We start from the raw sequence: 106,466 nt of genomic DNA, 5'->3' as shown, positions 1-106,466 counted from the left end.
ATGCTTGCACGATTCCTAACGTTAACTCGTAAAATTGGCCTCTTCTTGAGCAAGAATGAATAGCTTGAAGCACTGATTTTGAATCAGACAGAATCGTCCATTTACGCAGTGCTTGGTCGTTCACAATTTTTATGGCTTCTTGTATAGCAACAAGTTCTGCAGCTATCGAAGATGACCTATGATCTACTTTGTATTGTCGGGAAATACTGAGTTGAGGGATCACGAAGGCTGCAACTGAGGCGGATGAAGTTACGGATCTATCGGTGTAAATGTGCAGAGAGTCGCTGTATCGGTCATCTAAAAGTGCCAAGGTGAGTTGCTTGAGGGCAATATAAGAAACAGCGACTTATATGAAATTCCACGTATGTGAAGGCGCACCAGCGGTTTAGTCAATGTCCATGGAGGCACTGCAGGGATTACGGCAGGTGCAAAGCCTGAAGGGATCATGTGCCTATGCGTATCGAGGCATCGCGAATAGGTGTAGCCTGGTTGGTCCTTTTGTAGCGAAGACAACGGGTGCTTTGCATGTCGGGTCAGCAGAAGAAGGTGCATTCGGAGAGGCTTGCAGGACGTGTAAACCTGTATAGGGTAGGTGCGTGACTCCTGTATAGTGCCAGAGGTGGACGTGCACCATGGCAGGCCAAGAATATTTTCTCATGGCTCGTGCCTGAAGGCTCTCTAAAGTATGATGGCACGTTTCCCGCGTGCTGGAAAGCACAGGTGAGCTGTACCTTATATAGCCCACAAACAATGCCTTGTATAACTGCAGAAGACTTTTCTCCGAAGGGCCCCATCTCAGTCCTGCTATAACACGAAGAACATATACAAAACTGATTAGTTTGTTTCTCAGCACAGTCACATGCTTTGACCAGGACAGGTTGCGATGAATGACGACCCCTAAATAGCGGTGGTGCTTAACCACGGGAATCACTGCTCCGTGAGCAAAGACTGGGTACCGCGACATTGATTTCTTCGTAAATGCCAATGCAGCACATTTTGCTATTGAAAGTTCCAGGCCCTGACGACGTAAGTACTTAGATGTTATTGATGTGCCTTGTTGTAGCCTTGCCCGCAGTTGTGGTCGCCTTGCTCCAGATGCCCATATGTATATTTCGTCCGCATACGCACTGATTCTGATAACGTCGGGAAGCTCAGCTTCAAGGCCAATGAGTGCTATGTTAAAAAGCATGGGGCTCAGGACGGCGCCTTGCGGAACTCCACGGCTTACGAGGTGCCTCGCCGTGTCACCGTCGGATGTCGACATAAAAATGGTACGTCCTCTGAGATAGCTCCCTATCCATGCGTGTAGTCGACCACCTACGCCGATGTCTTCAAGTGCGCCAAGAATGGCCTCATAGTAGACGCTATCGTACCCACCCTTTATATCTAAGAAAATGGCCCCTACCAATCCCCGACGTTGTCTTTCCTTTTCAACTGAAGAAACTAGATCTACAACACCGTCTTTAAATGATCGACCTCTACGGAAGCTATTTATAAAATCTGGTAAGCCGACATTATTCTCCAGCAGCCATTCCAATCTTGCCAGCACCATGCGTTCCATCACCTTACCAATGCAACTGGCTAGGGCAATGGGTCTATAAGAAGACAACTCGTGTGAACACTTGCCTGGTTTCAGTAAGGCCACTATGCGGCTGCACTTCCAACTCTCTGGGACTGTCCCTGTTTCCCACGCAGAGTTGTAGAACGACAAGAGAGCCTGCCTTGCTTCCTTGCTGAGGTGATATAGAGCCGAATAAGTAATTCCGTCAGGCCCTGGTGCGGACGACCGTCGGGACGTGGAAATCGCAGCGTCAAGTCCGTGCATTGTGAAAGGTAAGTCGAGGCGATCGTCGCTGGATGGCGGTGAGGTTAAATACGAAGGTGATATCGATGAGGAGGACATACCTACGAGTAAGTGGCAGTAATCTTCTGCAACCTCTACTTCAGGTCGACCTTGCTTTAGAGCCAAAGATCGGAAAGGGAACAACTGTTGAGTGGGCGTCTGAAGGCTTCGGACAGTTTGCCATATTCGAGACAGGGGTTTTCTGGGATCAAGAGAGCTACAAAATACCCTCCACCATTGCCTATCGAGCTTATCGAGGTGTGGCAATACATGTCGTTGTGCTTGGCGTGCTGTAGATAGGTCAGATGGTGATTTTGTCCTCCTGTACCCTATCGGAAAAATTGACATGGTGGATACTGGAGAACATGGTGGGCATAGTGGAAATAATAGTGGGCATGGTGGAAATTATGATGGCTATGGTGGGACGTAGTGGAAAATATGGTGGTTATGCCGGGACATACTGGGTGGTATGGTGTACAGATGATGGGTAAAGTGGAGGTGACGCTGGAAAGCAGAGGCTAGATAGTGGGCAATAATGGGACACTCTGCCCACCATTGCAATAATGCTGGGAAGCCCTAAGCATATGGTGCGTGGTGCTTATTATGGTGGGCTACATGGTGTACCAAGCTGAGAAGCTCTGCCCACCATCGCGATAATGCTGGGAAGCAGTAAGCAGATGATGGGTGGGCTTATAATGACGGGCAATTTATATAGTGTACCAAGCTGGGATCTGTATACTACATGTTCTGCCACCATGATTTCCACCAAAGGTTAGGCCTACCGACCGAGCCCGTACAATTGTGTTATCCGTGCTTCCGGGTTTCAGAATACACGATTTAGACGATTACGTATGACAACACAGTGCAGCCATGGCATCAATTAACCTAAATGAAGCATTTTTCATTGTGTATGGTGTCCGCTCAAGAAGCAAGAAACATCGATGCGACGCGATTAAAGCACTCCCAGAGAACGTAGTTAAGTGTCTTCTCACCGACAGCCGCCGGTCGCACTCGCTGGCACTTCTCTAGCTTTTGTACGAGAACTCAGACGTGGCAATTCGTACGCTTGGTGAACCAATATGATAGCGTAATGTTTCCGGCACACTGCATTTGTTTTGGCCAAGCCGTTATGTAGTTGTTGCTTTAGTGAAAGAGCTACAGCATTGCGTTGGCGCGACCGCCCTCTACATTGCGCGAAAAGCATCCCAATACTCAATCAAATAAATTAGGCGGGCGCATCTATGGAATGAGCCTAGAAGCGTCATAAAGCGTGAGCAGATGTCGCCCTTTAGAACGAGCGCGAAACGGAAATTAAACTTGGCAGACCCCGCCGGTAAACTGTTGCTGCTCCCCAGTCCACTTGGTTTTTTTTCTTGAATTTGTAAATTGTAAAAAATGGCACTAGTGCCATTAACATAGTGGCAAAAGTTACAGGCCGCAGTTGCTTGTGCTTAATAAATGTGCAATTTTAAGTAGCAGGTGTAGATCTTGTCTATGTTCTGTACACGACAAAGATAACTTAAGTTGAACCGCAAGTTTGTATGGCAACTAAGTATTTACCACACAGTCAATGTCATGTTTGTGTGGCGCAGTGGTTAACGTCCCTGAATGGCAATCCGCAGGTTGCAAGTTCATCGTCCGTGGCGCCTTGTTTTTTTTTACGGGACGGGTGTTTTTTATATCGTTTTTATAAAATTCTTTTTTATTTTCTTGTGGCAGCTCGTCACGGTGATTCTGACATCATTTCGCGCTCAAGTGTTGCTGGCACTGCAGCACCCACCATACCCACCATGCGCCATGGCGGGCGTTTCCCACTATTCACTCACTAAATTAATCCAGTATAATGGTGGGTGGTGGTTTACGCCATGCCCACCATTCGTTTTTTTTTCGATAGGGTATTTTCTCTCTGCCCGCCGACGGATTGCACGAAGGTATTCATATTGTGCGTCAAGTTGTGATCTTGGTAGCAACACATTCACAAGTTTCGTATGCGTTGTTAAGGCTGATGCAATTAGGCTTTCTATTTCAGATATAGATTGAATTTTCCCGCACTGAGCATTTACAGAAGCTTGAAATCCTGGCCAGTCTATGCTTTTCACAGGCCGGGGAGTCGAACGACGGAATCCTTTTAGCTGTATATATGTAGGGAGATGGTCACTTCCATGTGTTTCAACGTCTACGAACCAACAGGTGGTAGGCAGGAGACTTCTGCTCACAAAACATACGTCAAAACAGCTGCTGTACGATGCGCCACGGAGGTAAGTAGGTGAGCCATCGTTAATGTACATCAGGCCCTTATTGAGCACAAAATCAGCAATGTCACTACCGCAAGTGTTCATTGAGGCAGAACCCCACATGGGATGATGTGCATTAAAATCCCCAACTACTACATGTGGTCCATGGCAAGCTTGGAGCACAGACAAGAGATGGGAACAGTCCACGTGGCTTCTAGGAGGAATGTATCCACCAATGATTGATATTGAACATCGCTTGTGCTTTATAGATAAGCAAATATAGTCGTTAGAAGAATGAGGAGCCACGGCATGTCTCACTTACGTTAAATCTTGACGTACGCATATAATTACTTTGCTCGCATATCGATCATCACGTGACCACAAAGTGACGTATCCGGAAATACGAAACGACGACATCATATTCGGCTCACATATTACAACCAACAAAATTTGTATTTAAACATCCGTTGTCAAAAGTCAGACAATCGGCTTCGCAAACCTCGTGCATTCCACTGCATTATAGCAGAGGTGCGCACACGTTCATCGAAGAAATTCGCCATATTGTTTATGGAAGGGTCAGCAGTAGCGGTTCCAGCACTTTGAGGATCGATCTGCACCGCTGTTTTCACTTCTGGAGTGTGTAGCTCGTTGAGAATCGCACGAATAGATTTTAGTAGATGCTTCAGCATAGTTTGGCTCTTCTCAGTGTCTTGCCTATCATTTTCCGCCCTCTTTGAAGTTGCCACCCATGATGTGGTCTTTTTTATTGCTCCGGTCGGTCGCGAAGGCCACTCAGTATCTGAAGGATCGGCGTGCGACGCGGGCATTGGTCCACTTTCTGCATCCCTGGGACGTGGTGCGTACAACATGGGTGTAGCGGCCTGATAATGCGCACGTGTATGTTCATCTGTTGCTGATGGTGATGCATCACTCCTATGTCCACTATGCTTTCGCTAGTGCCTACGTTTGGGACGATGTCTGTGTCGGCGGATGGACGCTACTGCCTCTCTGTGTGTCGAGTTGTCTCTGACCATCTTTTGCAGGACGCGAATTTCTTCTTTGATCTTCACTCTTTCGACGTTGCTTCATGTGCACCACAGAAGTTTGGGAATTTCAATGGAACAGCAGTATCGCAGTTTTCCACCTTATGAGACCCGCCGCACCGCTGGCAAGTTGTCTCACTTTTGCCCACTGTGCTGACGTGTCCCAACTTGCAGCACTTGTGACACTGCAAAGGCCGTGGCACGTAAGGGCGCGAGGGATGTCTCACGTATCCAACCTTCACGCTAGGGGGCAGAGTCTCAGAATCAAATACTAGTTTGATGCAGCGAGACTGCCCAAAGCGGCGTATGGTCACGATTCTGATTGTCGATCGACGTCACAAGATTCTGCAGGTCAGCATCTGTGATGTCAGCGTCGACATCATTTATCACGCCAGTCGTTGTTCCTTTCCCGTGAGCGAAAAACGCGCGAACTGAAATACTTCCGAGCTGCGTGACGGCCTTCAGTCTGTCAAGAATGGTTTTGTTTGTCACATCAACTGACAATAAGTTTTTCCTGCTCTTTATGCGAATTTCATTCACTTGAGCAGGTGCTACTCGCTCGAAATAATTAGTCAATGACTGCCTGTTTAGTGAGTTCAGGTTGTCTGATGTAGACACGGGTACATACGAGATGGTGAAACATCGCTTGCCTTTGTCTAGCGCCGGTTGTGGCGCTAGACAAAGCGACGCTAGCGACGTCCTGCGAAGCTTCCTTTTCAACCGGCGGGTATGAAATGTCCTGAAGTCGGCTTCCGATTCCATCTCCTCCACTGATGAGCTCTTGGTAGAATCATCACAAGGAGCAGATGCGCCAACGTGGTCACCCACATTCGGTCCATCCTTATGCAAACGGCTAGGGCCCGCTGTCTCGTTGGATGGATGGTCCCCCATCCCGGGGCATGACGTCTTCCGTTCCACTTGTTCAGAGAAAGTAAAGAATTCTGACAGTTTAAGAAAAAACGATGGTTGTTCAAGGCAGAATTATCATCAAAGTCAAGGCTTGGCAAAGTGCCGAATGGAAGTATTTGCAGTAAAGGTCCAAAAAGTCATGTTATCCATAAGATAAGAAATGTCAAGGGGAAAATGTGGTGTGCTTCTCACGTCATCTAGGGGCTGCCTCTAAAGATGCCTTGCGGGCTACCTTCAGCCCGCAAGCCGCGGGTCACCATCCCTTTACCATGGAATGACTGCTGTGCACTTAGCGGGGAAAGTACCAGACTTGTTATCCTAAGACCGCAGGTTTTAGGCAAGTTGGCTTTCCGGCTACTTTAATTAGGTCACGCTTGTATCATATTTACTAGACTCTTATTGGTAAAACTGTGCTTGCAACTTTCTTCCCCAAAGTGCGTGTTTGCCTCGTATTTCACCCTCTTTTTAGGAGTGCTGTAAACTATATGTGGCGCAGAGTAAGCCCACTTCTGAGAGAATGTTTCTACTATGATTTAACAAGCGTGGAAAAGATCAGAATGACACAAGCGCAATTTGCACGAATCCTTAGAAAGGAAACAGGACGAAGCGCGTACTAGCTAGCGAAAATACTTATTTTGAAAGTAACAACTCATACATATGAGCGGTCTTTCGTGTAGTCACGCTTTTCGTGATTAAAAAAATCATTTGCGGGGTCGTACATTATTGCGATTCATATAAAAAATTGTTCTCTCCGAAATAAAAGTTTTTCACTTGCTAGTAGACGCTCCATCCTTTGTCATCTCTTAGTCATCGTGCATACTGCGCTTGTTTCATCAAGACCCTTTTCAATATGCCGAAGTGGCAATCATCAGTGGGTATACATGCCATAGCTGAGCATAATCATCATCTCCACTCACAGCGCGTGCCGCCCGTTTTGAGCCGGAGCTGCGAAAGTTTGCGAGGCAGTGCAGAATTATCCGAATGAAACGAAAAGACTAACAAACTAACATTGTTCTTCTGTGTCGACATACTCAAACTTCTGCCTTTTTCTTTTTTAAAGCGAGGTTTTATCTACGTTATTATCTATTACTAATACAAAACTTTAAATTATATTTGATGATCAGTGATCATCAAAATTTTTTTCTGAAATTTTGTAAGTTCCTAATTCCTTTACTCTAAAATCGCATAATACTCTATAAGGCCACTCAATTAGTAGTCAATCCCCCACAGGGGGTATGAGCCACAAGAGAAAGGCAAGAAGAAGAAGAAAAGAACCTGCGCCGCAGTGTGTATGTATGTGTGTATATATATATATATATATATATAGACCCACCATTACCTCTGTCTCAAATCGCATCTGATGGCCTGCATCGCTCCCTGCTCAGATATACTCCTTTTTCGATTTTCGGCTTTCCTTTCTATATTTTTTAGCCCAAAATTACGTTTTCTTTGAAAAACCATTAGCCTTTTAGTTAAGATCCTGCCGCCCGGTTCTTGGCCGATCCCCCTTTGTGGGTGTGCGCCAGAGTGTCAAGGATCATCATCATCATCATCATCATCATCTTCTCTTCTCGACCTTCTTGCAGCCGTCAGAGCCGTAGCTGTGCCTCAGCTTTCCTTTGAATCTCGAGCAAAGTACAGGGCCTAACCTCACTTCGGCCGCAATGAGTGAGTGCTATCTGCTTGATCGATAAAGAGCGTGGTGCTGTTCCCCGTTTAACCTTATATGCATGAAGATACGTATTACGCCGCTTTTTTGTAACTTATGAGAAGTCTAGCCGTTCGTAACAGCGTAGGCCCCGCCCCGTCTGTTACAATGCATTTCTCCTTCTTCCTAACGAGCGACTCTAGTGTTGCAGAGCTCCACTCTATCACTCCATGTTTCCTCAGTCTACTCATCACATCGCATTGAACTCGAGCTGTACGCGAACTTAGAATGGTGGCCGCTTGAGGACAAAAATTGTTGTAGCTTTGCCATTACCACTTAGATGAAAACGCATCTGGTGCCTCCTGCCGCGTGGCCCGAAACTGGTGTGACAGGGCTGGTTTCCCGGGCTACTGCCACGGCGCCACTGGAAGGGGATAGGTAGAGTTAGTATAAACGGCTTCTAAAGAAGTCATATACAGTAACCCTTTAAGAAAAGGTGTCGCTTTACCACATTGCATGAAACACTCTGTGTTCTGTACCAGAGGGCTTCCGTCTATTTTTCGTGCAAGAATTACTTTAATAAAAGAGAGAAAAGCCACTTGATTGAAAGCCCCAATGAATTTAATGTTGTTGAATTGAACATGCCGGTGGTGCGAAGGGAGGTTGCCAGCAGATTGCAATGACCGGTTCAGCCCAGTTATTCGCTTCTACCTAAATACGATAGTCATTTGATGATGGCAGTGACTGACACGCCTCGAGGGCCTCGAGTGAAGAAGCTGGCAGTATTGCCTTTAATGGTGGGTTTCCTGACATTCCCAACAAATGTCAATTTTCGTAGCCTTGAGGCAGCCGCAATGCAGCATTTCGGTTTTATGTCTTTTGGTAAATGTTAGACAACGGATGAGGGCTCGGAAAAGAATTTCTTTCGATTTGCCTCCACATCGTAGAACATTTCGGGAATTTATTCGTTGAGCTGCGTCGCCGTGGGTGCTGGCGTTCCCGGCGTCGCCGATAGAGCGAACCAGTACGACAGTTTGCGAATGAGGACAACAAATTGGACGAGGAGTCTGGCGACATCATGAGCCACTGGTCTGTAACATCGCTTTCTTCCTCTGTCAACATCGTGCACTTGCAGGGCTGGAACGTGCTCTGTGACTGGATTTGCTTGTCGCGACGCCTGCAAAGCAAGGTGGTGTGCGTTGCATGGAAGCCCTAGTAGTTTTACGAGGCATTGTAACAAATGTTGCAGTGCTACTACTGCAGATAGCCAAAATTTCAAACAGGTGGCATTTTCTCAACACGAAGGAGTATCGTAATCGTCGATAGAATTGGTGATACCCACCTGACACACACATTCAATAATTACAGCTGCTGCATAAAGGTGGTTAAAGGTACAGGGGACTTCCGTCTTACCCCCTCCGAGATGCACCTTCGCACACTGATAATTCGTCACGGAACAAGTAATCGAGCTCAAATTTGTTGGAGTAAAACTATCGTGGCAGAACGATATGGAGTTATTCTAACTTGTCTAAGGCATCAAAAGTTTATTTGGTTTTCAGCTCGTCCATTCAGAATAAATGGTTTCATTTAGTGACACCACAATATCTCTGATGTTGACTTTTACTTGCAGTTCTTTCCTTTCACCCTGCAGCATCCCTGTCATTGGTTCTTATCATTTTTTGAACGCTGTCTTGTTGCGCAGTTATGCGCTGCCCATTGTTGCCATGGGGAATCGCTACTGCTTCCAGTGAAAAGCACGCGTGTCCCTTTCATTGCTAGAGTGGGGGTTTCCTGAAGCGCGCAAAGAAGCAGTGTAACCTGAGAGTGAAGATGAGCAGATTGTGCGGAATGAGAAGGGTCTCCTTTTTAAAGAATGTACATGGGAGACAACACATGCCTTGAATGGGAGGCTGGCATCCATGTTATTACTCGCCAGGATAAGGTCGAGCGGGTATTTTCCACTGTACAACGGTATCTGAAAATAAATAGACAAACTGCGGTGAAGCGCGAAATAACAAGAGCGCTTGAATAATACCTGAATCTGTTCAAGGCGCTTCGCGAACGAAATAGAGGCTGCAGGCTCTAGGTCATTTTGACGGCTGTCAGCACTGCTAAAGCACCTGATCTCACCAGAACGGCTAACGAACTTGATTCCACTATTCCGCCAGCTTTGTCAAATTGCTATTTATTTCAAGAGTTATTTCCTTGAGAACTTCATAAACATGCCTTCATAAACATGCCCAAAATCACTGCTTTTTCACGCTCTCTATAGAGCTTTTGCTCAGCTAAGTGAAACATGGTCATGGTAGAAAACTCGTAAACTTTGTCGTAGGTAGGCAGTTCTTATAGCTACTGCCACATCTTATCACAGCAATTTAGCCGCTCCACAGTACCGGACACAGCTCTGCCAATGTGTTGGCTGCTGCGCGGAGCTCACGAGTCCATTTCGTTTCATCTGTCACCGGGGTCCACCGGCTCAATGCATATTTACTGCATACGCCTCTAGATATGCCGTCTTATTTTGACGGCGTGAATCAATGTCCGCCGGTAGTGCACGATACAGGTCCAGTTTACGAAACCGTTTGGGTAAGCACACTGTTTATTGTACGCGCGCGCGCGCGCGCATTTGTGTGTGTGTGTGGGGGGGGGGGGGGTGAGCACACACTCGCATTCTCATCTCCATCACGGTTCATATACTGCACAGCCACTGGCTTTGAAACATATATTCCCATTAAAAAAAGAATAATGCCAGACATGACTGATGCAGTTACACCTTGACTTTTTTCGGCCTGGTCTCGCCATTTCATTGCGATAGCAATGAAATAGCCCTTCGGCATGGGCTTGTTGCCGCGATATTCTGGCGTCTTGGTTCAGATGGCGTTTACGTAGATGGACTTGGCAGCTCAAACATTGCCCAATAGGCACGCTTCAAACAAAGTCTGCAAAAATTCAGCTTGGCTTTTCTCACTAGCAATGTGGAGCACTGAATAAGCATCGCAGAAGAAGGGTCACTCCATCCACCATATTTTTCAAGAAAAAAGAAAGTTCACTGGGTTGTAGCGGGCTCCTCAAGTACAAAAAACTGAAGACTGTTGCGGTTGTTAATCTGCGCTTGTCCTGATTATACCACCGCCTTCTGTTCGAGCGTCCCTCCTTGCGTTTGAACAACGCGCCGAGGTGGGTGAAGCCCTGCCCATTGTTCGTTCCCACTAGTCCTATATGTGTTCTCTTTATGCCTCTTATATATTTGACCAGCACGCTGCAAGAATTAGGCTGCTGCCCGCCTGACGTTTTAGTTCGCATTCATTGCTTCCCCCTTGCGATGAATATCTCACATTTTTTTAATGTGCAGCGTTAGGTCCGTGCCCAATTTTGACGACAATGACGGTGCGAGACTCATGAGCCTTTATTTTAAGTATACTCATTTCTCACTGTTATCACGTAGCCGACGTGTAGTGTACAGGCTTGCTTTCAGAAGCTCGCTTGTGCCCTTTTTTTTTGCCTTCAGCTGCGAGCAATTTATTGCGAGAGCAGTTATATGGACATTCTAAACGAGCTTTTGCTATGGTCATCGCCGCCATGCTCCCTACAAAATCCACACTGATAACCTCTCTTTGGCATTCTGTGCTACCCGCAAGTGATGGTGAGCGAGTTAAAGTGGTGAACGCTACCACTCGCAGAAAGTGCAAGCGGGCCGGCCTATGTCCGTTACTCGGAAGTTGCATGTGGCAACATCGCCGGCCCCCGCCTGCTTCTTATACCTGCCGCTGAGAGCTAAAATAGCAAACCTCCTTGCCTTGAACGGACATCAAAAAAAAAAACGCGAGGAAGAGGATCTTCCGCAGCCCTTGTGAAATTCCACTTTAAGGGTTCAGTGGTGATTGCTACACGCGCGCTCTTTTAACAAGCATCAGCGCACGGCTCGTATACCATGCCGCGTGTTGCGCTTTTAACCGGAAGATGTTGTGCCAAAAAATATTTCTCCATGCAGTGGCCGTATTATCTTACAACAGTGTTTTGAAGAAGTACGCGATATTGAATGCAAAGGAGTTAACTGGCAGCCTTACTTCCTCAACTTTGTTTATTACTATCGCATTAATAGCTTTGCCATTGCACTGAAACTGATCATGTTTCATTCATACATCACAAGTACCAGAGGGTCAGGCGGAAAGTTCGTTCCCGCTTCACGTTAAGCATAGCCATACCTATAATGGTTAGTTCATAGGGACGTTGTACTTTAAACACAAAGAAAATCCTTAGCAGTGTTCCTCTTCTTGCAGACCAAGAGTCCACGTTCGAGAGCGCTGTTGACCAATCAGCGTTGGAATCTGCCCTACAACAGAGCAACTACGGTGAGCAACTATGTTGCTGCACTGTTTGTATTTACGTTATCTCTGCATACACCAAATGTGTGCAGTGCATGATTTTCGAGAAGGTGCAGAATTTCCTTGCCTAATTAGGCATGTGTCTTTCTCCTAAAAGATATATTTGCATTCTCTTTAGAAAGGAGGCCTTTAGATTTCGTGGTCTAATTTTGACGTAGCTTTGCGATAGTGTGGTATTTACCACAACACTTGAAGAAATGGGTGGAATTTTATTTAAACTACCACTACAGGATATTGACTCCGAAGACATATATAGAGCCATGTGTGGATCGTGTTATCAGTGAAGGAAAGTGTAAAATGAAGGGCTCTTTTTCTTTGTTAGACACAATAATGAGAAATATGAGACAATAATGCCAGAAAAAGTATACAGGATGTTATTATTAATTGTAGTGTAAATATGAAGAAAGAGAACAGGTCGAAACGATGACTTTCGACTGACAGGATCCAAACCTGCGACCTTCAGATAACGCGTCCGATGCTCAACCACTGAGCTACAGTAGTAGCTCAGTGGTAGAGCATTCACTGGTTCATTCTACAGGGTATATATGTGTGTTTATATGTGGAACTGTCACTTAGCGCCACGTGTTGTCATTAAGGCGAGTGTGGAACACACCTGATCGCCTGTTTGGCGTCACGTAGCATGGGATCATATTACGAGATGGCAGCTGGCCAACACTTCCTCACATACTACCTCAATGCATCATGCCTGCCAGAGTGAGACTCTCGTTATGAATAAAGGAAAGGAAACTTAAGGGCTCGTTGTTATTGTTAGACACAATATTGTTGAAGAGAACCAACAGACATTAATTCCAAGGACAGCATAGGAGTTGTTATCAGGAGTAATTGTAATGTCAATGTAATGAAAGAAAATGAGGTTAAAAGATGACTTGCAACTGGCAGGATCCAAACGTGATGTTGCGCGTTCCCTATGTCAAATCATGCATTCTTTAGTGGCTAATAACTGTCTGTCACTGGGATAGTTGGCACATTCTTATAAAGAGAACCTCTTGATGCATAAAACACTCGTAAATAAAAATTGTGGAACTCTGAATCCTCAACTTTAGGAATACAACGTAATAGAGATAACCTATCTCTTCTTCGTATTTCTAACACTTAGCGGAAGAAGTCTTCACGAACTTGCTATGAACCTACTACGTGGCCTGAAGGGAATAGCTGCAGTAACTCGTGTGCCTTTTGAGTGGGTGGCCAGCTTGAAGCCATCAAGTCATTATGATAATCGCATAATCTGACGCCCGATGGCAATGTATACTCTTGTACCATGCAGTATTGCTGCGATATTTCATGGCGTATTCTGAAGCACCTATACAGCATACGTATGCTTGTAAAGCATCAAAGTTAGTTTAACTTCACTTTCAAGCAGTTGAAGTTAATTTCGCTGTAATTGCAGTCAGCGGCGTGGCTGTGTGGTAGAACGTGGGCTTGCCACGCAAACAACCCGGTATCGATTCCCAAACTACCAGGGTTCATTTCGCACTATGACCCACGATTTGAGTATTACTGATTTTATTTGCATCGTTTACGAGATTTCGTTCGTGAATGAAATGATTTCTTGCTTACAACCAACGAAGCCGACGCGAAGTCCGGTTTTCTGTTGAAAAAACGAAAAAGCACATAAGTGAACAAGAACCTTTCTCTTTTCCAAGGCTTGCTCATTCTTCCGGTTGGGTTTAAGCCCTCTAGAATTTTCCATCCTATGCACTAGCCTGGCAACTTACTGTTGCAAGCAAACTACTTATCAGAAGTTCCTTCAGCAATTTGGAGGCTTTTTAGGCCCCATTGGCCGATAGGCAGGCACGAAGCGACGCGTAATGTGCTCACCAGCCCCCCCTAACGTCTTCACATAGACGTTGAGTGACTAAAGTGAGCAGACGGCAACGTTGGCGAAAGCAATAGCATGGCATCACCCACCGAAGCTGGCGCCCACCACGTCGAACATATCGCGTCGTCGTCGTACGCTATTTTCCCGAGGAATCATTGGTTGGCTGGCAAACCGACTTTCTTTTTTGCAGCTTTCACAATATGTGCGCTTCAACTCTATTAACTCGCCTTCGATGCTGGTTTCATCAGAAGTTCCCCAGGGCTCTGTGTTAGTACCCCTCTGATTTCTACTTGAGATCAATGACTTCCCTTTGCACACTTCTGTGAAAATACGCCTTTTCGCAGATGACTGCTTCGTCTCTGATTCTGTTAAATCTTCACTGGATAATGCAATTCATTTTCCGATTTTTGTGCCTGGTCCAATTCTTGGCAAATTAATGTTAACCTCTCCAAAATAGTCATTATGCCATTTACAAAACGTTCATGCCCATTGACTTTTGACTAAAATTTTAACAATGTTAGTCAGTGTAGGGTGTCCGAATATAAGTATCTTGCTATTCTTATGACACACAATTTATCATGATCCAAACATATTTATTCCACATGCCACAAACACTTAAGAGTTTAGGCTATTTACATCGAACGCTCCGTCTTGCTCCTAAGCAAACCAAACTGCTTACCTAGGTATACAAAACTATTATTCGCCTCATTCTTGAATATGGTCGTGTCGTTTGAAACCGCCATAAGAAATGTGACATCAACAAACTAGAATCAGTTCAAAAAAAGCTGTGCGCTTTATAATGTTACGAAGCGCGCCTCTGACGACGTTACGAAGGGCACCACGAATCCCACCGCGGCCACAACTGTTACGAAAGACGGCGACGCCAACACGATCCCGAAGGCGCCATTGCTTCGAACTCCACCGGGAAGCTCACCAGCCGTTTGGTAGCGTAGGTTTTTCAGCTCGCGACTGCTTCTGCGCAGAGCTGATAGACGAGCGGACGAGACGATGGTGAGTTAAACGAGGTTTATGTACAGCATATATACAGAGGCGTTAAGGCCGAGAGTTTAGTGACTCGAAGAGCCAAGCTCTCTTCTATGACACATAGGTCTACTGCTCGCGACGCGCCACAGGGCTTTTTTTCTATATGCACCGGGAGGATTCTTTGAGTATCCAAATGTCCAACCAGAAGCGTCGCTGGCCGTGAAGGCAGCATCCTCCAATGGGGTCGCCACTGAGCCGCGTCATTCTCATCGAATCCGGAGCTGCTGCGCGTGGTTGCAGCCAAGGACGAGTGACGTCGCCACGCATTGCGTAAGACTCGCCAGCCAGGAAGGCGCCTATTGTTGCAACGGGCTCACTGTGCGGGCGCGACAGAAAGGCACCGCCGCGCGATGACGCCGTTGAGTTGTTCGCGTCAGGCGGGCACACGTGCTGGCCTTGACACATATTGCCTTTTTCAGAGGCATGGACGTTCGGTGTGGACTCGCAGGCATAACAGCGCTCCCGCCGCCAGTCAATGCGCCGGAAAGACGACCTACTTCTACGTGGCTCGGATGTGACGCGCGCTCGTTCGCCAGGTCCCTCCAGGTTCGCCTCCAGGGCCATGGGGAGAATGCAACACCAGACTCTGTTCCGAAACATATCTCATTCTTGAGGACGAATCCCAGCTCCACTGGCTTGTCGTCACAACTTGTCGGCTAGCTTCGCTCGTCTTTTCTGACGATCCTTGGTCTCAGCACTGGTCGGTGTTTCTGCAACTTGTCAAGAACGGTTAGACAACAGACAACACTCGACACAAGCAAGCACCCTCGGTCACCCGACAGAACACCAGACAAAGTATACGACAACATATACCTAGCTTCGTGTCTATCGGTATTTCGTTCCCTCTACATCAAGAGGCACATGTTAGACACAAGACTCTTGAAATGAGAACTCAAATTTTTACACGTACAACAACGTAACGAAATAGAATAGAAGATAAAGTTGGCTCTTTGAGCTCACTGCAGACGAGAGCGCTAAGCTAAGGCCATGATGAGGACAAAATTATGCCCCGAATCACCAGCGAGAAACCGAAAAGTAAAGAAGGTACTAAGTAAACGCACGGCTAGGTGCGTCTGCATTAGCGTTTAGCTTTCCTTTTTTGTAGCGAACGTCAAAGTTGTGCTGGTGGAGCACCATGCTCCACCTCAGTAACCGGCCACTTTTAGGCGACGATACCTATGCGGTACCAAGAGTGGCTCATACTTGCCACGTTGCACTGGGGAACAACCATACGGCTTGCTACAAATTGGCTCCTCACAAGTTAGCTCGATATCGTGTCTGATCACCGTCGTGTTTCCGGGACGGTCCGAAAACGCTTCTTCCAACTCGAAAACAATCCTTCTCAGGTACTCCTTTTGGACTTCACCTAACCTAGGCTCTAGGTTCAACTGCTCCAAGATTACCTCCGATCCCCTTTTGATTACATCACTTGAACTCAAAATTTTCGCTCCCTCTTCCTCTGAAGCATTCAGCAGCAGATTTACGACCACTTGAAGTTGAACGTATGGTTTCATCAAGTTGCTGTGGTAAATTTCGTTCGGCCGCCTTCCTAATTTCACTGCATGATTGGTATCAGAGAACTTCGATAGCACTTTGGCGGGACCTTCCCAATGAACCTCAAGTTTGTTCTTTTTGGACGGCCGCAGCAGCATTACCCGACTTCCTTCTTCAAAAGCGCGCTTCTTCGCCGATTTGTTGTAGTACTCCTTCGACAACACTTGTGCAGCCTTCATGTTACTTTTCACTAAATCTTTCGTTTTTACAAGCCACTGAAGGTGCTCTAGAACATACGCAACTACATTATGGTCCTCAACGAATCCCTCCCAGGACTCGCGCAGCATTCGCAATGGTGCTATCAAACTCCTGCCACACACAAGCTCTGCAGGGCTGAAACCAGTGCTCTCATGAGGAGCTGATCTCAAAGCGAACATAGCGGGAGGAATACAGGCTTCCCAGTCGCATTTGTGCTCGTGGAAAAGAGTTCTCAGTATCCGTTTCAGAACGGAATGCATACGCTCTACCGAATTAGATTGTGTGATGGATCGAGCTGTGCACTACTTTTATTCCACATTTATCCATAAAGGCAGAGGTAAGGCAGCTGGTGAAGACACTACCATTGTAGCATTGGATTTCAGAAGGAAATTCGATGCATGCAAATATAGATAGCAGTGCATCCACGACATGAAGTTAATTGAGCTCCTTAAGTGGTATCGCTTCCGGAAATTTTGTGGCTACACAGAGAGCCGTCAGGATGTACCGACAACCTTGCCTTGACTCTGGCAATGGCCCGACAATATCAATTACTAGGCGCCGGAAAGGTTCTGTGATAATTGGCACAAGCTTTATGGGAGCCTTCCACTTGTCCGTTAATTTCCCCGCTCTCCGATAAGTGTCGCATGAGTGTACAAAGTCTTCAATATCCTTCCAGCTTTGCGGCCATTAAAACTCAAGGAAAACTCTAGCCTAGGTCTTTTTTATGCCGAGATGCCCGGCCCACGCGTTTTCATGCGCCACTTGAAATAGTTGGCGACGATACTTATGTGGCACCAAGAGCTGTACTTACTTGCAACCTTGCGCATTTGTGTAGCTCCGATACAGGAGCCCTGCTTTCTCAAAAAAAAAACATTCTTTTTCTTTCTTCCCAAGTTTACGTTTTCCATTAGCGCTTTCATCGAGAGGTCCTAACGCTGCTCTCGAATGAGCGTTTCTCGATGAACCCTCGACAGCTTACTCCAATTTTCTGCTACAGGCGAGAGCGTTGCACCCTCTCGCTCTGACTCAATGGCGCCATGTCGTCTCGCCCAGCTACGGAAACCGCGCCAGTCGCTTCGGCGACGGGCCACTCGAGTGACTGCTCACATGACTCACACGGAGAATTTCCCCTCTAAGGTTCCGTCCTTTCGCTGCCAAGGTCACTTAATGATTCACAACATTGAACAATATCAAGTACCTGCGAAAGCTTCCGCGATGCGATCGCGTTAGGGCGATGCACGCCAAGTTGGGGAAGAACGATTTACCCCGCTCTCTGAGAAGCTGCTCGGAGTTGTTAGAGAAAAGATAAAGAAAACGGTCGGGAAGCGCGGCAGACACAGCCACTTCGGTGCGAACCTTATCGAACGGGCCTTCAATGACAACCGTAGTGATTGGTACGCAAGCACTCTGCTTTTCAGCGACTTGCCTGATCCACGCGCATTCTCCTGTAAAGTCATCCGGAGACACCAATGAAGGATGGACAACGTCCATGGTTGCCGCTAAGTCTCGAAGTGCTCGACACGTTTTCCCATTCACACTAATTTCTTGGCTGATACGTACGGATCTAACAACCGCGTGTTCTTTTCCGATTCTCGGATTGTTGTGAAAAGAAACTTTTGCTTACAGTTTATCGCGATGTGCCCTTCCTTTTTGTAGTTGTAGCAGATTCGCGGCTTCCGTTTATTTTCCGATTCTTCGATAGTTGCAAAAGCAAACTTTTACTTACAGTTTATCGCGATGTGCCCTTTCTTTTTGCAGTCGTAGCAGATTCGCGGCTTCCGTGATTCAAACACCCGTGTAGTATCAGTGCGTTGTTTAGGAACCTCACTTGATTTCTCCGCTTCCGTTTGCCCTTCCCCTACGGTGTCCTTTGTAAGAGACGGGTCTTTCTTGAAATTACGGTGCGGAGTGGGTTTCCGTTGATCAGGTTTCTTTGAAAAGCCCTTTTTCCTTTCATCCTTCTCAACGCCCACTGCCCTGCTATGCAACTTTCGGCGAGTATAATACTCCTCAAATAACTCTGCTGCCTTGTTTAGCTGTACTTCACCAAGTTTGTCCTGCAGCCAGAGCTTGACATCCTCCTCAATGCAGTGGTAGAATTGCTCCAATTCAATGCATTCTACCACTTTATCGCGAGTGTCATAAAAAACCTTCGTCCTTGAGCCATTCAATTAAATCGGCTTTAAGACGAAACACGTAGACAACGTGTGACTCTTTCCCCTTTTTGCATACCGGAACCTTTGCCTGTAAGCCTCGGGTGACAATTTATAACGTCTCAAGAGCACTTCCTTAACCTCGTCATAGCTTTCAAAAGCTTCCCTCGACAAGCAAGTTATCGCGTCGGACACATCACTGGGAAGAAGAGCTAACAGGTTCTGCGCCCAAAGAGACCACTCAGAAGCATTTCGCTCACAGACGTGTTCAAACTTAACGAGATACTTCGCCATGTCCTCGCCTTCTACGAACGGTGGCAGTTGGTCCCGAATTCTATAACCGCTGACCTAAACTGTCGGAGAAGCTACGCTAGGTGCCTGCGAACAATGTAAGATTGCCAATTCTATTCGTTTCAACTCGATGCGCTCCTGTCTCTTGGCCTCCTCACGCTCGCGACGTTCGCGCGTTTCAGCTTTTTCACGTTCGCGAACTTCTTGCCTTTCAGATTCTTCACGTTCGCGAGCTTCTCGCCTTTCAGCTTCTTCACGTTCGCGAGCTTCTACTTCTTGCCTTTCGGCCTCCTCGTGGCGTGCTTTGATATCCTCCCAGGCCTCATCGACTTCCTCAGCCGACACTCCTTCATTCTTCATGATCTCAAGAATCGCTTGCTTTCGTTTCGCACGGCTCAAAGTAATGCCGAGTTCCTCACAAATTTCGATGAGTTCCTTCACTTTAAGGTTTTCCATCGTTCACACTAGCCTCTTCCTGTTTGCCCCTGTTAAGAATTCACTTGCCGCACCCGCTATAAGTCTACTTAGCAAGACGCGCAAGCAATTTATAACACTCCCGTGTTTACCCCCCTCAGCATTAACTTTAGTTTCAAAGCACCTAGACTTTGCTTGAAACAATCAACGCTCACTCTATTGCTTCACACAGCTTTTCTCTAAACTACTATAACCTGAACTAGAGTAGTCTGGTGAACTGAGGGGAAAACATCAGGCACTCACCGCATCGATGCCACGGACGCCGGCCGATCCCGCAGCTGCCAACCACTTTTACGAAGCGCGCCTCCGACGACGTTACGAAGGGCGCCACGAATCCCACCACTGACCTTCACTGTTACGAAAGACAGCGACACCAACACGGTCCCGAAGGCGCCACTGCTTCGAACTCCACTGGGAAGGTCACCAGCCGTTTGGTAGCGTAGGTTTTTCAGCTCACGTCTCCTTCTGCGCCGAGCTGATAGACGAGCAAACGAGATGACCGTGAGTTAAACAAGGTTTATGTACAGCATGTATACAGAGGCGTTACAAATTCGGCACTGGAGCCGACAGTTTAGCGACTAGAAAAGCCGAGCTCTCTTCTCTGACACATAGGTCTGGTGAGCGCGACGCGCCACAGGGCTTTTTTTATGTGCACCGGGAGGATCCTTTGAGTAACCAAATGGCCAACCAGAAGCGCCGCTGGCCATGAGGTCAGAATCCTCCAATGGGGTCGCCACTGGGCCGCGTCATTCTCATCGAATCCGGAGCCGCTACGCATGGTTGCAGCCAAGGACGAGTGACGTCGCCACGCATTGCGTATGACTCGCCAGACAGGAAGGCGACTATTGCTGCAACGGGCTCGCTGTGCGTGCGCGAAAGAAAGGCACCGCCGCGCGATGACGCCGTTGAGTTGTTCGCGTCAGGCGGGCACACGTGCTGGCCTTGACACATATTGCCTTTTTCAGAGGCATGGACGTTTGGCGTGGACTCGCAGGCATAACAATATGCAAGACATATGACAGGCCTTTTTCTCCAACAAATTTGCTTTCCCAGCTAGGTCTCACAACACTCGCGAAGGGTCGCAATGTTGAATGCCTCAACTTTTGCACAACTTAATCAATTCTTATTGATTAGGCACTCTAGAATCATATCTCAAATATTGCAGACTTTTGTCTACGAGGAGTGACTATGCCCTTAACATAGCAACTTTTTTCACTCCACTGACATGTTCAAATACAGTTTCTTCCCTTCAGCTAGAGAAGCCTGGATTATGATGCCCAGAAGTGTTTGTTTGCTATCACTTCAAGAATTTTTGGGAGCCTGCTCATGAATGTTGATTTGTTTCTTTTGCTTTTGTTTTTTCTCACTCAAGCAATAACCTCGGTGAGGCAGCAGTATGAGAAAATAAATAAAATAATAATATAAAATGCAAATCGACATTCGAATGCGCTTTAGCTTTATATTCTGACGCTTCAATAGAAGTGCATTCATGAATCTACTGCGCTATCCTCATGAACAACAATGTAATATTCGGTGCTTGGGCTGAGAAAATGTGCCTAAGCAACGAGCATATTCTTACCAATAACGACCAAGCGAATCAGATGATTTGTCCTCATCGGGAGATGGCACCAAATGAGGACTTATTTCTCCATTTGCGTTTCACTGGCAGCGCTCTGGCCGAATGACAAGAGGAATGGCACATGGAAGCTGTCAGTTGCGTTTGCATGGCCATTGGCCTGATTATTTGTACCCACATTTACCGGCGCTGATAGATATTGAACAAAAAGATATAACACGTAAACGTGATGGAGAATGAACATATTACTTTTTTGTGTGTTGAAAAGAAGTTGACATTTTAGCGCTAGTTTTCTTTGTTAGACAAAATAATAATGAAAGTAAACAGACTGTGATGCCAAGGAAACTATTGGTGGATGCTGTAATTACTTATTATAATGTGAAAGAGTGGCTACCTGTGCTGGCTGGTTGGTAATGCGATTTTGAAAGAAATACACTTTCTGAGTGCGCAAGAAACGTACACTTGGCAAGTCACTGTGTGAATTGTGAGTGCACCACGAAGTTTGTTGAATGCCAAGTAATGGGAAGATATAAGGACAAGAGGGCACGGCAAATATATGAAGCGTTTTTGATTCGCAAAGCAGGAACTGAGTGTGTAAGCACCCCGCCCATCAGTCTGTTGAAAAATTAAGACATGTACATTTTTCAGTCAGAATTTCGTTTCAAGATTGAAATAAGATGGTCTGGCAGTTGCGCCATCAGTTGTTCCTCTTTTCTGTGTGTGATATCTTTCCACTCTTGACTGTGTATGTATATTGCCGCTATCTGTGCAAAAGAATGGTTGCAATTGTGAGTGGTGTCCTATCTGTATTCTTTAGAGAACGTTCCCTGCGCACTAAAGAAGTGTATTTCTTTCAAAAACTTATAATGCGAACGCGAAGAAAGAAAGAGGACTGAGAAGATAACTTGCCACCAGCAGGATTCGAACTTGCGAGATTCAAATAGCGGTTCCGATTGTGTACCACTCAGCTACGGCGGTGGTCATGTCTAAGACATCTTCGTATAATCAGACCCTTATCCAGTCCTAAGCGCCACGATGATTAGTAATGTCGTGCATATATATAAAAGCTATATTGCTTCTGATATAAAGGCCAGAGTGACTGCGCAATGACAATTAGCTGGACCATACGTGCTGCATCCTACGGCATTACTATTCTTACCCCAAGTCAAATGTAACACCGAGGACACCAAAAATTCACCATTTCTTGAAAGTCATCTTGCATTACACAGTCAAACGTCTTTCGAAAATCTAAGAACAAACCAAGAGCATATGAATTAGTTTCGAGTATTTTGTCTCCTTTAAGAAGTGGCACCTGCCACGTGTATTCTTTTTTGAAAATTTGGACTGGAAAAATCAGGTTTTGTTTAGTAAAAAACCCGACAAAAGCATTCAAGCGTGTAGTTGATTACTCCGCTGAACATTTCACAAAATGCACGCAACTCAGGAATTGTTTAGTTGTTTGATATTTATATTTTATCACTTTTGAACAATGGTCATTCTTTGGTGAAGTTTAGGTCATCCGAAAACACACCCTTAGCAAACAATAGCTTAGCGAGGAAAGGCACCACATAATATATTAAAGGCATAATGGGTGTAAGGGGAAGATTATATATTTTAATGATCTGCCGATACAATAATTCTGAGCTTGTCCACTAAAATAGCTACTTCTGAGAGCGAGCGGGTCAGAAATATCTGGTAAAGCAGCAAAAACCGGGCGATCCTTAAGCTTGCACATTAAAAGTTTGAGGCGATAGCAATGTGCTATCCATACCATGTACGTCAACCACTTAGTATATACTTTTTATTGTAGGATGTTAATCTTGAAGTTTTAATCGAGATTACTATATTGTAGTAAATAAAGTTTCTAGTTTCTTGTATCAGTGAAGCTCTTGATATGGCTGCATTCTTTGTAAAGGGTAGCATGCTTTAAACCATGACCAACTGTGCGAGTGACATATTTTCGAGCTTGCTAGGCACCCACTACGGGCTTAAAGAATACGTGCTGTAACGTGTGTGCCTTTTGTAATGGGCGGCCGACTTTCAACCACCAGGTCGTTGTGATAATTACATGTTTTTACGCGCGATCATTTGCACCACGCAAATAATAGAGTGATATTGCATGTAATATTGAAAAACTTGTATACAAGACCCATGTGTGGGTAAAGCCTAAAAGCTCTACGACTTCTGGTGTAGTCTGTTCTTGATTTGTGAAACGCACTCTGGCATGATTAAAAAGGCCGCAGCACCCAGCCACAACATGTGTCCACGTCTCTTTTCATTAAGTGAGAAAGCTATTTCAGTGTTAGAAAATTTGCTGCGTTTCTTTGAGATTTTGACAAGAGCTCTACCTGATGTGTACGGTGATTGAGAGTGCATGCGCATTAAGAAAGTGTAGAATGCGTACAATATAACTGAAAATTTTGGTACGTGCGGCCTTTTATTGGGTAGTAATATACGTTTAGTAAATTTTAAAAGCATAGTTGATGGTGCGTTGAGCAACTGAACATAGCGGCAGTTGCGTTTGTTTTGTGTGAATCAGCACTTCTTGGTCACTACACTACAGTAATACAAATAAATGCATACCATTTTTCACGTAATATAGGAATCCTGTCGAAATTGAGCATAGGATCGAGTAAGTATTTATGAGTTGCTGCTGGTTTCTGCTTCAAGTGGCTTCAGCTTGCTATATTCTTACTGGACCACCTTGACTTTTAGCTGACTCTAAGTAAGTATACACCTGGGAAATATCATTTTTCTTTGTAGATCAGCAATGCAATGTTCTTTTGCAACCTAGGTAGCACATATGCTAATCGACAACAGACCGAACATTGTTTAGAAGCAAACACAGCAGAACATTGCTATCAAAACCGTATATATCAGAAATCAGATAAATAAATTTAATCGTTATTTCGAGCTATGTTTCAACCCGAGAACGCTGCAAGATCAGTTCATGGGTTAAAACTGCGGCTACAAACAAAAATACGACTGAAACACTTGGTACATTCATCAATAAAAAAAACACTCCAAGTGGCTGGATATCCCGCAGAAGAAGTTTCCTTTTCTAGACGGATTTCCGCCCCGCCGCGGTGGTCTAGTGGCTAAGGTACTCGGCTGCTGACCCGCAGGTCACGGGATTGAATCCCGGCTGCGGCGGCTGCATTTCAGATGGAGGCGGAAATTTTGTAGGCCCGTGTACTCAGATTTGGGTGCACGTTACAGAACCCCAGGTGGTCGAAATTTCTGGAGCCCTCCACTACGGCGTCTGTCATAATCATATAGTGGTTTTGAGACGTTAAAGCCCACATATCAATCAATCATTAGACGGATTTCCCGCACAATTTTTGGTGGGCAGAGAGCCGCGCAAAACAAGCACCTTGCCAATACGCGGTTTTATTGCGATATAAAATATGCGGACACTCTGAAGGGGTTTTCGCCGTGATGTCCCGTAAAAGGTTCAGCAGAAACCTGACACTTTTATTTATCGGTGCAGTCACCATCACTGGCCCATGTGCTACCTCGACAGCAGTCAGCGGGCGGCTCGTATGACTTTTTACGTGCTGCGCTCCCAACGCAAACAGACTGTTCGAAATGTGTCCCAGGAGCGTCTATTTTCTTACTCCACCGTTTCATAGAATAGCGAGTTATCAGAGCAAAATTGAGTTATCTGGTGGCCTTACTTGGTACATCAATACAGCTTTATTGATATCGTTTGCATTGGTTCGCTTTTCTGGTAAAATGGACCTTTTATTTTCCTCTCACCCGTTGATCTATCGGCGCATAGCGCACCGAAATTCGTGGTAAACGTTCAGAAATTTATTTACAAGTTTTTATCGGCTTATGCAATCATCCTCTTGAGCCTCATTGCGCCCACATCAGGGCAAAATCATCGTCTATGTTCTGTGCGACAAGAAGAGGGGAATGTCAAGTTATGCGATATATTAAACTAATTTGCGTTCTGGATGCGAAACACCTCTTGCTCGGGCCTATGTCCCACGGCGTCGGCGGTATCTGCACTCGCACTACGCATGCGCAAGTCTCCTCGTTCCTTCGCTCCTGCAGGTGCGCGTTCCTCTCTCCACTTATTTCCTCTCGTCTGCTTGCGTTCGCTCCTTCTCTCTCTCATCGAGGCATCCCTCTCAGCGTCTTTAACACTCTTATTGCGCAGGCGCGCCCCTCCCATCTATCTTACATCCTACGCTCGCTCCCCGCTCTGCTGTAGACATTCCTCCCCACGGAGTTACACCGCGATTTCATATGCTCGTCCTCTGATTCTCCCTTACGTCGCCACACAAACACCGGCAGGTTCTGCTAGCAAGTTTCTTTATTGAAAAACTGACTGCTCGCTTTGTCCAACCGTTCACTGGCCAGCCCTTATATATTGGCATTGAACCTTGATCTCCGAAGTGATTCCGGTGGCAGGTTTCTTCTGTGCATTTTTGAGCGATAAGAATTCACATCGTGCGCAATAACTAAAGGCGGACTGTGGCTTTCGGTGTCAAATTGGAGTCTTCTGTCTCTCACTGCCCATTAGCAGCGACTGGCAAGTTTCAGTAGGTTCATTACCGCGTACTTTGTGCCTCTCGACGTTTCGTTCCGGCGCAACGCTGCGAGGAGAGCCAGCGTCAACGACACCACCAGCGTAAACGTTAGCGCCCACTGCTTCACGTCTACACATGATTCCCTTCAGCGGTAGATGGCGTAATTATTGCGCATGTATGATACTCTTGAGTTGTACATTACGATCACCCTTATTTCTTGACAAGTGTACTCCACTAAAAGACGGCAACAAAATTGGTATTTAAAATGATAAATAACAGTGCAGTTGGTCGCTTATTGTTCGGTATTTTATCCACTTGGGCATATCAGAACTCATTTCTTACGAAATATGCACGTAGAATCCTTCATTATGAGGCCTCACGCTGGCTTTGTGTGATACCTTTAGTACAGCTCAAGCCGTTGATGCGCATAATGGACTTGACTATTACCGCAAGCCCATTCCCGACCACATTCATGCTTCTTATAAAGTCTTTCCTATTCCCCAAAATATGAATCCCCGACCGCATCAAGGCCAGCAGGAAGCCATAGTGGAACCTCTCAAATGAGAGCATGCCCTAAGAGGCTACGTACTATGTTGACGCCGCCAACCACCACCTCGCCAACAACAGGGCCATAGCCACAGTCGCGTACCACGCAAAGAACTTACCAGCCATAACATCACTGAGGCTGAAGAAGCTGCGATCACACTTGCTCTCACCCTCGGTTACGTAGAGCGACGGTCGCTGACACTTCTTACGGACTCTTATGCAGTTTGCCACAACTACCTACGTTTAAGGGCACTTCAGCCAAGCAATATCATACTTGGCGTTACAGACACTGGCGAGCGTCCACATACAAACACAAAATCCGACTGCGGCATCATATTATATGTTATATGAAGCACGGGTCACACGTAACTGGAGGTAAATCATGCAGTGGATAGGGAAGATCGAGGGTATGCGAGCTGAGCACTTTCCATCCTCACCCGTGAGGAACTTGTTCCCAGGCCCTGGAACTATTCAGCCATCCTAAGCAAATAAAAAGGACTTCAAAAATTTTGCCTGCCACACCGAAAACTAAAAAAATAGGAATGCGTCAGCTGAAAGCATATTCAAATTGGCGCGTTTCCAAATTTGAACACCCTGAGTAGAATGCATCCCTCGGTATAGTTTTCCTGAACATCGTAGTGCTCAGCTAAAGCTGCTTTGCACTACGTCACGTTGGAATGCCTGGCCACTACAGTTTTATCACCAATACCGCATACCAAAGCGGACCGATGGAAAAAGCTGCTGGCCAGCCAGAACACGGAAGACCAGCTGATTCTGATCGACCACACCTGAAGAGTGGCTGCTGCAAGCCGAGCTCTAAACTGAGCCTCCCCTTCACCACAGCCTAAGAAATTCTGACTACTCGGAACTTTTCAGCTGAAAACGTGCCGTAACTAAACAAGTTGTCACCACTACCAACTCTGTTATGGAACACAAGCCCCACACAAAATTGCTTCTTGCTGAATAATTCTTCATCAGAGAATTATAGTGGCCTACCATGGGAATGAATATTTCAATTGACAGACTTGCTGGCTGATGACTGCCAAGAATTTAAAAATTGAAAGCTTTGTTAACTTTGGAAACTATTTCGTTTTCTCAACGATTCCAATTATTACCTTCTTTTTCTTTTTGCTTGTGTTCTTTTATTTTTCGCAAATACCTGCACTTTGCGCGTAAGCCGAATCTTGGAAACCACAGCGTTTGTTACTTGAAAACCATCTCAAACTGCATTGATTACATTTAGGTGTTAAGATTGGTCTTCTACTACACGCGAAGCTTTCCTCAGAGTTCTGCTATTAAGAATCTATCTATCTATCTATCTATTTATCTATCTGTCTATCTATCTATCTATCCACATATCTTTTTATGTACGTACATTACGTCATTATATGTAAATGTTTGTCCTGGAGTGCCTGTAGTAGTTTCATCAACTATGGCGAGCATGAGTTTCATATGATTACATATATAACAGAATATACATGCTTTGACGTCATAACATACATTACAAGGCACCATAACGATGGCAAGGTGATCATTTCGTTACCTTACTGCCCAATTAAATGGGCACAACATAACGTTAGTGGATGGCTAACGTGAGGAACAGATGATGTCTTGAATTTTTATGTCATTCATGTCTGTCAGAACATAACACAAATGAATTTAAATCACGAAGTTGTCACAATCATTTCATTAGCAAGGCATACGCATGACATAATGTGCATCTATGACGATCATAATAAAGTAAATGAGTTGCCATACAAGGAATAAATTCATCTGACTTGAAAGCAAACTCTTCTATGATGAGACTTTTCACTGGTTACTTCGCATATCAGCAATTCCTCAGTGAGTGAAATCTACAGTTATCTTTAGCTTCACTGTTTTTTTTTAATTTCAGAGGTTCCTTGGTCCCGCTGCACTGCCTCACAATCAGCGTCTGCTTCGTCCTCTGTTTTCTCATCGGCATTACCGCCATCATACTCGTGACGGAGAGAAGTAAGAATTGTGTTTATGTGTCTTTCTTAAAGCAGGGCTTGGCAGAGGCTTTATTTCTTCACCAGCAATACGAAAATAAAATAGCCGCTGGAAATCTTGTTGTAAATTTTTCAGTTTGATACATTGCTCAACAATAGTGTACTTCATATTCACAGCAGAATACTTCAAACAACTACTCAATACTAATTATTTCGACAGATGCTGGAGTACAACTGTATTTTCTGGGACACCTTCTTACGATGTAACAAAACTTGAGAATGCAATGGCAAACTATATGGTCTCTTCATCACAAATAGCGTACACTCAACAGTCAAATAAACTGATAAGTTACAATTATGTTCAATCATTTGGGAGCACGTCTGATAAACTACTGCTCTATTTTTCTGAGTTTCTAAAGCTTTCACTCAAATCGGCAATGCATGGCAAAACAGATCATGTCGAGAACTGTTCACCAACTTCTCGACAGTGGTTTAACTTCCAACTTTCTGCTTAATAAGGCATAAAAATTCTTTTCTTATCCGCGCACAATGCCTGACAGGAATAACTTGCCCTAGCAAGGTCGCACTTTTTCGATGTCGCAGGTTCGGCTCCCTCCAGGTCCAAGTTATCTTTTCGTACACATTTATTTCTTGGCATTTACAGTAGAATTACTACTAACATCCCAAGCTGTTTCATTGGCGTGTTAGTACTCAATATTCTTGTGTGTAACAAAAAAGAACCCTCTAAAATACAATTAATTTCATCAGTCATAGTGGTGTCACGTTATGGCAGACTAGGAGCCTTCATGTTGTATACGAAGCATTATTTGGCTGCTGCCAGCACGTATAAGAACACGTTCTTCGTTACGCTGACAGGCAGAAAAAGTGTTTTGCGCTTGTCGTCACGTTTACTAGCGGCGCTCACTGACACTTCCACGACTAGGTGGACATATGTACCCTATTAACTAGATAGAGGGATGACCGCCGCCATATGACGGTTGGTAAAGCATCGTACGCGTTATTCGAAGGTCATATGTTTGGTCTTTGCCAGCGGCAATTTATCTTACGGTCCGCTATTCTTTCTTCACATTTACAATACAATTACTAATAACAAATATTTCTGTGATTTTCTTAGCATTGTTGTCTGGTGATTCTCATTTATATTTTGTCTAACAAAGAAAATGCGCCATTAAATGTTCCCTTCCTCTCTGAATAAGTGCTGTACTTTTACTCTGTATTGTTTATTGTTCCAGGGTAGCTTCTACCAGTGCTTTGCTTTTTTTGATTGAATGCTGCGTCTTTGTGTATGCAGTATGCATATAATAAATGCCAGCGTATACAGGCACTGGTGTGACAGCGCTCGAATACTTGCAAAATATATCACATCACAATCAACAATAATTTTCTTCCGCTTTACTTGCGACATTTTGATACCATTGCTGCTGCTGACTACTTGCCTGCCTGCAACGATCGTATTGGTCTTGGTCATAGAAGGAAAGATGCCTTGTACGCTGGATCCTTGCGCACTTACAGCCATTTAGTAGAGTACGCAATCCTGCTGACCCGCAAGTCACGGGATTGAATGCCATCTGCGGTGGCTGCATTTTCAATGGAGGCGAACATATCAATCCATCAATAAAGTACACAATTGTCGTTGTAATAATCCTCAACCTATACTACGTTTTTGCTGTGTTTGGCTGCACCCTCTTCTTTGACGCGGTCACGCTGTGGCTTCCGTTGGCTTCTGTTGTTGACGCCTCTAGCAGGCCCACCAGCTTTAGTTTCTCGCCCTTGTATACGTCATGGTGCAGCAGCCCGACGTTGGCTTAATGCGCCTTCACAAGCAACACCGTCGCATTCATTCGCCGTATTTCCCACATCTATATTTGTTTCTGTACACGTGCCGTGTCCCCGTCATGGCTAATACGGGCACGAGCCGCCGAGGGCGCATTGTGTGCGAACGCATAAAGGACATTCATAATGAGGACAGCGGAAGTCAGTCCAATATATTTCAAGGATATTACCACTTATTAATTTTTAACGTATAGTTGGTCGGTCACCAGTTATCTCCACCTTGGATCAATTTTACGCTCAAGCTGCTTGCTACCGCCGCAAAATCCCTGCGATCATTGCATAATGCGTCAGTATATATGGTAAATATGAATATTTTTTTTATTTGGTTGTGTCCTTCTTGGACTTCACTCATGAACGGGTAAGCTTTCTCCAAACTGTTATCTTGAAAATAGCTCTCCAACTGGTACTGTTTCATGAATACACAATATAAAGCGGCTAGGCATTTATTATCTTCGTTCATAAGTATGATTTCTTCATGTGGCTTGCTTCGGTTTCTCTGATAGAAGGCTGCCACCTTTGTACTTGTTTTATGTAAACATTTTCACGAAGTTTCATACTGGTTATACTATCAGATGCAATACTTCAACAGAGACAATTTGAGCCTTTGAAGCTATCACTCTTGTCATTATATATTGTGTTATTTTTCTCTCTCGGTGTCTCAGTGTTTATGTAAGCACAATATTTGCCCTGTTACATTACATATCATTCTCATTACTGCATACAATTTCACCTTATTGCTTTTTCTGTCATTAGCTTTATGTTGTTAGCTTCTACATATTTATCGCAATCTTTCATAAGGGCATTCGTATATTTATCTGTATAATTGTGGAAGTTGTGTTGTTAAAGCTGGTTATTTTGCTCTATAACAATTGATGTTGAGAGACATTGTCGTTCTTGTGAATCAATACTCGGTTCAGTTTACCGTGGTCTGTATTTCTCGTGCAATTATTTTTGTCCCATGGTGTACATTTTACCTAAACTGTTTGCTTTGTTCTGTATCGTCTGGGCCTCTTCAATGATCTAGGCGGCCATGCTTTGATTGTTTAAAAAAGCAACCTTCTCAATTCTAATCCCACGCCTTCATCACACTGTTGTTGTTTTTTTCGTTAACCCATCTGGATGTCGGACAGTGTTACGCTGCATTAAGTTAGCTTATTCATACTTAGTATCGCTCACGTCTCGTTGAACTGTTTAGCACATCGATGAGTTTTCACAAAGTGTGTGGTGCCCGCATGAATAAGAACCGCCATATTCGGCTTTGTTTTTTTTTTCTCGCAGTGCGTGTTGTAGCGGGCAAGCAGACATTAGCCAGTAATATAATTATCCGCCTGGTATGCTGACCACGCCAAGATCAATAACATCTTCGGCAATGTAATTTTACTTTTCAAGTAAATGCGCTAGTCAATAATCACCGGGCAAGGGCGACGCGCTCTACCAACATATAAAATACTTCAAGTTGAGTTGTTTAGACCCGCCACGGTGGTATAGTGGCTAAGGCACACGGCTGCTGGCCGCTGGTCGAGGGATTGAATCCCCGCTGCGGCGGCTGCATTTTAATTGCAGGCGAAATTTCTTGACGCCCGTGTGCTTAGATTTAAGAGAACGTTAAAGAACCCCAGAAAATTTAAAATTCTCAAGCCCTTCACTACGGCGTCTTTTTATGCATGAACTTGTCAAAACTGGCGTTTTTTTTCATGGTTATGTATAATTCATTAGTTCCTATTTATAATTTTTTTATCTCATTTCCTTCCATTTTTGTACTTTTATGTTTTCTCTTTAAATTGGCTGCGCGTCCTGTAAAATTTATTTTTTCATGTTATCTTTAATATGTCTTAATTGTACATGCCCTGAACTACTCTTTTGCTTCTTCTCTACATTATTAGCCACTATAATACTGTTTCGTAAAGCTATGTGCTTGCATTGATTCTTTTCATTTTCTTTGTTGATAAGTTTTCACTGTGTATGACAATTGTTTTCGTAACGCCCCCTTATCCATTGCCCCTAAGGATATCTTAAGGTCTTTTTTAAATACAAAGTACCTATGCGAAAAATTGTGATAAAGTTTGGTTGTCTAGAGGCAGTAATATGCATATGGGGCTATAGTACTCGTCTGCAAGTTCACAAATCTTTTATAGCAAAAAAGTAGGAAAGAGGCAATGCTGTCATTTGTCCTCAAACAAGTTGATTGAATTGAGTGTTATCAGAAAACGCGTCATAACTCGTTTTCCTTGTGCAGGTCCCGATAAGGTCTAATCGATATTTGTATATATATATATTTTTTTCATTAGGTGTAGAAGAGGTTCCCGACAGAACCGAAGGCTTCAGTCGAAGCGGTGGAAGTGGAGGAGGAGGTGGTGATTCAATGCCTTTGCCAATTCCAATCCATACATTGCCTAATGCTGTAACTGGCACAGTTATACCTGCAACAAGTCTAAAGCCTGGTCCTCACCGATTGAGCTCGCACACCACTCGCCAACCGACACCCACTGTTACTCCGAGGGCACCGGCTACCACACCACGAGTGACTCCGTCCCCTTGGAGTTCTACTCTGTATATCGCAGATGCTACGACGACTACTACTACCAGGCGCCCGATACCGACTATACCAACTATGAGACCACCTGTGATTACCACACGTGTGACTCCAAGCAGAACACCTCGGTCGACTATTCACCGCACGACTCCGAGTAGACCACCTATCAGTACCCGGTCAACGTGGAGTACACCAAGTCCCAAACCGCTGACAACCACAAAAAAGCCGACTTCGAGACCAACAACTCGCACGCCACGGGCAACTACCACAAGGATGACAACCAGACCAACGACAACCATGACGTGGCGAACTACCAGCCGGCCGACAACCAGACGAACGACAACAACGACGCGGCCAACTACCACACGACCGACTTCAAGGCCAACTACTCCCAAACCACCAACTACGGTCACACGAGGTAAGTTTTCTAGATTGACTGATATGTGAAGTTTACCTTCCCGAAACTTTGATATGTATATGAAAGACGCCGTAATGGAGAGCTCCTGAAATTCTGACAACCCGGGGTTCTTTCACCTGCACCCAAATGTGAGCACACGGGTCCACAGGGTTTCCGCCTGCATGAGAAATGCAGCCAGCACAGCCGGGATTCAATCCTATGAACGGCGGGTCAGCAGCCGAGTACCTTAGCTGCTAGACCACGGCGTCGGGGCCACGAGGATCAGGTCTTCATTATCTGGAATTGAAATATCACTGTAGCGTTTGCCGTAACGAGGGGTTATGCATTATTTTTACACTTTAGAGAGTGCAACGGGGATGTTTAGCGAAAATATGTACACGAAATGTATTGTTTTTATACCGAGTAAAGGGCTGTCATTGATGTCATAATTCCACCGGCCAACTTAAGGCCGTTAGAGCGAGGGTGAAGAGCACAACCGGAGCCATGTCTAGAATACGAACATGTCGGTCAAAGCCGCAGCTGCGTTAGCCGTCGCTACAATTTCCAGCCTTCATTAGAAGGTAGTGACCACCACTATAGGAGTGATCGCTTCATCCACAAGAACAACTTTTTGGACATCTTGGGCGATACATGTGGAAATACCGCGCCCACGTATGCCCTCTAAAATGATACAAATACATAGAAGTCTAAAAGAGCATAATGCAAAAGTGTTCTCTGGAAGGTGGCGCATGGGTTACATAAGGAAGGAAAATTAGCGGTAAGTACCCGTTTCTGAGACGATGGCACAATGAAACCTGTGAAGTTTTTTGAAGCTTGGTTCATGCGGAAAACTTCAACCTAGTTCGGTGATCGAACCCTTGACCAGCGCCTGTACTAACACCTGTAGCTCTGGTCCCTCTGGCTGCGGCAGCTGCATTTGTCATGGAGGCGAAGTTGCTGTAGGCCCGTGTGCCTAAATTGGGGTGCACGTTAAAGAACCACTTATAGTCGAAATTTCCCGAGCCCTCCACAACGGCGTCTCTCATATAATCATATGGTCATTTTGGGCCGCTAAAGCCCAAATATCATATCATCAGGTCTGGTCACTCTGCCGTTTGAGCTAACCAGAAAAGTAGGAATCGGCAGCGAGGGGGTGAGTGAACAAACTCTAAGCGTATCGTCATAACGTATTGGAAATTAGTTTTGCTGAATCCTTCAGCACGGAGAAAAGGCTAAAAAAGGAAAAGAGAGAAGGACGCATCTGTTCGACAAAGCTAAATTTTTTCTTGTCCTTTCCTCAATTTAGACGAACTCTCCGAGCTAATTTGCAATATTCTGAGTCAACGAGCTTGTTACGTTAGCTATTGCTAGCTTCCTACTTAGAAAGAAAAACGACCACCCAGGTGCGTTGGTGCTGGTTTTGAACCACAAAATCAGACAAGTTTTTAAATAAATAACTTGCTTTCGTCTGAAAGATCTGTATTTACTCGTGCACTTAGATTCAAACGAAAACTTGAAAATTTTCCTTTTCTATTATCGGTAGTGTACGACGTTAAAAAATAACAAGCCATTACAACACACACGACGCCTTGTTTGCCTTCTTCAATTATGCGCTCTGAGCTTTGTCTCACTCCTCTCTCTTCACGCACAAAGCAGCCAAGTCGAGCACACTAACAAAGAAGTGTAATACGTTGCTTAAGTGTTTTCTAACAGTCGTGGTGTCTATCCCTTAAAACGTTACTAGTTCCAATGGTAATATTGATTCATTTTCTAACCAATGGCTGTAGCCAATGTGCACTGATAGTCTGTTCATGCATCAACCTTTAGCGGTGATCATAATTTCACCCAACCACAAAGGACCTTGGAGCAGTCAAGTCAAGGACAATCAAAAAATGGTGGGATTCGTTAACTTGTTCAATTGTTGTACTAACGCAGCGGCTGATGAATAAGCACGTCAAGCACATAACAAGTGTGGCTTAGCTCTAACTGCAATACAAAAAAAAATAATTGTGCCGCATTCTTAAGACATCATTCAAGTTTAGTCGCAAATACATACCCTATTAAGTGGATGGAAGGATAGCCGCCGTGGTTGCTCAACTGCATAGGAAACGCTATTGGAAGGTCAGAGGTTGGGGCTCTGCCCACAGCCATTTATTTTTTCGACAACTTTTATTTCTTCACAATCACAGTGCAGATACTTCTGACAACGTCCCCTATAATTTTGATAGCATATTCGTATAAGTTTTTGTAATTATTGTGCCTCACAAAGAAAAGATGCGCTTAGGTTCACCGTTCTTTCCTTCATTCAATATGTCCAGAAACACGTAATTCAGCCAAAACCCCCAAATTTTTTACCCAACTAGATCCACTAATTGAATCTGAAATTCTTTTATGCGCAAATTGAATTGTAAAAACCCGTAAATCCTATTTTTTACACGAAGTCGGCAAAATAGAAACTTCCGATTGTGACTGTGCCTTTGTACACGAAGGTATATACCACCTCCTCCTAGAATGCTCGGAACACGATACACCGAGCCACCGACTTATATTGTCCTTATTGACTTTAGATCACTGACCACTCAGTTAAGGAAAGTTTTGGGCCTGTGGCCAAAAGAGGTTTGGAAAAATGCGCAGAAAAGGTATTAAAACATTTCTCCAAAACATTTGTGTTCAGGGCAAGTACTAGTTCCTTTCAGTTTTTTTTTAATATCACAACGTATATTTCTGTTAATGTTATGCGTTATGCTGACCTGTATGTTGACAAATATGTGACAGTGGAGTTTATGTAGCGGCTGCTCTTCAACTCGTATAACATCACCGTATGTGCACATATATGTGATCACTCACTACAAATGAATTGTCATGTCGCAAGTGTTATGCAAAATAGTCCATGGTATGTGATGTGGACTTGTTACGCTTAGAGTCGTGAACCTTACGTGCTCCAACTTAAACGCTCTAAGTTATACGCACTAGCCGATGCTCTATTTTTGCGCCAACATCTCTTCATAATACGTCAATAAAAGAAAAAAAGGGTACACAGACGAGAGCGGTAAACAGCAGTGAATATGTGTAGGTGGTTATCAGTTGCACGGAAGCAAACATCTATCAATAATACGCATATAAAATGGAATGAAGCTAAGCAGCAATGTAGCACTATTATAGATTGATTGATATGTGGGGTTTAACGCCCCAAAACCACCATATAATTATGAGAGACGGGGTAGTGGAGGGCTCCAGACATTTAGACCAGCTGGGGTTCTTTAACGTGCACCGAAATCTCAGCACACGGGTCTACAACGTTTCTGCCTCCATCTGAAATGCAACCGCCGCATCCGGGATTTGATCCCGCGACATTATGCATCACAAAAATGAAGCGTAAGACATCATATGACCCAGCGCTAGCTACAACGACACAAAAATTATCCCGCTCTTCAATATATATCGACAAAAGATGAGCTCAATTATGCTATAAATAACTCCCAATTAGGGTGACTTTTTTCCATCGTTATTGCGGATGTGGACAATATGCGGCGGCGACACAGGGGATGTTCTTTCTGTGCATCAGTGCACGAACAATATATCCAGCTTAAGGCGTCACCCCCATGCCTGTAAACAAAGGAAAACTCCTGTCTCGGCGTACTGCTGGAAACCTAGAACGGGTACCGAGTGAGAAGAGCCGTCCAATCAAGTGATTGCAGATGGTAAGCGTATTCTGGGGTAGGAGGACACGTGAACCGTGTACATCTCTTGGTGAGGTAACGGGCGCTCTTCCAGCCTTGGTTCATAAGAAGCCAAACAGACCCAGATGCGAGGCTTCCTCATATAGGAAGGCATTATCAGCAATACACCCCACATGCCAACTACAATACCTTACATATGATAAGACATTCCATCATTGTGGAAGAGCATGGTAACAGATGATAGCCTAGTTTTCAATAGAGGTTATATGTCAGGTTTGCGAAAATATCTAGGGTGCTCACTATCACTCTGAACTTCTGGGATGATGAGCCTCTTGGTCACTGAGTGACTAGGTCAACAGTAGCCTCTTGATATCAATGTTCGATGTACTGTTGTTTGATCGCGATATCCTAGTGGTAATAATTCTCAAGAAAAAAGAACACCATGAGAATTTCTTTAAATCCTTTGAAGTGAATACCTGCGCAAGTCAGTTAGCAATCTCAAAAATGCACACACATTACTCACGAAAACGTGATTGATTGATATGTGGGATTTAACGTTGCAAAACCAACATATTATTATGAGAGACGCCGTAGTGGAGGGCTCCGGAAATAACGACCACCTGGTGTTCTTTAACGTGCACCCACATCTGAGAACACGGGCCTACAACATTTCCGTTTCCATCGAAAATGCAGCCGCCGCAACCGGGATTCGATCCGCGACCTGCGGGTCAGTAGCCGAGTACCTTAGCCACTAGACCACCGTGGCACGGCTTGCTTACGAAAACGTGAAACCTACTGTTATCCTGATTGGCCGCTGATAATTAAAGCAGCATCAAGGGTTCTAACTTCTTTATTTTTTTTCGCCTCGCTGTTTGACTACGAGCACAGAACTGGCAGAACTGACAGGTTGATATGTAAGAGTTATTTTCCAGCAACCCGTTTGTAGAACGAAAAGAAAACAAATCTTTATGATTCATTCATTAGAAAGCAAAGATTTTCAGTTGTATCCAAATTCGTCGAAATCTGAGGACTGAACCCGAAAGCAACACCTTTGCGATTTTCTCTTTTTTACATTTGCGCAATATGTAGATTTCTTTTCAGATTTCGTGTCAGCGAAATCCGTATATTATAAAGGAGATTTATTAGGCAGAAAGGTTGATGCTTAGAAGGCTTGGAAGGCGATGCACCAGCTGCAATTTCTGAGCTCGAGCCGCTGCTGCACACTCGATGCTGCTGCCTCTGCACCGGAGTACTTCGTCTTCTTTACAATGGCCCCACGGAGAAAAAAGGAGCCATCCTGGCGACTTAGTCCTGGGCAGGCGGCGTTGAACTGTGGTACTGCTTGAGCCTCTAGACGTGTACAACCTCGCGGTTGCGACGTCGCAAGTCTGATGGTGGCGTAAGAGGCTCAGTGAGGTAGTTTACTGGCGAAAGTTGTTCGACAATACAATATGGCCCATCGTACTTTGGTAGAAGTTTGGAAGAGAGCCCAGGTGTGCGATGCGGCACTGACAGCGATACAAGAGAACCCGGAAGAAAAACGGGAGTTGAGGTCTGGGCATCATAAATTGCTTTTTGCCTGTTTTGGTCATCGCAGGTAAAGCGACGAGCTAAGTGGCGGCATTCTTCTGCGTGTCTGGCGGCGTCCAAGATCGGCAGGCACTCGGACGGGTCCGGTCGATAGGGCAAAATAGTGTCAATGGTGTGGGAGGGGTGACGGCCGTAGAGGAGGTAAAAAGGGGAGAAGCCTGTTGTCGCTTGCGTTGCCGTATTATAGGCGTATGTAATGAATGGGAGAACTAAGTCCCAGTTAGAGTGGTCAGGCGTCACATACATAGATAGCATGTCACCGAGAGTACGATTAAAGCACTCGGTAGCCCCATTGGTTTGTGGGTGGTAAGCGGTACATGTGCGATGTACAATAGCACACTCAGCGAGCAATTTTTCAATGACCTCGGACAAGAAGGTGCGGCCGCGGTCACTGAGGAGTTCTTGAGGGCCTCCATGACGCAACACAAAATGACGCAGTAGGAAGGTGGCAACCTCCTGTGCTGTAGCTGTTTTAAGAGCAGCGGTCTCAGCATAGCGCGTTAGGTGGTCGATAGCAACTATTATCCACCTGTTGCCAGTCGGAGTCAATGGAAGTGGCCCATAAATATCTATTCCAACCCGTTCGAAGGGTCGGGAAGGGCATGGTAAAGGCCGCAGTTCACCGGCGGAGGCGTGTGGTGGAGATTTTCGGCGCTGACATTCGGCACAAGAGCGGACGAAGTTGCGGACGAAGGTATACATGCCACGCCAGTAGCAGCGATGTCGAAGCCTTTCGTAGGTCTTAAAGACTCCTGCGTGGCCACATTGTGGGTCAGCGTAAAAAGAGGAACAAAACTGTGACCTCTGTGTTCGTGGAACGACGAGCAGCCACTTGCGTCCCTCTGGTGCGTAGTTACGTCGATAGAGAAGCATGTCACGTATCGAGAAGTGTGAAACTTGGCGCCGAAGCGTTCGCGTCTTTGGGAGTTCAGAAGTGTCGGAGAGATGATTGAGGAGAGACGCAGTCCACGGGTCATTGCGTTGTTCGATAGCAATGGTGTCAAAGTCAAGCGATGACAATGTGGAATCGCAAGCGGAGTCAGCTGTGGCATTCTGGGACCGAGGGGAACGGGAAAGGGCGTCGGCGTCAGCATGCTTCCGTCCTGACCGATAAACCACGCGTATGTCGTAATCTTGAATTTTCGACGCCCAGCGAGCGAGGCGGCCAGATGGGTCTTTTAACGTCGAAAGCCAGCACAGCGCGTGGTGGTCGGTCACGACGTCAAAAGAACGACCATATAGATATGGGCGAAACTTTCCAAGGGCCCACACAATGGCCAAGCACTCCTTTTCTGTGACGCTGTTGTTGCTCTCAGCCTTGGTAAGTGTGCGACTAGCGTATGCCACAACGTATTCCTGATGTTCCGGTTTACGCTGTGCGAGCACAGCACCCAGGCCTACACCACTGGCGTCGGTGTGGATTTCAGTTGGAGCTTCAGGATCGAAATGGCGTAGATCGGGTGGCGTCGTAAGAAGCCGTCGCAGGGTGGTGAAAGCCTCGTCGCATGCAGGGGACCACGATAAGAGGTCTTTACAGCTGCTGAGAAGTTGCGTGAGACGTTATATAATAGACGCGAAGTTTCGGACGAATCGCCGGAAATACGAACACAAGCCAACGAAACTTCGAAGTTCTTTGATGGTGGCAGGTTTAGGAAACGCCGTAACAGCTCGCAATTTCTCTGGATCCGGGAGGATGCCTTTTTTGGAAACAACGTGGCCCAAAATGTTCAGTTGACGCATGTCAAATCGACATTTTTTGAGGCTTAATTGCAAACCGGCGTTAGTTAAGCAAGTAAGGACGTGCTGAAGGCGACGTAAGTGTGTGTCAAAGTTAGGGGCAAAGACCACGATATCATCGAGGTAACACAAGCATATCTTCCATTTTAGTCCACGCAGGATGTTGTCCATCATTCGTTCGAACGTTGCAGGTGCATTGCAAAGTCCGAAGGGCATGACGGTGAATTCATATAAGCCGTCTGGTGTGACAAAAGCGGTTTTGGGGCGATTGGCCTCCGCCATAGGCACCTGCCAGTAGCCTGACCGCAAGTCTAACGAGGAAAAGAACTCGGCACCCTGCAAACTGTCCAAAGCATCGTCAATGCGCGGTAGTGGATAGACATGCTTCAGCGTGATCTTGTTCAATCGCCGGAAATCGACACAGACACGAATAGAACCGTCTTTCTTTTTGACGAGAACCACCGGAGACGCCCATGGGCTCTGTGAAGGTCGAATGACGCCTCTGCGAAGCATGTCGTCTACTTGGTCAGCAATGACGCGGCGTTCTGTAGCGGACACGCGATATGGTCGTTGTCGCAGCGGTGAGTGGGACCCAGTGTCGATGTGGTGGTCTACTGCTAAGGCACGGCCGAGAGATGTTTGTTCAACGTCGAAAAAGTGGCGGTAGCTCTCAAGAATGGCGGGGAGTTGTGAACGCTGTGAAGATGTCAATTTTGCAGCGATGAATGGTTGAAATATGTTGGCCGACGTTGAGTCAGGCGCTGAGACGACAGCCAGTTCACAGACGGAGGTAGAAGGCACCTCATCGGGGACGGATATAATTCTGGAAGAACTGATTGTCTCGACGTGGCCAAGGCACTCGTGACAAAGTAGGGATAAAGACGACGACTCATGATTATAAATTGGCATTGTGGTTGACCCTTCTACAAGATCGAGAGCAGCAAAAGGCAGGGGGAGGGCTCTTCGGGCGACGAATATTGGAGATGGTGTGAAGAAGACCGTGCCGTCAGATATGGCGCTGCATGAAACTGGCACGAACGCAAAAGAGCGTGGAGGGATGTAGGTGTCATCGCTAACGACAAGTTTAGCGGCAAACTGGGTGTCGACGGACGCTTGGTCATCCAGTGAGCAAAATTCGACCTCAGCCCTAGCACAGTCGATTACGGCGTTATGAGGCGACAAAAAGTCCCATCCCAAAATAATATTAAGGGAGCATGATGAAAGAACCACGAACTCTATCGTATACAGAACGTCCTGAATTGTCACGCGGGCTGTACAAACTGCGGTCGGTTGAACAGGTTGAGCACTGGCTGTGCGAAGCGATAATCCGGAGAAAAGCGTCGTAACCTTACGAATTGAGCGACAAAATCCAGCGTCCATAACTGAAACAGCTGCACCGGTATCTACAAGAGCGACAGTAGAGATATTTTCGACGAACACATCAATAACATTGGTAGGTGACAAATGAGGACTTAGGCAAACCGAAACTTGCGCAGTTCTTGCCTCAGGAACTGCGTCGTCTAGTTTTCCTCCTCGTTAGGTGCGGGCCGTCGACGCATAGGAGAAGGCGAGCGGTGGCGTGGAGAGGGCGAACGAAGACGTCCCGGCCGAGAGCGGTGGTCGTCCTGGTAGCGGGCTGGCATTGGAATGGAGGAACCGTATCGCGCGTTGGAGTCAAGCGGGAAAAAAGGCTCACGGCGGTTTTCATTGGTGATATGCGTCCGGCGGCGGCAATACCTTGCGACGTGTCCGGGGTATCGACAAGCGTAACATATCGGGCGATTATCGAGGGTGCGCCACGGGTTGGCAGTGTTAGTGCTGGTCTAGTGAACTGGAGCTGGGGCTCGCGTGAGGCTGAAACGGAGGCGCAGGCGCCTTGCGAGTTGGCATGGCTGCAGCCGCGGCGTAGGTGAGAGGAGCAGCCAGAAGATTAGGCTCGCGAGCAGCTGGTAAGGCCTCGGTGACCTCTCCTTGAATGACGTCACGTAGAGACGATGGTAAAGTTGTGGTAGCTTCTGGTGTGAAAGGCACCAAAGAAAGCTGTCGTGCAACTTCTTCGCGGATAAATGCTTTTATTTCGGCTATTAGTGACGCGTGGTCATGACCACTGATCACTCTAGACAGCGATGCCAAATCGTGCGCTGGAGGACGTCTTGTCAGAGCTCGCTGCTTCCGCGATTCATCGTAGCTTTGGCAGAGGCTAATTACGTCGTTAACAGTGGTCGGGCTTTTCGCCAAGAGCATTTGAAAAGCGTCGTCGTCAATCCCTCTGAGGATGTGCTTACATTTTTCAGCTTCCGTCATTTCGGCGTTCACGCGTCTGCACAAATCGACGACGTCCTCTATGTAACTTGTGAAGGTTTCACCCGTTTCTTGTGCGCGTGTGCGTAAACGTTGCTCGGCACAAAGTTTTCGGACTGCAGGTCGATCGAAGACTGCTACAATCGACGTTTTAAATTGCGGCCACGTTCGGACGTCTGCCTGGTGGTTTCTAAGCCAAAGGCTGGCTACACCCGCGAGATAGAACGAAACGCGTGTCAACTTGTCCGCGTCCGTCCATCTGTTTAAAGCGCTCACTCGTTCGAAAGTCGAGAGCCACTCTTCAACGTCGTTGTCATCTTTTCCACTGAAGATTGGAGGCTCCCGCTGAGGAACACTGGCTGGACAGGTGGCCGGAAGAGATGGAATTGCTGCTGATCGGCGTCCGGCATAGCAGAAGGTAGCCGTCGAGAACGGAGTTCCAGGATGGTAGCGGGAAGGTGTAAGGAACGGTACCCGGCACGGCTCCACCAATTATAAAGGAGATTTATTAAGCAGAAAGGTTGATGCTTGGAAAGCTTGGAAGGCGATGCATCAGCCGCAATTTCCGAGCTCGAGCCGCTGCTGCACACTCGATGCTGCTGCCTCTGCGCCGGAGTACTTCCTCTTCTTTACAATATATAGTTTTTTCGCTTCGTTAGAGAAAGAGCTGATTTATTTATTTATTTATTTATATAGTACCATTGGGTATCAATACATTACATACGGTTGGTATACACAGCGAAAAGAAGGAACAAAGCATCATAGATATTAACTGTAAAATGGCACGATTATTGTCTTGCGAAAGACATTATGCTTTTCTGGCACTTCCGTCACCTTCTAGATTCCCCAGGACCTACTTGAAGACCTTTCATTCGGTTAAGTTATGTGAGGGAGAGAGGGTCTTCAGTGTCAAAGATTACACCCCTGCCGATTGCTTTACGTCCCTTTAACTATATTCCACTGACATACGAAACGTCCTGGGGGCATGTCCCAGTGCATCAAAAGTCACAGGTGCCACACAGTAAATAGTGAAAACGCGATGTAGTTCCCGCACTGAAATGTTTCAAAACCTCATTCAGCTTTAGGAATGTGTGTGTCATTCAGTGAGAATTTCGTTGTCGTGGTGACGTGAGGCTGGTGGTACTGCAGGTAGATGGGGGTGAATGTCTTTTATTCCTTTTGGAGGGAAAGTGCAGGATTTGTTTTATAATGAATTGCGTTTCAATAATTGCATTCTTTTTGTGCATTCAAAGGAAAACTGGAACACTTTTTAACACAATCTTCCAGGCGGTTGTTAAGTTGGTTTGAACATGTGAGCCAAACGTGTTTTTAGCTCACTTGCGACACTGAAGGCCGCACGTGAGCTTTCGAAGACAGCTTTTAATCAGTCGCTCTTCTCTCGAATAACTTATCTCGACAAGGTAGGCGGGCCCAAATACGTTAGATGCGAGGAAGAAAAGTTCACTAATTTTACTGAGCCGTTGCACGCGACGTTCCCAACCCGGCTGCCTTGGGCAACGCAGGGTGTCCACGTCTCAGGCTTTGCTGCAAGAATACGTATAATTTCGCGCTTGTTATTGCAACACTCTGGCGATCAGTAAAAAACATCTTTGACGTCATCCTGCACTCTTCTGTTGATTTTAGCCCTTTGCAATGTCTGCTGTGGGCCTTTAAGTACTTTTGTTGAAACGAGAAAGAGAGAGAGAGAGAGAGTAAAGCCAGAGACAAATCCTTCTTACTACGCTGGCACTTGACAGATTCAGAAGCGTTTTACACCATTCGATTCCTATGATTACTGCTGAAGGATGCAGGGCTTCTTTAAAACAGCAAAGGGTTCTCTTTGTGCACTACTGATTTTGCTTGTTTTTATTTTGTTCGTAGGTGTCCTGACGACCAGCCGGCCATTTGAAGGTAACTAAGAACCACGGTTATTTAAGTTCTCAACTTTGTGGTTTAGGACAATTGGAGCTGCATGAGGCAGTTCTTTTTGTGTGCGGTAACTACCACTCATAATAGGGATTGCCTCAACGAGCTCGAAATGTCCTTTTACTGTTCAGTTTTGCATGCTGAAACTGGAGAATCTGTTCTTGACTAAATCAAATTCTCAACAATGCATAAAAATAAAATTAACGTGGAGTGGCAGCAACAGAACACAACATTCAATATACACGAAGTTAGGACGAGAAAGAGAGCAATACATATTCGTGGAATACATGTAAAATTATTATACAAGGGTAGTTTCTCTAGGTAATGTGTATTGTGACAAATGGTGGTGTCTTCCTCGAAGCAACAATGGCCTATTGAAGTGCTTGTATGTGCAATGTTCGCACTTTATCCTAGGCAGAAAAGTTGAAAGAATATGGCAAGTGAAAAAAAAAACAGTGCCGATTAAGGAAGGAAGGTTGGCGACTAGGTTTGTGCTCACGCTTGGAGATGGTGGGAATGCCACCCATCTCTCCGCTTCGGGGACCTCCGCTCTCCACTGGTCACCCTCCGCAAGTATTTATACCCTTGAATTTCGTTCAGCCGCAGCTAAAAAGCGGCAACTGGGTGCTCAATGCCCGTTAGGCAGTGCTACAGCCACGCGATTGAAAAATAAAAAAAACCACCAGGCTTGCATAGAACGCGCAGCACTGTCATAGCGAAAGCTGGACCACCTTCGGTTATTTATCATGCAAGTAAACTGAGGCACTGAGACTTCAGTGTGTCGGCCTCCATCGAAAACCCGGCCACAGGCATTCGATCCCGCGTCCTGCGCCCAGCATGTGAGTGCCATACACACTAGATGTGTTATTTCTTGTGTGTTAAGTTAAATGGAGTCTCAACAGGAGGCTCTGTTTTAAAATCGTCCACTCAAGTGTCAGCGCTAGAACACCGTTCTATGTGGGTCGTAGATGATTGATTTGTGGGATTTACCGTCCCAAAACCACCATTTGATTATGAGAGACGCCATAGTGGAGGGCTCCGAAAATTTAATGTGGGTTGTAGATGAACACTGTTTCCTATGTGGGTTGTAGATGCCAGAAATGTCCAGCAAGAAAAAAAAATTGTTTGAGGTGGAAGATGCAGTCTGAAAAGTTGAAATTTTTTACTTTATTACCTTTCCGCCTGCACTCTCACCATAAAAACTTTGTTCACACCTAGAAGAAATATACATTTAAAGCACACACTACCAGTGACACACAACCTGTTTGCTGATCTGGGCCAATTCAAGCCACCTAAATTGACATCAATGTCGGCACAGGTGTAATTTTTAGTATTTGAACAAAATCAATAAAGGGAGGTGTGGCAATAGACAAAAATATATTGTTCCTGGTTTGAAGCACTCCAAGTGGCAATGATTTCAAATAACCATATGCTATCACTGAATGCGGATGCGGTAGTTATCAGTTGACATGTTCACTCGATTACCTGGCTCTTCTCAACAGCGGCCAAACCAATGCCCATGTATACCTTCGTCTGCACGGTGAGCGAGCCGGTGCGCAATGCGCTACGCGTCCCGCTTCCTGACGGCGTATGCGACTTCATTTTCTTCGACTCCCTCTACAAGAACGGCAAGAATCGCCTTCTCGGTGGCCTCGGTGCCCTTGAGCTGGGTGCTCAGGATTTCATCGGACAAGCCAGGAAACGCAGAAGCAAATTCGGCTTTTCATTTGCGCCAGAGTGAGTAAATTTCTCTGACAAATTCTACATTCTGCAAGTGTTTAGAACTAACAATACTCGCGTGACCGAAACAAACCAATATTTCCTTTAATAGGTGACGTACGTTGATGATGATACGTGGGGTTTAACGTCCTAAAAGCGCCATTTGATGATTAGAGGCGCCGTAGTGGAGCACTCCGGAAATTTCGACCACCTGGGGTTACTTAACGGCACCCAAATGTGAGCACATAGTCCTACGGCTTTCTCGCCTCTATCGAAAACACAGCTGCCGCAGCCGGTATATTATCCCGCTATCCCGCGACTTCATGGATATAAACCTAAAGCAGGGTAATACGCAATGCAGTGTGGGCAGCTGCAGTGAGCACACGTTTTATTGTTCACTTCGCCAACAGCACCTTTCCTCCTTATCATGTCAACTATAGGGCTGATTTAGCGCCCCCCTCCCAATTATAATAAGGTAATAAGGTAGGTGACTTTCCATCCCCTTTTCAGTGACAGGTGGAGGGCGCCTCTGCCCCCACGTGTGCATGTTTATGAAATCAATGCATCATAGGACGTAGCCAACGATGTTTGCAGGATCGCCAATACTGGCGCGATTGCCTTGTTGACGCCCGTTGACAGCCACGCTAACAGTGCCGAACAGGCATATCATTAGGCGCCTTTAAGCTGACCGTAGTTCGCCTACCGCTCTGCTCAGCCTGTCGATGGTTGCGCCAGTGCGCAAGCACCAGACGTTTAGACACTGAGCGTGTGAGCGCACCGCATCTGTAGGTGTGGACTGTGGCGAGAGAGGAGAAACGTCTAAAATGGCAGGCTCTTGCACCTCGCAGAGCACATGTTGTGAGCGCAAAATGCAAGCTCGGATGGCAATAAGGGATACACGTGGATATTTACCTCCTCCGAAAAATAGTCGCAGCCAATCCCTTTAAAAACACGCGCGTGTGGGGTGACGTTCTACGAAAATGCGACAATGAGAACCGACACTTCGGGCATTAAGGGAGCGTCTCGATCTGCTTGTTTGGTACTTCCGCCAGTAGGACTCTACAAACTTTCGTTTGTGAGCGATGTCGTGTACAATAGTAAGAATCTATTTCTTAGCAGCAGTAGCTGTTCCACCTATTCACAAACGCTGTTTTGTTTGACTTGTCACAAGGCAAAGCGCAGAACGTGCTTCATCTGGGCAGCGCGTTGGAAAGGCATTAGTGCTACCTTGAAGGCTTAGATTGTAGCACAGCTACAAATCAAGCTGACAACAACAAAAAAAAAACACAGATTATCCACGGAGGGAATGATGATAAGTGCGGCCAAGCGTCTGTTGAATAGTACGTGCATCCATCCATCTGTGTGTTCGTCTATCCGTCCATACACTCATCCGCCTATGCTTCCGTCCGTCCGCCCCTACGTCCATCTATGCGTCCGTCCCTCTACGCGTGCGTAAATCCGTGCGTCCGTCTGTGAGTCTGTGTGTGTCTCTATCTGTTTGTGAGCCTGCCTGACTGCCTGTCTGTCGGTCCGGCTCTCTATCCATCTGTTCGTTCATCCATCCTTCTTTTTGTCTGTTCGTCAATACGTCCGTCCGCTCCTATCACACTAGAGCATGCAACGGATGGACGGACGACAGACCAGGCGATGCTGTAAGGAGTTTTACCCCTAATAAATGGTCATGCATCTGCCACCGCCGCAACGCAAACCGATTCACTGTTTGAAAGCCAAATTTGCTTTCTTATTGCAAGATAAGAACAATTTTATTGTCCTTTTCAACATACTTTTGACATTCTTGCACCGGTGGCGTTGCGATTGAGCTAACCGAAAAACGCTTGGCTAAAACCAACAACGCGTGTTGCGCTTCGATAACGGTGAGCGTATGAGCGGAACGAAGAACAAACTGCAGAGTCGGTAAGCAGAAAGCGCTTAATCTTTTGTTCATGAAAATGAATCAAGTTCTGTTGCTGCTTAAAAAAATTGCCCGCAGCTTCCCTCGTGGGAACACTGAGGAGGATGCGGAGCATATAATTGGTTAACGGGGTGTTAAAGTGCGACTTACTTGGGTCGATGGCTAAATTGGTTAACGTGGTTGTGAAATGGGTGTTAAATTGCGACTTACTTGGGTCGATGGCTGAATTGGTTAACGTGGTTGTAGGAGGGGGTGTTAAATGAGTGAACACGTACACACGTATGCGAAAGGGCGGCGCTGGTCGAAGGGACGTCGATCATTGTGTTTGGGGATTCGTTGGAATTCATTTCACCGCGACCTTGGACGTCGACGCGCCGTACAAACCAACCGACGAGCGGCAACTGAGCGAGCGAGCGCCGACCTTGAGTATATATACAGCGCGACGGCGCATGCACTGTCAGCTGTCGAATGTTCGAGAAGGGGGAGAAGCGCAATGGCGCATGCGCGCGCGTCAGCTGCCGATGTTCTCGAAGCGTGACGGCGCATGCGCGCGCGTCAGCTGCCGATGTTCTCGAAGCGTGACGGCGCATGCGCGCTACATTATACAGCTAGCGAATGTTCGTGAAGAGGACAAGCGCACGCGGTGTGTAGAGGAGGAAGGGTGCACAGATGGTGGAGGAGTGAAGCGCGCGCGGTGTGTAGAGGAGGAATGGATGCACAGATGGTGGAAGAAGGAGGAGGAAGCTTGCGGACGGCGCCGCACTACAAGCCTCGAGTATTAAATGCTCCGCATCTAAAAATGTGGACGGTATCAGTGTACCATGCTCTATTGATGGGCTCTGCGTTGTCTCTTGGCGCTTACTTTAGTTGCGAAGAAGATTAGGAACAATTAAAAAAGAAATATCAGTTTCTGCGCAGTCTAAAACAGGTGCCCGAAAATTTTGTCGCGTAGCAAACAATACTTTCTATATTAGTAAAAAACAGCTTTCCCTAACTAAGGTATTCTAAATTATTAAACGGACCAACATTGGGAAGGTCAAATTCTAGAAGTATACATAAGAACTCTTTTTAATAGCATGAACACAAGAAAGAAAGATTACTGAAAACTTTAGCTTATAGCTCGCAAGCAATAATGTAATGTGGCACATCAACTATGGCCAGACTTCCATATTTTCTCATAAGCAAACGTGCCCAGTTCATCCCAATGGAAGTACACATCAAATAAACAGTCTTTTTTCGTGCTCTCTATAGTTCGTGGCAAGACGTATGTGCTTATTGATTTCTTGCAGAGTGTGATTTTTAGGACAGAAATTGAAGCCTGTAAAACAGTAATTATAATATAGACAGGTTTTTAACATTCATGTAGTGCGTAAGTGCGAATTTCTCTCAAATAAAATGAGGGGTGCAATGGTATAAGCACAGCAAGTATTAATACTAGGAATGGCTCAGAGCGTGAATTTGCGAGCTGTTTTTTCTCCTACCTGTTACAAAAGCTTATAACAGCAAAAAGAGATTTTTAAAAATTATGAAAAAAATCGAAGTACCATGAAGATTAAAAAAACAAGTTCTGATGCCTCCACTACAAAATTTGCAATATTTCGTGAATATGCTGGTACTGTTTCTGCTCATGTTTACATTTCACACTTTGCAGCACTCAATAAATGATTAAGTCATGCCTGAAATCTCGTGATGTGAGATATTTAGGTCATAAGACTGCAATAAACCATGTGCAGAAGGTTTTAGGAAAATGCTTGTGGCATAAATAATCTGCATCAAACCACACATCGCTCTTCAATATGCAACATTTATTCGTTACAAGGTAGAAATAAAGCCCTGCTTGAAATGCTTTTAGGCATTGTCTTTAGTTTAAGTACACTTTAAGGCAACGCACCGAACCTGACACTTTATTATATGATAGATATTAGTCATAAGACAGCAACTGCATCCTGTATTCAACACTTTGGGCGTTGTCTGTAGAAAAATATTCTCTAAAGTGTCTAACCAAGCCCAACTTTTCATGATGTCACATACATCGGTCATAAGATTACAACTGGATCCTGTATACAACGCTTTTGAATGCTGTCTGTAGCCTAAACATCCTATAGCGCAACAAACCGAATCTACCACTTCAATATGTCACAAATTCTTGTCGTAAAATTGCAACAGAACCCTATAAAAAGGGCTTTCAGACTTTGTCTGTAATCAAATTATCCCCTAATGCCAAGAAACACACCAAAATCTTTATGATATCCCAGACATCAGTCATAAAATATTGCCGCATGTTGTTAGGCACCTGCCGAAGTCCTGCGCCGCTTCCTGTTACTTTGAATTCTGCCACACCAACGGACAAGCCAAACGCGCCAAGCTATAAACGCGCCATGCAACGCTGGCTGCAGGTGTCACCACATCACGCGCTGGACAAGAAACGCTGGAGGTTTTTCGAGGACAGCTCAAGGCGAGACGCAAGAGAAGTTGACGAGGTTTTGACCAGGGAGCACACAACCTTTGTGTATTTAGTTGACGGGCACAAGTTCGCCATTAATAAATAGCTGTTTTAGCTTCCGGCACTGTATTTGTTCGTTACAAACTGGTGGAGGTGCGGGGTATGATTCCGAGCCCATCTCAGCATAGGGAACATAGCCCAGAACCCCGAAGGTTGGAGCCAGCGCTGTTGATACCCGTACACCAACGAACGAGTCGTCGCCTACGAGGTGAGCAGCCCGAGTTTGGTGCCCTCTTCGATTCTTCGAGACCAGCGGAGGACGTAAGTTCCGGAGCCCCTGCAATGGCCACCCAGGCGACTTCCTTTCCATCGCATATCGTCATGGACCCGCCCCATATACCAGAGGTATTTCACGGTGATATTTTCGAGGATTCCGAGGACTGGCTTGACGGTTTCGAACGCGTTACCAGACTGAACGGTTGGAACGAAGACAGGAAACTTCGCTATGTCTACGTGGCACTGCAAGATTCTGCACGTACGTGGTTCGAAAACCACGAAGCATCCTTATTATCGTGGGACGACTTTCGAAGAGAGTTTCTTGCTACGTACCCAAACACGGACCGCAAAGAAAAGGCAGAGGCCGCTCTTCAGACGCGAAACCAACGGAACAACGAGAGCGTCGCCATGTACATTGAAGACATGTCTCGACTGTTCCGCCAGGCCGACCAGAACATGGCTGAGGAAAAGAAGTTGCGGCACCTGATGCGTGGAGCGAAGGAGGAGCTTTTTGCAGGCCTGGTGCGTAATCCACCGCGCTCTCTTGCTGAGTTCAGATCAGAGGCGACCATGATAGAAAAGACCCTGCAGCAGCGCGCGCGCCAATACAACAGGGACGTAAGCGTCTCATCCGTTAGCGCGGCGTTGACAACCCTCACAAGTAACATTGATCTCTTGCGTGAAATGGTTAGGGCTGTCGTAAGGGAAGAACTGCAGAAAATACACATGACTCAAGCTCATCCAGCGATGTCTTCACTTGCCGACGTTGTGCGCGAAGAAGTGCGGCAAGCGGTTCTACAACCACAACCTCAGGTACTACAGCGCGCACAACCGGAGCCTCCGCCTCAGTTGTTGTACGCGCAAGCTGTTCGACAGGACCTCGGACGCATGAATCGGACGGCTGCGACTGCTGTGATGCCTCCGACGTTTTCTCCGAGTACGCCGCTACCAAGCCCGGAGGCAAGACCACGTAAGAGCGATGTATGGCGCACTGTAGACCGGCGGCCCCTTTGCTACCACTGCGGAGAAGCAGGTCACCTTTACCGGGCGTGCCAGTATCGTCGAGCGGGACTACGTGGTTTTCCAGTCAATGCACCACGCCCACGGAACGGTGAACGGCCCTACGAAATCGAAGAATACTTGTCTTCTCGCTATTCACCTCAAGACACGCAACAACGGGAGTCGCGTTCGACAGCACCGATGCGCTATCGGTCGCCGAGTCCTCGTCCGTCATTAAATCTCCGAAGATCACGTTCACCTAGCCCGCGGCGGGATAACTAGAGCCAGCGACCTCTGGAGGTGAGGCCGCTGATACACTGACAACTGAAGACCCTCCATTGTTAGCCCGACAGGACGGTGGCAGTTACGCAACGACGGTCAAGTGCAGTAGTAGTGACGTTACCTCCGAGATATTAGTTACGATTGACGACGTCGAGGCCGTTGCGCTAATAGACGCTGGTGCAGACTATTTCGTTGTCAGTAATGCTCTTGAAAAGAAGCTTAAGAAGGTGATGACTGGGTGGACCGGACCTCAGATACGTACCGCTGGAGGGCATTTAGTTAGTCGCGTGGGGTTATGCACCGCAAGGATAGGAATAAGAAAATTTGTGTATGTCGGCAGCTTTATTGTGCTTCCTGAGTGCTCCCGGGAACTGATTATAGGCATGGACTTTTTGCAAACAAACAATGCAGTCATTGACTTGCAAGAGTCCCAAGTTTCGTTTTCTACGGAGAATGCCATCGCCTTCTGTAATGCGGAGAAACCAATCGTTCTACCTCTCCGCATTGTGGACGAAGATGTAACCGTGCCGCCACGTTCCAGTGTGACCGTTCTTGTGAGGAGTGAAGTTCTTCGTGACTGTGACGGATTAGCTGACGGAAACATCGGACTGCTACTAGAAAAAGGACTATGCGTGGCAAGAGGCCTGGTGAGCCTTCGTGATGGATGTGCGTATGTTCTATTAACTAACTTTCGAAATGAGCTGCAGCATGTTGCGAAGGGAACATCCGTAGCATCGCTGCATGAGTACGTGCAAGTCTCAGATGTTTGCACTCTTGATAAAGCTTCAGAGACAGTGGATAGCGTACTCCAGTCAGTAGACATTGACAGAGAGCTCTCGTCATCTCAGAAGCAACAGATTGCTGACCTCATCAGAGAGTTTGCCGAGTGCTTCTCCACCTCGTCGAAAGTCGGGCGTACTCCCGTCGCAAAGCACCATATCGTGGTCGAAGAACACGTGAGACCTGTGCATCAGTGCCCATACCGAGTAGCGCCAAAAGAAAGGGAAGCCATCAACAACCAAGTGCAGGAAATGCTCAACGATGATGTAATCCAGCCATCCAACAGTCCGTGGGCATCACCGGTAGTGCTAGTCAAAAAGAAGGACAAGACTCTGCAGTTCTGCGTTGACTACAGAAAGCTGAACCTAGTCACAAAGCGTGATGTTTGCCCACTTCCCCGGATCGATGATGCCTTGGATAAGTTACGCAATGCTCACTTCTTTCATCATTGGACTTAAAAAGTGGATATTGGCAGATCGAGGTCGACGAACGAGATCGCGAGAAGACGGCGTTTGTGACCCCAGACGGACTATACGAGTTCAAAGTGCTCCCTTTCAGTTTGTGCCCTGCTCCCGCTACCTTCCAGAGGATGATGGACACTGTGCTCTCCGGACTCAAGTGGCAATCGTGTCTCGTCTACCTCGACGATGTAGTGGTTTTTTCTTCCACCTTCGAGCAGCACATCCACCGACTGAGAATAGTACTGGATGCCATTCGGGTGCCAGCACTGACCATCAAACCGCAAAAGTGTCACTTTGGATTTCGTCGGCTTCGGTTCCTCGGGCACATAGTTAGTGCGGAAGGCGTCCGCCCCGACCCGAAAAAGTTTGCAGCAGTTGAAAATTTTTCGAAACCGCAAGACAAAAAGGCCGTCAGACGATTCCTGGGACTATGTGCCTACTGCAGACGCTTTGTTGAAAACTTTGCTAAGGTCGCTGAGCCTTTGACGCGGCTAACAAAAGAAAGTGTACCATTCTCTTGGCGGGATGAACAAGAAGCGGCTTTCTCAGAGTTGCGACGCCGTTTGCAGTCTCCTCCAATACTTGCCCATTTTGACGAAGAGGCCGATACAGACATACATACCGACGCGAGTAACGTTGGCCTCGGTGCCATCCTCGTTCAGTGGCAGAATGGAGAAGAAAAGGTCATTGCTTACGCGAGCCGCACTCTATCAAATGCTGAGTCTAATTACTCAGCGACAGAGAAAGAGTGTCTCGCAGTTATATGGGCCATCAGCAAGTTTCGCCCATACCTCTACGGCAGACCGTTTCGAGCAATCAGTGATCATCATTCATTGTGTTGGCTGGCAAACATCAAGGACCCTTCAGGAAGGCTTGCTAGATGGAGCCTGCGTCTGCAGGAACACGACATCACTGTGGTCTACAAGTCTGGTCTCAAGCACAATGACGCGGATTGCCTGTCTCGCGCACCTGTTGAGTCTCCATCATCTGACCAAGAACAAGACATCCCATTTCTTGGAGTTCTGAATGTGTCGGAGATGGCTCGTTTTCAGCGAGAGGACACGGAACTACGCCCTCTTATCCAATACTTGGAGGGTCACCAAACTGAGGTACCACGAGTTTTTGTCCGCGGTTTGACATCCTATGTCCTCCGGAACGACGTCCTATACAAGCGCAGCTTCGTAAACACCGGTGAGACGTTTCTGCTTCTTGTACCATCATCACTGCGAGCAGAAATCTTAGAAGCGTGTCATGACGACCCATCGGCTGGCCATATGGGTAGTAGCTGCACTTTGGCCAGAATTCGCCGGAAGTATTATTGGCCGAAATTAAGGGATTCGGTGCACCATTATGTTAAGTCATGCCGCGATTGCCAGAGACGTAAAATACCACCATCGAAACCAGCGGGTCTGTTGCAACCAATAGAGCCACCAAAAGGGCTATTTCAACAAGTGGGAATGGATTTGCTTGGTCCATTTCCTCTCTCTTCATCGGGAAAGCGCTGGATTGTTGTAGCAACAGACTACATGACTCGATATGCTGAGACATCACCTCTCGCGAAAGGAACGGCGAACGAAGTAGCCCAGTTTTTCGTCACTCAGATTGTACTACGACATGGCGCACCACAGGTTGTCATTACAGACAAAGGAACAGCATTTACTGCCCGTTTGATGCAGTCTGTTATGAAGCTCACCCACACCGATCATAGAAGGACTACAGCATACCATCCGCTAACAAACGGATTAACCGAAAGGCTCAATACAACTCTCGCCAACATGATCTCGATGTATGTGGACGTTGAGCACCAGACATGGGACAGTATTTTGCCTTATGCAACATTTGCGTATAATACCGCAGTACAAGAAACGACACACTTCACGCCATTTCAACTTGTTTATGGTCGGACGGTCACAACTACCTTAGACGCGATGTTACCTGTCAACGATTCGAATGAGAGTGACCCACACATCACCGACTACATAGAAAGGGCAGAAGAGGCACGGCAATTGGCAAGACATCGTATCATTTTGCAACAAGGCTCCGATGCAAGTCGCTATAATCTGAAGCGGAGAGACGTACAGTACAACCCCGGAGAGAAAGTGTGGGTGTGGACGCCTATACGCGCACCTGGCCTATCGGAATAACTGATGCGGCGCTATTTCGGCCCTTACAAAGTACTTCGACAGTTAGGCACGCTAAACTACGAAGTAATTCCTGATGGGCAAGTGTGCTCAACCCGACGCAGGAATCGCCCAGAAGTCGTACATGTAGTACGAATGAAACCATACTACGAAAGTCACTGAACGAGACAACTGATAAATGTGCTCAAACATCAGATAAATACTCCTTTACAAAACTGTTCGACGTACGTCGTTAGTCCCCCTCCTGAAACGCATCGGGACGATGCGTTTCAGGAGGGGGACTAATGCCGCATGTTGTTAGGCACCTGCCGAAGTCCTGCGCCGCTTCCTGTTACTTTGAATTCTACCACACCAACGGACAAGCCAAACGCGCCAAGCTATAAACGCGCCATGCAACGCTGGCTGCACGTGTCACCACATCACGCGCTGGGCAAGGAACGCTGGCGGTACGCGCCAAGCTATAAACGTGCCATGCAACGCTGGCTGCAGGTGTCACCACATCACGCGCTGGACAAGGAACGCTGGCGGTTTTTCGAGGACAGCTCAAGGCGAGACGCAAGAGAAGTTGACGAGGTTTTGACCAGGAAGCACACAATCTTTGTGTATTTAGTTGACGGGCACAAGTTCGCCTTTAATAAATAACTGTTTCATCTTCAGGCACTGTATTTGTTCGTTACAATATGAACCAAGAACTGCGTAGAACGCTTTTGGACGTTATCTTTATTTTTTTCGAATACTACAGCCCAATGCAGGGCTACTGCTGAATGTAGACATGAAAACAAGATGACATAATTGAAACATAAATATCGAAATAAGTGCACCAATGAAAACAAATGTCGCTACCGCCTGAGTGCGGCCCAATGAAAATATTGAAAGAAATAAAACATTAATATAATACAAGTGCCTTCAAAAATTAAGATATCCTCATTTCATGAACCGAACTAGGTAGATAATTTCAGTGTTCGATTGTTTTAGCAAGAAAAAAAAACTTCTTGAACGTGTCGATCAGCACAAAAAATGGCTCTAAGTTAGATTGTGATTGCATATGAGTGTTGGGATGAAGGCTTTTGCACTTTTTTGGCAGTTCAAATATCCTTTAACAGTAACAGTTAACAGTTACCTTGACGCGAGAGATATTGCTTTTAAGAATGCCGTGAAGCAATGAGTTCAAGGCTTTCACATTTAGTCAGTAGTCAAAATACCCTCTAACCTAATCAAGCGTGCTCGAAACTTTATGGTGCTACACAAATCGGTCACGGGATAACACAAGAGCAGTGTACAGAAGTCTCTGGCAAGTTGTTTAGGTTAGCTTAACTGAATATCTTGATATTTCCTATAGTCAGTCCCCCTATCATCGGAGTAAGTGACATCGTCCGATATGAACCCAAATCATCATGCCTTCAAGCTGCTCAAAGATGAAGTCTCCATTACCTTCAGTACTTTCCTTCTGTACCGTTCGGTATTCCCTTCAGCATCGCAAATTCTGCAGATAGGGAAGGTGTCGTCGAAAGATATCAGAGTTTTCTGCTGCGCAGTTGCAAAGAATAAGGAAGCATGTTATATTGACGTTTATTCAAGAATACCGACACAACAGCAAGGGCACCAAAATAGTACACAACAAAGAATGCTTTGCCGTCAGCGATGGGCTTATCTTTTCATATTTAGACGAAGTTGCAACAAGAGTAACATACCTCAAGCTTCTTTTGATTTAAAACCAAGTCTTCCCGCTCGCTAACAGCAACAACATTAATGGCTCCTGCAGCAATCAAAAGATTGTTTCTCATAGTAATTGTTGCCTTGACAAACGCCACTTGCCAAGCACCACATAATAAGGGGTGAAACTGCGCGACTAATTCATTGAAGTCTGCAAAGATGTTTGACTCTAGAACTTAAGGTCGTAAAGAATCAAGTCAACGAGACTTTACGCGACATCACCAAGCCTTCCGAAAATGTATGGCTGTCTCCAGGGACTCTAGTGATGTATTGGTAACTATATTGCTGCATCGATTCTTGCAACCCGAACCAAGACAGGCGTCTGTTAGCTTCCACGAACAGGCGACGCTCTCAATCAATTGCGCAATGTGAAGTATTTTCAACAATAGAGCTGAAGACCAGCTACTGTGACCAAGAAGTAGACTACAGATACTAAAGGTGATAGGCTTTCTATTCATATTAGACAGCCTCATCGAGCTAAAGTCCCACTTTTCGGTCATTGCATGGCACCTGCCACTTACCAACGAGTAGGCGATGAAATACTGGCGGGATTCTGGAGTTCGCTCTAAGCCATAGAGAGCAATTGCCACCGCTGCTTTTTTGCCACCCATCGACAAGAAAGCTGTACGCCAATTTCTTGGTTTGTGCGCTTAATAGAGAATCATTGTCAAGGAATTTGCGCAGATCTCCGAGTGAATAACTCACCCTATGAAAGCCGACGTGGAATTCAAGTGTGAAACAGCACAACACGAACCATTTGAATCACTGAAACAATACCTGTAGACACATCTGATACTTCCATATTCCAACGAATACGCCACGGCTGAAATTTATACCGACGCAAGCAGCATATGGCTCGGAGCCGCTTATGTACACTCGACTGATTGACTATAAATGGTTATTCACTAGCCCGTCGCTAAAGCGGAATCATATTACTCCACTACAACAACTGTCTTGCCTTCATCTGAGCTCCATGAAATTGACGCCCGTATTTTTACGGTAGGTCCTTCAAAGTTCTGAGTGACCACTACGCCTTCTGTTGGGGAGCTACCTTCAGGAACAGTTCAGGCCACCTTGCACCATCAATTCTGCGACTTCACGAACCCGAAAACATGGTCGTCTACAAGTCCCGACGATTGCACTCTGACTCCGCTGCCTGTCTTGCGACTGTGTTGGGCCACCACCGTAGGACGAGCAGTAAGGGGACTTATTCTTGGTCATCTTAAATGTCGACAACTAGGACTGAACAGAATAAGCTATAAGGTGTTAAGAAATTGTCCCGAAAACATAACAGAAATGTCTCCTCCACACCATCAACCAAGCATGAGAAACAGGCATTATGCCCATACAGTGAAAAATTGTCACGCTCATTCCCATTCCTAAGCCCCATAACGGACAAAACGAAATTGCGAATCTTCGCCCGATTTCCCTGACGTGATCTCGAAGTTATGTAGTGCATTGCACTTACTTGGCTAATCTGGCAGGAGAACACAAAGATTCTGGTTGACCCAAGCTTCATCAGTTTTCGAAAACACATGTCTTTTAAAAATGCGATGCTTGCTGTGTGGTACACGTACCTAATGCAGCACGTCCCTACAGCGAACCATAATATGCCTTGATATCAAGGCTCCTTTTGACCACTTTTTCCAGGCAGCGCTGCTTGAGGACCTTAGGCTGATCTTCAAGGTATACATCTACTTCAAACATTTTCTTACTGACCGCCTGGTTGCGGTACAGGTAGACAAAGTAAAAGCATGCCCGGGTGATCCTGTAGGGAAAATGACGAATAAACTAAAACTGAGACTGAAACTTCGAACGAGGCTTGACGTAAGAGTTCATTCTGTCATCAACACTCTTCTCCAGCGCTCTAGATGGTCTGACGCGTCATCGCAGGGCTACACTGTACCTTCAGTTTACAATATATGTGGATGACAATGCTACCTGGGCCGGAAAGAGTTCCCCACAAGAAATAAAACACACGCTACACTCCTTCATGGACCCGACTGCTCGATACCTTGGAAGGTGCTCATTCCATTCAGTGCCAAATTTGATTATATTGTCGTCGAAAACCGGAAACTTCCAAACGCTCAGGAAGACCATCAACCCGTGACACTCTCCAAACAGAAGGACCCCATCAAACAAGCCCCGCATAAAGGCTCTACTTTTTTGGTTGCAAAACCATGGGAAGTCGAAGAAGTGGTTCGGACATTCAACTGCTGAAGCAATGTCATCGTCTTTTGAAACGCACAAAGCAGAAGCTGACAGCCATCAAAGCACACAATGTGAGGCACATCACCCTTGCTCTTGCCATTACTTCCGTTGTGTATCAATACCGATATATTGAAATTACCAACACCCGAAAATCCAAGATCAAGGCTCTGATTTGTCAGATTTCACGCACTATATTAGGTACCCTCAATACGCCAAGTTTAATGGGGATCGAAGAACGGCTATCTTTCCAAACCCCTACCACTCCACGAAACGATACGCCCTGCTTCGTGAATAGATATACAATATAACTCTGCCTATCGTATTTGAAACAACCCGGTCTCTATGGGCAATTGTTCGCCAGATCAAGGTCCAACCTGTTGCGCTACGCATGGATATCCAAACAGAACATCCCAAAGCACGATCACAACAGGAGAGTGCATCTTCGGCACAAATGTATATCCGTCTAAGACAGGCAAAGCCTTTTGAATTGTAAAAGTTTTCAATGGACTGTCACTGTCATTGGGCTTCCATTATATCTGTAGTCGTCAGTGCAAGGCGGAAAACACGGCCTTAGTATAGATAGTTACTCTGTCAAACCTTAATGCCCGTTGTTTACATTACCTCATTTCAAATATAAAAAATACTTTTCAAAACTTCAAAATATTTTTTGGCTATGTTCATAGAGTCACTGGGAGTACAAGTGTTCAATAAAAAGCTTGAAGGTGTAGTCGATGAATGAATAATGGGATGTTCTATATGTGGAACAATGGGTAGTAGTGTAAAAAACTGAGGCCAAGCCGAGTGAAAAAACGTTTTATTGGCACCATTAATCTTAACACATTAATAAAGTGAACATCAATCAAGCAAGGCTGTTTGCCGCCTACTGGTGGAAACTTACAAAACAGTTACGGTCTTTGTTCATACATAAGATCACCTTACACTTTTAGCAGAAAACATTGGTCTAACCTGCTGGACATGCCTTGCAGAGGTTCAGTTTGGCATTCTTAAGGGCCAGTGCCCTCTGCTGTCTCTTCTGATGTCACGAGAGACATTTAGGCACACCTTCTTGAGCGGCGTGACATTCTGAATTGAAGGGCTTCCTGGTGGTTGTTTTTTTGAGCAAGATGAGACTTGTTGCAAGCCCGGGGAGAAATTTTCTGGAAGGCGGGGGCGGCAATTCGTGCTGCTGGAGGATTTTCTTGTGCATGAATAATGCATTAACAGCAGCATTTTTGAGCATGTGCCAAAATAAATACAGAAATCAGCGTTTAGACCTGATAGAAAAATAGTACGAGAAGCACATTTTGTCAAGGCCGGATTGATGCTGGACAACCAGCAAAAATTCGCTTCTTTTGCTTGCTGTCCCACCCTTTGACTGATGTAGGCGAGTGAGCATCAATGCAGTTCGAAAGGAGAGTAACAATGTGGTTGTCGTGCCACTTCACTGCCACCATTGTATTTTTGTCACACGAAGTGACTGAAGTATCACAGGTGCCCTGACCTCGCTTTTCGATCAATTACTCGTCCATGAACTTGCTGCAGCCTAGTCTGTTTTCACGGATGGTGCCGATAAAGGTAATCCTCAATTGTGAATGCTCTCTACAAGCTGAGGCGCTCTGAAGAAGTCATCAGGGACGACTAGATTGTCGTCTCGCTTTGGAAGTTTGGAAATCAGCTGAAGCACGACATCGGCTCCCAACCCAAGCTCGTAGCCATCCTGGCTGCCATAAATACCTTTGTTGCAGCGCTGGTAGACATTGAAATCATAACACAGACCTGATTCCACAGAACGTACCAAAGTTTCAGACCCCATTTACAATTTGGTTGATAAGGCACGTACTGGCAAATGTAACATCGCCATGTAACACAGCCCATGGTAGTGGATCAATATTGCGTCCTCTGCAGATGTTTTTCTTGGAGCAAGACAACCATGTTGCTGTGCAAGAATATGAGCCATGGGCGCACGTTCTAGCACTTGTCTTTTTTTTACTTTTTCAATGGCCGCTTCATTATTGAAAAACGCAGATGGCTTGTTATCTTTTCAAATAAGTTACGGGACATTATCTGGGCTACAAATTTATATCAACTTTAATTTTTCAACTAAACACAAACCTTGTGCATGTTTACGAATACCATCTTGAAAAACATACCCAGCACAGATGTAATTTCTTCCACAATAAGGTTTGATGTTTTTGGAAGTAGTTTTTGTTGCTTTCATCGACGAAAGCCTGTAGCATGGATCGAGAAACAAACATGTCAAATTGTTCCAGGGCACTCAGTGGCTCTGCAGGTGGCAGTGAAAAGTTTTTCTCAAAACTCCCTGCTTTGATATCAAAATCTCTTTTCATCCATGTGTACCGCCTTTTCACGTTTCGCGATTTCCAATCGCCCAAAAGCACATCTGTCGCTGTAGCAACTTCTTCCTCAGCTTCTTCATCCTAAGTTTGGATGGCCTCTTCTTCATCACTGCTGTCTCTAAACACATCGTTGTCCCTTTTTTTAACAGCAAAAAAATCGCTCTCATCAGTGTCGATAACATCAAGCAGGTTTGCATGAAGAAAACGTTTTGATCCTTCTTAGGAACAGAATAGAAGTTTGAGTTTTAAATGGCAGTATGTCACTGAAAAATTGTCAGAAGAAAAAAAATAGCTGATAAATATTGGCTCAGACACTCTACATGAATACGAGTCACGATATGTAGGACGCGTTTCAAGTAGAAAAATATGTTGCATGTCTGCAACAACACAAATTCTGGCGTTTAGTGCCCACTGTTGCATATGTGCAAAACACCACGTGCAAAAATGTTTTACCAAACGGAGCAAGCACAAAGTCAACTTTTTTGGATTCTAGATTACTGTCTACGGGGTTTTCAACACATGTTCATTAAAATAAGCAGTGCAGGTTAACTTGAGGGCTCATAAAAATGTTTAGAATACTTTGTTTGTGGAGCTCGACCACCCGCCATGCCCTGTGGAAGTAACCTGGCCACTCCACTATGGTGGCCGAATCACTGAAGCGAACACTGTCAATTCGCGCTGTGCGTTCAGAGAGGTGTGAACTATCAGAAGATATGCGCAAGAACCACGTGGTTTATTCTGATGCATCTCACTTCATGACGAGACGCGACACTGCTTTTGTGAGGCATGGCGAAACTCGCACTTCAATGGCACCTCCCCCAATTCAACACTACATACAAAATAAGGACGGGCCTCCTGCCTGCGGTAGCCTCCCAGATAACTATGAAGGTTCGAATACGGGCTTCTTGGTAAATCGTTTGAACTGTTTTTTGCAGCATGGAAATTCACAGGGACACAAGGATGCACCAAGAGACACCGAAAACACTATGATCAGCAAGAAACTTACTTTAAAAAATATAAGCGGTCTATTTTTTTTTTGAAAATAAACCTATTATTGCTAGTTATAAGGGTGGAGTATCTTTGTGCCATATTTTGGCACAAAGACGTCTATTCATGTGTATTTTTCTGCTACAAGAAAAAAGCTTTACCAGGATAACGCTGACGTTTGGTAGGATTGTATTAGTGGTCGTTCAGTCACGTGCGATAGCCTCGAACACATACCTAAAACCTAAGACCTGTGAGCCTAGAGGTTTGATTGGGGGAATCCTCTCCAAGCATCATAAAAGCAATGTTGTTGAGTACTACTCGGACATGTAAAACCACTATGGCTGTTTCATGGCTTGGCCTTGCATTCTTTATTAGTTGATCAAGACAGGGGTGCCTTTGTTTGATTGAAGTTGTCGTCTCTATTTTTCTACTTGTTGATCCGATACTCAACGGCCTTGCTCTGTCAGCTTTGCCCTGTTTCAGAAGCCTTGCCCTGTCTGAAGGGCTTCGCCCTGTTTTTCTACCTGTCGATCCGATACTCAAGGGCCTTGCCGAATACTTAAACAGTAAGCCCCCTATAGTTTCGAAGTCATTCAAGGGAGGCTTGACACAGGTTTGTTTTTGTGCAAGGTCGTTTCACGAAAAAAATTTTGCCACTTCAGGCTATTTTAGAGGAGCCTTCAGAATTGCAACAGATGTCGTCCAAGTCCTACACAATGACACGACGTCTTGTCACTTCTGTGTTTTCCGCATGCTCATAAGTAGAGAGTAAACGTACTACTGGCCGCGTTTCACTGCCGAGATTACCCATTATGTAAAAACTTTCCGATATCTTCAATGACAGAAGTAAGCGCCATCTAGGCTAGCTCGAATTCCGCAGCTTATCGAGCCAGCTTGCCGGGCATTCCAGGAAACAGGAGTTGACTTACTGCGGCAGTTCCCGTTGATGATTTTTGGATTTGGATGGACTGCTCGAGCTCCGTATTGCTTCAATCACTTTGTCATGATAAGGGCTCTGACTAAAACCAGTGCCACTGAGGTAGAGAAGTTCCTTGTTGAGAACTCCGTTCTGCGTTAGACACGTCAGAGCTCCTTACGACCGAGAGAAACATGGCTGAATAAATACATTTTGCTATTTTATGGCGAAAGAATACAATATACTGGAGAAGCATTTATTTATCACACTACTACAATACACTACCAAAATTCAGATTTGAGTGCACAATAAAGAACCCCAGGTGGTCGAAATTTCCGGAGCCCTCAATAACGCCGTCTCTCATAATCATATGCTGGTTTTGGTAAACCCCACATATCGTCCCGCCGCAGTGGTCCAGTGGCTAAGGTAATCGGCTGCTGACCCGCAGGTCGCAAGTTCGTATCCCGGCTGCGGCAGCTGCATTTTCGATAGAGGCGGAAATGTTGTAGGCCCGTGTGCTCAGATTTGGGTGCACGTTAAAGAACCCCAGGTGGTAGAAATTTCCGGAACCCTCCACTACGGCGTCTCTCATAATCATATGGTGGTCTTGGGACGTTAAACCCCACATACCAATCAATCAAACCCCATATATCAATCGTCAACCTCTACCGAAATTACTGTGTTAGACGTGATGCATCTGAATTGTAGCCGAATATACATCGGTACATTTGTAAATTTGTTACCATAGATCTACATATTGTAGCTGGAAACATTCATGTACGAATTTGTATGATAAATCTCCTAACTACTAACAAGTCAATTTGACGGAATAAGTGTCAATTTATTAGGAGTTCTTTTTTTCATGAACGTAACAAAAAGCTTATATTTGATTTCCTGAACTACGTAACATCACACATGTCTATAAGCAGTCCTGTCAGTGGTTTTCATGTGTGAATTGTTTACTTTGTGGGCGTTGTTGCTCTGCTTTCTGGCTAACTAGTGGATTGGCATCTGTTTACAGTAACGTTCATAAAAATGCTCACTACAGTTCGAATACCACTCTGCAGCTTGTCCAACATTTTAGCTTTACCCGATCATCTGTCGGCTATGAAGCAGCAAGAACATTATTAAGACTTATTAAACATCTTGTGCACAGAGATAGCTTGATTTCGTGAATGAAATTGTGTCTAATTATCTGTGCTATCAAGCGTTCTTCAGCAACATATTTACTAACAAGCAATAATTTTATATTTTGTTTCAGACTGAATTGGCATTGTTTATAAATTTCTCGCCGCACGTACTCTTTTGACAGAAAGCATCGCCACATATATCTTATATTGAAACTGTTGGCAATATTGCTTAGATTGCCAGTTTATTCTGTTACACTCAAATTTTTACAGTAACTTGAAGAAACAAAAAGAGCATATATGACTGAAATAGAGAAGTAGTTCTGTAGGAAAGATTGCATTAGATAAATATACCGAGTGTTTCTCTAAACTTGATACAAATATTTTAAATAGTTGGTAAGCGCTTCCAAACGATACCAACGTCATGTGGTTTATGACTTTGTAGTGCTTATGCTATTTTTTGTTATCGCATGATGTTTCGGACAACTAATCTGTTGTTTGCAATCTGTCTATAGGCCCGCTTTCCTGCAAGAGTCCAAGGACCCTACATTCTTCGCACGCATTGATGCCATTTGGTACTACAAAATTTATCACTTTGGCTTTCTGGACCTCTACAGAGAGTACGCGGAAAGTTCTATGGTCACGCACGCCCTCAATTCACTGAAGGTATATTTTTCTTTGAAGTCAGTTTATTAGTTCACTTCTGATTTTAGAGTTGAACATAGAGGAGTTTGGCTCAGAAAACGAAACTTCAACATAAAGTGATCAAAATCCACTTACTCTAAACCGGGAGGGGGAGGAGCAGGGTTGTGGAACGAAAACAGAACATGTCATGTAGCTGAAACAGTGAATTTCACTTCCTTTGAGGTGTTTTAGGCTGGCATTTCATCCGCAGAATGTATGCGAAACGACGGCGTGTATAAGTCGCAGCCTAGAGAAATTGGGCAAGACATTCTATCAAGTAGATGTATTCGCGAGCGAAAGTGAATACTTCAGTGGAAGCTAGTGGAGCGTGGAAGTGTAATGACGAAAGCTTCGTAAGGAGCAGGGAGTCTGGCGTGGAAAACATTGAAGCATTGTGAAATGAAAAGTGCTGAGGACAAATTGTAAAAGGAGGCTAGCATTAGGACAAGCTCAAGCTCTGCTCGGCGATGCGGGAAATGGGAGCGATATTAGAAGATTAGAAGGAGATCGCACGAGCAGGAGAACAGTTCAATAAATTGCAGACAAATTTAGAAGCCGGGTTCTAACGTGGGTACCATCCTCCGAAGCCAAGTGTCACATTCACTCGGCTATACTGGCACTGTTGCCGAAGAAGAATTTAATGAAAACAAACGATGAGGGTTGCCGTTGCGTTCACATAAAAAGTCGTGAGAACCCAAGCCAAATGTATCCTAAGTAGCTATGAAATTAAATATTCTCGCCAAACAGACTGCCCAAAGGAACAGGAGCGGTAGTATGAAAACATGCCCTTATGTAATGCCCCTCCTAGATAGGGGGGCCTTAAGGTAATAAACTGAACTGAACTGAACAATGTATTTACTGTTGATGAGTAAAGTAAAGCTATTTGAATTAGTAGAACCAGAAATTTAAAAGCAGCCAGTAAATATCGCGAAAGTTACGTAAGGGAGTATATCATCCCAGCCCTTGTGATCAACGGCCACATACATTGACAGCATATCTGCAATGGTCTTGTTCAATCGTTCAGTGAGTCCGTTTGTTCAGGGGCGATAACCCGAGGTTTTCCGATGTTGTGTACTACTTAAGCTCAGAACTTCTTGAAGCATCTCTGCAGCGAAAGCGGTCTCACGATCAGTAATTACCACAGCTGGCGCTCCGTGACGAAGTACGATGCTGGTGACGATAAACTGGGTGATTTCGGCTGCGGTAGTTTTGGGCGGGGCCTTTGTTTCGCTGTAAAGCGTTAAATAATCGGTGGTAACCACAATTCACCGGTTTTATGACGAAGACGTGGGAAACGATCTGAGCAAGTGAATGCCAATTTGATGGAATGATGTTTTCGGCGTGGCGATAGGCTGTAGTAGTCCTGCTGGTCGGACAGCTGGAGTCTTACGGCGTTGGCAGTCGCGGCATGTGCGGACGTACTGCTTGACTGTCTTCGCGAGGCGTGGCCAGTAGTACGAGCGGCGAATTCTTTCCAAGGTGCGCGTGTAGCCAAGGTGTCCGGATGATGGTTTGTCGTGACAAGCATGTAGAATATTGTCCCGAAGCGATGTCAGCGCTACCAGTAGGTAAGTATCCTCGGTATGGTCGAAGTTTTTCGTATAGAGGACTCCATTCCTGATGCAAAACAAGGCCAGCCAACGTGTGAAGTTTTGAGGAAGATTGCTTTTTCGGCCTTCGAGGTAGTCGATGAGCGGGCTTAGCTCCATGTCGTCGCGTTGTTGTTGAGCCAAGTTGGTTGCTGATACAGAAGAAAGGAATGTATCGTACTCTTCAACGTCCACGTTCGTACTTTCGATTGGCGCACGTGAGAGACAGTCAGCATCGGTGTGTTTGCGTCCCAACTTATGAATGACTGTAACGTCAAATTCTTGCAGCCGAAGGCTCCACTGTGCTAGAGGACTGGAAGGATCTTTGTGGTTGGTGAGCCAGCATAAAGAATGGTGGTCGCTAACTACCCTGTATGGTCGACCGTACAAATAAGGGCGAAACTTTGTTATATATAGCCCAAACAACGGGCAAGCATTATTTTTCTTTTGAAGAGTAGTTTTTTTCTGCGGATGATAGTGTTAGATTTGCATAGGCAGTCACGCACTGCACGCCATTTTCCATTGAACCAATACAGCTCCCAGTCCGACGTTGCGGGCATCCGTGTGTAGCTCTGTAGCAGCGTTGTCGTCAAAGTGACCGAGTACAGGTGAAGCTTATAGATGGTTTCGTAGTGTGTCAAAGGCGTGATGCTGATCCTGACCCCAAACAAATGGTACGCTCTCTTTTTTAAGTTCATTTAGCGGTTCAGCTATTTTAGAAATGCCTTTGACGAAGCGTCTGTAATATGCGCACAGTCCCAGAAATCGGCGCAGATTGCGCTTGTTCGTTGGGACAGGAAATGCGGCAACAGCTTTCGTTTTCTGAGGGTCTGGGTGTATACCGGCGTGGCTGACAACGTGACCAAGAAACTTCAGTTCCTCGAAAGCAAAGTGGCATTTCTCCGGTTTGAGAGGAAGTACAGCTGTTCGAATCACCTGAAGAACTGTCTGTAAGTGCTTGACGTGCTGCTCAAACGTGTACGAGAAGACGACCACATCGTCAAGGTAGGAAAAACACGATTTCCAATTTAGCCCAGAAAGAACCGTGACCATCACTCTTTGAAAAGTAGCCGGTGCCGACCATAGGCCGAAAAGGACGTTGAACTCGTAGAGTCCGTCAGAAGTAATGAAGGCGGTCCTTTCGTGGTCGCGCTCATCAACAGAAATTTGACAACAGCCGCTGCGTGTATCCATGGAAGAAAAGTAACGAGCGTTGCGAATGCGGTCCAGTGAGTCATCTATTCGTGGTGAAGAATACACGTCTTTCTTCATGATCTTATTCGACTTTCGGTAGTCGATGCAAAATCACAGGGTACCATCTTTTTTCTTTACTAACACAACAGGGGACGCCCAGGGACTAGTCGATGGCTGGATGACATGGTCCTTGAGCATCTGTTGGACCTGTTGGCGTATAGCGTCTTGTTATTTTTTTGAGACTCTGTAGGCGTGCTGTCAAATGGGTCTCTCAGTAGGCTCGGTGATGCTATGATGCTTGGCAAGCGGTGTTTGGTTCACTTTCGAAGTCGTAGCGAAGCAGTCCTGAATTGAGTCGAGTAGCTTTAAAGGACGTTCCCGGTGTGCGGACGGTAGACCCTGGTTTACGTCGAGAGTGCTTGCGAATGTCATGACGGAATGGTCGCACGACGAAAGGGCAGATAATGTTGAAAGACCAGAGACATCGGCAATATCCTCAAGGTATGCGATCGCAGTGTGTTTGGTAAGATGGCAATACTCCTCGCTGAAATACGTGACTAATAGGCTAGCCTGCTTCCTCCTGGGCTGAACAATACCTCGGGCAACGCATATTTGTTTTGCAAATAGTAGGGACAAAATTCCTTCCGCAATTACAGCATCGGGGACGTCTTGGTCACATTCAACGCTGATAAATAGGCTGCTGCAGGGAGGCACAGTAACAGATTCGGAGAATACACGTAGCGCCGCCATCGATAAGCGAGTGTTTTAGGTTCACAATGAAACGGGTCCTCGAATGACACCTGCAAGTCTCGTAGGTCAATAATTGTGCCGTGTTCGCGAAGAAAGTTTAGTCCCAGAATGAGTGGACGGGAGCACACAGGCAATACGAGGAAAGACCCTGTGAACGTCAAAGCATAGACTCGAACACGGGCTGTGCACATTCCAGTCGGCGTGTCGAGGTGGCCCCCTGCCCTGCGCAACGGGGTCCTTGCCAAGGGGTAGTTACCTTCATCAGTTTGAATGTCAGGGCGCTGCTCATAATCGAATAATCGGCACCGGTGTTAACAAGGGCAGTGACGACGTGATTATCGACGTGTACGGTGATGTCGGCAGAAACAGTCTCAAGACTTTCGGAAACAACTGAAAAATCAGAAAGGTATTCGTCGGGTCTTTGTGTCGAGGGATGTTCTTTGACAGTTCGTTGGGACGTGGCTTTACTCCCGGAGCCGCGGTTTCTAGTTTCTCCTGTGGGGACTCGGTAACCGGCCTCTGAAAAGAGCATAAGATGACGAGGGAACGCTAGGTGACGTGGGGCATTGAGGTGATGGTGATCGTGATTGGGGGCGTTGACCAAGGCGAGGAGCGTGCTGGTCCCTAAGGTACGCTTCGATGTCGCGGGGACGCTTACCTTAACGCGGGCACCGAGCATCAGGGTGAAAGCCACGGACACTAAGTTGGCGGTACTGGCGATTGTGGTAGACGCGTCCCGCTTCGCCACGGTGGTAGCAGAGTGGACGAATATCTGACGTACGCCACAGGCAGGCCTTTGTGGCGTTCTCTCGCGATCCAGACGGATGATGAGTGGGTGTACTTGGAAACTTTGAGGCGGGTGGCGGAGCGAAGAGGCACCCTCGAATCGATGGCTAGCCTGATCCATTGTCCGCATAGTGGGATAAGGAGCATGTGATGCCGGAGATCTTAGGGCCGCCGCATAAGTCAGCACAGGGGCCTCACGCCTTGTTGGCGTGAGTGCGGTGACCACCTGTCGGATCTCATTTCGGATTGGGTCTGCGAGAGCATTTAAGGTTCGTTGGGGTCCCGCTGCTTGGAGTTGGCGCAGCTCGTTCCGCATGACGCTTCTTAGGAACTCTGTGAGGGCATGCCTCACGCTGTCAGCCCCGATAGCGCATGGAGCACTGGTGACGTCGTGACGTTCATACTGTGACGACCAATGCTGGAGAGTACGCTCCATTGTGGTTGCCTCATTTATGAACTCAGCCACATTCGTCGGTGGATTGCGCAAGAGTCCGGCGAAGAGTTGCTGTTTTACACCACGCATTAGATGCCGCACCTCCTTTTCCTCAGACATTGCAGGGTCGGCACGCTTGAAGAGTCGAAGCATGTTCTCGACAAACACCGAAACTCTCTCGTTAGGTCGTTGCTTCCGAGACTAGATGGCCTGCTCCGCTCTCTCTTTCGTTTCGCGCTGCGGTATGCATTGCGAAACTGTCGGCTGAACTCTTGCCACATCGCAAAGAAACCCTCGTGACTTCCATACCACGTTTTAGTAGAGTCTTCCAACGGAAAGTAAACTCTTCGCAGCTTGCGAGCTTCATCCTATTTGTTGATGTTGGCAACTCAGTCGAAGTGGTCAAGCCAGTCATCAACATCCTCATAAATGTCTCCATGAAATGAGCGTGGTATTGGCGCCGCATGAAAGACATGCGGGAGAAAAAAATAGGCGTCGTTGGTCTAACTCGCCTGGTTGGTAGTTGAGGTTGCTATCTCGTCTTGAGAGAGATGACCGTATTCGGGATATAAGTCTCGGAGGCGGCGACTGCTTCTTGCCGTGGGACCTGTAGCTGTCTCCAAGTAGCTGGGTGTGTCGGCTGAAAATCTGCAGCCGAGGCGCATTTACCCAACACCTCCACCAGTGCCACGAACAAAATGACAGACAGCCACGAATCAACTTCTTGCTCGCTTCCAGGCCAGGAAGCAATGTCCTCTTCTTTCTCTACTTCCAAGTGATTTCACGCTACAGTTATGGCTCATACCCATTACCTGTGACAATGTCCATGGCGCCAGCTTGAAAGTTTTTTCGCCAAGTTGTTTAGAAGTAGAGACTTTGGCACAATATAGCCACCAACGGCAAGCCCACACAGAATCGCATTTGTGTGAACGTAAGACTCGAGTACCACGTGACGACATCTGTCCTAGCCGTTTTGGAGAGTTTAAAATGCGATGCCCTTACAGAACCTGCTGTGCAATCAGGTGTAACTAGCAAGTGCGAAACAATAACAAGGAATGAGTGGATTATTGAGCATATTTGCGCATTGAACACTCAGAAAAACGCGCGCTTTCGCTGCCTCGCAGGTTAGAGACTCGCTTGCCGGAGTAGCCGTTTACGTTCAGCTTCGGGAGCGTCCAGAGCACCCCACGAAGCAGAGTTCAAAGGGAGCGAATATGTGCCGTATTATTTACGAGCACACAGCCGTGACGGAGCTAGAAAGAGAAACGGAGGGAATAAACGAAGCGGAAGCAGCACTCACTTCACCTCCTCCTGCTCACGCGAGCACTTATAGGGAAAAACCAGCGCATGTACAATATAAGTGTGGACGCCGCAGAACGAACACTGCCTCGAGCATAAGAAGATTTCTCAACTGTGAGGTTCTATCTACTAGTCGGGCGCGCCACTGAACCGCCATGAAGCGCTTGCAGAACAACGGTGAAAACAACAGGCAATGCAACAGTTCCACGCGCTTCGCGAAAACTCCACAATCGACGCTTCTATTGCGTTGTGAATTGGGTCAGACGTAAATGACAAAACAACTGCGTTCAGTAATACCAATTTCTGTAGTGGTCGCACAAAGCAGAATCGTGAGAGGGCTCAATCACGGACCGTTGTTCACGTGTCGCGTAAGCCAGTTGCGTTTTCCACAGTGACCAGGAGTGCTTTTCACAGCTCGTCGCCGAGAAAGTGTAATAATGTCGGCCTTCTGTGTGTTGTTTTCAGTAGCCTTGATGCGGAATCGTGGCAACCATGCCTATTAAGCTCAGCAGTGCCTACCACCGCAGTGCGTTGTGTGTGACCTTTAAATGCAGGCTGGTGAAGCGCCCCATAAATATTGCGCGCGTATGTTTCGGAGACTCGAAGTTTTCAAGTTAACTTGCAAATACAAACCGGTGCGCCGTGGAAGCTAATCACAGAGGGCTCGTCGTGGCCACCTGGAGGTGTTTTTTGCCCGTGGCCTCCGCCTCTGCTGTGCCCCCGCCGTGGTTGTCTAGTGGCTAAGGTACACTGCTGCTGACCCGCAGGTCACAGGACCAACACGGAAAATTGCGCACTATGATGCAGAAAAGAGGTTCAGCATAGCCGAAACGAATGCTTGCGGCTGCGTGTTTGGTGGAGATGAAAATTCTGTAGGCGTCGCGGGTTCGATTCCCGGCTGCGGCGGCTGCATTTCCGATGGAGGCGGAAATGTTGTAGGCCCGTGTGCTCAGATTTGGGCGCACGTTAAAGAACCCCAGGTGGTCGAAATTTCTGGAGCCCTCCACTACGGCGTCTCTCATAATCATATGGTGGTTTTGGGACGTTAAACCCCACAAATTCAATCAATCAATCAAAATTCTGTAGGCCCGTTTGCTCAGATTGGGGTGCACGTTAAAGAACCCCAGTGGGGCGAAATTTCCGGAGCCTTTCACTACGGCGTCTTTCGTAATCATATGGTAGTTTTGGGACATTAAACGCCACTTATCGATCAATCAAGTTCGCTGCCGCGTTATCAAAGGCCACGGCTTTGCCTTTGGCTGTGCCCCGAGAAAGCAGACACGCACATATGCCCAGAAAGTTCAAACGAAAAGCAACCAACAAAATATTACAGGATCCGTAATAGAACAGTTCAACTCACAGAATTAAGAGATGAGCGGAAAATGCAACTGGAAAGGTTAAAATCGCCGAGAACAATTGTGCTTGATGAAGGGACCTTTCTACCACTCGTCGTAAGATACATTGCTCGTTTAGGTACTTTATCGCTATAAGATTATGTGTGTGTCCGAGTATGATGTATTTAGGCGTGACAAAACCCACATTTAGGTGCTTGCTTCAAGCACGATGTCATGCGATGCTCGCATCAACGTGCGAGTTGCACACGCAGAAATAACTGAAGCATCTTTTGCATTGATTCTGTAGTTCGCTTTGATGGGTTCCCTGTCACTCTGAAGAGTGGGTGGATTGGCCCAAGAAGCTTTCGAGGTCCTTGATTTTCAGGAAATCGTGCTTCAGCAATTAGAAAATGGGTATTTCTATTTTGGTCTATGGGCACACTGGCTTGTGGACGGCTCCCTTCTCGCTTCACAGTTAGGACCAGGATGACGATATGAGTGCTGGTGATGGTGTTTTCTGGAGTGCTGCCTGGACAGAGTATGGCGTGTGTGGGCAAAAGAGCGAGAAAAAAATACAGGGGGAGAAAGGTAGGACGAAAGAGAGAAAAGAAGGACACGAAAGAGAGAATAAAAAAGGACAAGACAGATTGTAGTCATTTACAGTATAATATGGTATAGTATCCTGCAGTCTTGTATGGTACAAAGAGAGGGTAGTGGTGGGGGCGGGTTCATTTTTTCATTTACTAAATCCTTAAAGGTTCTGTAAGGAGCTCTACATGAGGACTGGGGAACAAGGAGGTGACCGACAGCGGGCTTTCAGCCAAAAAAAATCATCATCTCGCCAGCAGCTTTGCGAGACAGCGGGACCACAACTATAAAGCCTGGACGTGTCCTGCCTGAATCAGGATGCCTGATAACTAAACTTTAGCTCTGTGCAAATGTGAAAACAAGTGCGATTGGAATCAAAATTTGTTCGAAGATTTCTATATAGGAACAGTTACGGTAAACTTCGCAACAAAAATCACCAGTCACACAAGGTAAATTTGAAGTTCTTTACAGCAAATGATCAGAAGTATTTTGCTGGATTTTACAAACATGTTCTTTGAGAGTATGAAACGTGCAGTAGTGTCATGCAGTTATGATGTAAGAATACCTGCAGAAAATTCTTGGACTGCAGCCACAAAAGTGAAACATGTCCCGCCCTTGGTCGCTTATGTTTACCATTAGCTGTGTGTGAATATGAAAAGCAAGTGCGAATGGAATCGAATGATGTTCGAATATTTCCCAATAGAAATATTAGCGGTGACGTTCACAAAAAGTTCACCAGTCACATATATGTATATTTAAAGTTTTTTTAGCAAATGTTATGGAAAAATTTTTTTTGGTCTTACTAATATATTCCTTGAGAGGATAAAAGTTGTAGTAGTGTGATGCTGTGATGATGTACGAATAGCTGCATAAAATTTGGCGTGTTCATAAATATGCCTGAAGTAGTTGTCGGTATGTGCAAGATGGAACTCAATTTTCAATAATTGTGGCCAGAATACAGATGTCAAGCTGCAGCAATGAACTCTGTACGTGATGGCGGCCAATAGAGTATCGGCAATCGATAATACTGCTCAGTCCCAAGGCGCACATGGTTTTATGCAAACGCCATCGCAGGTTCTAGCATTATCGCTGACTATTGAGTCAGCTGTCGAAAACTGTACTCTTTTAACACAGCGATTTTGCATAATCGTGAAGCTTCACGAACAGTGCATTGGACGAGCGTTGTTACAACTTTTGTTGGTGTATCTCTAACACGTAAAAACAAAGGGAGAAATGAGAGTGTTTATGTGCTCGTGATTCATTGACACTGTGTTTTCACGTCATCATTCCTCCAATAAACAGAATATTTACGCGTATTGCATGCCACATCTCACGAAGTGATTTTGTCCTCATTATTTATTCGTTTAAAATACTTTCCGCAAAGAAAAATTCAATGACAGCGGCGACATCTAACCGACTCGATATTCCTTTTAGGTGGCTCATCTTACGGTAACCTGGAGTACTGAAGCGCTTCCTTAGTTTTAGGTGCTTATTAATTTTACAATAGCTCCCCGTTTCCCATGGTGGTTTCGTTCAGTGTAATATCGGCGCTTAATCTTAATAATGAGCTCGACTTCATTCACATTTCATGCAGTGGCCATTTCATTTTTTACTTGCAGTGCCTTGTCAAAGACACAATTGGGCAGTGTCGAAATCGTTCCTTGCTAAGATGTCTCATAATGTATAAATATTTAGAACCAAAAGGGAGTTTTCGGAATTAGAACAACTACCGAGCTTTTTCAAAAAATTATTACATACGCCTGCAAATTTCGAGCGCTTCATGGACAACATTCTGCATGGTTTGAAGTGGGAAGTATGCATGTGTTATCTAGACGATCTTGTGATTTTCGGGCACACTTTCTGTGAGCACAACACACGCCATGACCTCGTGCTGAACTGCCTAAGCAAAGCACGCTTGTTTCTCAACTCAAAGAAATGTCGTTTCAGAGAGTGCGAAACACTTGTCCTTGAACACTTGGTGAACAAAGAAGGCATACGGCTGGATCCCGCGAAAACGGCTGCAGTGGAGGCGTTCAAGCAACCTCACTCAGCGAAAGAACTATGCAGCTTTTTGGGCCTCTGCTCGTACTTCCGTCGATTCATCCCTGGATTTGCCAATATCGCGCACCCACTCACGTGCCTGCTTCAGAAAGGCGTGCCGATTGACTTTACTCTGGAATGTACGTCCGCTTTTTCTGAGTTGAAGTTCCTTTTAACATCCCATCCGATTCTTCGACACATCGATCCTCTGGCTCCCACAGAACTTCACATAGACGCTAGCGGTGTCGGTGTAGACGCCGTGTTGGTTCAACGCTTGGATACCAGAGAACATGTCGTTGCACAGGCAAGTCGCTCTCTAAGTAAGTCCGAGCGTAACTATACCGTCAAAGAGCAAGAATGTCTCGCCGTAGTCTTCGCAGTGCAGCGCTTCCGGTCCTACCTGTACAGACGCCCCTTTACCATCATGACAGATAGATCATCATCCGCTCTGCTGGCTGGTCAATCTGCGTGACCCATCTGGTCGACTAGTGCGGTGGGCGCTCCGTCTGCAGGAATACGTCTCTACAGTTTCCTATAAAAGCGGCGGTTGTCACGCTGATGCAGATTGTCTTTCGCGACTACCACTTCCATCGACGGACTGCGACGCGGGAAACTTCGACACCTACATCGCGCCATTGGACCTGCTATTTCCTGATACCAACTTTAAGATTGAGCAGCAAAGGGACCAAATCATACAGCAGCTCCTTCCTACCAAGTCAAGACCATCGGCGACTCGCTTCAGCATGCGCAACGGACGTGTGTACAAAAAGAACTATCCTACAACCGGCTTACAATATCTTCTCGTAGTTCCGAAGAGCCTTCGCGTTTCCGTCTTGCAGGCTATGCATGATGACCCAACGTCCGGCCATCTAGGCACAGCGAAAACTCTTTGCCGGCTTCAAAAAAGATTTTACTGACCGAAATTGCGCCAGTCGACGGAACAGTATGTCTCTAGTTGCAACGAGTGCCAACGCCGCGAGCGCCCTACCAGTGCTCCTCCAGGGCGACTACATCCTATTCCACCCCCTGGAACTCCATTCGAGCAAGTTTGGGTTGATCTGTTGGTCCCTTTCTGAGGTCTTCTAATGGCAATGGCTGGATAGTCATATATACCGATCACTTAACGCGGTACTGCGAGACAGCTGCTATATCATTGGCAACTGCAGCTGACGTGTGTTTATTTATGCTACGTTTTGTGGTTCTACGACATGGACCTCCTAAAATTGTTATCAGTGATCGTGGACGACAATTCACTGCAGACTTCGTGGAAGATATGCTTCGTCTATGCGCTTCAAGCTTTCGGCACTCTACGCCATATCTTCCGCAAACAAACGGCTTGACGGAACGAACTAACAGGACTCTCACGAACATGACTTCTATGTATGTCGCAGCAGATCACAAGAACTGGGATGACGTGCTACCTTTCATCATTCACGCATTTAACACCGCACAACATGAGACTACCAGCTACAGTCCGTTTTTTCTTCTGTATGCTCGGCCACCTCGTCATACCCTAGATACCATCTTCCCGTTTACGAACCACCATGATTCCGGTATATCCGAGATTGTTTGCCGTGCAGAAGAAGCCCGACGTCTTGCTTACCTGCGCAACCTCGCTTCGCAAGATCGCTCGAAGACATGTTTTGACCATCAACGTCGACACATGACGTGTAATTGCGGAGACCACGTGTTGCTGTGGACGCCAATTAGAAAACGTGGGTTGTGTGAAAAATTGCTGGCACACTATGCGGGACCTTATGTTGTTCTAGACCGCTTAAGCGATGTAACTAACTGCGTCGCACGTCTTCATTCAAATGGCCGACGAACTGCAAAGACTGAACTAGTCCACATAGCACGTTCGAAGCGCTATATTCCCAGAGAGACTCTTTAACTCGCCTGGTGGGCTTCGTCGGCGCGGAGGAAAATGTTGCTGCATATGTGAGTTGGGTATGAGCCGGTGGGTAGCGAGAAACAGGCAGATAAGAGAAGAAAACGTTCGGCTAGCGAGATAGGCCTCCGGTGCATGACCCCTTGGAGTCTACCAGTACGCGTCAGCGTAATAAATACATCACTAAACGTAACAATGTTATATACAGTAGCACGATTTTTCAAAATGTCCTCCGCATTCAACCCTTCGATCACCCTGTCCATGGAAGGAAGTTTTTAAGTAAAGCTTTTACAGCTCTCATGTTTTGGTCAAGGAATCGCAATCAAAAATTATGGTGCGGGTGAGTACACAAAATGCGGGCCTTAAATATGCAGTGGTCACATGCGTATTAGAAATTGCCCTTTTGCCATAACTGATCCCATCTCGCTAATGGGCTTCTCGGTTTTTGGCTGTTACTGACATGCAATCTGATCTTTCATTGCGGTGAGTGAAATCTCGCGTTGTCGTCTTCCAATAATCAACTCTATATGAAGACATGAGTATCGTTGTCACCTGTTGCTTTAAAAATGTTGCGCTGCGAAGCGATCGTAATAAATACCCATTCCCGGAATAAAGAAAAGAAACAGCAGAGGGCCATGACAAATAAAAAGTGAAGAAAAAAAAAGGAAGAATGATGGTGTACAGTGGACCGGCGCCAGACTTCCCAGGCTACTACTTCCAGGTAACTCAGGGGCTCCAATCGTTGGTCAGCAATTGGTACGGTGATCAGATGTGAACAAAGAGTTGGCGAAAAGGCGATGCAACAGAGTAAGGATTGTTGCAGTAGCATACAGCCTAAACAGTATGCTCTTCGGCGTTGCCACTACAACACATCCAGACACTTCTCGCTTACCGCATTGAAGATGTCACTGTTCCGGTGCAAAAAATTTTACAGTACATTAGAATTTTTCGCGGCACGATAAAGGCAGGCTTCTAAATGAATTAGCAGTTCGAAGATTGCAGAAGGAGATTTATGTTGGTGATCTTTATGCTGTATTGGGGGCTGGCTGGTCCCGACGAAGCAGAAGAAGAAGACGGCCGACGGAGACGAAGGCGGCCGGCGGGGACGCCGACCAGCCCGAACACGCGGGTTGGCGCGAAGCGCCGAAGAGAAGAACAACCGCACTCCACGGTTACCCAACGCACACTTATTTTATTTTACAGTCACCTTCAAATCCTAGATGCCAGAGCGGCGCCCCCTGGCCTCCTCACATGTCATTCGGAAACAGACACCGACTACCCAGAACACAACAATCATCCCCTCCTCGAAAGACGTTCACCTATACACTGTTTATATTTATACATGATCGGTACCACTGTATTATACAAGGTACGTACGTTAGAACACATTAAAATTCAGAGCACGGCACACCGAACTCATACATCATGAGTCTTGAAAGTGCACTGAAAAAATGTACAATGGAAGTCCTGAAAGTTTACAGAAAAAAATGTACACAACTCAATACAATATTGATTTGGATGCATTGGACCTTTTCACAGAACAATAATGTTCACAAACAGTAATGAACAAGAGTTCTACATCACGTAGTCTTCGAACCGACGCGGCCTCTGCCGCTTTCGCTTAGGGTGGGCCCTTTTGGGTGTAGAATCAGGTGTCTCTGCACCTTGGTCACTTGTGCTCTGATGTGACACATCAAGAGCAGTAGAAGATTGTGAAGGCTCTGAACGAGCGGTAAAATTCGCTGTCTCAACAGAGCTCGCAGCACGAGCTCGGAAAGGACTTTGTGGACTGGAGTCCGGTTCAACGGTCTCAGCCACATTTGAAGGTTCGAAGTGAATCGTAAGACTTGGTGTACTTCAACCAGCGACACCGACTGGTAACTCCTCCCCCCTTGAAGAAGAAATGCCTGTACATGGAGGCCACATGTAACAGTCTCATGCGTAGTTGAAAGGCGTGAACGGAACGTGATGGGGACGACTTTTAGGTGTTGAAGGCGAATCCGTATGAAAAATAACAAGGCACGAAGCATTCCAGATGTTACCATCACTTAAGCGAAAAGAAGTGGGGCTAACCTGGCCCAAGACTTTGTAAGGACCCCGATTTGGGGCGCTTGCCTGGCACACGAACCTTGACTAGATCGCCAGTGCGAACTTTGGACTGCTTTGCAGCTCGACGGGTGTCGACATACTTTTTCATTGCTTGTTGATGAGAAAAAACCCTGGTACGGATTTGATCAGGAGAAGACACTGCAATGTTACGAGGCAAAGAGACTATGTTGAGAACAACTCGCGGTTGCCTACTGTGGAGAAGTTGAGCAGGAGACACTCCAGTGGTGCCTTGTGGTGTGAACCTGTACGAAGCTAAACATTCAGTCAAGACTTGCTTGAGGGGACGATGCTCTATTTGGGCGACCTAGATATGTTGCTTCAGAACGCGATTAAAGCACTCGATTTGCCCATTTCATTGGGGGCAGAAAACTGATGACCTAAAGTGCTGAATTCCTTGTTGTGAAAGAAAAGCCTCGAAATGTTGGGACTGAAACTGTGGACCATTATCTGTAACTATGGCATCAGGAAAACCTTCCCGGCTGAAGATTGAAGACAGAAACTCAATGATGACCTCAGAAGTAACCGTATGTGTGAAACAAAGTTCTGGCCATTTGGAATAGTAGTCGATGAGAAAAACAATAAACCGGGCATTTAGTGAAACATTATGCAAAGGACCGATGATGTCCATGCCGAGTTTTATCATCATCATCATATTCATCATATTTTATTTCCTTAAAGACCCCACAAGGGGGTATTATATAAGGGGTGGATGTACAGGATATAAAAAACATTTGCCACATAAGGGGTTGGTATACAGGATAAAAAACTTTTGCTACATTCAAAGTATAAAATATTGCTACATAGGTGTGGGTATATACATTGCCATAAATTTTCACTGACAGAGATGAGTTGTTACATTTTTAGCGAAAGTTGATGGGCAGGTGATTGTGACGACGTGGTTTGGGAGGTCGTTCCAGTCCTTCACAGCGCGTGGAAAGAAGGATGCGGAGAAGGTAGCAGTCCTATTGCGGTAACGGGAGACTTGGAGGGGGTGGCTGGTGCGGTGCGAATTGTACGTCGGAGGGATGACGTATGGAGGATGGTTGAGGGGTGAATGAAACAACTTATGAAACAGGGAAAGAGTGGCTATGCGGCGTCGAAGGGCAAGTGGCTGCAATCCAGATTGGGCTTTTAGGAATGAAACACTGATGTCATAAGAATATTACGACTGTATGAATCGGACTGAGCGATTTTGAATTGATTCAAGGTCATTGATTAGGTAAATCTGAGGTGGATTCCATATAGCGGAGGCGTATTCCAGTTTTGGCCTGATGAGGGATGTGTATGCGAGAAGTTTTACCTGTTGAGGTGCCAACGTGTTGAGGATCCAAGACCGATCAGGCCACTGGACTGGCTGCAACGAGGAAAATGCAGGTTTGGCAGACTTGTCGGCTGCCTGACATATATGGCAATTGTAAACTGCATGCTCGACCTGCTTGTCTAAGGCTGGCCACCAGTATCTGTCTCGGAGATCCTGTTTGGTGCGGAAAATGCCTGGGTGGGCCTCATGGGCAAGCTGTATTAGCTTGTTACGGAAGGAAGCAGGGGTAATCACGCGTTCATCGCGGAAAAGCAAGTCCTCGACACAAGACAATTACTGTCGGACTGCGAAGTAAGGCAAGAATTCAGAAGAGCACATTTGGAAGACCAACCTTCACGTAAATACTTGAGAACTTGAGACAAAGTGGAATCTGCAGCTGTAGCTGCCTCAAGCTTAGCTTTAGTAATGCAGGAAGTAACTAATGAAACAACTTCTTCATCCCGCTCTTCAGTAACCAGTATCAAAGAGGAAGGCGCGACAGTGCATCAGCAACCACGTTATTAGAACCTTTACAATATTGAAGACTGAAATTATAATACATGAGTTTGGCACACGAACGGGAAATGCGAATGGGGCGGCGGCCTTCGGATCATGCAGAAAGAAGAGCAACCAGTGCTTGGTGATCTGTTCGTAATGTGAAGTGCCGGCCCCACAAGTAAACATGCCATTTCTCATAGGCAAAAAGACACGCGAGAGCTCCACGCTCTCCTACTGAATATCTGCGTTCAGCAGGGGTCAATGTACGAGATGCAAAAGAGTTAGTGGTCAGCTGATCACCTCTGAGTTGTTGAAACACTGCTCCCAGTCCAACATCGGACGCATTCGTCGTGATGGCGATGGGAAGCTTCTCATTGAAAATACTAACAGCTAGCTTTGAGGCCAGTATTGACTTAACTCGAATGAAGCTCTCCTCAGCTTCAGCTGACCAGTTAAAAGGCTGTGCTTGTCGACGTAGAGTACGCAGTGGTTCAACATCAGCTTAGTGAGGGACAAACTTGGCATAATAACCAGCAAGACCTAAAAAACATTGCAAGGTTTTGGCATAAGTAGGCCGTGGGGCATGGACAATAGCCTGAACTTTAGATTCAACAGGTGTCAAGCCGCGGGAACTGACATTATGTCCTAGAAATTGTAACTCATTCACAAAAAAATGCACTTGTTAATAAGTTTCATACCACATTCACTGATGCGGTTGAGAACAGTATGCAAGTTAGCATCGTGCTCTTCGCGAGTACGTCCCCACACCAAAAATGTAATACAAGTAACAAAGAGCGCCATTACGACCCTTAGGAATAATTGACATCATTTTCTGAAACACTGCAGGGGCCGATGCAAGCCCGAAACACACGCGGCGAAACCGAAATGAGCCTTCGTGCGATACAAATGTGGTTAAGTCTCTACTGCACTCAGAAAGTTCAACTTCGTGATAAGCGGACGCGAGGTTCAGCTTGGAGAAACATACCGCTCCGCAGAGCTGATGAAGCAGTTCTTCCATGTGAGGAAGTGAAAAACCGTCTATGACGATCGCCTTGTTCGGTTCTCGTAAGTCGACGCATAGTCGAAGGAATCCATCTTTTTTCTTGACGATGACCAGTGGAGAAACCCAGTCGGAAGCAGAGACAGGCTCGATGATTCCGCTGGCTTGAAGGCGAAAGAGTTCCGCAGAGATTTGCTCACGGAGAAGAAGAGGAATGCGGCGCAGCTTGGCACGCACAGGGCACACACCTGGTCGACGCATCACTTTATGCACAAAACCGCGCACGCAACCCAGTTCACGGGTGAACAGGTGGTGGAATTCAGACGGCGCGTTTGCCGGAAGATCATCTTGGACGTCGACATGAGCACACGTCATAGACGCACTGACGATGTTGATAAACAAAGCCCTGACGGCATCATGTCCCAAAAGCGAGCTGCCATTGGCAGTTACATAAAAAGTAATGGAAGCAGTGCTACTGCAATAGGAGACCTCGGCTGTAAAATGACCTAAATTATCAATCGTTTCCTAGGAATATGTTTGTAGAACGACGTGTGAAGGCAAAAGCCGAATGTTGGAAAAATGACTATGAAAGTCAGCGGCACTGATTAAAGAGACTGAGGCACCAGTGTCCACAAGAAATGACAAGGGCACATGGCCCACTGAAGCTACGATGCTGGGCTCGGACGTAGTGTGGAGGCCATCCACATTTAAAACAGTGACCGTATTGGTCTGTGCAGTTCCCGAAGGAGCGGACGAAGAAACTGGTTCAGGAAGACTTGCTGGAAGGGAATTGCATACGGACTGAAAATGTCCGATTTTTCCGCACGCAAGACAAGTGCGGTTTCTCGCGGGACACTGCGCAAAATTGGCTAAATGCCGAGCCGATCCGCAACGTAAGCAATGCACGGTTGCGCTTGGAGAAGAAAATTGCGAACGCGAGTTAGGAGCTCGGTGCTGTTCCTGAAAACCAGAAGTTGGCGGAATGGGGTCGCTATATTGCCGGCTTCCTCGCCCCCGTGACGCAGAGAGGCCGCCATGTCGGCCGCCACGGAAGGACTGTGCAGGCGGGCGTCCATGTTGGCCGCCGCGCCAAGACGAAGATGAAGGGCCGCCGCCTTGGCCCCCTGCAGCAGAAAGTTGCTGCACTGGATGCAGAGCGAATTGCTCCAACTGGGAGCGAATAAGCTCGTCCGCTCGCGCAATCGAGAGGGCTTCGGATAATGAAATCGAGGAGCCTTTTTTAAGCATGCGGCAGCGGGCGTCTTGCGAGGCTACCCCGGTGAAAAGCTGATGGCGGATCATATCGGCCTCGAACGCGCCAAAGCCGCACGACGCGGCGAGCGTTCGAAGAGAAGTAATGAACTCGGCGACTGGCTCGCCAGGCAATTGTCGCCTTTCTTGGAATTTCACGCGTGCGAGATAATCGCACGAGACATCTTTAAAATGCTCATGGAAATGAGCAACAGCATTCTTGAAGGCATTGCCCGACGCTGGCGTCGGCGACGCGTTGGTGGCGTCCAAAGTGTAGAAGAGCTTTATCCCGGCAGGGCCGAACGCGTTGAGCAGCAGGGCCTTGCGACGCTCGGCCTTGCTGGCGTCCTCCCCGGCCGCGTCTGCGTAGGCCAATTTCCAGTCAGCCCACGGAAGTGGCGGGTCTCCGGGCGAAGGAAGAAATAGGGGAGGTAAAATAGGAGCCACCATTTCAAGCAAGAAGAATGGAGAGGAGCAGACGAGAAGAAAATGACGCCAGTACACTGTTTCAGGAAGAAGACAGAGGCGGCGTAGCTGAACGAAGAAAAAATGAAGCGACGCAGCACGCAGCGGCCACCTTGCTGGGAACAAAGAGTGTCTAGGGTTAGCAGGGTAGGTTCGTTAGAAGCAAGAAAAGGACGAACACGGAGAACGAAATGGGTTCTTACACGTCCTCGTCACCATTGCTGTGTTAGGGGCTGGCTGGTCCCGACGCAGCAGCAGAAGAAGACGGCCGACGGAGACGAACGCGGCCGGCGGGGACGCCGACCAGCCCGAACACGCGGGTTGACGTGAGGCACCGAAGAGAAAAACAACAACCGCACTCCACGGTTACCCAACGCACACTGAATTTATGTTACAGTCGCCTTGAAATCCTGGATGCCAGAGCGGCGCCCCCTGGCATCCTCACATGTCATTTCAAAACATAAACCGACAACCCAGAACACAACACTTTACTGTTGGATTATTGACATTCATTGTAGTGATGCGAGTAGAGTTTCTTGAACGAACGATTAAAAATGTTTAATTTTCAAGGGCGAAGCAAATAACATGATAAGGAAAGCTTGTGGCGTTTTAAGAATTAAGGCTGTCACATGCTCACCCTTGTGGTATTAGATCTGACGTTTTAGCATGCGGAAACCCGCCCACTGCAGTGGGTGAACCGATCTTCACACTAGAATGCCATCAAACTATAACGTACTTTTCAGGCATTTGGGTAGTGAACATACCTTGCCAAACTGCACTTGCAGGTCCTGATTGTTGGTTCGAAGAAAAAAATAAAGAAAGCTTCTTGCTGACTGCTTTTTTGACATCGATTTCCAAACTGCGTGAACTCTGCCGGAGTTTTTCTTTGGGACCATCCTGTTAAACAATGGCTGTCATCTTTTCAACTAAATGAGGATCAGTATTCTCTGTTTTCTTGGTATTTACAATACCTTTTGAAATACTGCGTTCTTAGTTAGATTCACTCGCGTCTTTTGAGCTACAATTCCTAAATGTGCTCCTGTCTACCACTCTCAATCAGCCATCTTATGCTTCTCGTATTGCGCAATGCACTGCTTTCAATATTTCGAATTTAATGGCCACTCGTTTTAAAGCAAGCCGACCCCTCACGATATTCCACCTAGTTGTTCTCCAATCGTAAGCGTTCCACACTTTCTACGGTTCGTATGGACCGTGAGTGAAGGGAAAATGCGCAGCTGTTGAAACCCTTCTAAAACTAGTTCCTGTAACTGAATTCTTCTGGTGGTTTTCTGTAGAGACAGCTTCCACAGGAGTCGTGAAAGACATCTTTCAGTGGCATATATAATGCATTTGAGTCAGGTGCAGTGCTAATCGTACTGCATCGGGTGTGCACTTGGCAGGGAGCGTTGGAAGTAAATAGAACATGTACCTTTGAAAGGATATGCATTTGTTGCACTTTGAGGTGTCTTCGAAGACGTCGTCCTTCTGGTCTGTATTAGGTCCTTGGCGTCACGTCATAGAAACGATCGTGGCTAACAGGAGGGGCAAGTGTTGCGCAGTATATTATCACACTGTTCTGGTGTAGCAGGCGTTGAATACTGATGCTCGAGATAATTTCTAGTTGTGGGCGCATAGAGAATCGCATGCAGAGGCACACAGTGTAAACACGGCCAACATGCCACGCGTTGTCTCCGGCGCGCCCCGGCACGCCCATTTCGTGATATCGTTTTCGAAGCCTGTCTTTCATGCCAAATAATTTAGTTCTTGTATTAGGCCTTGAGGAGTGTGCTGCAGAATATTCTCTTCAAGCGGGTGAGACTATCTAAAGAGAAGAAGTGAGGACAGGCGCGCTTAAGAAAAGGACAGCTATGGCTCCACGAGGAATTAACGGGTCGTCTCCGATCAACGCCTGCGGACCAGTTATTTTGTTACATTTGGTGCACAAAACCCGGGAGCCGCCCCTCAGAGACTTCCCTGATCAGAACTGGTGTCACCCAAGCACTAGCAGTGTTATTGAACCTTCTGCAGCAACCTGATCCTGATGCTTCCCAGATTAACAGCCATATGAATTTCCTGAAGGATAAAGAAGCAGCACTTTCAAGGCTCGACGGCGTCATTCTGGCGGCAGTGGACGAAACAGACATAGAACATTCAGTAAAAGCAGGAAGCGAGTACAGCCCCGCCACGGTGGTCTAGTGGTTAAGGTACTCGGCTGCTGACGCGCATGTCGCGGCATTAATCCCAGATGGGGTGGCTGCATTTCCGGTGCAGACAGAAATGTTGTTGGCCCATGTGCTTAAATTTAGGTGCACGTTGAAGAACCCCAGGTGGTCGAAATTTCCTGAGCGGCGTATTTCATAATCTAATGGTGGTTTTGGGATGTTCAACCCCACATATCATCAACAGCAGCAGCAAGCGTGTACAACGAAAAGATTCTTTACGCCGTGTCACGAGCCAAGTTCTGGCTACAAGAGTGTGAGAAGGCAACCAGAATGCAGGCGCGAGCCACTGGAGACGGGCCAAACAACCACGAATTTCTGCAATTTAAAGAAGCAGCATGGTAGGTGAGAGCGCACCGTCCGCTTGCGGTTGAACTGCTCGAGCTCCAGATACTACCTTTTGATGGCAGTTTTCGTGAATGGCAGTCCTTTCGGGACCATTTTGGTGCTACCATCCACAGGAATACCGAACTGCCACGAGTAGAAAAATCCAAGTACCTACTTAACTACTTTACCCGGAGCGCGAAATGAGCTGTCGAAGGCATTCGTCTAGCAGAGCGGAATTATGACCTTGCAATCAAAATTCTACAGGATCACTTTGGACGCCAGGATCTACTTGTGAACGAGCATGTTGACCATCTGCTTGCGCTAAGTCACATGAAAAGCTCGTCAGACGTCCTAAGGCTTCGTCTGTTGCATGATAGTAAGCAGTTCTACATTGGTGTCTTGGAAGGCCTAGGAGGTCTAGGAGATGTGCCCGGCCTGTACACTGTGTTCTTAAACCGTGTTCTTATGCGATGTCTGCTGTAGGGTCTCGCCATTACGCACAGGCAGAAGTCAAAATAATCAAACAGCACCTCCAGCATCGCCCAAATGTCTAAAGATCGAACGCAGCTAGCTGGGGATCAACTATCCACCCAGCGAGGAATGGAATGATGGAGCGGCTGCACCGTCCACTGAACGCATCTTTAACAGCAGAATTGGGTAGAGAGCACTGGGTATAGACAAGCTCGTTCTCCTCTCCTGCAGGCCTGCGTACCGCAATGAATGAAGACCTCGGAATCACTGCAGCAGAACTGCTGTACGGTTCTACAGTTCGACTTCTGAGAGAATTCTTTCGTGAAAACCGAAGGTTTACTTCGACACACGGAAAGACAACATCCCTGGTTGGAACACCTGCAATTTAATGTGCCACGCGTCAGATGGCACCAAAAAGTGTTTTCGTTCTCAGGCATGAAGGTGGTAGCCCATGTGTTCGCGTGGCGGGACAGAGTGAAGGCGTCATTCATTATTGAGTATGACGGGCCATTCCATAAGGTGTCGCAATCGTAGAAGACTGTGGCCATTCGTCTTCGTGACAAAGAGGGCGTCATTTCTTTCGACCACATGAACCCAGCTTACCTCATGCACTGACTGGCACGTTTGATTTTTTTCTCACCCAGTGGTTTAGAGGGAGAGGGAACGTAGTGGTTGTTGAATGTTGGTGGTTGCAATAATTATAGTTGGGTGTGTATACTAAATCGTATGCAGAGGCGCACAGTGCACACGCAGCCGACGTGCCTCCCGTTACCTCCAGCGTGCCGTGGTAGATACGCAGCCACGTACCTTTTGTGTTATTGTTCGAGATGCGAAGCTGCTATTTCACTAGTATGTTTAACGCTGTCCATCAGTGTGTCCATACCAACGCTCTGCACAATGTTTTTTCCGCCGCAGTTGCTGGAACGATGCCAAGTAGGTCAAGTCGCAGCTACGCGATCACGTCACTCTCTCACCCGTGGCAGTTTCCGGCTCTTGCGCCTTCTAACTTGCTTCAACCTCCGCACTGCTCGAATTGTTCGACCACATGTCGAGTGCAAACACTCTTTAGGCTCATTTATCTGCAATTGAACTTACATGAAACCCAACCCGCCTCCCGTGTCTTAGCGTGTCAAAGAAATGTTTACTCTAGTGAAGGCTACACCGAGTTTCGCTTCACCACCCGCGTTGACACACGCTTCAGCCGGGTCAAAGGCGTGCGCGCCGCTAGTGCTAGGGATCTCATCATATGGTTTTCTTCGGGGAGATGGCCCATCAATTTCTGGAACCTGTTTTTCGTGCCAGATAATTTAGCACTTGTCTCCTGCTTCAAGGAGTGTAGGCGTATTGTTTTCTCCCCTACTTAGGGCGAGTACGCTACACGGTGTTTCTCAGTGCTCTTCTCAACTAAGAGGTGTTTATTGAAGCCGTGATGATATAGATATTGTTGGTAAGCATCGTACTTACTCATACAATCTTCTTGCTCTTGTTCCTGTACTATTTCTTGTCGGGAATATGGACCCTTATCAGTAGAACGCACGGTGGAAGCCGGGCGAGGAGAGCACATGCGCATTGCACATGCGTGGCACGAGCGTCAGCATCCAAAAAAGCTACGGGGGGCGGTAAAATGGCAGGCAGATAAGAAGGAGTACGAGAGTACGAGAAGGGCCCAGAGGCTATTCGGTGGCAGGCGAGCGATGGTATGGGGCGTCGGACGCGCTAGGTGCAAGGGTTGTTTCCTCGGTGCGTGCTACAGGGGCAACGCCTCGCGGGTTTTGGGGGCGTCGGTTATAAGGCGAGTCGATGGCCCGTATTGCACGGCGAGTTACGAGGGAGTTATATGGCATGATGTTATATGTTCAGTGATGGCTTTCCTGCCGTTTTTTTTCACTACGTATGTTCGATTGACCAGCAGTCTGCGGGGATTGTTCCTTCCGGGTTTTTTGTGTTCGTTAGTGCCGTGTTGAGCCAGTCCGAAACGCTTTCCATGATTATTTTGAGTCGTGCATTAAAGGCGGTTCTTTCTCTCAGCATTGTTGGCTCGACCCAGCGAATTTTGGCTCACTGAACCTCTTGAGCGAAGGCGGGGCCTTCATTCTATACTATGGTATAGCAATCAATCCCCTGTTGGCACAGTTGAAAGATTAGACAGATTTCCTACAGCTTCTATTCATGCGTAAAATTGCTCGTTCTTTCAACGTTTCTCGAGTGGCCGTTACAGAGCTTGCTCAGCTTTTGTGTACCTGTCACCACTTCCTTTTAGACACCGAATGTGACCAGGATTGTTTCTTTTTCCCAAGCTTTCAACCAACACTGTGTTGCTTTGTTATTAGTGATAAACACCAGCGTCTGCGTCTTGATTGCTCTTTGCAGTGTTTTGCACTTCACTTTCGTCGACACAACACCGAGACTATCTCTCTGCTTACCGTTGATTTAATTTATTTTTGCACGCAACGTGTGGGTACACATAACTTCAGCAACGCGACCAGCACTAACAGCTAAGCATGTCTATTCGTGTCGGGACACGTTCGTACTTTGTTCTTTCATAAAGTTCAAACTCAGGTCGCATCATGCCAGGTTTCCCAAGCGAGCTCCACATTTCACACTACGGGTGTTCTATGGTATCGAATACCACCACTGTCATCGAAATTTAGGAGATAGTGACAGATAGTGATTGTTCGTACTCAGATAAGACACAATTTTACGGAATGCTAGAATTTTGAAGTGCTGAAAAGTCAAAATTGTGGTGTCGTTGAAAATAACATTTCCCCATTTTTGTTGTGTTCTTCAAGCAGCGGTAGCTGCTACCTTAAAGAAGACATGGTCACTTGAGAAAAGGTTGACTCCAGTGACACACCGTATTTAGGATTTTTTTTAAAGCGCAAGCGAATAACATAGGCTGGGTACCTTTTTTGAACTCTTTCATGCACAGAACTACATTTGTGGCTGGAAACAGAGCTTTAGTGAAAAAATAGCAAAATATTTTGCTGGAAATGATTTTATCGCAAGAAAAAAGGGCAATTTCAGTTCGAAAATTATCAGTGGTCAACGTAAGTGACCACCATTAAGTAAGAGTCTACTGGTCACTTTCTGTGCCAGTACAACTCTTTATTTGTGTAGTCGTTAGCGTTAGCTACTCACAACATGCTTTCCTGCACTATAAACGTAGTGGGTACAGTACGTAATTTTATCTACATAAAAATACCTCTTCTTCACAGTCAAGTACGCCTCAAAAAGAACAGCAGCTGGAAGAAAGCAAACCTAACATGTCAGATTGAACCCCTATGAAGTAGCGTCATATCTGTCAGAATGCGAAATGCTTTAAAAAGTGCTAAGAAAATCTGACATGTGGAGTTCACGTGTTTTAAGAGAAACGAAATGAAGAAATGGTGGTCACCTGGGGTGGCCATTTTGCTAGAAAGAGCTAAACTGGCACTCACTAAAGCCCACAAAAGTTTGTAAGCCTTCCCCAATCTATGTTCTTGAGCCTTTCCCTAAAGATAACACTCTCTTGCACGTAACAATACAACTATTCCGCATACCTTTGGTGTTGTTAGTTATCACATCGGCCGCAATAGCGTCTGGTACAGTTTGCGATGTACTAATCGGCGAGCTTGTACAGCTACTTGCATTCATTTATGGGTACAGGATGCGCTTACCGAATTTCTTTTTTTACAGGCGCTGTACCTTCACCTGAAGCCGAGAACAACCACCACAAGTTCCTACTACGTCGTTGGCTTGTCCATGAACAATCCAGCTAGTAGCCAGGTTCTCAATTTGATGAAGTGGGTCCCCTGCAATATAGATCACGTATATTAGTCCGCTGAGTGCAAGCTCAATATTCTGCCACTGAGCCAAGCCGGCGCTTTCGTGTATTAGTGGAAAATGGCATATGTTTCATTGCACAAGAGTAATAATCGCGTACTCTATGTTCGGTTATACCAGTAAGTGGGTCCTTTTCTAGTGACGACGATAGGCAAGTGTTCACATCGAGGCAACGATGAAATGTGACAACGTGAAATGGAAATTCAACTCGATAACTTGCATACGAGGAACGCCAGCTCACCTACAAGCACACGATCGATGCTGCTTTTCAATATAGAAGTTTTCATCGTAGGCATGCGCAGGGTACCCCGTCAGGGCCCACTGTCCTTGCCAGACTCTTTCGTACATGTTTTTCGGTACTCTTGAACCAAACTTTCGAACACAAACGTAATCCAACTGACCGAATTTTTCATTTTCCTCCCCGTCAGGGGCTACAAAGGTGAGTCGCTGGCTTGTCTACGGTAATATGTAAACGTATGGAATTCAACCGGTGCCCCCTCCCAATCTGTCAATGTGCGGGGTTGAGTTCGTGCCCACAAGTCGGAGTCTCCTATGACCCCCCTCGCCCCCTCTCCCCTATGTGCGCTAACCTATGGTTCCCCACACGAACAGTAAGTGTGGATGGGAACAGAGAGCATGCCATTTATATTCAAATACGTGACTTTATATCTATCGTTCTTTGCCATCAGCAAAGTTCTTTCGCTGTAATAATAACTGTTGCTTTTTTTCAGGACCGTGTTTGCTCCATCGATGTTCATCGCCATTTCGCACCTCAGTTACCCGGTGAGGAAGTTCAGCGACTGCCGCATATTTCCTGTGGCTATGGACGCCCTACCTCCGAACCTCGTGCGTGGAAGAGACTACTCTTATGGACATACTGTTGTACGTATTTGCTTCAATTAACACTTGTAGTGTAAAGGTGCCTTAGGGTAAGTTGGGTTGTGACCTCGACGATTGAATATAAAAAAGTTCCATGATCGAGTTAAAAAAAAGACACTTGCGCGTCTAGCCATTCACTATTCCATTTTCCCGTGAGTGCAAGCGGTGTTAAATGTAGTATCGGAAAGATAGCATATTGGTGTTCCGTGAACTTCGTTATGACGACCTCCGCCACGACAGTGTATTTCATTTTTTCAAGCATCCTCGTGATGCTCAGGTTAGTACATGCGCGAGACAATTCTTATGCACGTACCTTTTTCCGCTTACATTTACAGAACGAAAGCTTGGCGGTACTTCGGGAAGTGGAAAAGCTGAGTCTCTCAATCCCTCTGGCGATCTCATTCAGTTTAAAAGGAGTGTACTATGTCCCCAGGCTTGCCCAGCCTGTACTAACACAGGACCACCAGTATGAATTATTCCAGCCTTGCCAAGACCACGATATGCCCTACTACGAGGACCCCAAAGGCGTGAGTGATATGCATATTTAACTCATCCTAAAAATAAGCGTACCGCCAGTGTTCATACGGGGCTTTCGAAGCTATAAAAAAACATATAACGGTTATTCTTGTTGTCCGCTTACTATGAACGTCCGCTACCTGTTCTAGCAGACGTTCATATGCTTCAAGGTGCTTGCAGAGTGGACATTTGGGGATAGTCGTCCTGTTGTTCTATGGTGGTCTGAAAAAAACTAGTGACATCACCACCACATATTGGCAAGCATATTCAATAAATATGATTTTTGTTGAAATGAACAAATAAACATAAACTAGTAAAGAGCATTATGTTATGCATATAGGCAATAGCACATCGTAACACACGTATCACTCGGGGTGGCATCTTTACAAGTGGTGACATGAAGCAGGTAGTAGTCACCCATAGTAGTCATGCTAGTAAAACGGCGCCAGAAAAAAAGACGAATGCACACAAAAAAGCAACAGAAAAAACAAGCGCCAACTCTCAACTCACCATTTGTTCGCATGTGCAGCACATAATTATGTACCCATGCGTGGCCTCATATAGATGACATCAACGCACGTAAACTTATGACAACAGGTGCGAGCAACCAACAAAAATACACGAAAACAATGTATCTTCCATTCAAACATAAAAATCTTGTTTTGCAAAGCTACAGACGCGGATCTGATGTATGATTCAATTTCTTGTTGTATGTGCCAATTAACGGTAATCTGTCGAGCTGTGTCCCCGCCGGGGTGGTCTAGTGGCTAAGGTACTCGGCTGCTGACCCGCAGGTCGCGGGTTCGATTCTCGGCTGCGGCGGCTGCATTTTCGATGGAGGCGAAAATGTTGTAGGCCCATGTGCTCAGATTTGGGTGCACGTTAAAGAACCCCAGGTGGTCAAAATTTTCGGAGCCCTTCACTACGGCGTCTCTCATAATCATATGGTGGTTTTCGGACGTTAAACCCCACAAATCAATCAATCAATCTATCGAGCGGTGTGGTTATGTTACGGTGACACTTTGCTGGTTTCACTGAACTGGGGTGTACTACATCCGCACTGCCGACAACGCGAAGCCACGCGCGATAGGCCTTCGCTACGCACACCCGTCTTATGTTCTCTTATTCTAACATTAACACTCCGCCCTGTCTATGTACGTGCCACCACATGACATTGGTTCAATGTAGACAGCTGCTTCTTTGTCAGGTAGACCAGAGACATCTGGCAGAAAAAAAGTATTTTTGATTGAAGTGATGGTTCCTTTGTGACGCTGAAGCAAAAGTGTTCTCATCTTTATGTGGTGTTTCTACAGTGCGACTCCAGTAAACTATTGACTTCTACGATTTAAATGCGCGCATGCATTTCATGGTAGGTAAATGTTCGGCGTTCGGCAGTGTCCGAACGTCGACAGATGTTATCTCTCCACTTTCACTTTATCTCCCATAGAAATATGTGCGCGCGCGCGTGCTTATCATCGTCCTTAGCAATCGCAGCAGGTGGCGCGGTCGGAGTAGCAGAGAATGAAACGAAATAAGGAGTGCGCTCTGGCGTGGGCCCCACCGCGGTGGTCTAGTGGCTAAGGTACTCGGCTGCTGACCCGCATATAGCGGGTTTAAATCCCGGCTGTGGCGGGTGCATTTCGGATGGAGGTGGAAGTGTTGTAGGCCCGTGGGCTCAGATCTGGGTGCATGTTAAAGAACCACAGGTGGTCCGAATTCCCGGAGCCCTTCACTACGGCATCTCTCATAATCAAATGGTAGTACGGATGTCGACGGTAGTCGACGGATGCGGAAACGCCGTGCATTGCGGCTAGTCATGTGCATGGCAAGTGGTTGGCCCTTGCGTCGGGAAAACCTCGTAGGTGTTTGCGCCGTCTTGAAGGCCAAGGCTGCAACACATGACTGTTTAGCAAGAGGCTTGAAAAAGGGCCTCTCTGTACTATGCCGAACATGACGATTTCTTTGGCATACTATCAAGGGCGGCAGATATGCAGTTGGACCGCACGTCGTCGCTGTTGTTACCAACGAGCCTGTGTGTCGGACTGCATCCGGCGCCAAATGCTCTGGGGAATAGTTGTGAAGCTCAGAAGACGTGAGCTTTGATGGAGGATCGGGTGGCACACCTGAAAGACCATCGGTTCTCCGCGCATGAGGCTTGGTGTGCAGGTCTGCATGATCGATGACAACCTCTACAGCGTGTGTGGCATATGTAGTCTGCAGTGCCATAGGCGCGCCAGGTACGTCGTCCTCAGCTGCGTCAGTCATAGTCGCAGCCTCTCGGAAGTCCCGCTGTGGTTGACGGCTTATGACTTTAACTTCGGCTGCGGGAGACTGTGGGGCTGAAGATGGTCGCTGCTGGCAGGACGCAGAGAGCGTCGAGGTGGGTGGGGAGGCGCCTTCGGACATCGTCGACGCTGAAGTCTCTGCGACCAAGGGGCGAATAGTGAGCGTGAGGATATCCGTAGTCTTGGCAGACTCCGGGGCATGCGGCGATGAAGCCGTCGTGGAGTCTGACATGTCTGAGAAATCGTGGTCTGTGTAGGCCGGAGAAGACATGCGGGTGGCGAGAGTGCCCGAGGGACAATCGGCCGAGGACTTCGAAAAAATGCACCTCGTGGCGACCCGGTCGTTGGCTACAGGAACGTATTGAAGAAGTTCGTCGGATTTCGTGGCTGACTGGTCGCGTGCAGCACGAATGTTCTGAACCTCGTCGGATGGGTATTCGTACGCGGGACTCGCGTTGATAGTTGCCGGGCGAGATGTTGTAGGAGACGTAGTCGGGGAAGTTAGGTCCCGGTCAGTGAAGACTTTCGGGCCGGAGGGTACCGCACGCTGCGACGCAGACGAAACCTGTAAGTCGCGGGTGAACGGCAGCGGGTGGTAGGTGAGGCCATGGCTGGCAAGCACCGCAGAGCAGAGGTCATCGTAAGGCTGCTGGCTGGAGGTTGAAGTGCCAGAGAGATGACGCAACTCTACCGGAAGGGCGTCTTGAAGAATGGCGTGCATCAGCGGCTGGTCCGTGACGCCATTTAATGCCAGAACGGCATCGAGCTGCATGGACCATACCTTGGGGTAGGTCGATTGGAACGGCGGCACTGGCGGGCAGAGTTGCGGGAACATGGCAGCGGGCCGCTCGGCGAAGGGCGTGTTCTCCGGGTCAACAATGTAGCGAGAGAGGAAGACGAGACGGCGGCCAACGTGGTCGTGTCTTCTCTCGCCACTTTATTCCACGCCTCAAACGGAGCCGCGGTGGCTGTCCACGTCCAACACACCAAGTGCGCTAGCTTGTTCTAATCCTCGCGCAGCTCGAGCTAGCACCAGCTGCGCGTGAGGCGCGGCGCGGTGATTGAGAAATGATGATGGTGATGATGGCACTACAGATCTCAGCATAGTGCAGTAAAACTGTTCACGCCATGGTACATCATGGCAAATAATTTACTAGGTACAAATTGTTCACCACATCTTTGAATATTTCGTGTGAATTACGGCCACAAAGTTGGGGAGAGTGTTATGAAAAGTACAATGCATGGTCACATTTGCTTCCCACACTCACTTTCTAGATCGCACCTCAAGTGCACGGCAAAAAATGAATGTTGGTGGGCGTAGCATTGGCAGTTTGAAACTCCCCAATAATCCATGTAAATGGCCAATGCCCATTCAAAATAATTTTTCATATTAGAAAAGAGCGAATAACGCCCTACTTGAGCAATACGCTCGTCGGCACACTTCGTTGCTAGCGTCGATTATAAATCACTCTTTATGTCTTTAAAATAAAGGGGTCTTTATTCTATTCGCTCTTTGTGCAATGGACATCGGTTGATGCCTTGTACACTTCGATTGATATGTGAGGTTTAACGTCCCAAAACCGCCATATGATTATGAGAGACGCCGTAGTGGAGGGCTCCGGAAATTTTGACCACCTGGTGTTCTTTAACGTGCACCTAAATCTTTGATTGATTTGTGAGGTTTAACGTCCCAAAACCACGATATGATTATGAGAGACGCCGTAGTGGAGGGCTCCGGAAATTTAGACCAACTGGGGTTCTTTAACGTGCACCCAAATCTGAGCACACGGGCCTACAACTTTTCCGCCGCAGCCGGGATTCGAACCCGCGCCCTGCGGGTCAGCAGCCGAGTACCTTAGCCACTAGACCACCGCGGCGGGGCGCACCTAAATCTTGCCTTGTATACTTCACATTTGCGGAATAACAGATGCGTTGACGGGACTCGCCACACTAAATCAAGCCTGTGTCAGTATTTCGTTTCGCAATTTCATGCTAGGAAACATACTTTGGTTCGACTCGGCACGCTGTGGTTTGATTACACTTTTTCATTATTCAGAACAGACTTCGCATCAGTCAAGCAAACCATGTTGTGTCGATAAGGTTAACCCGCTTCGCGGTCTTTAGGTTTCACACAGTAGCGTGAATTAGCCTTTTTTCTTGGGAACAATAGAGGTGTGGAAAAAAATTCTTGGAACATTTTATTTCATGACATCCAAAAACAAATATATGATCTGCAAATTTTGTTGTATTCTTTCTTTTCATTATTCATCCCAGTCTCACTTTGTCACGGTTTAGTTGTACGCCACGCACTGATGCCTGCAGCATTCACGTTTTACTCCCAAGATATAAATTGACTCAGGCATTCTCGTTTTGCTCATAACTTAAGCACTGCATCAGTGGAATAAACGGTAACGTTTTATTCACGTTGTCCTGAACTATTTTCTTAGACAAGTATGATGGTAATGCAAGTTGAATGCAAGTGAACATAAGATAGATAGAACTTTCTTTTTCGACTTCGTTAAGTACCTGAACACCGCAAAGCATGCTATTTCTTTTTAGCACAAAGCATGCGGCCACATATATGCCCACCTTTCTGCCATTGAAAAATTTGATGATGATGATGTGTGGTGGTTTCTGGTGCAAGAGCCATTTGGTGGTGAAAGAAGGCGAAGCAATAAAACAAGAGATGTTGACAAAGGATATGATAAGTCGATAAGGACTTCGAAATTCGTCGCGATGTGGTGGGTAAAACGTACAAGTAATAAAATAATGATTGATTTCTTATGTGCCGTGAGAAGTAATGGCGAGTATTCATGGTAGTAAAACTATTGTGAAGATAGTGACATTAGCACAGTTGCCTCGTCAACGCGCTAGATACCCATGACCGAGAGGCAGGGGCTGAACTGCAGCAGCGACGAAGTCGTGCTATGGATTGTCTGAATTTATCACATGAAAATTTCGCACGTTTTTTATAAATATAAACTATAATTCATGTCCAAAACGTGTGTCCCCTGACGACCGACTTACAAGAATAAAGTGATACTTACTGCCGGCCGCGTAATTGAAAGCGTTGTTTTCTAATAATGCCCAATTCTTCACATTAGACTACAATGCGCTAAAGGACATGAACAAGTAAAACATCTGGCCGACGTTTTAGTTTGCCTGAAATCGATGGGAAAGGCTAGACGCCGAGCAAAAGGGGATGATGCAGCGTAAAAAAAAATGATGTTTGGCCCTTGCACTGGAGACACCCGAAGTTTACTCTATAAGCCATGGCGTAGCCTTCGAGAACCCGCCGTTTAAGTTTCGGGCACGAAATGAAAACCAAGCCTTGAGCGCTTTGGATTCAGTTTGAATGCAACTTAGAGAGCAAGCACCGCAAGACTTACTTAAGCTCAATTGGCTGCTTTTCCTGTTCATCTGAAAACACACGTCATTAAGATGACAGTAGCATTTGTAAAACACTTGATTATGAACTTCCTTCGAATATGGTGTTGTTTACTGAAAGTTTTTATCATCTCGCAAGAAATACTTAAGCCATCTACAATTTCACTGCGTTCATTTTGCAATCGACTGTGTACGTGTGTTTTCTTTTTAGAACACTTCATGTATACTGTTCAAGTGCAGGTATTCATTAGGACACACGAGCCGGCAATGAGTTTGGCAATTCTATAAACTTCAGCACGAATTATAAAATAACTTTTTTGGCTGTAAGCTTTGGTTCATAAAAAGATCATTATGCATATAGTGCATGTGTACTGCAAACCGCAGTACCTGTAATAAACTTTAATTTTATTGAACGAATTTCACGATGATTGCACTTTGAAACTCATTAGGACTTCTGCATTGCTGCAATTGTACACTAGAAACAACCGCCATACTTAAAATCAATAGGAAAATAATGTAAGTAAAACGCGTGCTACATGCACTCATTTTAGAGGTTCATAACTACACTGACAAACACTTTGTGACCGTGCCCAGCTGAAACCTACATAAATCATGAATCAGGAAACACAAACCAATCAATCAGAAACAAAGCTTAAAACATGAGGTGGTTTAAATGTCCTCACCTTTAAACTTGAGACTTGTTAACTTGAAATGTTTTCCCACTGAAGGTGACTACTGTATAGTGCTGTTCTGCGGGAAGCTGACGGATGGGGTTCTCCTTGGGGATCACCCGTAAGGGCTTGAAATGTCGATACTTAACGTTGCATTTGATGCAAGCAGCGACAAGAGTAATCCCGCGATGCTAATACCGAACGTAATGGCAGGCTATGTAGAAGAGAAAAAATCAGCGCCCTTAGGCTTCGCCTTCAAAAGAGGCAAGGGCTAGGGATGACATCTCCCTAGTGCGTACTTCAACCACTTAGTGCACGCTTCGTTATTCTACAGTAGTGGCCACGCCTTCTATTCCCACAGGAGGATGCTACTCGAACAGTTGAAATTGTGGAATTTTATATTGTAATCAATAAAGTTGAAAAGGTGTTTTGTCAATGGAGATTTTGCATATGGCTGCAATCTGTTTAAAGGGTGGCATGCTTTAAACCATGTACAATTATGTGCACAATGTAGTTTCAAATTCACCATGTACCCACTACGTAGTCTCAAGGGAATATACACTGTATCATGTGCACCTTTTGTAATGGGTCACCCGTATTAAACTACAAAGTAGGTAATATAATAACGTGTGAGTGAGTAAGTGAAAACAACTTTATTAGGATACAGTGCAGGCGCTGAGCTTGCCACGCGTCACCCGGCTACTCACACGTGGGGACCGGCAGGTCTAGCCTGACGGCCTTGTCGCGCACACACTGCAAGGCCAGGACTTAGTCCTGAAGTTCTGGGCTGCGCAGAAGTGAATCCCACTCGGCTTTGCTATAAGTCGGTAAAAGCTACCCGTACTCACAGAGCATGTGTGCTACCGTAGTGGTCTGCCCGCGAGCGGCACAGGCGGCATCGGAAAGTTTGTGAGGATAAATTGCATTTAGGTATGCTAACGACGGGTACAAATGAATTTAAAGTAAGCGCACCGAGACGGCCTGTGCTTTATAGAGTTTTGAATGTGGCATTGGGAATGCACACGTCGCCATGTAGTATTACTTGGTAATCTTGTTGTGTGTGGTAGGATGCTGTGTACAAGACGCGAGTTTTTAAAGCGTGCGCGTCATTTTGACTGACATCCAAGTTGTGGAAAGGAGCTCTAGAAGCGTGAGCTCTCTGCGTACCTGTTTACATAGTTGTGCATACCTCATGACTGCTTTAATAAATCCACCATCCAAATAGCATTTTTTAGAGTCGGAAGCGACACTGAAGGATATACAGGGTATCGTTGCTTTTGCAGTATTCAAGGATTGGCTGTTTTCCGCTTACCGAATGCCGAGTACAAAAGTGAAGACCAGCGGATGGAACACACGCAGGCAGTGTTTTGTATTCGCTGAAATTTTGGGGGACATACTTTTTCTTTCATATATATCTAAAACCCCGTCAAGTGGGCTGTTAGTATTTACGCTCGCTGTCGGATTTCAAGAGCAGTGTTTCACATGTAACGTTCCTTTTAAGAACAGTGCGTATCCTAAGACCCGCTCTAAGAAACGATAGACAAAATAAAAGCAATACGGCTGAAACAAATACTACCACCACTAAAGCGCCACCAGCTACAGCAGCAACTATAAATAAGGTCCACAGAGTGGCAAGTGGGCCGTCTACTTGAGCACAGATTCGGTAAATACGCGCACAACTCATGAATGCCGACACGCTACAAGCTACCGATCACAGAGTCACAGGCGGCTTTAACCTTTTTCAGCTTCACTTTCTGAGCTGTCGTGCTGCGGCCGTTGCCAGCACTTTGACTTTCTTTGCCCTCTTTGACACTCGCTCACTTATAGTACACCCTAGACGTGGCTTGAGCCAAACCCTGCTTGCAGTTTTTGTGTGTGATACTAGAGAATGAAGCAGACTAAAGCAAGGATAAACGCATGGCGAAGTATATATTTTGCAACTGAATGGCACAAATGAAAAATTAACTAAGGGAAACATATTAGCTGAGAAGGAGCATGCGCTGGAAATTCACTGCTAGCCTCACTTTGTGTTAGGTTTCAGTTTCTAGCTAAGCCACTTGGTCCTTCACCTTTGCCGCTACATAGAGTTATGTTCAAAAAGTATTTCTGGTATTGACAGGAAAGAAAATAATTCGCAACACTTTAACAACGCGGCAGCTGTGACTGTTAGACGAGCTGGCGGCTAGCCACTTCTTTTCAGAATGCAATGCCACAGAACGTATAAAATGAATGTTGAAAAAAGAAAAGCACTTACTTCAGGCGTTTGTTATATAAATGTTATACAGTTATTGTACAACTGAATCAAGTGCACGAATTCATTTTATTGCTTTTAGAAATAAAATATGTGGTATATGACATAAAAACCTCAGCACCGTAATTCCAGTGAGATGATTGCTGCGTATGTTGACTTAGAGTCCAAGAAAGCCGCGATAACGCCCAGAAAAAAAAAACGCCATGCTTGCGTGAAAGGCCGAGCACAGTCCCAGCCAAAGCTAGAGTAGCAGCCTTTCAGTGCTTTTTCTAAGCACTGATTTTGTAGCTGCTGCAAGCACAGTTGCTTGATGCCCACTACGGCATTACTATTAAAAATTTTAGAGGAGTAGGCTGGCATTCGCTATGCTATTTTCCGTCATTCTTCTGAGAAGCTTGAAAACGCTGAATTATTGCAAGAAATTTTGAGCCAATCGTTCATAGAGTGACTGACTACGGGGAGGAAGGAAATCGGAAATGTGTATGCGCCAGAGTTAATACATGAACGAAAACAACCTTCGTAATGGGTCGGGGCATCGAATGACATACTTGCTACGCTATTCGCATTGCGAGACGACTGCTTGTTCTTTCGGTGTTTTAAAACGCTTTATAAGTCATGTCAACGTGATTGCACGATTGCTTTCCCGACATGAAGCCTGCCGAAGGCAATTTCGCCAACGAGTCCCAAGCACCGGCGTGGCTCAGTGGTAGAGTACTAGGATGGCACCCAGTGGACCCGGGTTCGAGTCTCAATTTGTCATTGGTACTAGGTGTCTTTTTTGCTCATTTCTTGCGATGTGGTTGTGACAAATGAAAGTGGAAGAAGGCGTGGTGGGAACGAGCACGAACCAGGAATGCTGGCTCGATCAGCTGTTCCTTTGACCTTCTGTGTAGCCAGGCCATCGAGTCCGGGTCCCTTTCTTCGTTTCTCACACTTCGTTCTGGTGCCGAGATCCACCCGGTTGTCTGGCCCTCGGCTTTCGACAATAGACCAAATCCGAGTGCAGCATGGCTTCTGCCGGACAGTCCTCACCAAGGCAATGTCGACTCTCTACACCCTGCTGGTGGACTCGATGGCCCCCGGCGCACAAGCTCCAGGAGCTCATCGACATCATTTTGGCGAAACACGCGCACCTCGTCACCTTCGACAAGGAGATTCAAGCTGCGCTACATAATGAGGACCTCGAGGCAGACTGGACCACCGCCGGCGAATGGGAAGATCGCGTTATCTGCGCTAAGGGAAGGGTTCGACGTGCAATCGTGTCGTAGTTGCCAACCCCACCAGCATGCGTCGACGTCGCGACCACTCCACCCGCTGACCCCCTGGCAGGCACATCGCTGCCAGCGACGAACTTGCATTCACCCGGCCTTCCAACTCCCACGACGTCGGTTCAACTCGCAACGCCCAAGCTGCACGTCCCGAGTTTTCCAGGCGGACGCCACAACCGGCAAGGGTGTCGGGACCAGCTACAAGCAAGCATCCACAACGACTGAATCCCGAAACTCAATATGTGTCTCTACTTATTAGCATGTCTGGCCGGGGCAGCGCAGTCAGTCATTCGAGGCATTCGCTTGACCGAAGCGAACTATTACGTCGCCATTCATATGCTGTCAGACCGTGTGGCAGCTTGGGGTAATCGGTAAGACGAGACTATAGTTATAGCGCGAGAACAGAACGACTACACAGATACAATAAGGACGCGAAGGACACGAGCACTCATGTCCTTCTTGTCTCTGTGTCATCGTTCTGTTCTGGCGCTATAACTATCGTCCTGTCGGGCCGCTTCGCCGCGACTTGCTAGTCGAAGACCATCTCGAAAGTTTGCCGTCAGTCACACCACTCCGAAGTTCCCACGACGTGACCAAGCTACGAAATTTATATGATTAAGCCACATTTCACACTAACGCCCTAGGAGGTCCCGCAGTGTCTCCAGGAGAATATTGCATGGTGCGGCGGCACGTCTTCTTGAAGGCGCTACTTCCAGACTTCAGCATCTTTTATCGACAACGGCAGAAGGAAACCATGCTAACTGAGAACGCCACAGCATCCCGGAAATCCCGGTCACAAGTGAAAAACCTCCTGAGCTTCTTGAAAGTACAAGTAGAGATACGGGAGGAAAGGGTCTCTCACAAACAATATCATATACAAGTCGAAGACTTCCGCAGCAAGACTTGCCGATCCGTCAGCCACCCTTGTGCGCTGCAGCTTTATCAGTAGAACTTCAATTTTTGTACTCGCACCTCTGTGTCCTGTTCACCTCCGCCGAACACACTGTCCAGGATTGCTCCAAACTTCTTCCTCCGGAAGAGATGCGGAAAAGGCTTCACGCAGAGAAGCTATGTTTTGACAGCGCCAAACGCAACCATTTCACGACTGACTGCTGCACGGCCGAAACCCTGCGTTGCCGCCGATGAGCGGGACGACACTTATTCCGCTGTGTGACATCAACAACGTAACGAACTGCTCAGAGCGTACCAACAACGCCTCGGTACACAACGATCACGCACCAGGGTCCAACACCACCCCTTCATGGGCCGTGACTTCGCTTTCAACCAGCCTCAGAACTACACACGCAACGACGTCAAAGCGAGCGACGACTTCGCCTTCTAATGGCCTCATGAGTTCAGTACCAGCCACAAGTTGAACGAGTTTTGAGCAGACGCCGAAATGCCTGCCCCTTTCCACGTGATCCACGGCACTTCGGCGGAAAGGCTCGACCACAAGGCCTGCCATGGCGAGTTCTATGGCTAAGAAAAAACGCCCAGGTGCACCGTGTGCATCGTCTCCAAAAATCCGGTTTCCCACAACCTCAGTTGCTGCTTGGCAAGCCCGCCTTACTTTCAAGGCCCACATAACGAACCCTTGTATTATTTGTCACGCGGTACCATGTGCCTTCAGAACTTGTCCCAGACGCAACAGTACGTAGAGTCTTACTACTCTCCCTAAACTTCTCTTAAGCCTGATCCTGGCGGTAGGGTCTTCGTCTCCCCTAAAGTTCAAAGAAGCCGACTACCGAGAATGTGAGCAGCAGGGCTGCTACAATCCGCGCTCAGCACAGTACGCACACCTCATCACCGTTTACCGTCATGAGATGTCACCTGATGCTAGAGACCTGCGCTGAATGTGCAAGCGTTTCATCACACTGCTCCAGCGCTACGCCATGCGCATCATGCAGAGATATGGTGCAAACGAATAGTCTCATAGGCGGGAGACGCCGTAATTGACAAGTCACAGGCTCACCACACAGGTTATAATCTCGCATCCATAAACGTAGGCTCGTTGCGCGCCGTCGTCTGAGATGCCGTACTAGACACCGACAATGTGCTACCAAAAAGAGCACACGTGGACGAACCTCTGCTGCCCTCGAAAGTGGCCGAGATTCCCGTCCTTGACGAAGTCGCTACGCGAAGGAAACTAAATTATTCAGCGTCATTGTCGTCCTCGTCGAGTGAGGAAGACAAATCGTTGCGGGTTCTGAAGTGTTCGTTCATCTCGGAAGCATCTGCGAGACAGGCACACGATCAGGACCAGCTGGCACCAGAAGTGATGAAGCGGAGCATATTCTCGCAGCCCCTGCAGAAGCTTGACATGAAACGCCTGTAGCGAAATGACTCGTCGCCAAGACGTGAAAGAGAAAAGTCCGTTGATTGCCAATTCTAACCGCGAACTGCCCCGACCACGTGCGCATGCCCCGATTTCCGCTCTGCCTTTTCTTTTTCCATAGAGTCCGGCACGCTCCAAGTTCCTCCGTTATTATTTTGCAGCATCCTCTCAGGGGGCCCAAGAGGAATCACACGCGTTAAAGGTGAAACTTTCGCGGTGGCAATATGGCCGAACAAAGTTAAATGGGCGGCTCGCAGACATGTCTTCCGCTGGCAAACTGTAAGGTATTGGCAATGATGAACCTTGCGTTGCGATATATAATCTTTCAAAAGTCCCAAGGCTATGGTGTCGTAGCGAAATGTCTAGATTCGTCAGTAAGCATTGGGACGTTGCGAAGCGCTTGAGCTTATCGGAATCGCTGTTTCAACATCTTCGTGGTGTAGGGCCTAACTGAGTTGCGTTAACGGTTTGATTTATACGGTCTGCCGGTAATTCTAGTGTTGACCCGATTTATAAACCTTATGGGGTTCCTCCAGCCGAAACAAATATGTATCCTCTCCACGGAATGGCGTATGGTCAAAATGAAGCAAGTAGTCCGAAGAGTTTCCCTGCGCCAAGTTACCCTTCTCGTAGACATTGACCTCAAAAGAACTCTTGCGCTCCTTGCGTTCCTTCTGTGTTCTGTGGCCGAAACGTGCTTGAGAGGGCTTTCCCAGTTGATGAAATGCACGTAAAGCCTTGCGCGCCTCTCTCCCTGCTTCTGGCAGCGTCTAAACTTTGCGGTTATTGATTTACGGCTGTCGTACACCTTCACGCATTTGAGACCGACCATTATAAGACCCATATTGTTCCTGGCGTATTTGAGAGCAGTGTACTCGACGTGACGAAAGTCGAAGATGTTACCATGGCCAGTCTGGAACAACTCGCGCAAAGGCCAAGTTACCACCATGACATTTATGATGACGAGGACTTGTGCATTCACGACGACTATCGACTCGCTCGCCTGGCATCTCAGATTGATCCATGTTCTTCCCTCAGAACATAACGTCATCAAGTTGATGCCACTTACTTCCCTGCTCGATTGCGGATTGGAAGTCATCATCATCATCATCATCGTCATCATCAGCATGACTACGTCCACTGCAGGACAAAGGCCTCTCCCATGTTCCGCCAGTTAACCCGGTCCTGTGCTTGCTGCTGCTAAGTTATACCCGCAAACTTCATAATCTCATCTGCCCACCAAACGTTCTGTCTTCCCCTAACCCGCTTACCTTCTCTTGGAATCCAGTTAGTTACCCTTAATGACCAGCGGTTATCCTGTCTACGCGCTACAAGCCCGGCCCATGTCCATATCTTCTTCTTCATTTCAGATATGATATCCTTAACCCACGTTTGTTTCCTAATGCACTCTGCTCTCTTCTTGTCTCTTAAGGTTACACCTACCATTTTTCTTTCCATTGCTCACTGCGTCGTCCTCAATTTAAGCTGAACCCTCTTTGTAAGTCTCCAGGTTTCTGCTCCGTAGCTAAGTACCGGCAAGATACAGTTGTTATATACATTTCTCTTGTGGGGTAGTGGCAATCTACCTGTCATAAGTTGAGAGTGCTTGCCAAATGTGCTCCACCCCATTCTTATTCTTCTAGTTACTTCAATTTTGTGGTTTAGCTCCGCGGTTATTACCAGCCCTAAGTAGACACAGTCTTTTGCAACTTGAAGTGCACTATTACCTATCTCGAAGCACTGCTCTTTTCTGAGGTTCTTGTACATTACTTTCGTTTTCTGCAGATTCATTTTAAGACCCACCTTTCTGCTCTCCTTGTCTAACTCCGTAATCATGAGTTGCAATTCATCCCCTGAGTTACTCAGCAATGCAATGTGATCGGCGAAGCGCAGGTTACTAAGGTACTCTCCATTAACTCTTATCCCTAACTGTTCCCATTCTAGGCTTCTGAAAACCTCCTGTAAGCATGCCGTAAATAGAATTGGGGAGATTGTGTCCCCCTGCCTTATACCCTTCTTGATTGTTATTCTGTTGCTTTCTTTATGAAGCACTATGGTAGCAGTTGATCCCCTGTAAATTTCTTCCAGGGTGTTTATATATACCTTATCGACGCCCTGATTCCGCAGTGTCTGCATGACGGCTGATATTTCTACTGAATCAAACGCCTTCTCGTAATCTATGAAGGCTATGTATTGTGGTTGGTTATATTATGAGCATTTCTCTATTACCTGATTGATA

General features: G+C 46.4%; 2 protein-coding genes across 2 annotated transcripts; one reads left to right on the top strand and one right to left on the bottom strand.

The window, feature by feature from the left end:
* Nucleotides 1–32,662: 32,662 nt before the first annotated feature.
* LOC142769301 (uncharacterized) lies at nt 32,663–92,465 on the top strand. Its single transcript, XM_075872431.1, has 7 exons — nt 32,663–33,051; nt 44,220–44,249; nt 45,767–46,001; nt 65,104–65,254; nt 90,489–90,595; nt 91,367–91,517; nt 91,850–92,465. Exons 1-7 carry the CDS (start codon nt 32,712–32,714, stop codon nt 92,060–92,062), a joined length of 1,227 nt encoding a protein of 408 aa, XP_075728546.1. The 5' UTR covers nt 32,663–32,711; the 3' UTR covers nt 92,063–92,465.
* On the bottom strand, nt 80,579–85,651 carry LOC142769187 (uncharacterized). Its single transcript, XM_075872183.1, has 3 exons — nt 84,000–85,651; nt 83,093–83,693; nt 80,579–80,636 (listed from the first exon to the last, which is right to left on the bottom strand). The coding sequence occupies exons 1-3, from the start codon at nt 84,013–84,015 to the stop codon at nt 80,579–80,581; spliced, it is 675 nt and encodes a 224-aa protein (XP_075728298.1). The 5' UTR covers nt 84,016–85,651.
* Nucleotides 92,466–106,466: the final 14,001 nt, after the last annotated feature.

Source organism: Rhipicephalus microplus, chromosome 8 (genome assembly GCF_043290135.1).
Source record: "Rhipicephalus microplus isolate Deutch F79 chromosome 8, USDA_Rmic, whole genome shotgun sequence".
In the NCBI taxonomy this organism is placed as follows: Eukaryota; Metazoa; Arthropoda; class Arachnida; order Ixodida; family Ixodidae; genus Rhipicephalus; species Rhipicephalus microplus.
This window is presented reverse-complemented; position numbering and strand designations above follow the sequence as displayed.

Coding starts and splice junctions, on each gene's coding strand:
- LOC142769301 (XM_075872431.1), top strand. CDS start 32,712: ATGAGACCACCTGTGATTACCACACGTGTGACTCCAAGCAGAACACCT. Junction 44,250..45,766: donor GACCAGCCGGCCATTTGAAG/GTAACTAAGAAC, acceptor TCTTCTCAACAG/CGGCCAAACCAATGCCCATG. Junction 91,518..91,849: donor ACTCTTATGGACATACTGTT/GTACGTATTTGC, acceptor TTACATTTACAG/AACGAAAGCTTGGCGGTACT.
- LOC142769187 (XM_075872183.1), bottom strand. Junction 80,637..83,092: donor GGCCTCTCTGCGTCACGGGG/GCGAGGAAGCCG, acceptor TCCTCGTTGCAG/CCAGTCCAGTGGCCTGATCG.